The sequence below is a fragment of the Hyaena hyaena genome, unplaced genomic scaffold, assembly GCF_003009895.1.
Source record: "Hyaena hyaena isolate Hyena2069 unplaced genomic scaffold, ASM300989v1 scaffold_1681, whole genome shotgun sequence".
In the NCBI taxonomy this organism is placed as follows: Eukaryota; Metazoa; Chordata; class Mammalia; order Carnivora; family Hyaenidae; genus Hyaena; species Hyaena hyaena.
Genome location: NW_024082309.1, coordinates 3664 through 118528, shown reverse-complemented (window position 1 = coordinate 118528; position 114865 = coordinate 3664). Strand labels below are relative to the sequence as shown.

At 49.8% G+C, this 114865-nt stretch overlaps 5 protein-coding genes and 1 non-coding gene across 13 annotated transcripts; 4 read left to right on the top strand and 2 right to left on the bottom strand.

The window, feature by feature from the left end:
• Positions 1–5147: 5147 nt before the first annotated feature.
• On the top strand, positions 5148–20109 carry HEYL (hes related family bHLH transcription factor with YRPW motif like). Of its 2 annotated transcripts, none has more exons than XM_039224589.1 (5): positions 5148–5239; positions 11855–11921; positions 12943–13026; positions 14259–14340; positions 17207–20109. In XM_039224589.1, the coding sequence occupies exons 1-5, from the start codon at positions 5160–5162 to the stop codon at positions 17860–17862; spliced, it is 969 nt and encodes a 322-aa protein (XP_039080520.1). In that variant the 5' UTR covers positions 5148–5159; the 3' UTR covers positions 17863–20109. The 2 variants fall into 2 exon arrangements, with proteins under 2 accessions (XP_039080520.1, XP_039080521.1); XM_039224590.1 differs by having other exon boundaries at positions 5168–5239; positions 11859–11921.
• Positions 20110–49095: 28986 nt separating this feature from the next.
• Positions 49096–64416, top strand: PABPC4 (poly(A) binding protein cytoplasmic 4). 6 transcript variants are annotated; one of them, XM_039224583.1, is made up of 16 exons: positions 49096–50239; positions 52985–53178; positions 53949–54064; positions 55311–55450; positions 55801–55895; positions 56564–56701; positions 57324–57419; positions 59340–59612; positions 59945–60032; positions 60173–60292; positions 60791–60877; positions 60972–61099; positions 62407–62500; positions 62616–62746; positions 62974–63033; positions 64109–64416. In XM_039224583.1, exons 1-16 carry the CDS (start codon positions 50047–50049, stop codon positions 64124–64126), a joined length of 1971 nt encoding a protein of 656 aa, XP_039080514.1. In that variant the 5' UTR covers positions 49096–50046; the 3' UTR covers positions 64127–64416. The 6 variants fall into 6 exon arrangements, with proteins under 6 accessions (XP_039080514.1, XP_039080515.1, XP_039080516.1 ...); XM_039224584.1 differs by having other exon boundaries at positions 49097–50239; positions 59945–60017; positions 62974–63076; XM_039224585.1 differs by having other exon boundaries at positions 49097–50239; positions 60173–60244; positions 62974–63076.
• On the top strand, positions 57674–57808 carry LOC120226401. Its single transcript, XR_005527008.1, has one exon. It is a non-coding gene; the product is annotated as a small nucleolar RNA SNORA55 (small nucleolar RNA).
• An 8956-nt stretch (positions 64417–73372) lies between the features above and the next one.
• LOC120226393 (peptidyl-prolyl cis-trans isomerase E-like) lies at positions 73373–87430 on the top strand. Of its 2 annotated transcripts, none has more exons than XM_039224578.1 (8): positions 73373–75195; positions 75528–75651; positions 83749–83891; positions 84075–84139; positions 84976–85081; positions 85749–85813; positions 86509–86679; positions 86787–87430. In XM_039224578.1, the coding sequence occupies exons 2-5, from the start codon at positions 75573–75575 to the stop codon at positions 85073–85075; spliced, it is 387 nt and encodes a 128-aa protein (XP_039080509.1). In that variant the 5' UTR covers positions 73373–75195; positions 75528–75572; the 3' UTR covers positions 85076–85081; positions 85749–85813; positions 86509–86679; positions 86787–87430. The 2 variants fall into 2 exon arrangements, with proteins under 2 accessions (XP_039080509.1, XP_039080511.1); XM_039224580.1 differs by lacking the exon at positions 73373–75195 and adding an exon at positions 75206–75309.
• LOC120226394 (bone morphogenetic protein 8B) lies at positions 87361–108946 on the bottom strand. Its single transcript, XM_039224581.1, has 6 exons — positions 108762–108946; positions 108187–108335; positions 99458–99652; positions 98607–98686; positions 97993–98103; positions 87361–89567 (listed from the first exon to the last, which is right to left on the bottom strand). The coding sequence occupies exons 1-6, from the start codon at positions 108791–108793 to the stop codon at positions 89418–89420; spliced, it is 717 nt and encodes a 238-aa protein (XP_039080512.1). The 5' UTR covers positions 108794–108946; the 3' UTR covers positions 87361–89417.
• Positions 104028–106511, bottom strand: LOC120226392 (succinyl-CoA:3-ketoacid coenzyme A transferase 2, mitochondrial-like). Its single transcript, XM_039224577.1, is given in 2 exon segments — positions 104028–104499; positions 104501–106511. Coding segments are annotated over 2 exon segments (1560 nt in total). The 5' UTR covers positions 105767–106511; the 3' UTR covers positions 104028–104205.
• Positions 108947–114865: the final 5919 nt, after the last annotated feature.

Below are 114865 nucleotides of genomic sequence, written 5' to 3'. Positions count from 1 at the left end.
TCCCCAATCTCTACTCCAGGTCAGATCTCTCTCCGGGTTCTCCTACCGGTATTCCATGGGTCTCACAAATAGTATGGCCACACTGAACTTCTCACCTTCTCCTATGTTCCCATTGGTGCCTGTCACCTTCACTCTCTGTCACCCAGACAGGAATCCAGCATCACTTGGATTTGTTCCTTCTTCTTCCCCCTTGAAACCAGTCCCTACTGCCTGGTCTGAAGCGGGAGTCTCCTGCTTGGTCTCCCCCACTCTGATGCAGCACGTAGTGGGTACCAACACGGATTCTGGCATCAGCCTGCCTGGGTAGGATCCCAGCTCTACCACTTACTAGCTGTCTGATCTCAGGGAAGTTACTTAACTTCCCTACGTCGCAAAAAAATGGGATTATAATAGAGAGTTAACAGTAACCTCTGTTATAGGATTGTTGTGAGGTTTAATAGATGTCAAAATACTTTGTACATGCTTGGAATAAAGTAAATGTAATAAGATTTTGTTATCATCATCATCATTATTGTTTCATTTATTTATTTATTTATTTTATAAATATTTTAGAATGCTCACTATGAGATGGACACTTTCCAAGGTATTAAGGGACATAGTCATGAACAACAAAGGTGATTCCTACCTCCAGGTACTTTATTGTCAAGATGGAAGCCTTTTCATTAAAGTTCTTGTTATGGGGTCCATACCCTACTCTTTCCCTTCTTAAAACAACACAAAAGCAAAAGCAAACAAACCCTGGATTCTACATCACCCTCCAGCTATTGTCCTAGCTTACTCTGCTGTCACAGACATGCTTCTCAAATGAGTTTATTGTGCCATCCAATATTTATTTATTGCACATCTACTACATGCCAGGTACCATGCTGGGTGCTGGAGAGTCAGCAGTAAACAAAAGGGACAAATCCCTACCCTCAACAAGTTTATCTTCTGTTCAGGATCACGGACAATAAACAAATACATCAGGGTACCTGGCTGGCTCGGTCAGTATAGCACACGACTCTTGATGTTGGGGTCATGAGTCCAAGCCCCGCATTGGGTGTAGAGATCACTTAAACAAATACGTCAACATATATAATATAATGTCAGTGAAATTAATAGATGTTGTAAAGTAAGATGAAGTGAGGATGGAGACACAGAGTGACTGGGGGGATTGATGGCTTTTTAGATTGGAGGTCAGGAGGCTCCTCTGTGAGGATGTCATGTTTGAGCAAGCAAAGCCCCAAACAAAGTGAGGTAATCTAAGAAGATCTGGAGGAAGAAGGTTCCAGGTAGAGGGAACAACAAACATAAAGCCATGTGGCAGCAACAAACATGAAATATTGGTGGAGCATCAAGAAGGTTCTAGTGGCTGAGTGAGCAAGGCAGGGGCAGGGGCCAGAGCTTAGGATGACCATACACATCTGCATGCCTTGGGCTGTTCCGGCATAATTATTACTATTGCCTCCTTTCACTCTCAAGGGTGCCTTAGGTTTAGATGATAAATTATATAGTCACCCTATGAGGAGGCCATTGTAAGCAGTTGGCATTTTATTCTGAATGTGATGGCAAACCTGTGGATGGTTCTGAGCAGGGAGTGACATGACTTGATTGACATTTTGAAGGATCATGACCAAGTACTTGAAACATTCTTTTGGCTGCTATAACAGCCCCCTTGGCTCTCCTCCATCTCCCTGGCTGTTCTTTCCCATTCTCCTTTGGCAGCTCTTTCTCTTCAACTCGAAGTCCAAATGTTGGACTTTCCCTAGACCAGTGGTTCTCAGCCAGTGGTGGTTTCTCCTCTAGGGCACATTGTCTACTATCTAGGGACATTTTTAAGTGGGGCAGGTACTATTGGTAGTTAGTGAGTAGAGGCCAGGGATGCTGCTAAACATCCTGCAATGCACAGAACGCCTCCCCACAACAAGAGTTTTCCAACATCAAAGTCAAGTAACCCTGCACCAGATTAACACTGTTCAATAGATACATAATGAGTTGCATATACAAATTTTTTCTAGTAGCTAAATTTAAAAAAACTAAAAAGAAACCAAGTGAAGTTAATTTTGATAATATATTTTATTTAATCCAACATGTATAAAATATCATTTTAACATGTGAATCAATATTAAAGATATCAATGAGATTTCTTTTGTTTTTATTCTCAAGTTAGTTCACATACAGTGTAGTCTTGGCTTCAGGGGTAGAATTCAGTGATTCATCTCTTACATATGACATCCAGTGCTCATCCTGAAAAGTGTCCTTAATGCCTCTTTAACCCACCCCCATCAATCCTGTTTGTCCTCTGCATTTAATTTTTTAAATATTTTTATTTATTTTTAAGAGAGAGAGACAGAGACAGAGCATGAGCAGGGGAAGGCAGAGAGTGAGTGAAACACAAAATCCGAAGCAGGCTACAGGCTCTGAGCTGTCAGCACAGAACCTGACCTGGGGCTTGGACCCAGAGACCAGACCATGAGATCATGACCTGAGCCGAAGTCGGACACTTAACCAAACGAGCCAGCCAGGCATCCCTGTTCTCTGTATTCAAAAGTCTTTTATGGTTTGTCTCCCTCTCTAAAGATATCAGTGAGATTTCTTTCATTCTTTTCTTTCTACCTTCCTTCCTTTTCTCTCTCTCTTTCAATTCTGGTATGTACTTCACACTTACCACACATAGTCATTTAGACCAGCCACATTTCAAGTGCTTAGTAGCCACATGTGTCTGATGGCTATTATATTGATGGCATAACTCTAGCTTCAGTGCCAGATAAAAGAGCCTACTGTTTAAGAGCTATACAAGGTAATAAAGCCTAGTGGTTTGGTTCTGGAACCCAACTGTCTTGATGAATTCCAGCCCTTCCACTTACTTCCTGTCTTCTCAGTGTTTCTCGTTTGTGAAGTAGGCATGATAATAATATTACTACTTTATAGAGCTGTCCAGGATTAAATGAGCTAATACTTACAAAACAGTTTCAGGTGTTACAAGTACCTACCTGTTAACTGTTTAGCTCTAGCTCCACCCACACTTTCTCTCCGGGTAATCCGTCCACTACTGTAGCTTTATGTGCCACTATTACCTAACGACTTCCAGATTTAAATATCCAGCTTAGACTCTTTTCTGAGCTCCAGACCCCCTCTTTAACTGTGTATCCCATTTTGACGACCTGGGGCATCTCCCATGAGCATGCCCTCGACACAGACCTTGACCTTCCCCTGCAAATCTGCTCCACCGCCGGGCCTTGCAGTCTGAGTCATTACACAGGGCAGCTATCTGGTGGCGCCTTGGATTTCTGCCTTTTCAGGGAATGTACAGTGGTGCATGGATTGTGCAACTTCTTGTAGGATGAGATTTCCACTCCACTAGTAGATGTCCGCAGAAGGCATGTGAGTGTGAGGGCATCTGGAATAAGAGTACAGCTGGGGCGGGTCTCCTGGGTGGCTCAGTTGATTAAGCATCCGACTTTGGCTCAGGTCATGATCTTGTGGTTTGTGAGTTTGAGCCCCATGTTGGGCTCTGTGCTGACAGCTCAGAGCTTGGAGCCTGCTTCTGATTCTATCTCCCCCTCTCTCTGCCCCTCCCCTGCTCATGCTCTGTCACTCTCTGTCTCCTGATAATAAATAAACGTTAAAAATTTTTTTGAGGGGCGCCTAGGTGGCTTAGTCGGTTAAGCGTCTGACTTTCGCTTAGGTCATGATCTCGCGGTTCGTGGGTTCAAGCCCCGCGTCGGGCTCTGTGCTGACTGCCAGCTCAGAGCCTGGAGCCTGTTTCAGTCTGTGTCTCCCTCTCTCTCTGACCCTCCCCTGCTCACGTTGTCTCTCTCTCTCTCCTAGAAATAAATAAAACATTAAAAAAAATTTTTTTTTGAAAAGAGTGGCTGGGGTGACCACCAGGGCCTCCTTAGGAAGATGAAACACAGGCTGCTGGTGCTCACTGTTCCTGCTACCCATGTATCAGAGTGTGTATGTATGTGTTTGTGTACTTGGCCATGTGGTTGTGTCTGTGGACGTGTGTGGAAGGGGGCACAGGAATATTATTTCATACTACTGTAATCGAGTGTCCTCAAGCCCATCTTGTTGTGGGGGTGAAAGTGCAGGTAAGCTCAGATGACCAATCCTATTCTCCCAAGTGAAGAGGTGGCTTCCTCAGTGTCCTGGTGGGCAGGTCGAGGGGAGAGACCTCTCTGGTGTCTGACCCACCATATCAAGACCTTCCCATCCCCCCCTCCCTGCTCTAGAAGTCCACCTTCCAGGCTGTTTCCAGTCTGCTTCCTTCTGCACCTTCGGGGTTTGCCGTGAGGATGGCAGGTGAATCCCTGAGAATCTTCCTTGAGTCTCCCTTCCCGGCTGGAGTCCTCACTGAGTGAAAAGTTTGGTCTGTTGTGTGGGGGGACCCAGGAAGGGAGGCTGGAGAATACCTCCCCACCCCCCTTTTTGAGGTCCTGCCGCAGCTTGGAGAATGAGCGCTCTTGGCATCTCAGGCCAGTACTGCCTCTGGTGAACTGGGAACCGATTCCCAGGGACTACCCCCCCCCCCCCCGCCCCCCGTCTGGTTCTCTTGGCCTGAGCTGTTCCGCCGCCGTCCCTTGGCGGGGATGACAGCCTCCCCTCAGATCAGAGCCTTTCCTTCCCCCTCTAGCACACACATTCCACTTGCTTTGGACCCTTATGGGAAAAGCTGCGGGGGAATTCTAGCCAAGGATCAGGCCACAGACACCGCCCCCAACCTCACCAAGCCTCCAGAACGCCAGGAGGCAGGAGCCGGTGCGCTCGACGCTTGCAAAAACTGGGGCATCGCGGAGCGGCGACCCTACAGACCCGCAGTGCCCTGCACGAACCAGGGAGAGACGGGGACCCCTGGGTTCCCCGGGGTGGGGGGGCCTCCAAGGGCACCTGCCCAAGGCCACCCAGCGCGCGGCAGCCAGGGCGGCGGAACCGAGCAGGACCTCCCAGCCGTCGGAGGGGGCGGTGACTGCCCCGGGCCTTCCCACGGCTCGGCGTACGCGTCACCGCGGGGGCGAGGGGGCGCCGGGGCGCCAGGGGCTGCGGCGCAGGAGAAGGCCCTGGGAAAGGGCGGCGGGACTGGGCGGGGCGGGGCGGAGCTGGGGCGGGGCCGGGGCGGGGCCCGACTTTCCGGCCGGTAGCTGGCATCGCGGCGCGGAGACCTGGAGCCGGCGCTGGCCATGAAGCGGCCCAGGGAACCCAGCGGCTCTGACAGCGACTCCGACGGACCCATCGACGTGGGCCGCGAGGGCGAGCTGAGGTGAGGGCCGGGATGGGGATACTGGGAGTGCCTGGATGGGTTCAGCGGGCCCAGGACTGGCCCTCCGTACGGCCTCAGGAGATGCAGGTGTGGGTGACGGCCTGCAGGTTTGAGTGGGTAGGGGGTGGGGATGGGAGGCGGGGACACGTGTGCAGCGTGGGCCGTGACACGCACGAGTGCCTGGATCTTCTGCGCTCTGGGCCATTCGGGGCCGAGGGTGTCGGGATGGAAGTGGAATTCAGGCTGGGAATGGCATGCCCAGTCCGTGATGGACATCCTGTCGAAGGGCCAGGTTGAGGCTATTGGAGGGGATTTCCTTGGAGATCTTAGGAAACCCTCATAGACTGTTGGTATCACACACCCCAGTCCAGAATCTGCCTGAGTAGGCAGAATAGCCATGCTTTCTCAATTCTACCCTAGTTTGCGTGTACTTTTCACATAGTACCCGAAATGCTTCCAGGGAGAAAGAAAATCTCCCTTTGAGCAAATTGGACTTCGGAATTAAGGTTTTGCTATTGAAGAAAATAAGAGCTGACTTGTCAGTGTCGGGGCAGAGACTCCAGTTCCAACACTCATTCTACTGCACACCCGGCTGCCAGTGTCTTTCAGCTCTAAATATTCTGACTTGCTTCAAACTTGTAAAACAAACTGCACTTGTACATTTCTGCTACTTCCCCCAGTTCTGTGGACAATCTAAGCTTCGGTCTCCTCGTCGGCAAAATGGGTATAAACAACAGAACTGATCTCACGGGTTTATTGGGAAAATCAAATAAGATAGTGTATGTCATGGGCTTAGCACAGGGCTTAGTACATAGCAAATATTTAATTCGTGTCAGGCACTCAACATGTGATGCATGAGCAGAGCCCTGAAAGAGAAGCAGGGACTGAGTAGGAGTCTGCGGGCCTGGGTCATAACCCCAAATCCTCCACCGATTCACCATGTGACCTCGGGCCATTATTTTCTATTTCTGAGCCCGGTTTCCTCATCAATAAAATAAAGGAGGACATGGAGCAGGAAAGAGAGAGGGCTATCTACTCTCTCCCGGCTCATCCAAACCTGACTCTCAGAATAGATTTGAAAGGAGAAAGCTACCCTGGGGTGCCTGGGTAGCTCAGTCGGTTAAAATCAATGCCGTACTCTTTTTTTTTTTTTTTAATGTTTTATTTATTTCTAGGAGAGAGAGAGAAACAGCGTGAGCAGGGGAGGGTCAGAGAGAGAGGGAGTCACAGACTGAAACGGGCTCCAGGCTCTGAGCTGGCAGTCAGCACAGAGCCCGACGCGGGGCTCGAACCCACAAACTGCGAGATCATGACCTAAGCGAAAGTCGGACACTTAACCGACTAAGCCACCCAGGCGCCCCTCAATGTCCTACTCTTGATTTTGGCTCAAGTCACCATCTCACAAGTCCTGAGACTGAGCCCCCAGTTGGGCTCTGCAGAGTCTGCTTGAGATTCTCCCTCTGCCTCTCTCTCCCTCCCCCCATTGGCACGCCAGCAGGCTCTCAGGAAAGAAAGAAAGAAAGAAAGAAAGAAAGAAAGAAAGAAAGAAAGAAAGAGAAAGAGGGATTCAGTTCCTTCTTAGGGATGTTTGTGAGGGCATTTCATAGTTTCAATGACTCTAGTTTTCTGAGACCAGGATATCCTACCTCAATCACAAATCCTTGTAAAAGGCCACCAGCTTCCAAGTATTTATAACTTATAACAGGAGGCAAGGCAACAGATAACCCTCTTGCATCCTGTACATTAATTAGGTTTGGGGGTATATGATATAATTTCCTATGCAACTTATTAGCATTCTTAAGTTGTTTAGCAGAAGCTGCTATTTAGAGAAGCTGCTAGCAGCGGGGAAGGGCCCAGCCCCACGTGCTGGTGGTGGAGGGGAGTCTCAAATTCAGTGTCATTGGGTCTTCATGAATCAGAGGGACTAAATCGATGCCAGAGAGCTGGCTCTGTCTTCCAAGAATTTGCAGCCTGACCAGTGATCTGCCAGGTCACACAAAGACCATGGACAGGATAGAAGACGAAAGGAGAGACAGCCTGTGGGCTGTGAGAACACCCAAGCAGGGAGGGGTCACTTACAACCAAAGGCATCAGGGAGGGCTTCTTGAAGGTGGTGGCATTTGGGCAGTGACGTAAAGGATCCGTGGGTAGATTTTTCCTATACAGCATTTTGTCCTTTTAGCCAGAACCCCTTTTTAGACACTGTCTAGATTCTTAGAGGAGCAGACCCCCTCAGAGCAGAGAAAGCAGTTGGACATCTGGCAGAGGCTGACTTATAGACCCCTCTTTGTAGCACTCACCAAAGGGCCCTCCCCCCAACAGACATCAATGCTTCAATTCAGGGAGTGCTGAACGATGCCTGCTGTGGCCCAGACCCTGGGCTGGGCATGGGGAGCCCAGATGTATCCTGCAGAGCCTCTGCCCTCAGGGAACTCTCAGAGAAGAAGAGCTTCATGTACAAAGAAAGCCAGATAAACTGGCAAGAGCCACTGGACTGGGGCAGCCAGCTTCCCCGGGGTCAGAGGCAGGGTGCAAATCCCCCACTCTCAGAGATGTGAGAATAAGGAGCAGGGTGGGTTCTATTGTCCCTGTGGGCATCTGCCTAGTGGTGACATCTTACCCCATATGAGAAAATCTCTCCTGTCTGAACCCAGACTCCTGACACATGTTGGGTCCCAACTGAGAGTATATAGCTCTCTCTCCCCACCCCACCCCTCCCCGTGAACATTCAATGAGTGCCTGTCATATGGCAGGCACTGGGTCAAGGTCTGTGGGTCTTTCCTGCATGATTTAAGGCACACAGTGGCCTTTGAAATTAGATAGACCCGAGTTTGATTCTCACCACCATTAACTTGGGCATTTCTGAACCTCTGCTTTCTCCCTTACAACACTGGTATGCTAATACCTACCTCACAGGGCGAGCCTTCGATGAGGTAATGTATCTAAAGTGCACAGCTCCCTGATTTGGCCCAAGTTGCTTCTGGAAAATGCTGCTCTCGAAGGAGTCACCATTTAGTTGGAGGGTGTCATGTTCAAGAGGCAGAACAGTCTAATGAGAAGACTAGAAGTCTGAAGGCTTGACTTGAGAGGCACAATTCTTAATTCTTTGTGTCTCTGTCACTCCATCTATCAAATGATTATTTTTCCTAATGTGAAGTAGCCCCAATACTACTTAATTCACAGGGCTGTTGTGCAGTACACGAGACAAGTGAATGTGGAATACTGTCTAGAACAAGGACTACTGGCTGCATGACACACGTAAGGGAGGTGACACACATGAGGGGGTGACAATACTGGATTAAAAGCCAGTAGACTTGGCTCTAGTTCTGGAATTTCCTCTAATTTGCTGTGTGGCCTGGAACAGACCCTTCCCCTCTCAGGGATTCCTTATTTTACAAGGGGGCTCAGCTCTCCCTGAAAACCCTTTGTTGGGGACTTTGTGATTCTGCCTTTGGTTGATGCAAAATGAGTGGGGTCACCTGCAAGGGTTCCGCAGGGGGAGCTCCCGAGGGGGGAACTGAGATGAATTCTGAGGGCAGTCAGGACTGGCAGCCAGACCACCTTGAAAGCTGCCCCCCACCTCCCCAAGAGACCTCCCCAGAAATCTGGCTCGGGACCATTTGAGGCCCATGGAGCAGATCTCGGTGGTCAGCATATCTTCTCTGGATCCGTGAAAATCTGCCTTATTTTCAGGCTCTCAGACAAGAAGCTCTCACACCTCCCCCCTGCCCCCCAATGTCAGGGCCAGATCACAGCCTGGAAGTGAGCTCTGGTTGAGCTCTTGGGAGCTTTAAGGATAAGGGGACTGGAGGGCTATTCAGACAGACAGGAAATGGGAATTAAGAGAGAAAACAATGCTGAATTTGGAGCCAGAAGACATGGATTCCCATGCTGGCTTTGCTCCTTAGCAGCTGCGTAGGCTGGGCAAGCTGCCTTTGGTCTCCAAGGCTCAGCATCCTCATCTGTAAAATGGGGCTTTTGTTAGGCTTGGAGGAGGGAAATACATGCAGTAAGGACAAGAAAACCGTGAAGTGAAGTTTGCCTGTGAGATATGGGAGTCAGAGGCGAGGGATAGTACTGCGGAGAACAAGTGACCAGAAGAGTGGAAAAAGGGATAGCAGAGCCACCATGCCCTGAAAGGGGTGCGTCAGCCTCTGACAGATGGTCCCTGAGGAGGGATCAGGCTGAGGGGTAGTGACGTGCGCAGCGCTAACCCAATACCCCTAGAGACTCCTTATCCAGCCTGGGGGGGACAAAGGCCATGTTTTAGTCTCCCTTGGCTCTTGAGGCTTGTCCTGAGTGTAGCTTTGCAAACAAGCTGCCCTTCAGATCTCAGGATCTGTCCATCGGAGCCCTGGACCCAGCTGCTGGGCCATCCCTCCCAGGAGCTTCACAGGCCTCTTACCGGCCCTTCTCATCCAGATGTTTGGACGGAGATATCCTTACCCAGATGTAGCTGGACAAAGCCAGGGACATGGCAGTGGGGTGTGATCAGTGTTGATGTGGACTCTCCTGCAACCTTGTTTCTCTCAGCAGTTGATGAAAATGATCTAACCTCTCATGCCAGGAGGGTAGTCACTCGGGCTGGCGCCTCCCTTGTGAGCCACAGAGGCGCCTGTCCCACAAAGGCCTAGGAGGTGGCTTTTCTGGTGTCGCTTCTCTGTTCCCCAGTGATGCCAAAGATGATGGCGAGAGGAGGGAGCCCAGCCATGAGCTCTGCCCTGCTCCAAGCACTTTTGGGTACTGGGGCTACAATAGGGAATGAGACAGACGTGGTTCGTGACCTCAGGGAGCTTATGCACTTGGTGGAGAGATGGACATTAATCAAATAATCATACAGGCAAAAAACAAGAAATGGGCATACATGCTGTGAATGCAGGGTGTGAGGAGAGCAGGGGCTATCTGGTGGGAGGGAGGATGTCAAGAAGGCTCCTCCAGGAAGATGACATTTGAGTTGAGATCTGAACGGTGGGAGAAGGTACGAGGCAGAGTGGCGTGGGCTTGGGGGGGGCAGAGTGCCCTAGAGAATTTTAGGCTGGGGAACAGTGTGTGTAACCACAGGAACAAGTTAGTGCATCCACAGGCTGGAGCACATAGAGCAAAAGAAAGTTGAGTCTAGGAGGGGACAGGAGCCAGCTGGGCCACCTGAAAGATGGTGGCCTTGATCCTAAAAGGATTGAGAAGGCCCTGAGGAGTTGTTGGGTTGTTTTTTTTTTTTTAAAATGTTCATGTTTATTCATTTGAGAGAGAGAGAGAGAGAGAGAACCAGTGGGGGAGGGGCAGAGAGAGAGGGAGACACAGAATCAGAAGCAGGCTCCAGACTCTGAGCTGTCAACACAGAGTCCAATGTGGGGCTCGAACTCACCAACGGAGATCATGACCTGAGCCAAAGTCAGACGCTTAACCGACTGAGCCACCCAGGCGCCCCAGCTGTATTTTAGACATGGAAAGGGCACGTTTGGATGAGGGGGTGAGGCCAGAAGAAGAATCAAAAGTGGTAGCCAGGTAGCCTTGCAGACCTGGGAGATGGGGGTCCAGGGGAGAGAGGAGGGGGAGAGGGGAATGACGGGGCAAGATCGTGGGTGCCCGTGCATATGTGTGGCATGTTGCATTTTGAAATGGCAGGGGAGTCACCTTGTCTAAAGTTATCTGTTGATCGGGCCCCCGCCACCCCGGGAGCTGAGCGTCTGGAGCTCTAGGCTGACCGCGCATCTAGGCCAGCCAGGGACTTGAATGGGGCCTCCAGGGTGTTGACCAAATGAATGGTCCTCAGTGTAGCTCCACGAATCCCCTCCATTCCAGAAGGACCTCGGAAGCAGGAAGCCGTTAGGAGGGCGAGCAGCGGGTTGCAGATTTCGGTCAGTCTGGGCAGGAAAGACCCCCCGGGCTGAACCTCTTCCGGGTGATGGGACTCCCGGGGTGCGAGCAAACATCCATCCGGTGCCAGGTCTGCGGAGGGAGGCCTGACGCGGTGCGGGCGCGGGGCCTTCGGGGGAGGCCAAAGCGGCGTCCCGAAAGTCCGAAGGGGCCTGTGACCCAGATGCCGCCTCCCCCTCGCCTCGGCCGCGCTGCGTGGGAGGAGGCGGCAGCTGCCGGCGGGGCGGAGGGCGGCCGGCGGGCGCGCCCGGCCCGTGGGAAGCGGCGGCATCTGCTCTTTCCACGCTCTTCCCAGCGGCTCTCTCTGAAACCCAACCCGCCGGCCCTGCCCCGCCGCCGCCGCCGCCCGCGCCCTCTCCCGCCCCGCCCGGGATCGGGTTGCAGGGGCCCGGCGGCCGGCCGCGGTTCCCCGACGCCCGCGGCGAGGGGCGAGGGGCGAGGGGGCAGGGGGCAAGGTCGAGAGCACAGCCCCCCGCGGCCCCAGCCGTCGCGCGACCCTGGGGCAGGAAACCGAGCGCAGGGCCACTTGGCCGGAGGTGGGGGGGGGGGGATGCAATGGGCCCCCACCCACGCCTGCCCTGCTCCACTTCCCGGCTTGGGAACCCTCGGCCTCCTGGGAGACCACGGTCGCCTGGGAGGGGGCTGTGCCCGCCCACATCCCCGCCTTCTCCAAGGTCAGCCCGGGCCAGGGAGATGGTCCCTGAGCTCTGAAAAATAAGACTTTTTCTTCTTCTGCAGCCAGATGGCCAGGCCGCTGTCCACTCCTAGCCCTTCGCAGATGCAAGCTAGGAAGAAACGCCGAGGGGTGAGTGTCTGTCTCTGCAGAGTCGCCCGACAAATCTTTGCCCTGGGTCCCCAGGGACCTGGTCCAGAGAACCCTGGTGGGAAACATCACCCCCATCTAGACTGCCTGAGTGCAAATCCTGGCTCTGCCAGTAGCTAGCTGAATGACTTTGGGTGAGCCACTTAACCTCTCTGTGCCTCACTTCTTCAGCTGTGTAACTGAAAAAAATGATAGTGCCTACCCCAAAGGGCTGTTTTGAAGATTAAATGGATTAATATAACGCACTCAGAACAGCATGTGACACCCAGTTAGCCCTTATTATTTATTCCAGCCTTCCATCTCTGCTCTCTGAGCCCAGAATTTTCATTTCCTCTCTGTGTGCTGAGGGGTAGGGGATGGGGGTCAGAGAAGGAGGCTCCCTGGCTTGCTCTTGGCTGCCCCCCCAGCCCCCCTTCTCCCCCAGGATGCAGCTGTGCTTCTGCCCTGGGAGTCCTAAGACCTGGAATGTGGCAGAGACCAGCCCTGCCACTCTCTTAGGAAACCACTTCCTTCCAGCCCTCATCTTTATCTGTAAAATCGGGGTCATAATGTCTGCCCTGCTAGCAGTGTTCTGCTACCAGTCTGGTGAGATGAGAATGAGGTAGTGTGATTGGAGGGCCTTCCCGACTAGAAGCAATGCGTCTTCGTGACCCAGCAACTGAAGAGGTAACCCTGACCTGCAGGAACCTCTGGGAACTGCTCCCGTGCTATGGCTCATGTCCCTGTTCTGACTGGCTGGTACCCTGCCGTACCAGTGGTTAAGCAATTTGACTATCACCCCGACAGACCAAGACGAGAGAGATCCGAGTTCTACTCCCAGCTTTGCACTTCCTTCCTGTGTGAACTTAAGCAAGTCAGTGCCCCTCTCTGAGCCTCAGTTTCCTCCTCCATAAAGTAAGAATAGATTTCCCTCCCTCACAATGTTTTAAATACGAGTCAGCGTCCATTGCAGCACTTTGGAAGCTGGTAAAGTGGCTTCAGGTAAATTCTTGTCGTTTTTTAGATTATAGAGAAACGGCGCCGAGACCGTATCAACAGCAGCCTTTCTGAACTGCGACGCTTGGTCCCCACTGCCTTTGAGAAACAGGTATGTGACCTTCCTGGTTGTGCTAGAGGAAGTGCCACGCAGGTGGCAGATAAGGTCCATTTTTCATGGCGTGTCTTACTTATTGGTAGCAGCTGCCTGCAGTGCTGGGGTTTTGTTTACTGATATCTGTCACTAGCCAGGGATAAGGGGAATGGAAAGTTATATTTACTGTGGTGTCTCAGATGTTTCGGCTCTGTGTCCGTTGTCCCATTGAAATGAATCCTCACAATGATCCCAGAGGGTAGGGATTATTATGCCCATGGCACATGTTAAGGAAATTGAAGCACAGAGAGGTGAAGTAACTCGCACTAGATCACACAGCTTGTAAAGAGCAGAGCGGAATGGGAACACTGAACTGTGTGCTTCTAAAGCCCCCCCAGCCCTCTGCACTACTGACAGTTCCAGAGCTGTTTGAAAGTGGAACAGGCTGCTCGGGGAGCGAGCCCCCTGCCAGTGCACATGTGGACAGAGGAAGACTGCAGTGGGAAATTCAGACAGTTAAATGAATCACAGCCTGGAAGATTCTCTACCCTGTGCTCCAAGGCATGATCATGGGTCACGTGCCTTTCTTCCTGCTGGTGAGAAGTCAGTCATTCCACAGACATTCACTCAAACTTGCACAGGTCCAGCTGTGACCTAGACCTGCTACCTGGCCTCAAGAACTTACATGGAGGGTCTGATGGTCAGGTTTCGCTTGGGAGATCAGGTGATGCTGGATGCTTAGGATTCATTCCTCAAGAGAGAGAATAGAGGAAGAACAAGTGTTGTGGCACTAAGATGCTGAGCTAGATCTTGGGCTGGGCTAGGAGGCAGATGGGCACGCAGGAGTGGCATTCTGGTGACGGTGCACTAAGTCATGGAGGTCACAGATGAGACCTCCCAGGGAGAGTGTGCCTAGCGAGAGAGAAAAGGGAACGAACACCCACAGGGCGTAGCCCCATTTTAACGGACCGGCAGAGCCAGGTGGAAGAAGATGCAAGAAAACAGGGTGTCATGGAAGTCAAGGGAAGTGGGGAGGTTTCAGGAGGGACGCTCAGCAGTGCGGTGGGCGGGCGGACTAAAATGAGAACTGAAGAGAATCTATTCTGCTGGGCACCTTGGCCAAAGCAGAAGCCTGAAGGCAGGCAGTGGTGGAGCCGGAGGAAGACCTTGAGCTGGTGAGGGCTGCTGACGCCGCGGGGAAGTGAGAGGTCAGCTGGACGCCTTCACACTTCTGTCTTCCGCGCAAACAGGGCTCCTCCAAGCTGGAGAAGGCTGAGGTCCTGCAGATGACAGTGGATCACTTGAAAATGCTCCACGCCACTGGTGGGACAGGTACTGATGCTCTTCTCTCCCGGGAGTCATTCATGCAACAAATGTGTGGGGTCTAGGCCCTGGGGATCCACCGGTGAGCGAAGCAGACACAGTCCCTGCCCTCATGGAGTCCACAGTCGATGGTGGGGCTAAAGCAGGTGCAGGTGGAGCAGCCACAAAGCCTGTTTCTCTTCTTTCAGTGTCGCCCTCTCCACTTCCAGTGTCCCCACTTGTCCCAACCTTGTTCTCAACTCTACTCCTTCCGGCCTTAGCCCTTGAAAGAGCCCTTCTACACAGACTATACCCCTGGCTTCCCCCCTTTACTCCTCACCCTCCTTACACATTAGCCTGAACGAACTCGTTCTCACTGGGATCCCAGTTGAAACCCTTGGGAGGGGTCTGCCTGAGATTTTTGGCCGCTGGTGTGCCTTCTGGGCTAGTGCTGGGGTGATACTGTGTCCTTAGCGGTGCTGGGATCATATGTCATGCTCACAGTTCAAGGTCAATCGTGGGATTGTGTGGTAGCATACAATCGTAACTCATTCCTTTATTTTGAGCGGGTGCATTACAGTGAAGTCATGGAACTGTGGCTTTCAAAAGACTACGCTTCACTGTATATTTTGGTGATTTCACAACTGAGAAATCGTGAAAGCTCCACAGACCTTGACCATAAGAACCTAAGTCCTAAGACCTTAACTTGCTACTTTTGGAGGGGACAATTGCATTTTAAGTGACCCAGCCTGGTGCTTGTCAAGCTTCAGTGAACCGCACTATCATCTGGGGACAGGCAGCCCTGGGGCACACCCCAGAGATTCTGAGCCAGGAGGTCTGGCCTGGAGGTTAGGAATTTGCAAGTGTAGCAAGCACGCCTGATGACCCTGAGGCAGGTGGTCACTTCAAGAATTTCTGCCAGAGGAATGCGTGGCCAACAGTGAAAACTCCTGATTCCAATCAACCAGCTGGGGAGATATTTCAAACTAGATTTATGGTTACCCCATTAAAAGAAAAATAGTGACTAATATTTGGGGCAGCATTTTGTAATTTCAAAATGCCTTCACCGTTGTTATCTCACTCGATTCTCACAAGAATCTTGAGGCTGGGGGTTGTTGTCATCATTTTCTAGCTGAGGGCTCATGGGAAGACAGAGATGTGGCTTAGACGCTAGCTTTGCGTTAGAATCCTGAACTGAGTTGATTCAAATCCCATGAATTGTGAGTTTGGGTCTATTACTTGCCAGCTCTATGACCTTGAACAAGTGATTTGGCTTCTCTATTCCTCAGTTTCTCATCTCTGAAATGGGAATAATGATAGGGTTTTCTGAGAAGTAAATCAGATCATGCAAATTAAGTACTCAGCCATGAACCAAGGACCTGCTGCCATAGTCATGAGGCCAGTGCTCGCAGAGGCTGTTCTGTCTTTGTATAGAAGGTGGGTGAGAGCGGGGCAGGTATAAAGGCAGTGAGAATTCCATACCTCTGTGGGTAGTTCAGCTGGTTGGACCTTACTGAAACCAGCCAAAGAGAGGGTCCCAGCCTGATGGCAGCAGCTGAGGACCAGATCAGGGTCCTACCTTCCTGACAGCCCTTCAGGCCAGAGGACACACTCAAATGCCCACAGTGGCCAAACCAGTAATATTCCCTTGACCCTTGAGCAACACAGGTTTGAATAGTGCAGGTCATATGCAGAGTTTTTGAAGTAAATGTGTTAGAAAAATTTTTGGAGATTTGCAACAGTTTGGAAAAAAAATTGCAGATGCACCCCGTAGCCTAGAAATATTGGGAAAGAATAAGAAAAAGTTGGGTATGTCATGAATGCATACAATAAATGAAGATGCTAGTCTGTTTTATCATTCACAACCATAAAATATATACACGTTCAGACTTATCAAAACTTTCTCATACAAATACTTACAGACCACACGTGCAGTGGAGAGAAATGTGAATGGAAAGATGCACTATAATCTTAACTGCATAAAATTAGCTGTAGTATATGCACACCGTGCTACTGTAATAATTTCCTAGCTACTTCCTGCTCCTCCTGCCCTGAGCTCAAGTGTTGCAAGTTATTTGCTTAGGACTTCATGTGACACTAATCATCTCCGCTTGAGCAGTTCGTCTCTCCAGTGAATTGCTATCACAGAAAAAGTTATCCCTGGTGGTTCTCACTTTAGTAGTTTCTGAGGAGTCAAAAGTTTGCTCAGTTTTCGACTACCCTGGGGGAGGATCAGTGCCCCTAACCCCACGTTGTTCAAGGCTCAAGTGTAAATGCTGGCTGACTTTGAATTCATTGACTGTTTCTGCGCACCACTGCATTTAATTTCACCCTCACAGCCCTGTGCAGCAGGTATTACCATCTGCCCATTTTACAGCCCCGGAAATTGAGGCTTAGAGAGATTAAGAGGCTTGTCCACAGTCAGGCAGCTAGTTAAGTGGAAACGTTGAGGTCCAAAGACCTCAGGCTTCATTGTGACATCATGCTGCCTTCTCTGAGGAGTCCCCCAGCTCTGATAGCTGCTGCCGCCACCTCCCAGCATCCGCCCCCACCAGCAGGCAATGGTGTTCTACACCTTTGCGTGCACAGGCTTGTCACACCTGGCAAGTGTCCACTTAAATGACATAATCTCAGTCGCGAAGTTTCTTCTCTGTGTTAATCGTGAATTGCAATGAAAACAGTACTCTGCATTTTATCCTGCTTCACAGTTCAGTGGACTCATGTGGTCCTCACAACATATCCCAGATACCCCAGGAAGGGTGATTATTCCCACTTCCCAGCTGTGGGGACCAGGGCTCAGAGAGGTGAGGTGACATGCGCAAGGTCACACGGGACCGACCCCGGGATCAGCACTCGTCCCCCGCCGGGTACGCCCTCACCACGCCTCACTTTGCAGGATTCTTTGATGCCCGAGCCCTGGCAGTTGACTTCCGGAGCATCGGTTTTCGGGAGTGCCTCACCGAGGTCATCAGGTACCTGGGGGTCCTGGAAGGGCCGAGCAGCCGTGCAGACCCTGTCCGGATTCGTCTTCTCTCACACCTCAACAGCTACGCAGCTGAGATGGAGCCTTCTCCCACGCCCGCTGGCCCCCTGGCCTTCCCTGCCTGGCCCTGGTCCTTCTTCCATAGCTGTCCAGGGCTGTCGGGCCCCAGCAACCAGCTCACCATCCTGGGAAGAGTGCCCGGGCCCATCGTCCCCAGCGCCTCCTCTCTTGTTTACCCCATCCCCCCCCTCCGCACCACTCCCGTGCGCCGAGCCGCTGGTGCCGTCCTGCCAGCCCGGAGGAATTTGCTGCCCAGTCGAGGGGCATCTTCCACCCGGAGGGCCCGTCCCCTGGAGAGGCCCGCCGCCCCCCTCCCCGTGGCCCCTAGCATCAGGGCTGCCAGGAGCAGCCACATGGCACCCCTCGCGCGATCTTCTTCCCCCGTGCTCCCTGGCATCATGGGGTCCCCTGCTTATGTGGGTGTTCCTGCCCCCAGGCCTTCTTCCCCAGGGGCTGCTGTGCTCTGCCACTCCTGGGTCTCTGAAATCACTGAAATCGGGGCTTTCTGAGCTGGCTTCTCCCCAGGAGCGAGGAGGGTTCTTTTTCCAGGAGCTGTAAAAACAGTGCTGTCGTCTGCCCCGCTTCCTGGCCTGCCTCACCTATCTCTGAAGGCCCCTTCCTCCTCTGGCCCGTCTCCCCTCCTCACTGCCCGTCCACCCAGCTCTCCCGGAGCTGTCGTGATCTCAGAGGCCTAGTGTCATTTCTTACCTGGACAAATAAGTCGTGGGAGGGCCCCCACTAGCTTTGCCCAGACTCTTTCCTGTCCCCCCTGCACACAGGGGGCAGCAGGCATGATCTAAGGTCTGGGAGCAAAGCTTTCACCTAAAAGGCACAGTGGCCTCAGGCAGGCTGCTTGCCTAGAGAGATCAGACCCCAGCCAGAGCAGTGACTGACGGGTGCAGCCTTCCCGGGCCCCAGCACCAGGACATAGTGTCTGCCTTGCTTCTGGAGACAGTAACTGAGCAGGGGCCCCAAAGCTGTCTCCAGAGAACCCCTGCCCACCCCATTGCAGTGAACCACAGGACAGCCCCCCCATCCACCACAGCCAAGGCCTGGGGATTAGGGGCCCAGCAGGGCCTGCTCGGACCGCCTTCCCCACTGCAGATACCTACCCTCCAGCTACCCCACGCTTCCCTGCACAGAGCTGGGAGGGGTCTGGCCAGCAATAGGACTCCAACAAAACAGGGGCGGCGCCCCCAGACAAGAGCCAGGACGGAGCAAAGAGAACCCAGCTCCTGGCCGCTCGCACCGTCACCAGCCTCCAGATGTGTGGTCCCTGCTGGGTGCACAGTGTGGAAGGTCATGTTCCCATGTGATGGCGCCCAGAGAGGAACCCTCTTGGGATTCAGCGCCAGACGTTTGTGCCGCCTGGTTTGTATCCGGCTCACAGAGCCCAGACCGTGGGGACAGCCAAGGGCCATCAGGCTGGACAAAAATAACTGCAAGGAGGGGCGAGAGGAGGGACGGTCAGAGGCGGCTCGGCCCTTCAAGGTCACACGGTGGGTCAAGGGCCTGAGATCCTGTTCACCCAGGATTCCGCGCAGCTGGCTCTGCTCAGAGGCCATTTCATTACCCAGCTCTGCTCGGGCCACTTTTCCCCTAACAGAGGGCACAAATGGCCTGGTGGTGTCCCAGTCGAACAGCAGAGACTGAGCAAGATTAGGGCAGACCCAGGACTGACAGATGGACCAGTACTGCCAGACCAGTTGTAAGAATGTAGAACCACTTCTGTGCTTGTTGGCAAATGTTCACTTCCCCTGAGTGCCTTTAAGTGGCCCCCTGCCCTGGGCTCCCGCAGGACCCCATTCCGGTTAATGCCTGGCAGACCCAAGGCTATGGGGTCCTCCAGCTGGCAATTCCTTGGTGCTTATTCACACTGGTTATTAAATACTTCCTTCGAATGTCACCCCCGGGAAGATTCTTTCACCGTCACTCTTTGACGGGACTACCCTCCCCAGAGACTAAATTGAGGAGATCCTTGGGCTCAGAAGTAGAGTTTGCTAAAACCCTGGGGGAGAGGGCCCTTTCAGAGAAGTAGGGCAGGGGGCAGAGATCATTTAAATGACCCAGAAATCCCTTTTGAAAAAGGCAAATTCCTCAAGAAGGCAAGAAGAGCTGAAGTGTTCTTTCAGTCCTCAGCGTTAGTCTGATCAGATCTCTGTCCTCCCGGATGGCATCTGAGATGTGTAGCAGTGGGCGAGAGGGCGTCGTTTTAAGGAGGGGGTCGCTGGCCTAGAGTGCTCCTGAGGGAGACAGACAGGGAGGGCAGGGTGGTCGGCAGGCTCCCAGGAGTGGGGAGGGGGGGGACAGAAAGCAGAGCCCAACTTGTCCTTTCTCACAGAGGACAGGAGGGGCTGCTCCTGCTCCGAGGCTCCCTTCTTCCCCTCCTCGTCTCCCTGGCTATCCCAGCTGGTGGCTCACTGCTCCCTTGATGCCACGTCAGTGCCGCAATCCTGCAGTTTGGCAGCTTGACAGCCCGAGAATATGGAAAGCCCGTTTCACATTTCCAGTCCCCAACTCCAGAAGAGTCTGTTGACACCGTCGAATGAGATGGAAACGGCCCAGAACTTTCAGCATCTGAGTTGACCTTGGGTTCAATCTCCCCTGAGAGATGGGGGTGGGGGAGAATGGTGACCATGTATTTGTTTTCAGGGTTGAGGACTTGTATCTTTTGTTTCTATCCCCAACCCTTTCTGGTGTCCCCAACTCCTACCCCATTGCTGGGGCTGTTGCAGGCATCCAATAAAGTTGTTTTCGTTCTTCTAGAAACCTCTGAAAGATTCCACTTCTTAAGATCTCTGGGGTCAGTCCTCTTCTCCTTGAACCTGCAGCCGTCACCCTGGTGTGACCACTTCACCTGTCCCCAGATCACTGCCCTCCACAAGACCACCTTGCTTCTCTCTTGCTTTGTCACTCCGTTCTCAAGGCAACCAGAGAGAGCTCTCAACACGCAAATTGTATGATACCAACTCTGATGTAAAACTCTGGCTCGATTACCCTATTCTTCCAAAGATAAAACCCAGGCTCTTCCTCTTCAGTCCCAACCCGATTTCTAGCCAGTTCTGATATTGCTCACTGTGTTTCTGCCACCCTGGCTTTCCTTCCTTTTCTCAACATTTCAACCTGTTCCCACCTCCAGGACTTTGCATATGCTGTTCCCTTGCTCCAAATGCTCTTCCCCTACCTTTGTCATGGCTGAGCTCTTTATGCCCTCAAGCTTTGTCTTCATCCCACCTCCTCAGAGAAGGCTTCCCTGACTGCTGTGCTTGAGTAGGTAGTTCATCTATCTCAAAGTCCCTTATTCTTCCCTTTCGTAGGACACTTGCTGTTGCACATCATGTTTACTTCTTGGTTGACCGTCTCCCCCACCAGCATATAAGCTCCGTGAGGCCAGAGACCACGTGTGGTTTGCTCTCCACCCTGTATCTGGTGCCACGCACAGTACCTGGTTCTAAGTCAGTGTTTGATAAATAGCTGTTGAATAAATGAACTGGAGAGGTGAGGAATCTTCCAGATTCAAGCTGCTCGATGGTACGGGCCCCTGTAGGGGTGAACTCCCCGCTGGCCGACTTTGTGGGGAGGCTGGAGAGCAAAGCGAGAGACGGGGCCAAGGTACTGGAAGTTCTGGCAAATGGGGAGAAGGCTCGGGCCAAAGAAAAGTGCACTCGCTCTGGAGCACGTGCTGACAGCTGAGAACAGCCTGGCGCCCCTGCCAGCAGGTATTGCGCTCCACTCTTGCCCTGATGGATTTGGCTTGCAGTAACTCTAACAAACATTTGCAGGGGTCTGCTCCGTGCCAGGCCAGGCGTGGTGGAGCCAGGGGGATGGGGACAGTCGCCCTGAGGGCGCGTGCCCTCCTTCTAATGACAGTTTGGTGAGGGGGGAGTGGAGCGAGGCCTGATGAGAAAGCTGAGGGGACACGGAGGGGATGTCTGCCTCTGCCTAGGGTGGGGAGGGGACAGCTGGGAGGAAGGCTTCCTGAGGGATGACTGGAGGAGGCATTTCACCAGCCCAGGGAACCCATGTGCAAAGGCCTGGAGGCGGCACCAGGTGCCCTGCAAGTTGGGTCTAAGTTGAGCGCAGCATTCAGTGATGGAGGGAAGGCACACTAGCCTGGTCGCTGGAGCCTGACTTCCTGGGTTCAGGCTTCACCTCTGTCACTTATCAGGCTTGTGGTCTTGGGCAAGTTACTTAACACCCCTAAACCCCAACTTCCTCATCTATCAAATAGGGATGACGCAGTAATGGCTATTAACTGATTTTACCTACACCCCACCCTGTGAGGATGCTTTTCTTGGAACGTTCCCATTTTAGATGAGACAACTAAGCCAAGACACCATCTCCTGAAGTTAGGGGAAAGCGAACGGGGCAGCACACATAAAGCCCTTGGTCCAGAGCTTGTGCCGCATGAAACACTCAGTCTTAGTCATGAGTGTCATTAATGGAAACAGTCTGGATCCAAATTGGGGGGAACCCTGTGGGCCATGCAGAGTTTGGGCTTTAGCTTATAGGCAATACAAGCCATGGAAGGTTCTGCAGATCAATGCCAAGGTCAATGCCAAGGTCAGAGGCATTTAAGAAAGTCCTGCTTGAGGGAGTGCCTGTGTGGCTCAGTCAGCTAAGAGTCCAACTCTTGATTTCGGCTCAGGTCATAATCTCATGGTTTGTGAGTTTGAAACCCAAGTCAGTCTCTGTGCTAACAGCACAGAGCCTGCTTGGGAATCTCTTTCTCTCCTCCCCTCCCCTGCTCACATGTACTCACGTGCTCTCTCTCTCTCAAAATAAAGAAATAAACTTAAAAAAGAAAGTCAGTCCTGCTTGGGGTAGTGACTGGGAGAAGGAGTTTCCAGATTCAATCTACCTATTCATTGGAAACACCTAGATGCTTTTAATTTTTTTATTTGAGAGAGAGAGAGAAAGAGATAGTGGGGGAGAGGGATGGAGGAGAGAGAGAGAATCCCAAGCAGGCTCCACACCCAGCACAGAGCCTGTTGTGGGGCTTGATCCCATCACCCTGAGATCATGTTGAGGTGAAATCAAGAGTCTGACACTCAACTGACTGAGCTACACAGGTGCCACTGCCCCCAGATGATGATTTAACCTTGGTGCAGCAGAGCCCCGACATCCAGTAAGGAGGTGGGAGAAAGAGTTGGGGTTTCTTGGCTAGTCAACATAAATTTCCATTAAGTAGGTGAGCTGGACTCCACCTTGTCAGTCTGGAAAGGACTGACACTTTCTGAGAAGCAAAGTAGAAACTAATTTCCCCAAGGGCATCTCTGTCCTCCAACTGCCTCCTAGGTCCTGGCCCATAGTAGCTGCATAAGAAACATTTTGTGTGGGAAGCTTTGGGGATTTAGAATTCATTTAGGAGACACTGAGTATTTCTTTGACTTTGTGAAAAACTCAAGACATTAGCTTCCTTCCCTCCTTCCTGGGGAAAGAGGGTAGGAAGAATCAGGCCCAGATATCAGCTGATGGCATTAATAACAATAAACATTTTTGAGCACTTGATTTACATTATTTCATGTAATCCTCCTATAGCCCTGGGAATAAAGTATTATTATCCCCATTTTACAGAAGAGGCAATTGAAATTCAATTTGTTAGTGAAAAGCACCCAAAATTTACAACACTAATCAATGTGCTAGCCAAAGTGAAAACATTGGTCTGTTGATTCAGTCTTACCCAGTGGAGTGCACTGCTTCCTTCCCAGGCTGCCTCCTGTCATATAAAGCCTATGACAATCAGTGACAGATTGTCTTAAGAATTGGTGGGCTAGACTATTATGTTAGCCTGAGAAACCTTTAGCCCATCATGCTTTTCTCTCTATGCTAGTGAGAGTAAGGCTTGACTGCTGTAACAAAAAGGCCCAGCTATAACACAGTGGATGAAAGAAGATAGAAGTTTCTTTCTCTTTTAAAACATGTTAATTTTTTTTGAGAGAGAGAGAGAGTACACGTGTCTAAGGTGGGGAAAGGCAGAGAGGGAGAGAGAGAATCCCAAGCAGTCTCCACGCTGTCAGCACAGAGCCTGATATAGGGCTAGATCCCACGAACCTCAAGGTCATGACCTGATCCGAAATCAAGAGTCAGATGCTCAACCAACTGAGCCACCCAGGTGCCCTAGAAGTATATTTGTTTCTTATGTAACTGCCTGGTGGGTGTTCCAAGTCAGCAAGAAGCTCTGCTCGATGCAGACATTCTAGAACCCAGATTCCTTTCCATTTTGCTCCCTGCCACCCCCTATGGCATTGTGCCTACATGGTTGAAGCTAGGTCTCCATGGGCGGAAGCCAGCAGGAAAGGAACAAGAGCCTGGTAGAGGCATGATGTGTTTTAAACCCAAGACCCAGGAGTAGCACGTGTATGTATGTCCGTCCACTGGGTGAGAACTTTGGCGAGAACTTTGGTGGTTGGCCACATCGAACTGCAAAGGAGGCCAGGAAGTGCATTTTAGCCGTGTTCTCTGAAATAGGTGTGAATGGGTGTTGGCTGGTAGCCTCTATCAGCTGGTCCTTACCTTCCAGCCTGGGAAGTTGAGACGAAAGGGGGAATCAGAGCCACTGTGACTGACTGCTGTGTGTGCACACATGCACATACACACAATCCAGGGGTCAATTAATTTTGAGTTTAAGGAACCTGATATAGGGGCTCCACCTACCATTCTCTGATCCCACAGGGGTAGGTTGGCCACCCTCAAATGGAATTGTGTCTGCACTGGGCGCAACTCTCTGGAGAACTCCCTCAGAAAACATAATGTAAGACCAGGAGGGCTGGTTGCCAGTGGGCCGCAGCAACCAATGATTGGTGTCACCTGGAGGGATTATGTGTCACAGTGTCACCATCCTGGCTCCCCACTGGGGAGGAGGCACTATAGATGTTCACACCTTCCCTGACCCAAACGGGCTGTCTTGCTTGCTTGCTTCTCTGACTGCCTGGGACATGGCCTACTGGGGACTTTGGTGAAAGGCCCACCACACAGGGCTGCGAGTTCTGTTTGTGGGACTTGAGTCTCTCATGAACAGGGCTACTGAGATGGCCCTCGTGAATTACTTCACAGTGGCGGGTGGAAAGGGGCCAGGCATTGGGTTTCCAAAGACCCCAGGTCTCAGGACTTTATATTTTTTAACCTCTTGTCAGAGTAAAAAAAGAAGCAGGAGTGTCATTCAACCCATGAATCTTAGAAAGCTGGCTGGCCGACCTATTCTCCCCTGAGTCCTGGGGCCATTTTAAAGTCAGGGTTGACTCAGGTCTTTGGGCAAGACCTGGGTTGCCCTGCTCTGTTCAAAGAAGTGCAGTGTGTAACCCCTCAGTCCAGGCACCTAGATGTCTTGTTAGAGCCTCTGTAAAATAATAAACAACTCCAGCAACACTAAGAGGAACCAGTCAACAAGAAGGAAAAGTAATAATGCTCTATATCGTACAGCATGTTACATTTCAAGTGCCTCTGAGGGTATTATCTCACTCACACCTCTTGACAATCTGGTCAAGGGAGCCAGGACAGGAATTATCTCTGTAATGCAGATGAGAAACCCAGTCACATTAAGGGATAAAATAATTTGCCACCCCCCCCCCGCCCCCGGGGCACCTGGGTGGTTCAGTTGGTTAAATGTCTGACTTAGGCTCAAGTCTCACGGTTCGTGGGTTCGAGTCCCGCATCAGGCTCTGTGCTGACAGCTCAGAGCCTGGAGACTGCTATGAGTTCTGTGTCTCCTTCTCTCCCCCTCTGCCACTCATGCTCTGTCTCTGTCTCTCAAAAATAAATAAACATTAAAACAAATTTTTTAATAATAAAATAAAATAATAGAAAAAGCAGAAATATAGTAAATGGCAAAGCTTATTTGGACAGTAGTAGAAAGCCATGGATCGTAAGCAGGTATACAAGTCACATAACATTATCCAGTCATTACTGAGCACTAACACAGTACCAAGTGCCTCACATGTGGGGTCTGAGTCTGGCTGCACAAACCCACAGTTTGGGTTTTGTTTCTATTATTATTTCCATTGTATAGGTGAGGAAACAAGCTCAGAGAGATTGAGTAACTTGTTCAAGGTCAGACAGCTGTTAGGTGGCAGAGCTCTCACCTGCCAAGTTCAACAGCCTACTAAGTGATCTGTCTTCTATGTCCACCCTTTCCACGGATCAGAGGAGGAGGTACCCAAGCCTCCGCAATAGCTCCTGGCTTACACCTCAAAGCTTTGGCCTTGGACCCATCTGTGTCAACTCAACCACCCCTCAGGGTGTAGAAACCAGCTCTGTCTGCTTCCTTAAGGACACGTAGGGGGTACTGACTATGTGCCAAGTGTTCATCTAGGTTCTGGGATACAGCAGTAAATAAAACAAATCCCCAGATTCATGGAGGCAGATGATAAACACCTAGCCAAATACATATACAGATGGAATGCTTGATGGGAAAGAGGATGAGGTGAATGAGATGGGGAAAGGTGCTATTTTACATAGGATGGACAAGGAAGGCCAGAGGGAGCAGTTTGAACTGACACTAGGGGAGGAAGGACGGAAGGGAAGACAGGGCGAAGGCGGGGGAGGGAGCCGTGAAACTATCAGAGAAGAAGGTGTCCTAGGCAGGGAGGGTCAAAGGCTAGTCCCAGAGGCCAGTGTAGCTAGGGTTAGACAGCAAGGGGGAGAGCAGAAGGAGATAAAGTCTGCGAGGGGTGGGGGACAGGTCATGAAAGGGTGTTGGGTTTCACTCTGAGTCAGGAAGGCATAGGAGGGTTAAGTGTGCAGGAAGTGCCCAGGACACTCACGATCTGGTGTAAGTATTAGGAATCATGATGTGAAGGATAGACAGCAAGGGACAGGGGAGGGAGCAGGGAGGCTGTGTAAACCCCTTGGATTCCAGTGACCTCAACTGCCCAAACCCACAGAACCCACCATCACCAAAAATGGCTCCTCTAGAGAATCCTGTTTTCAAATATTCCATTCTCCAGCCTCCAAGTGCTCTCCTTCAAGCTCCCCCATCAGCCTTCCCATGGCAAAAATTCTCCAACCTTGGGGCGCCTGGGTGGCTTAGTCTATTAAGCATCTGACTCTTGATTTTGGTTCAGGTCATGATCTCACTGTTCATGAGTTTGAGCCCTGCATCGGGCTCTGCTGACAGTGAGGAGTTTGCTTCAGATCCTCTGTCACCCTCTCTCTCTGCTCCTCCCCTGTATGTGTAGTCTCTCTCTCTTTCTCAATAAATAAATACACTTAAAAAAACAAAACCCCTCCAACCTCAAGGAGCTCTTCAAATCATTGACCCCACCACCCCCTCCCAGCCATTGATCACCTCCTGGTTCCACTTCCTTCCTTATTTTGCTCTAACTTCTCCCGCCATTGCAGTCACCAGGTGTGGGGACAGACTTTATAGTGGTCCCGATGACCCCCACCTCCTGGTGTCCATACCCTTGCATAATCCCCTCCACAGATGCAGGCAGAACCTGTGACTTGGTTCTAATCAATAGAATATGGCAAATGTGAGGGATGCCATCCCCATGGTTAAGCTATATCTTATGGCCAAGGTGATGGGCTGTCCCCCACTCCTCCACGATTACCTTATTTTATATAAGGCTCTGTCTCTCTCTGCAGGAGAAGCCCACGTGGTGAGGCACTGTAGTGGCCTCTGGGGCCACAGGGGCAGGCTCCAACAGACAGCGAAAAGCCAGGGCCCCATCAGCACAAGGAAGCGAATTCTGCCAGCCCGTGAATGAGTTTGAGAGCGGATTTTCCCTCAGTCAAGCCTCCAGATGAACCTAGCCAACACCATGATCGTAATCTTGTAAGACCCTGAGCAGAGGACCCATCTGAGCCATGCACAGAAAATGTGTGGTAATTGTTACATGGCAATAGATAATATACCGACAAGACCTGAATCTTGGTTACAACCAACTTCCTCCCTGTTCTATTCCTGCTGGAAAAGAGTCATTCAACCAACTAGAAAAGCCATTGGTCTTATTTATTCATAATCAGACATTTCACCCTGCCTCTCCACCGGCTGGCTCTCCAGTTTTCTACAATAACCACATTATCCCTGGCCTTTCTCCTCACAACCCGTTCCCCTTCCCATTCCATTCTCAGAAGGTGATCCTGCTTCATTCCTCATGTTGAATATGGAGGTTTTAGTGACCTTGAGAATAGTATTCTTTCCTTCCTTCCTTCCTTCCTTCCTTCCTTCCTTCCTTCCTTCCTACCTTCCTTCCTTCCTTCCTTTCTTTCTTTTTCTTGAGAATAGTATTATTATCTAAGAGCAACAGAATCGAGGTATAATTTACATACAATAAACTTCACCAATTTTAAATGTACAATGTGATGAATCTTGACAATGTACATACTCAGGTCATCAAAATTGTGGTATAGAACATTTGTCACCCCAAAAGTTCCCTCCCACCCCTTGGCAGTCGATCACCTTGCACTATGCCAGCCCCTGGCAAACACTGATCTGCTTTCCGTTGGAGCCCGGCTTCCTTCACTTTGCCTATGGTTTAGAGATCCATCAGTTTCCGTGAATCAGTTGTCCCTCCCGTTTTTTACTGCTGACTAGTATTTCATTGTATGGACGTACCACAGTTTGTTGATCTATTTATTCATCTGTGATGGTCATTTGGGTGGTTTCCTGAAGGTGTTTTTTATTTTTTTATTTTTTTAATGTTTATTTATTTTCGAGAGACAGAGAGACAGAGTGCAAGTGGGGGAGGGTCAGAGAGAGAGGGGGAGACACAGAATCTGAAGCAGGCTCCAGGCTCTGAGCTGTCAGCACAGAGCCCGATGTGGGGCTCGAACCCAAAGCTGTGAGATCATGACCTGAGCCGAAGTTGGACGCTTAACCAACCGAGACACCCAGGCACCCCCTGAAGGTGGTTTTGAACACAGAAAGTTTATTTTTGGAGTCCACAATTTGTTTCTATCATTAAAATTACTGAATCAAAACACTAGTTCTCTCTTAAGCTTTAAATAACTCAGCTTAGAAATTCTTGTTTCAAGGGGGTGCCTGGGTGGTTCAGTCAATTAAGTGTCTGACTTTTGATTTTGTTTGTGAGTTCAAGCCTCAAGTTGGGCTCCACACTGACAAAGTGGAGCCTGCTTGGGATTCTCTCTCCCTCTCTCTCTGCCCCTCCTCCCTTCAAATTAAATAAATAAACTTAAAAAAAAAAAGAAATCTTGTTTGAAGATCTAACAGATTTGGAGCGTCTGGGTGTCTCAGTTGGTTAAGTGTCTGACTCTTGATCTCAGCTCAGGTCTTGATCTCAGGATTATGAGTTCAAGCTCCATGTTGGGCTCTGTGCTCAGTGTGAAGCCTACTTTAAAAAATTAATTTAAAAATATCTAGCAGATGTTATCAAATGCTTCAAATGGACCTTTAACAAATTTGTGTCTTCAAATATTTTATTAAAACATTTTTTAATGTTTACTTTTGAGAGACAGACAGACAGAACATGAGGAGCAGGGGAGGGGCAGGGAGAGGGTGGAACACAGAAATCTGAAGTAGGCTCCAGGCTCTAAACCATCAGCACTGAGACTGATGTGGGACTCAAACCCACAGACCGTGAGATCATGACCTGAGCCGAAGTCAGATGCTTAACCAACTGAGCCACCCAAGGCCCCTGTCTTCAAATATTTTAAAGTGCATTTATAGATTTCCAGCATCTCACTTATCCGATAAAAACAAAAGTTTCCTGAGGATTTAGATCATTCTTGTAAATCTAATAAATCCAACCTATAAATATGGTGAACTTAATTTATCTTAAAAATCTATTTATATAGGGGCGCCTGGGTGGCTCAGTCGGTTAAGCGTCCGACTTCAGCTCAGGTCATGATCTCACAGTTTGTGGGTTCTAGCCCCATACTGGGCTCTGTGCTGACAGCTCCGAGCCTGGAGTCGGCTTCAGATCCTGTGTCTCCCTCTTATTCTGCCCCTCCCCTGCTCATGCTCTGTTGGATTCAGGCAGAACTGAAAGCATCTCACTCAACCCTGAGACTCTCAGGGAGCTGTAGGGTGCTGCAACTGGTATCTGCAGATAGGCTAGGAAGGACCAATATCTGGCGCATGAACAGTCACTTCCCGATCCTGTTCCCTTTACAGACATTGCTAATCAATTGCTGCATCCCTTTCCTGTTAAGACAGCGCTACCCAGAGCGAAAGCAAATTAACTGAGGTTGGCACGAGAGCTAAAACCCGTGTGCCTTCCCTGGACTAACTGTCACCAGCTCTTGTGAGAGAACGAGGCCGTCCACTCGGCGTTCACTCAGGGCGGTGTTAACGGGTAACCAGGTTTGGGATTTTCCAGGCTGGTTCCTGTTTTCTGTGAAAACTGCGACCTGCACATGAGGACCAGTGCAGAGAACAGGGTGGAAGAGGTGTGGGATTACCCCCTGCCCCGGCTGCAACCGGCGTGGGGAGCTACAGCAGGCTCCAGGACATAGCCCATGGTGAGGTGCGGAGGGGAGCACACAGGCCCAGGCGGCGCGCGGCCGGCCTCTCTGTGTGGTCGCGGGCCAGGCCCCTGCAAGCTGCCAAATGTACGTCTCAGCCCAGGCCCCTGAAGTCCAGATGTGGACACCCAACGGCCAAGTCTCTAAGAGGCATCCAAAACTAACATGTCTGAAACCAGACTCCTGATTCCCAGCGCCCTCCCTGACACACTCCGCCCCAAAACCTCGGGGTCCGGGAAAGGACAGCTCTGCCTTTCTAGCTGCTCAGTCTGAAGGTCCCAAGGTTGAGGTTGTCCTTGACACCTAATTCCCTCACAGCCCACACCCAGCTGGTCAGCAAATCCCATCAGCCCCATACTGCCTTCAAAAGAGGCGCCTGGGTGGCTCAGCCGATTAAGCTCCTCTCTTGGTTTCCCAGGTCATGATCTCACAGTCCATGAGTTTGAGCCCTGCCTCGGGCTCTGCTTGGGCAGCACTAGTCTACTTGGGATTCTCTCTCCCGCCCCACCCCCTCCCTCTCCCCCACTCACACTGTCTCTGTCTCTCTCAAAATAAATAAACTTAAAAAAAAATACATCCAGAATCTGCCCACTTCTCACCACCAGCACCTGTGTTGTCCAGTTCAAGCCATCAGCATGTCCTGCCCCTTCTCTGCATCCCTGCAGGGGCCTCATCATCAGCCCCCCACTCCACCCACGCCCCTCGGTCCATTCTCCTCACAGCAGTCAGGGCAGCTTTGAACACTCAAGTCAGGTGAGGCCACCCTTTTGCTCAGCACCCTCTGATGACTCCCCGGCCCATGGAAAGGCCACAGCCCTCCCCGCGTGCACACGGCCCCACACCCTCAGCTCCCCACTTCACATCTCACCCCGGGCCCATTGCACAGACCTCTCCCTGTCGCCCCCTCTCTCGTGCTGCCCTGGCCTGCATTCGTCAGATTATTTCGGATAAACAGAATCAATAGGATGCACGTTATAGACTTGGAGAGAGATTTGAGGAATTGGCTCCCATCACACGGGGGCAGGAAGTCTGAAATCTACAGCGCAGGCCAGCAGGCTGGAAATTCAGGCAAGGGCTGATGCAGTCATGAGTCTGAAGGCTGGAGGCTCACGCAGAATTTCTGCGTTGCCGCGTGGGGGCAGCACCGCCTTCTCCCTCGGGAGGACCTCGGTCTTTGCTCATAATGCCTTTCCTTATTGCATGAGGCCCACCCACATCGTAGAGGGTAACCTGCTTCACTCAAGGTCCGCTGACGGAAGTAGCGATCGCAGTCAGAAAGTGCCTTCACAGCAACAGCGAGAAGGTGTTTGACCCGAGGACTGGGCACGAGGGTCTTGCCAGGTTGACACGTAAAACCAACATCGCGCGGCGTCTGCCATTCTTCGAAGGCGGACGTCTTCCTGTCTCAGGGCCTTCACCCTCACTCTTGTCTTTGCCGGAATGTTCTGCTCCGGGATATCCCCAGGATTCCTGGGTATCTGGAGTTTCCTCCCTCCTCTCCTATGGCTTTTGCTGGATGTCCCTATAGTGATCCCTCCTCTGACCGCCCATGTTCAATTCCCAGCTCCCCTCTAGCCCTGGCACTCCTTACCCTTCCTTCCATGCTCTATTTTTGGCCATCTTCATTACTCATACTGAAAAAATATAAAAGTTAATGTTTTTTAAATTGTGGATCTCCCTCCCTAGAATGTAAGCTGCAGCTCTGCATGTGCGTGGGGTGGGTGGTGGGTGGGGAGGGTTCTTGCTCCGTCCTCAGTACCTACAGCAGTGATATTAGAACACAGTAGTCTTTTGGGACACCTGGGTAGCTCAGCTAGTTAAGCATCTGACTTCAGCTCAGGTCATAATTTCACAGTTCATGAGTCCAAGCCCTGCACTGGGCTCTGTGCTGACAGCTGAGCCTGAAGCCTGCGTCAGATTCTGTGTCTCCCTCCCTCTCTGCCCCTGCCCCACTCACGTTGTCTCTCTCTCTTTCAAAGATAAGAATAAAACATTAAAAAAAAATTGTTAAGAGCATAGTAGTCTTTTAATAAATATTGGTTGAATTAGTAATAACAGTAGCTCAAAATTCTTTATATAGTAAGTGCCAGATACTATTTTAAACACTTCTCATGTCTCATCTCATTTCATTTTTGCAAGTTCAAAAAAAAATGTTTTTAATGTTTTTTCTTTATTTCTGAGAGAGAGAGAGAGAGACAGCGTGATCTGGGGAGGGTCAGAGAGAGAGGGAGGCACAATCTGAAGCAGGCTTCAAGCTCTGAGCTAGCTATCAGCACAGAGCCCGACTTGGGGCTCGAACCCATGAACCGTGAGATCATGTCCTGAGCTGAAGTTGGACGCTTAACCAACTGAGCCACCCAGGTGCCCCTCATTTTTGCAAGTTTTACAAGGAAAATCCTAATATCCCCATGGACAAATGAGGAAACTGAGGCACAGTGCTGTTACGGTGCTAGCTAGTATGTGATGGAGCCAGAATTTTAATCCAAATACTCTGACTCCAAAGACTGAATTCTTAGCCACTCTGTCTTGCTCTCAAATGAATGAAAATATAAACAAAATTAGAGTAATTATTTACTGTACCCATACCAGAAACAATAAATGTTGGACTCAGACCTAAGTTAAAATTCCAGACTTTCTATATATTGGATTACGTGACTCAGACAAGTTTCTTGGTTTCCCTGAGTCTCAGCATCCTTATTAACAGAAAAGGAAAAATCTCCCTTTTTTCTACCAAATGTGAGTGGTTTTAATACATTGTACCCGTTCTTGATCTATTACTGCCCTCTAGTGGTCAGTGAAAAACTGACTTCCTGGGGTACTGCCCCAAAGACAGTAGTTTCTACAAAATAAAACAGCCCATGGTTCTTGGTTTCTTTTGTCTCCTGGATCCTATTAGTCTTCAAGGTATAAGTGAAGAGTCACACCATCCTTATATGCATATGATTTATTTTATGTCTATATAATAAAGGAATCTACGTGCAAAGTATTAAACGAATAAGAATATTTAGTAGGATTGCTGAATCCTGGATGATCCTACAGAAATCAGTAGCATTCTTATGAATGCTTATTGTATTAGCAACAGGAAACAAGAAAATATAATCAAAAGGATGCCATTTCCAATAGCAACAAAAATTATAAGGCATCTAGGAATATATATAACCTTTTTCTTTGTAAATGAATACAAATGTACATATATTCTTCCCATATGATTTGGCAATCATGCTGCTTGATATTTACTCGAATAAGTTGAAATTTTATGTCCATGCCAAACCCTGCACGCAGATATTTATATCAGCTTTATTTATAATTGCCAAAACTTGGAAACAAACCAAGATATCCTTCAGCAGATGAATGGAAAATTGTGGCAGAGCCAGACGATGGAATATTATTCAGCTCTAAAAAGAAATAAGCTACCAAGCCATGAAAAGACATGGAGGAGACTTAAATGCATATTACAAAGTGAAAGAAGCCAATCCAAAAAGGCTGCATACTGTATGATTCCAACTATATGACATTCTGGAAAAGGCAAAACTATGGAGACAGTGAAAAGATAAGTAGTTGCCAGGGGTTGTGGGGGAGGAGGCGATAAGAATAGGCAGAACACAGGATTTTTAGCGTGAAACTATTTTACAGTGAAACTATTCTATGTGATACTATAATGGATATATGTCATTGTACGTTTATTAAAACACATAAGGTTCACCAAGAGTGAACCCTAATGTGAATCACGGACTGTAGATGACAATGACATCTCAACATAGGTTCATCAGTTTTAACAAATGTACTACTCTGATGTGGGATGTGCAGATGTGGAAGATGTTGACAGTGGTGTGTGTGTGAGAAGCAAAGAGTATATGGCAATTCTGTATACTCTGCCCAGTTTTGCTGTGAACCTAACACTGCTCTAGAAAACAAAGTCTTTTATTTTATTTTATTTTATTTTATTTTATTTTATTTTATTTCCTTATTTTGAGAGAGAGAGAGAGAGAAAGCACAAGTTGGGGAGGGGCAGAGATAGAGGGAGAGAGAGAGAATCCCAAGCAAGCTCCACATTGTCAGTGCAGAGCCCAACAAGGGGCTTGAACCACTAGATCATGACCTGAGCTGAAGTTGGATGCTTAACTGACCGAGCCACCCAGGTACCCCCAATAAAGTCTGTTTTAAAAAGTAAAAGAAGATCTTGGGGCGCCTGGGTGGCTTAGTCGGTTAAGCGTCCGACTTTCGCTTAGGTCATGATCTCGCGGTTCTTGGGTTCGAGCCCTGCGTCGGGCTCTGTGCTGACTGCCAGCTCTGAGCCTGGAGCCTGTTTCAGTCTGTGACTCCCTCTCTCTCTGACCCTCCCCTGCCTACGCTGTCTCTCTCTCTCTCTCCTAGAAATAAATAAAACATTAAAAAATAAATAAATAAATAAAAAGTAAAAGAAGATCTAAATAAATGGAAATATATAATTTGTTCATGGATGGGAATACTCAAGTTAGTAATGATGCCAGGTACCCTGCAAATATATTTATGATTTCAAAACTGTTCCAAAAAAAAAAGAAGCCCAGAAGGGTTTTTCATGGAGCTAGTCAAACTGATTCTAAATCCACATGGAAGTGTAAATGTCCAAGAAGAGCCTAGAAAATACCAAAAAAGGAAGAGAAGGAAGGAAGGAAGGAAAAACAAGGATGGAATGAAAGAAAGAAGGAAAAGGGGAAAAATGAAAGAAAAGATAGCTGGAAAGAAAAGAAATACCATTGTAAATTGTAACTGCACAGCCATCAGATAGGTAAAATCAGACTGATGATAACAGGCTTTGGTGGTAAGGACTCCTAGAAATTCACAGGCTGTGGATGGGAGTGTAACTGACACCACCACTTAGGGAGCGATTTGACAATATTTTGAAATTTTGTATTCCCTGCAGCCCAGCAGTTATATACCTTAGAGAAATTCTCCCAAATGTGTCTCAGGAGACATTGTCAAGTCTGTTCACAGCAGCACAACTAGTAGAGAAAAATTGCACCAACTATAATGTCCACCAGGAGGAAAAGAAAGTACAACATGTGCTCCAATAAAAGACAACTAGACAGCAAAAAAAAAAAAAGAAGAACCAGGCCTACATGTATCAATATAATGCTGGATGGGTCAACAAGGTGCAGAAATAATCCACAGAATGAAAGAATTTAGGGAAATATTTATTTAATTTTTATTTGAGAGAGAGAAAGAGAGAGTTGGGAAGAGGGACAGAGGGAAAAGGAGAGAGAGAATTTTAAGCAGGCTCTACGCTCAGCATGGAGCCCATCACGGGGCTTTATCCCATGACCCTGAGCTGAAATCAAGAGTTGGATGCTCAACTAACTGAGCCACCCAGGCGCTCCTAGGAAAATATTTTAGAATCATGTTCTTTTTTTTTTATTATTATTGAGATGAAATTCACATGACCATGTTCACTGTCTTAACCATTTTGAAAGGTACATTTCAGTGGGTTTTTAAGAAAAGATTTATTTATTTGTTTTCAAGTAATCTCTACACTCACCATGAGGCTCCAATTTACGACCCTGAGATCAAGAGGCACATGGTCTTCTGACTGAGCCAGTCAGATGCCCCCATTTCAGTGTTTTTTATTATATTTACAGAGTTGTGCTACCATTACCACCATCTGATCCAGAACATTTTTATCACCCAAAAGTGAGTCCCATGCCTACTAAGCAGTCACATGTTACTCCTTCCTTCCCATCTAGCAACCACTCTGGCAACTACAAATCTCTTTTCTGTCTCAACCGATTTGCCTACCCTGTAGATTTGGATTCATGCAATATGTAGCCTTTCGTGTCTGGTTTCTTTCTTTATGTTTTTAAGGCTGATCCAAGTTATCATGTAGTGGCCCTGCATTTCTTTTTATTGCTTGATAATATTCCCTTATGTGGATATACCACATTTTGTCGATCCGTTCATCAGTTGATGGGCATTTGGGTTGCTTCCACATTTTGGCTATTACAGATAGTGCTGCTATGAACACACTGTTTTGTTTGTAGAAACAGATTAGAAGGATACACATTGGACTAATAATAACAACAGCTCCTGGGAATCAAGGGAAGGAGAGGAATTGAACCAGAAGAGGTACAAAAGGGCCTTTGGCTTTATCTGTGGTGTTCTCTTTATTTTATATACAAAATATATCTAGAGCAAAAATGAAAATGTTAACCATTGATTATTTTGGGTGGTGAGCACATGGGTGTTTGTTATATTATTCTCCAGGCTTTAAAAAAAATATTTAAGAATTTAAAAATTCAACCATATATATATGTATACACCCACACATATATATGTGTGTGAATATGTATACATATACATATGTATATGTGTGTAAATATATGTGTAAATATATATGTAAATATATATATATATATTCCTGTAGCAAAGTTCTGGCACTGGGGGGTCTAAGGTGTCTGGGAAGAACAAACACAGGCCAGGAGCAAGAGGCCAAGCCAAAGGCCAGGAAGGAGCAGCTGGGAACTCTTGGAGGAGACGCTTGGGAAGCTGGGGCAGAACCCCTTGACCCCACCTGCCCATCTTTCCTGGGGCCCCTCAGGAAGAGAGCCCAGATATGGTGTCCATGATCCCTCGTGGCAGAGCCAGGGCCAGGTCAAGAGAGAGAGAGAGGCTGCAACCCCCTTGATCTTCCTTCTCAGCCATGCTTCTGGAAAGAGTCATCCACTGCCCCCAGGCCACCCTCATTGTCCTTGCTTTCCATTATCCTGAACCCTCTGTTCAGGACCAACCACAAAATTAGTGAGGCCTCGTTGCAAAATGAAAATATGAGGCCCTTTGTTCAAAGGCTGGTGCCAAGGCAATTTCTAATTCCATGGGGGCAGCCACAATCTGGGTGGGGAGAACAGTCAGGAGCCTCAAGTCCCTGGGCTCATTCATTTGCTCAGGCATTCATTCATTCAGTCATTCATTCATTCAATAGAGTGCTTCATATGGTGGTGTGCTAGGTGCTGGGCATACAATGGTGAGCAAGACAGAGCCCAGCTTCGAGAAGCTTGCAGCCTAGTGGGGGCTGCGGATTGAATCCCAGACACAAAAAAGATCGTCACAAGCTACAGGGAGTGCTGTGAAGAGCAAGTAGCAGGGCCTGTGAGATAGGCCCCTGACCACAAGAAAAGTCCTGCCAGAGAGTGGCACTGCAGTAGAGTTCCCAAGGACAAGGGATGGGGGAGGGGGGGTGAGGCAGAAGAGAACATCCAGAACATTCCTGGCAGACTTGTGGGTGACACCTTCAAGGACTTTCAGGCCATATACCAAGAGCCAGGAAGGCCCAGATGAGCCCGCAGAGGGGCCTCTACTACTCCAGTACCTCGTTCATGGAATTCCATTTGTACTTTTGTTTCCTTTAAAATTGGCTCCCTTTGTATCCTTACCCTGAGCAAGAATATTCATGAAATCAAAGGATTGACTTACATTTTTTCTAATACACAGCTGAAATTTAAAAAATGTTTTTAATTCCTCCATGTCCCACCTACAATCATTCTCCTTACCACCACAGTTTGGAAAATACTATGATCAGTTCCTATCTTAAAAGCCATGGGAAACCTGTTAAAAGGATTTCAGCCGGGTGAGGCCAGTGACATGGTCTCGTTTACATTTGTGAAAAATGATGCTGGCTGCCGCGTGCAGAGTAGATGTTAGGGCGCTGGAGGGAGACGGATGGGGAGGCTGTTGGGGGGTGTCCAGGGAGGAGCCTCCCTGATCTGTAGGGGGGGGAACTCGGCCTTCCCACCCGCGCCCCCCGCACAAGCCCTACCCTTCACCCGAAGCCAAATCTCCTTTTTTTTTTTTTTTAAATGTCCCCGTGCTGATTCAAGGCCTTCCCAGATAAGCGGATTCTTCTGTGACCCTCCCACCTCTGTATCAGCGCCAGCACTGCTGGGAATTTGGACAGCGTGTTCAGCGCACCCATGAGAACCCAGCTTCACGCGGGTTCAGGCTGGCCGCAGCTAGGCCTTCTGGGTCACATCCAGTGAGGCCCTGTGGTCTCCAATCCGACAACAAGGGCTCCCACGACACTCCCAGTCGGCACGCGGTTCAGGAACTAAGTGGTTTCTATCACCTGTAGGTTGATGGCTTGTAAACCCATAGGACCCAAAGTCTGCACCCTTAGCCACTGGACGCACCCTCCAGGGCCTGCCTTGCTCCCAAACTTTGTACCTTCTGCAAGACTTAGCTCCCCTGACATTTGCTTCCCTGAGGACCTGTCGTCTACCCATTCTCCCACCCCCCACCATAAGTGGCCTTCTCCATCGCTGCTTCCAAACCATTACCCCTACATTCTGTAAAACAACGGAACTTCTCCGCTTTTCAGACTCCTGCAAAACTGTCCCCCCACCCCCACTCCCCGGCCTTCCAGTTCCTTCAGCTTTTGGATGAAGGAGCCTGGGAGGAGGGCTCCAGCAGGTGCCGCCATGGGCTAAACACCAGAGATACCACGGTGTACTCGGCTGCCCCCGCCAGCGCCCCCGTGCGGTGGGAAGGAGGCACTTCCAGCCCTTCCGCGCGTTCACAGAGGGAGGGAAGGCAGCCTTTCCCGAGCAGGCAGTTTCAGACCTGAAGGTTATGAAAAGCCTGGAGCTATACTGGAAGACGGAGGGTGGGCTATGGATGAGGAAGGCGGGAAGGGCAGAGGCAGGGCAGTTTGGGAAGTCTTTGTTAGGACAGTTGGTTCTGAGAGCCACGCTGAGATTATGAAGGGATGAAACAGGGGGAGTGGCCGGTCTGGCTTCCCACGTGAGCAAGAAAAACCTGGCCGCCACCGCAGAGAGCAGAGGGGAGTGAAGAGGAGACCCAGGCTGAGACCAGTTGGTGTAGAAGGCACAGCTGGGCCAGTCTGGGATCAGGATGGAGGACTTGATGATTGGCTGGACGTGTTTGGGGGCTGGGGTGAGGAAAGAGCCAGGCACCATGCCTGGGTTCTAGCGGTTTGGGCAAGTGGGTGTGGGACGGGTTGTGGAGCACCTGTTGCTAGCTAGGAATTGAAGACATAAGCATGACTATGACCGCCAGGCTTCTGCCCTCACAGACACGTGTTCCAGATACAGGAGTACATTCTAGATTTTCCTGTGTTCCGGGAAGATAATAAGCAGAGTGCCATGAAGGAGAATCACAGAGGCACCCCCTGGGGAAGGTGGCCTCTCTGAGGAGGAGTTAATGCAGCTGAGACCTGGAGAATGAGAAAAGTGCAGGGGAAGTGAGCCCCAGGAGAGGTCCCAGCTAATGTAAAGGTCCCACCGAGCAAAAAGGCCAGTGTGGCTGGAGTATATGTAGGAAGCCAGGGAGGAGTGCTTCCAGATGAGCTTGGAGATGCTGCCTTGGACCCTTTCCTCTCGTCCTGGGGAGGGACAATTGACATTGACAATCACATTCCTCTGCCCCAGCCTAATTCCTTCACTGGAGCTTCAGGTCCCACCCCTTCCTCCCTTGGGGAACTTGTCTCATGATTCTTCACTCCCTCTGGGATCTTCCGCCTCTTCTATGGGCTCATCTCCTTTGGCAGTAAACACCTTTAGTCACCCTCATCTTTATTGTTTGTTTGTTTTTTTTATTCTTTTTTTTTTCCTTTTTTTTTTTTTTTAATTTTTTTGTTTTACATTTATTTCTGAGAGATAGAATGAGACAGAACATGAGTGGGGAGGGACAGAGAGAGAAGGAGACGCAGAATCTGAAGCAGGCTCCAGGCTCTGAGCAAGCTGTCAGCACAGAGCCCGATGCGGGGCTTGAACCCACAAACCATGAGATGATGGCCTGAGCTGAAGTTGGACGCTTAACCGACTGAGCCACCCATGTGCCCCTGCCCTCATCTTTAAAAACTACCATGTAGGGGTGCCTGGGTGGCTCATTGGTTGAGCATCCGACTTTGGATCAAGTCATGATCTCACAGCCTGTGAGTCAGAGCCCCACGTTGGGCTCTGTGCTGACAGCTCAGAGCCTGGAGACTGCTTTGGATTCTTTGTCTCCCTTGTTCTCTGCTCCTCCCCCATTCACACTCTCTCTGTCTCTCTTTCAAAATAAACAAGCATTAAAAAAAATTAAAAAAGAAAAACTACCATAAAAAAAGATTAAATAAAGGAGAGGGCACCTGGGAGGTTCAGCCCATTGAACATCCGACTCTTGATTTCTGCTCAGGTCATGAGCCCATGGTTCCTGAGTTCAAAGAATCCCTGCTTGGGACTCTCTCTCTCTCTCCCTCTCTCTCTGCCTCTCCGCAGCTCATGCACATGCTGTTTCTCTCTCCCTTCCCCTCTCTCTTTCTCTCTCTCTCTCTCTCTCAAAAATAAATAAATAAACTTTAAAAAAGGTTTTAAAAAGCCTCCCCAGATGAATTTGGAGTTTGAAATCCCTTCCAGCACCACTGTCACTGTTCCCACTTGTCTAGACACTTGTCAGTCTCCTTCACTGTCCCTTCCATGTGGGCCTTCCGTGAGGCTTCGGTGTTCTCCCTTCTCGCCTCCACCAACTCCTTCCGTCATGCGCATGCTGATGGCTCACAAGCATATGGTCATTTGTTCATTCAATCAAAATGTATGGAGGACCGACTCTAAGGCAGACATTGTGCTAGGCAACGGGGATACGACAGGGAACAGGATAGAATGGTCCCTGGACTGGGCTCAGTTTATGGTCTGGTGAAATAGACTTCCTAGAACTGACAGACAGTGCTGTGGCTGTGAAGGAAGCTGGCAGAGTTCAGTGGTGGCGATGCTGTCTGGACAGGATGCTCATCAAAGACCTTTGGTGGGAGGTGATATTTAAGGGGGTGCCTCAAGAATGAGAATGAGCCAGGCAGAGAGGACCTGGGGGAGTGTAGTGGAGAGCAAGTGCAGAGGCCCCGAAATGAGAAGAGAGAAGGAAGGGCAGTGTGGCTGGAGCAGGTGTGGCAAGGCATAAAGTGAGATGAGATTGGAGAGAAAGGCATCCATGAGCTCGTGGGCCTCATAAGCCATGGTAAAGAATCTAGAGGCTATTTGAACAGCAGTGAGAAACCTTGAAGGGTTTTACACATAGGAAAGGAGTTTTCTACAGTCTATTCCTGCTGCTGTGTCAAAAGCAGATTGGAAGTCAACAAGAGCTGAAGCAGGTGGCCAACTAAGAAGCTATTGCATTGGCCCAGGTGACAAAATTGGCCCGTCACCTCCCTTCTGAGGGCTACCTAGGCTTGTATGCCCGGCTCTTTGCTGGACATCCTCTCTCCGTCCTTGAGTCCCCATCTTTCACAGAGCCATTGCCATCTACCCAGGACCCTACACTAGAAACCTGGGAGTGTTTCTTTCTCCCTCATCCTCCATTGTGTTTGTTAGGGAGGCAAAAACAATTTTCTCCCTACTCTTCTGAGTTCTTGGCTGAGACCCCTGTGATAGAAGGCGGGCTACCAACGGAAGAGTACAAGTTTGTTAACATGTAAACTTCAGGCATTCAAAGGAGATACCCAGGGAAATAACATGTAAGCCTCTGAGGTGGCTTAATATTCAGGCTTCAATGCCATTTTGATAGGGAAAGGGGAGAGGGGATATAGGCCTTTTAGGGGAGAGCACATGAGTTTTAGGAAAGATGAAGGGTCCCTTGGAACAATAGATGAGAGATAGAATAGTTTGTAACAAAGTTTGTCTGAGCGTGGCGTTGACTTCTAGTCTCCTCTTCTGTGATACGAGCCAGTCCTCTGTGGGTGACAGGCTCCCCAGGAGAGGATTGATTACCACTGAGTCCTCTTGGAGGATCTGCCTTTAGGCAGATAAGGGGAGTTCAGAGAAAGCCTGTCCTGCATTTGCTGTTTTTCCAAGTGCTCCAAATAGCAATTTTCTGCTATTTCTGAATAAATCTCCCCCCCCTTTTTTTGCTGGTAAAATAACTGACAGTTTTATTTTTAAGGTTAACAATCTGTATTCTCTTACTTAGAGTTTGGCTTATTTCAATGAGCAAGAATTGCTTTTTAGTTTGAAAGGGAAAGTAAGTTATGTCAGGAAAAAAAGAAGGGCTCAGATGTTCCCTTTTGGAGAGAACGTTTCTGGCCTTGGCACTCAATTACCACCCCACACCCCTTGGACTTCCACTGTGTCCTCTCTAAGACATTTATCATACTGGGATGGAATGTATTTGCTTGCATTACTGTCTCCTATGCAAGTCATCTTGGCTCCTTGCATCCAGCACACAATAGGTGTCAGGTAATTATTGGATGGACAAATGGGTGGGTGGATGGATGGATGGATGATGGATGGATGGATGGATGATGAGCACATGGTAAGTGTCAGGTAATTATTGTGTGGGTTGACAGAAGGATGTGTGGATGGATGGATGGATAGATGGATGACTAGGCCAAGTTACTTCTCTCTTATGATCTACCTGATATGTTATCTGTACCTCATTCAGAAATGATTGTTTGTTCATTTTTGAAGGCTTTGTTTCTTATGCCTTTGTCATTTTTTTCCCAATAAACTATGAGCTACTCAAGGGCAGGGTCTGTGTCTGCTCCATGGTAGCTACTATTGTTTTACACACGTGGTTTTATTGAGTCCTCACAATGATTCTATGAGGCAGATACTCTTTTAAATATACATGCTAGCTTCGTTGAGATGTAATTCACAAACCGTACAATTTACCCATTTAAAGCATATAATTCAATTGTTTCTAATATATTCACAGAGTTGTGCAACCATCACCAAAACCGATTTTAGAACATTTTGATCTTTTTCTCTAAATGGAACCCCTACTCATTTTCAGTCACTCGCCATTTCCCCTCAGCCCCTCCCCACCCCCAGTCCTAGGAACCACCAGTCTACTTCCCATCTCTACCAATTTGCCTCTTCTGGACATTTCATGTAAATGAAATCTTACAACGTGCTATCTTTTGTGACTGGCTTCTTTCACTTGTCATGATATCTTCAAGGCTCATTCATGCTGCAGCATGTTCTAGTACTTTTTATTGCTGAATAATATTGCATTGTATGGATGTCAAAATTACCTAGGACCAGGGATGGGCAGGGTGGATGGGGCACAATAGAATGTAGTTTCCCAATTTTACTGGGAATCTTGATGAAATGCAGATCCTAATTCAGCAGGTGAGGGGTGGGACTTGAGATGCTACATTTCTAAGAAGCTCCCAGGTGATGTTGAGAGATGTGGAGGACTTCCACTAAAGGTCAGGGAATTTAGGGCTCTCTTTTCTTAAAAACAATTTTAAAGTTTATTTAATTATTTTGAGAGAGAGAGAGTGCAAAGAAGGGGCAGAGAGAGAATCCCAAGCAGGCTCCGTGCTGTCAGTACACATGCAGGGTTCGAACTCAGGAACTGTGAGATCATGACCTGAGCTGAAACCAAGAGTCAGATGCTTAACTGACTGAGCCACCCAGGGGTCCTGGGGCTCTTTCTAATATAAGGCATCCATGTGGCTTTAACTCTATAGGCAATAGCTGTCGATCAAGAACACCCCCCACAGCAGGTCCTTTTGAAGGAGGTAAGAGAGGCTTGGCTCCCAGTTTTCTACCAGCTACCAGTGGTCAGGCCACGAGTGTCACACAACCTCCCCACCACCCTCAAGTCCTTCATCTGCCAAATTGGCAATAGCACCGACTTTCCATGACTGTTGTGAGGATCGAATGAAATGATATGTGTAAGCTTCAATAAATGTTAGTCATCGTTATTACTAGTATTATTTTTGACAGCCTGAGATTTAGAGCAAGAAAAAACTCGAGTCTCAACCCACTCTTGCCAGCTTTGTGATCTTGGCCAGTTACTCTATGGAGCTTGGAATAGTGCCTGGCATGGAGGAAGCACTGTGCAGTGTTCGCTGTTAATGTCATTATTTCCAAATAATAATATTGGGTCAATTACTTCTTGGGAATGCCACAATCTAGAAAGGCATTCAAGGACCTCTGCAAAATCTCAAACTCTATTTTGCAGTTTCCTTCCCCACTACACACACACACACACACACACACACACACACACACACACAAGTTCTAGCCTCATTGACCCCTCACAGCAACCTTGAAAATGTCATGCTGTCATAACACAGTGTTGTATAACCCACTGTCAAGTGCTTATTTTATGAGTGGCACTGTGTGTTAGTTTACATATATCTTTTTCTATTCTATCAGTGAGGAAACTGAGGCTCAGGAATGTGAAGTGACTTATCTAAGCTAATAAATGGCCTGTCCACCTCTCTCCCTGTAGAATGCTCTCTCCTTGCCTCCGTTCCATTTCTACCTTCCAAGACACTATCTTCCTTTAAAGGCCCAGATCCGTCACCATCTCCTCCAGGGAATCTTCCTTGATCCTTAACCTTGGTACAGATAACCACTCCCTTAGGGCCCGGGGCTCCTGTCTGTGGCACCTAACTCCATAGGCATTGGGAGTGGTAAGTGATCTGGAAGTCAGTCTGTTCCCACTGGATTGTGACCAGTTCCAGGGAAAGGATAATGTCTTGTCCATCTTTGTAGCCGGCATCCAGCCTGACCAGGAAGATGGTGGTTATGAATGTCCTTATTTATACCCTTGACCTCCACAGATGATGTTTTTTTGTTTTTGTTTTTTTAGGTGGGTTCCAGCTTTTAATACCCTGGTCTTTGGCCATGCCATGCACGTTTAGTCCCGGTTTGAGATTTGAAAATGATGTCTTACACATGGTGCTCAGTAAATGATGGTTTATGCTGGGCATTTTCCGACTAACTGTAAAGGCCAGCAAGGGGTCATGCAGATTCCCAGCTCTCCTCAAGGTGGGGAGGACAGGAAAGGAAGAACGTCTTTTCTCCAGTGGTCAAATTCTAGGCCCATCTTCATTAGAGGGCTTACTGATCTCACCAAACAGCTGGGGAGGCCCAGAGATGTGACAGCCAATGTCCAAAGTTCATGACTTGTCTTGGTGCCCGGAACAAACCTCTAGGATCTCAAAGATCCTGTCTGTGTACAAAGAAGGGTCTTCCTTCCTGAGGGGCAGTACCATTGCTGTTTATGAGGAAGGGAGTTTTTATAGGTAGAATTGGCCTTCTGCTAGGAGGATGGGGCTGGGTTTCCCCTGTTCTTACCTTCAAAAAGTCTCTAGATTCAAAGCACTTTCCCCAAGTTTTATACACACACACACACACACACACACACACACACAATTCATACATACACTTACTTGTTTCTTATCTCTCTCCTCAATAACAACAGGTTGGTTTGTGAATGTTTAGCTCATAGTTCTGTCCCTCGCACCACCCAGAGCAGAGAGAGCCTGGCTCTTAGGAATGCCTCATAAAGTTTGTTGAATGACAAATGAATGAATCAGGAAGGCAAAGCTTTTACATCTCTGCTATACTGCAAAACCCTCAGCTCCATAGAGCTACCCTCATGTGCATCTTCTTACTTTGGAGTTGTATCCCCTTCCTCTTCCCAACCCTGGATATATTCTTTCTCTTGACATGGCATACCATCAGGTACACACCTACCAAAAGTAGCGTCTGCCCCAGTGGAAAAAAAAATTGCACCCTCTCCCACCCCAGCAAAGGCAGATTTGAACTGATGTGCTCAGGCCTCTTTCTAAGATCACCGGCCTGGTAAGATTTTGTTTGTTTGTTTGGTTTTGAATTGAAGTATAGTTGACACACAATGCTACGTTGGATTCGGGCGTACAACATACTGATTCAATAAGTCTATGCATTGTGCTATGCTCGCCACACATGTAGCTACCATCTGTCACCATAACACCATTGACCATATTCCCTATGTTGTATCTTTCATTCCTGTGCCTTATTCATTCCATAGCTGGGAGCCTGTAACCCCTACTCCCTTCTGGGTCTGTTTCTGCCTTTTGTTTGTTTGTTTATTTTGTTTTTTTTAGATTCCACATATAAGTGAAACCATGTGATATTTTTCTTTCTCTGCCTGACCTACTTCACATAGCATAGTACCCTCTAGATCCATCTGTGTTATCTCAAATGGCAAGATCTCACTCTTTTTTATGGCTGAGTAATATTCTATTGTGTACATATATGCCACATTCATCTATCAAGGGACACCTGGGTTGCTTCTGTATCTTGGCTATGGTAAATAATGCTATGATAAACATAGGGGTGCATGCATCTTATTGAATTAGTGTTTTCCTTTTCTTTGGGTAAATACTTGGTAGTGGAATTACTGGATCATTTGGTTTTTCCATTTTTAATTTTTTGAGGCACCTCCATATGGTTTTCCACAGTGGCTGCACTAATTTATATTCCCTCCAACAGTGCATCAGGGTTCCTTTTTCTCCACATCTTCGCCAACACTTGTTATTTCTTATCTTTTTGATTCTAGCCATTCTGACAGTTGTACTGTGATTTCTCATTGCAGTTTTGATTTGCATTTCCATGATGATGGAATGATCTTGAACATATTCTCATGTGTCTGTTGGTCATCTGTATTATGTTGTTGTTGTTTTTAAATATCTGTGTAGGTCTTCTGTCCATCTTTAATTGGATTATTTGGGTTTTTTTCTTTTTGGTGTTGAGTTATCTAAACTCTTTACATATTTTGGATATTAACCCCTTATTGAATTTATCATTTGCAAATATCTTCTCTCATTCAGCAGGTTGGCTGCTGCTAATTTGTCCAGCTTCTTCCCAGCCTTCTTTTAATCTAGAATAAGTCCTATTTGGATTTTGTAGGCTTGGAGTCCAAGGAGCTTTTTTTTTGGTGGTGATTTTGCATATCTCTCCCCTCTAATTAATTAATGCCCTTGTGTGATTAAGTGATGCCCTTGTGTTTAGATATGGGAATCCAACTTTTTTTGCTTTCCCAGAACCTTGGGAACCATCTGTGACATTTATCCTTTCACTTTCCATATCCAATTAATCACAAATTATATTAAATTAAAAAAATTAATGTTTATTTAATTTCAAGAGAGAGAAGGAGAGACAGAATGTGGCCAGAGGAGGGACAGAGATAAAAGGAGACACAGCATCTGAAGCAGGGTCCAGGCTCTGAGCTCTCAGCACAGAGTCTGACACAGGGCTTGAACCCATGGACTGTGAGATCATGACTTGAGCCAAAGTTGGACGTTTAACCAACTGAGCCACCCAGGCACTCAAAATTATACCAAATTTTTAAAAAATTCAAGCCATTTTCTCCATCTCCACAGCCACTATCTATCTTAGTGTCCATCACTTCCAGATCTCCCTTTCCCCACCCTCTAATCCTTTCCTCTGTGGCCAGAGAGGTGTTTTTAAAAATTTAATTTGAGCCAAGGCACCTCCCTGTTAAAATCCTTCAGTTCTGCCCTTTGATCTCAGGATAAAGTCCAAAGTGTTTCACGTCTCCCAGAGTAGGTGGTCTGCAGGCAGTCTTTTCCACCTCCCACTGTGCCACAGTCCTGCAGCCTCAGCTTGGACCCACTCCTTCTCAGGGCCTTTGCATGTGTTGTTCTCGTAGTCTTCATGGGGGTAACTCCCCTCTCTTCTCAGTACAAGTGTAGCTTGAGAAAAATAACAACATTTACACAAATGACTCGTGTGTATAAATGTGTATTAGTTTATTCTCACAAAAACCTTACTAAGTGATATCATTATTAGTTTACTTACAAATTGGAAATCTGAGAATCAGAGGTGAACTTGCTTGCCTGAGGTCATACAAGTAGCAAGCCCGAACCTCCTCTCCACCTCGACCCCCCCCCCCCACCGGCCTCCGCCACTGGACAGTCAGTTGCATGAGGACAGGGATTGTGTGGGCTTCGCTCATGAGTGCCTACTATGCATTCTTTTCTTTAACAAATATTTATTGAGCATTTAGAGTGTGCCATTATTAGGCACTGTTCTAGGTCCCTGCTTTCATGGAACTTACATACAGTGAGGAAAAAGACAGATATCAAACAGGTAAGCACATATTTGAACAATGTAATTTTAGGTAGTTAATAAGAATCTTGAAAACAAGAAAGCAGGATGATGTGAGAACGATTAACAGTGTGATTAACAATGTTGGCAGGCTACTCCAGACCACAGGGTAGTGGCTTCCCTGAGGAGGGGACCTATCTACAGAAGGGGTATTCCATAAATGTTTCTTGATTTAATATATGGACTAGACTAACTCTCCATGAGGGAGAGAGGGGCTTCCTCTGCCTTGTCTCCCACAGTATATACACCTATATCTGATGGGGTTGGCAAAGAATGAGCCCCAAGTAACCATTTCTTTCAATGAATGTATATATAAATATGTGTATTTCTTCATTCCTTTACTTAAATCAGTGGTTTTCAATGGGAGTGTCTGTGGGCCCTTGGGTAATTTCTAGATTCGTTTGTCACAGCGATGAGGAGGGTGGTGCCTGGCATTTATGGCAGAAGGGATGCTGTATATCTTGCAACACATGGGGACAGCCCACATAATGTAGACTTGTCCCATTCCCATAAACCACATGACTTTCAAATGACCTATTAGACCCTCATGTGGATGAAAAAACTTTTTATAACTGTTGGAGTCTACACCCCGGACTCCTTTTTATGTGGAAACAAAGTACTTTTTATTTTTAAAATTTTTACTGAAGTGTAGTTAACATATTAGTTTCAGGTGCAGAGCACAGTAATGGTGCACACCACGTAAGTGTAGCTCCCCTCTGTCACTGTACAAAGTTATTCCAATATTATTGACTTATATATCTTATGCTATATGCTATGTAAATATAAATATGCTATATAAATACAAACCCTCATGATTTATTTCATAACTGGAGGTTTGTACCTCTAAATTCCCTTTACCGATTTCTAATCTATTCCCTCTCCCCGCCCCCGCCCAAACAGAAATATTTTTGCTCTCTTAAGTGTCAACTAAATTTCCAGGAATGCCACCACCATGTAAATAGAGGGATGATTGCATTTTGCTCCTTGGAAGCTTTCCCAACACTTAATTGCATCAGCCATGGGTACTACTGCAGATGTGGCTGCCGGGTTGTCGGTAACTCTCTAGGTCCTAGTATTCTGAAAACTTCAGAATGTCTTCTGTATTTGGGCACAAACATTTACATATTGAACCACTTATTACACAACTATACTTATTTCATGTATCTTTATTTTACAATAAGCAACACACGGATTCTAGACGTTACGCGAGTGGGTGGGTTAAACGCGCTCTATCTATTCCCGGAGGGGCAGGCTGTGTATAATCGACCAGGTGTGGAAGGCTGCCCTTGGGTCCGGCGGAGACCCCAGTGGAACGGTCCTCCGCGCGCCAGGGGTCGCTGTGGCGCCGCGCGGCCGCGCCGGGTCGCTCTCGCGTGGCCGCCCCGCCTCGGGCCCCCGGGCCGAGTGGGCGGGCACGACTGCGCCCAGGTCGCGAGGCGCCCTTCGACCAGCAGCGCCCGGGGCGGGCGGGTATAAATGGAGCGGTGGCTCCCCCGGCCGCCTCTCTCCGCCCCGGGTCGCCGCAGCCTCTGCCGCTTTCAGGCCCAGCAGCCTGAAGGAAAAACAGGAAAAGATTAAAAAAAAAACGAAAACGCTCTAAAATCTAAAAAAAAAAAAAAAGAGAGAGAGAAAGAAAAAGCGCATCCTCCTCGGAGAACCCGCGGGGAAGTCACTTCTGCACGCTTCCGGCCTGCCCGCGCCCGCCGCCGCACCTTGGCGTCCGTCGGTCCGGTGGTGAGCCGCCCGCCCGCGTCCACGCGCCTCCGCTCCGGCCGCCCCCGCGCCGCGTGGCAGCCCCGCGCCCGCCGCCCTCGCCCCCCGCGCGCCGGCCCCGGGCGCACCACGTGTCTGCGCTGCCCTTCGCCGGCCCGGCGTGGGAGGCGGCTGCGCGCCCGGCCCCCGGGGCTTGCCGAGTCGGCACCGACCAAGATTTGGTTTCCCTCTTCCCCTGGCTGCTGTAATCTTAAACCGCCGGGAGCCCGAGGCCTATATTTATAGAGAAACGCGTGTCCCGGAGGCCGCCGTGGGCACCATTTGGTTGTCTCCTGAAGAATTTTTATAATTTGGAGGGGAGTCCCCGTTTTAATACGTTATATATTTTTTTTCTTTTTTGAAATTTGGAGCTTCAGACCAGGACAGCTGCAAATTACAAACTCCCAGGGAGGGCCATATTGTTTTTGAGAGCCTTTGTCTGCGGTTTTGCAGTCTCGAAGGAGCTGTCCCTGAACTACTCCTTCCGGTCCTCCGTGTCTCCGAGCTACTCCGGCGTCTCTTAGCTTCAGCCTGCCACCTGTGAGCCGCGGCGCGGGCCACGGCTCCGAAAAGAGCCCCTTTTGTCCTGTGTGGTCCCTATAAGAAGTTCTCCTGGCGGGGCTCGGGGTGGTGGGGGCTGGGGAGATGAACGCTGCGGCCAGCAGCTACCCCATGGCCTCCCTCTACGTGGGCGACCTGCACTCGGACGTCACCGAGGCCATGCTGTACGAAAAGTTCAGTCCTGCGGGGCCTGTGCTGTCCATCCGGGTCTGCCGCGACATGATCACCCGCCGCTCCCTGGGTTATGCCTACGTCAACTTCCAGCAGCCGGCTGACGGTGAGTAGACGCCAGATCCACAAATTTGTGGGATCCTAGGGGACCCTAGGGGTCTACCCCCATGGAGTTGGGGTTGAGATGTAGGGGTTGAGAACGAGGATCCTGGCATCAGGTGACCGGAGTTTCAATCTTGCTTCCACCGCTTGCTAACTGGGTGACCTTGGGCTAATCAGCGGTGGCGGTGAGGTTGGAACCCAAGGAGACTGTAAAACGGGATTTGGAGGAAGTCACTGTCATTCCATTGTGTGCGTGGTCCTGCTTTAGCGGGACCCTTGTCTGGTGGGTGAGCATGGGTTCATGCCCCTCACAGGCCTGCCGGAAAGGCAGAACATTTGAAACCCAGTTCCTGCAAGAATTGTAGGTTCTAAAGCTGCTGCCACCTCCCCTACTTTGACCCTGGACTGAGCCTGTCTGATTTTGTGCTGATAAGGGGTCTTTCCGGGGCAGGTAGGAAGCAGTGGGAGCAATTCTGTTGGTTTTACTTGAGCAGGGACTCGTGTTGGTGCCATGAGCGCTGCAGGTGCCAGACCAGCTCCCGGGTCTGTGGCTTTGCTCCCTGGGTGGAGGAGGCCTTTACCTTCTGGACAAAGCCCTGAGCTATATGTGGGGAGAAAGGTATCCAGGTAGCCTGGGGAAACACTGGGAACCGACTGGGCCGGTGGGGATTATTGCCTCACCTATGAACAGTGCTTTACCCGTGTCTAAAGCCTTTTCCTTCATCCCATCTGAAGGAAATGGGACTCGAGAAAGGGAAAGGGGACTGCGGGCGGTGTGAGGCTCTGGGCCTGCCAGTGCAGTGCCCCGCCAGCCAGCCCACACTGGGCCCTTGCTTGGAACCGTGTGGAGGTATGCTGCAGGCGTGGCCGGAGCCGGGCCAGAGGAAACCTAATCAGGGGCTGCACGTGACTTCAGATTAAAAGGGAACAACTGTAGAGACCATTACTGGGGGAAACAAGCTATTCTGTGGCAAAGGATCTCTGGGTCCCTATTTTTGTCCACCCTTTGTTCACTGTCCATGAAGCACAGAGAATGTCACTTGCCCAAGCTGCAGCTGAGACCAGAGAGTCGGACTTGTTGAGAGACAAGAGGCACTGATACCATCAACTCTGTGTGCTCTGAGTGGTGTCCGGCCAGAGGGCACAAAGGTGGCCACGTGTGGCCTTTTTAGGGGGAGTAGTGGATCCATTGGCGGCTGCCTGCCTTTTTGACACTTTCTGAACAAAAGTCCTGTCACTTAGAGTAGCAGAAGCCATTGGTCAGCGTGTCTGCCAACACATGCCTCTCTGCAGGATCTCTCCCTGCTATAAATAAGTGCAGCCAGATTTGTGAGGCTAAGCCGACTTGCCTTCTGCAGCACTGTCTGGAAAGACACAGAGGAGCCGTGTCGAAATGGCTCCTTCGCTGCTAGTCAGTCAGACACAGTTTGGGGTCCCAGGCTGTAGATCGCAGAGAGCCATCACAAGTGACTGCTTCTGTACCTGCACTTTTCCGGAGTTGGAGCTGCCCAGTCTCCCCTTTCTCGACCTCCTCCCTTCCCATACTCTATGAGCCCACCTGAGAAGGTGGGAAGGGTGGTTGGAAAGCAGTGAAAAGGAGATATTCCCTTGGCTGACTGGACAGCTGAGCTTGTGTGGAAGCAGGGTGAGGGAATTTTGTCCCTCTTGTAAGTGAGGTGGTTCTTTGAGACAGAACTACCCGCCTGCAATCCCTTCATGGAGGAGATTCTGGGGGTTTCACTGCGAAAGTCAGAAGTGGCCACCAGCTCTGGGAGCTTGTCACAGCGCATAAGAGGAGTTCCTGCTGACAGGTGGTGGTTCGTTTTAGCTTCTGGTCCTTTTTGGTACACACGTGGGCTTGTTGGGAAGCTAAGGAAGCATCCCAAAGCAGTGGATGGAAAACTTGGTTGGGCGCCAGGGCATTTGAGGTCCTGGAATTCACAGAACTCACATTAGACTTCAGAAGGCCCCAAAACCACTAGGTGCAGAGCCTACTGCACTGTGTGCATCGGCAGAAAGATGCGGTTTCATCTTTATCATCCTGAGAATAAAAAAGGATATTTCCATGTGTGACCATTAGTATCTATTATTTTGAGGCTTTTTGAATCAGTTTCTGTTCTCAGAAATTGAAAATATAAGAAAGTGAGGTGAGTTCAGGGATAGCGCATTCTCCCCAGTCAGTTCACAGGTTTTGTTCTGTCATTTGTTTCCTAGACAGATTGTAGACTAAAAGACAGCTCGTTGGTAAGTTGATGCAATACCTAACTGAGAAATAATCAGGAAATCTGGTATTAGGTTCTTACTCACTAGTTAGCTGCATGGTGTAGCCATCCTGGACATAAGTTTGCTCATTTTATGAAATAAATAATATCAAACCTGTCCCACACCTGTGGCACTATGGGTGGTGGGCAGCAAAGTCTTTATGACTGATAGAGCTCAGTCAGAGTTACGGGATTATGACTGGAGATTGGTGCCAGAAGGCTATTTAGATGATCTCGCCTGTGCCTTTTACTCAACAAGGGTGCAGGTCCAGGGGGCTTCAGACTTCTGCCAGGAAGTGGAGCAACTGACCGGAAAGTCTATCCTCACTGGCAACACAGGCTGGAGGGGTCTGATGCCTTTCAGTGTTAATAGAGTTGCCTTTGATCACAGTGATTTCCTTGCAAAGCCCTGGACTCCTCTGTTCCTGGGATGGTGGCAGTCATCTGCATGGTGTGTTTATATCCTTGACTGTATTTCTCTCTTGCAGCTGAGCGGGCCTTGGATACCATGAACTTTGATGTGATTAAGGGAAAGCCAATCCGTATCATGTGGTCTCAGAGGGATCCCTCTTTGAGAAAATCTGGTGTGGGAAATGTCTTCATCAAGAATCTGGACAAATCTATAGATAACAAGGCACTTTATGATACTTTTTCTGCTTTTGGAAACATTCTGTCTTGCAAGGTAAGCATTGATTAAATGATTTCAGTCAAATAATTATTGACTACTCCTGAAAGCAAGATAAATACCAAATGGGGAGCAGCCTTGGAATTGGGGGGACAGGATATGGTAATTGGCTAGAAATGGCTCTGAAGGCTAAAAGTTCCCTGTAGATAATCTTGTGCTACAATTCAGTATAACTGGCAGGTGCTTTTGTTCTTTGTTTATTCTTCCCTCTGCCTGAAATATCCTTTCTGTTTTCTACCTTTTGGGAGGGCATTGAAGAGTTATGTTTTCTGGGGGAGAAGCAGAGCAGTGCCTCTGGTCTCCAGGCAGCTATACTTAGTCATTTCAGAAGCATAAATTCCTCCTCTTCCTTCCTTCCCTTTGCACCTGTTTATGTGGAGAATTTTGTACAACTGGTGTCTGGCTCCATACTATGGAGTCTGGTGGTGTCTGACTCCATACTAGACTGAAATTCTATTGTGGGCTTGGCAAATGGTCACTTTTTCTGTGGTGTGGTGGTTTTGCACCCACATCTCAATGTTTTTTAAATGAAAGAAAACAGTCGGAATGGAAGCAGCCTAATGGTGGCTGCCATTTGTAGATGGAACATCACTCGGTGCCTTGTAGGGTGCTCACTGTTGGGAAAACCTGACCTGCTGTAGTCTCCTTTTTGACTGTGGGTGGGGTAGCGGCCCCTCAGACACAGGAGACTGAGTAGGAGACCATGTGGTTGTCAAATACCTGGAGGTGCCAGTGGTGCTAAAGCCCCCCCGCCTTGTCTTTGACAGGTGGTGTGTGATGAGAACGGCTCTAAGGGTTATGCCTTTGTCCACTTCGAGACCCAAGAGGCTGCTGACAAGGCCATCGAGAAGATGAACGGCATGCTCCTCAATGACCGCAAAGTGTGAGTGTCCCAGTCCGGAGCAACAGCCATCGCATGAGCCAGCCGTGGCCCCACCTCGGTATTAACTGGCACACACAAGGCGGCTACTGGTTCTCTCGGCCCAAGTGTGGCCTGCTCCTACCTCTCCACTCCAGGGCTGGTGAGTCTCCCTGCCCGAGCCGTGGCAGCCCTTTTGACTCGCCAAGGTGGGCTTCCTGCCCAAGCCATGGCCTGCCTGCCGCCTCTCCCTTAAAAGCATCATCCGTCCGTGGGTTTTGTAAGCACCGGCAACTGGGGCTTGCTAGAAGGCAGCTCTGAGCCCTTTCTGAGCAGGGGTCTTGGCCAGCGGCAGAGTGGAGAGGGCCCTGGACTGACCAGGAGCTGTGTACTAGCCACGTGACCTTGGCCTTCCTGTTACTCAGGTCTTTCCGTGGGGCCATTTGCTAGGAGTTGATGCCAAATTGTCCCCAGATCTCCACTTGGCTAACTTATGACTCAGTGGCCTTCTCATACAAGGCTGGCTCCACACTAATACTTAATTTGGTTATAATGAAAAATCTCTGATTGTAGAAGGCATTGTTAATAGTAGACATTGTTGCTTTGGTGTGGTTATTGCAGAATGGGGACAAGAAAGTCTTAGTTAAGCCATGCAGGGAGAGAGAGGGGACAATAAGTCTTGGCTATAACAAGCAAAAATCATTTCTGCCCTTAGTGTTGAACAGGCCAGGGGATGGATTGCATTGATAATGTATATGTGGCCAGTGGTCAGGTCTTTCAAAGGTGTCACTAGAAAGAGATCTAAAGATTTTTCAATGTGTGGATACATTTTCCCGTTAAGTGTAAATACCAGGATGCATGAGGTGCAAAAGCAAAGGCTACCGCATAGTTCACTCTAGTGAGCTCACCCCTAGGGTTAACCACTGTTAACAGTTTGGTTTGTATCCTTCCAGACCTTTTCTATGCATTTACATAGATGCACAGAATTGAACGTTTTAATAATGGTCACCAGGTTTCTTCACGAAGGCAGTGTGATGTGGTAGGAGTAGCCCTGGTCTGAGCCAGGAGTCCTGGGGCTGGTCCTTGCAGGACAGTCCTGCCTCTCTCTTTCTGCTGGGGAGTTGGGGCATCTCTGAGCTTGCTCTCTTGGTGGTTGGATGGGGACTCGTGTGTTTTAACCTCTCCTGTCAGTCTTTAACCTGTGTTCCTTTGGGCCCCTGGAATCATGATTTGTTCTGGGTTTTCACTGTTTTCCATGGTTTCTTTTTAGGTTTGTGGGCAGATTCAAGTCTCGAAAAGAGCGGGAAGCTGAGCTGGGAGCCAAAGCCAAGGAGTTCACCAATGTTTATATCAAAAACTTTGGGGAAGAGGTGGATGATGAGAGCCTGAAAGAGCTGTTTAGTCAGTTTGGTAAGTTGGGCTTCTTTGCCCCATGTGCCCCCTTCCATAGTTCACCAGACCTAAAACTTGTAGATTTTAGTTGTTTAAGAGACCAGGGCAGCTAGGCCCAGTAAACTATCTTGTGTGATAGGGTCACAGAGTAGTGAGGAGTAGACTCTTGGCTTCATCTTACCTTGTCCCAGCCCCAGGGCCTTCTCAGTAGCTTGGTCAGAACTAAAAGGCCAGGCACAGCACCTCTTTCTGGACCCCATCTGGGTTCAGCAAGAGTTGGCTTCACTTGGACCCCTAGAGAAGCCTTCTCTCCTTGAGCTGCGGTAGATAGAGATGGTGTTACTAATAGTTCTGTCCTTTGGTAATAGGTAAGACTCTAAGTGTCAAGGTGATGAGAGATCCCAGTGGGAAATCCAAAGGCTTTGGCTTTGTGAGTTACGAAAAACACGAGGATGCCAATAAGGTGAGAGTACCACGAGGGTCGGGGAGAAATTTTCAGGAAGTGGCCCCTGAGTGTGGGCAGGGCCTGGCTGGTAAATAGAGTAGAGCTGGAATTGCCCAGGTATCCTAGTGATGCAGTTACTGGCCTGGGGGACTTCCTGTGGTAATACATCGTTTACCTGTTCCCGAAGCACTGGGCACGTGACCTGTCACCTCAGCTATTCAGGCTTGTAGGTTGAAAGAGTAGGATGGATGTTTGCCCCCATTCATACTCAGGCCTCCCTCAGGAGTTGCTGACTTGGTAACAGCAGCAGCTACTTGTAGATAAAGCCTGGTGCTGGCCATGGACACTACATCACTCACTGCCCCCAAGAGAACTGAGAGACTTAGCTACAGCTCGATTATCAGCCTTGGCTCATGTCTGCCATGCTTGTATTTATAAAACTACTATATATATATATATTTTTTTTTTCTTCATCATCTGGACCAATAATCCATTTAAGTAGTAACCCCCTTTTACTCATGAGGAAGTTTGGATTTGTTTAACTGGCTTCAGAAACGGATTGAAACTAGTTTTTAACCCTATAGGAAAGATTTCCTTCTCTCCGAATATTTGGTGGGACTTTCAGGCCTCCAGGGCAAGGCCCCAGCCTCTGTGTCTTAGTTTTAAGATCTGTGTTTCCTCTTTAGGCTGTGGAAGAGATGAATGGAAAAGAAATCAGTGGGAAAGTCATTTTTGTAGGCCGTGCACAGAAGAAAGTGGAACGGCAGGCCGAGTTAAAGCGGAAATTTGAACAGCTGAAGCAAGAGAGAATTAGTCGGTATCAGGTGAGAGGTGTTCCTGGCACAGCCCTCCTCCCACCAAGGGTTTACTGTGTGATCCCGGCAAGAGCACCAGCTTCTGTTTAGCAGGCTTTCTCTTTGGGATCTGGGAAGCCGCCTCTTCCTCTCCTTTCTCCCAAGATTCTCAGGTTTGAAAGGATATACTTACCGGATACAGCAGTGATTCTAGAACCAGGGCGAAAGAGATTGATTTATTCATTTAGGGACCCCCTCCTGGAAGCGTCAGTCTGTTCTTAGTCATGTGGGTTCTTTTTACTTAAATGATTGCCCTTTGTTGGAATGGAGGCAAGAGTCTTGCTGGGGACAATGGTCAGCCAGAGCAGCTGTGCAAAAAGCCAGACGCTTATTGAGGGTCCTATCAGAATCTGTGACAGGAGTCTCAACCCTGAGCCTGCATCAGATCCCCTTTAGGGCTTGTGAAAGCATAGCTCTCTGGGCCCTAGAATTTCTGATTCAGTGGATGAGGGTTCTGGCCTGGGAATTTGCATTTCTAAGAAGTATCCAGGGAGGTGATTGCTGCTGGTCTAGGGACCACATTTTGAGAAGCAGTGTCTCAGGGCATCTGTACGGTTACAGACGTGCTTTAACTGTGGCCCCTCTGCTTCAGGGAGTGAATCTCTACATTAAGAACTTGGATGACACCATTGATGATGAGAAGTTAAGAAAAGAGTTTTCTCCTTTTGGATCGATCACCAGCGCTAAGGTATTTTATACTGCGATTTGGAGATCGAAAGTAGAAAATGCAATTTTTTTTGTTTTCATCGAAGGAGTGGAATCTAAATTGTGTTCATTTCTGAAAATAGTGATCACATTCATCTAGCATAATTTCTCCTGGCCTCCACTTACGCAGCTGAGCATGTGCTCTGGAGAATGACATTGCGTTAGGTTAAATGGCACTGCGGCCCAAGCACCGAGGTGTGGAGATGAATCTGAGCAGTCCCTCCTGCCACCCCCCAAGCACCTGAATCTTTCCCATTCTTTGCTGCTTTGTGCTGGTGTGGGGACAGATGGTGCAACAGTATGAGCAGAGGAAATCCAGACAGGTTGTTTTCCATTCGTCTTGGGGCCTGTCTCTACGACTCTGCCACACACTTCGTCCTTGGATGAGGGTATTTTGAGGACTTGGAAGCCGGGGTCACGAACTCCGTCCTGGCCTTATAAAGCTAAAGGTGCAGGAAGAGGAGTGGAAAGGTGGCTCTTCCACATTTTGCCATGTGTGTCGTCTGCTTGGTCTTTTTTGATAGTCCTATCAGCTGATGCAGCAGGGAAAGTGAGTGTGAACCCCCTTCTGGAGATAAGGAGTTGGAGTCCTTGAGCATGAGAACACTGGTTACGAGAGGATGTTGTGCTGCACGTCCTTGGTCCATTAGGGGGGAGGGGGGTGGGGTATGGTGAGAGTGAGTGACGTGTGGAAGTTTCGGGTCATGGCCTGATGGAGACGCTGCTCTGCTCAGCAGAGGTGCAGCAGATGTCAGAGTCCTTTCAGGAATGAGAAAGGAGGCCGAGTGGTCTGGTAAAAAGACTTTGGTGACCCTGTCTCGGCCCTTAGTTTAAGCCATGCACAACCTGGGAACGTCGTCAAAGGAACGTTATCAGTTGTAGCAGAGGTGACCAGAGGCCTTCCTTGTTTCCTTGCCCCTTCGCTCTTATCACCTCCTTCACGGGCCTTCCATCACTCCGAAGAATGATGGTCTCTTGCTTATCAGCACAGTGGCAGGAAAAGAACAAAAGAACCAGGCCTTTCAAGTTTCACAGGCCCTGTTTTCCGGATCAAGGTGTCATGTTTTCATACACTGTTTTGGCCCCTCTCATTGTAGAAAGCTGTGGGGCTGTGATGCACATCCTTACTTTCATGTCCTCCATCAAGGGAGGCCGTCCAGGCAGCAAACTAAGACAAAATGGTGCCAAGCACACATTGTCCTGTTGCTACCGATTGTTTCTGGAGAGGTAGACCAGGGAAAGCACTAAGCCACATTCTCAGGTGAGGAAAAGAGCTGTCCGTGAATGACTAGCTGTCTGTGGGAAGAGACGGCTTGAACCAATAGACGTGTGGCTTTGTGGTAGTTTTTCTAGAGGTCATGACATTTAGGCTCAGAGAGGGCAAGTAAATGCTAAGGTCACACAGCTTAGGGATTAGTGCTGGGACTAGAATCCAGCTGTCTCTCCCAGCTGGCCATCTTTCTGCTGTTAACTTCCATTGAATTAATGGTGGTGGTCATTGATTTTGTAATTCCTACCTACATGTGGTATTTCAAGAGCATATCCTAACCTGGATAAGAAATGATTAAGGTTTTGTTCACCAAGGTCTTGAATAGACTCTACAAGTAAATAGCTTGAGACTGTCCAGATTTCTATTGGGTACCCAAAGGTGGTTGTGCTTCAGGTATCAGGAAACGTCTTTGAGTTCCTGGGTTAACATTAGCCATGTCATAGTGTTTGGAAACTTTAGGATCACCTGGAGATCTAGCAAATAGAAAATGCCTAGGGCACATCCTGGGACCGGGCTGAGAACCCTAGTCCTAGGCTTGGGGACTCTTGTGGCAGAAGTTGGGTTTTTTGGGGCTCTTAATAGCTGTCCCCCAACATAGAACACCTTTTTCTAAAGTAGCTGGTCCCTTTATAGGTAATGTTGGAGGATGGGAGAAGCAAAGGGTTTGGCTTTGTCTGCTTCTCATCTCCTGAAGAGGCGACCAAAGCGGTCACTGAGATGAATGGACGAATCGTGGGCTCCAAGCCACTGTATGTCGCCCTGGCCCAGAGGAAGGAAGAGAGAAAGGCCCACCTGACAAATCAGTATATGCAGCGGGTGGCTGGAATGAGAGCACTTCCTGCCAATGCCATCTTAAATCAGTTCCAGCCTGCAGCTGGCGGCTACTTTGTGCCAGCAGTTCCACAGGTGGGTCTGCTTGTGTTCACGGATCTTTGGAAGCTGCCTTGCAGCTTATGGTGGTTGGGGGAGAGGGGTTTTGGATATTGGGGTTCAGACTGTGGGAGTAAGGACCTATGAAAATAAAGATTTTTCTCTTTCTCCCTCCCTCTCCCTCCCCTGCCCCCACCCACAGTTAAAATATCAGAATCCCCATTAACTGCCCTTCCTGCCATCCCCCCGCCTTTGAGTAGAGAGTTTCTGCTTGAGTAATTAGCCTTGGGCCTGGCAGTAAGATGAGCTCATCTGTCATGTGGATTCAGGCCCTTCAAATAAAAGGGTTTGGGTGCTCTTTCTTGCAGGCTCAGGGAAGACCTCCATATTACACACCTAACCAGTTAGCACAGATGAGGCCTAATCCACGCTGGCAGCAAGGTGGGAGACCTCAAGGTAGGTGGTGGGGAACGGTGACTTGGTCACCCAGGATACACTTAGCCTGGTCTCGCCGCCTCTCCCCGCCCCCTCTGAGGTGCAGCCTAGGTTCTGGTCCCCGTGGTTGGTTTGTGATGCACGGTGTTTGTCTTCACCAGGCTTCCAAGGAATGCCAAGTGCTATACGCCAGTCTGGGCCTCGTCCAGCTCTTCGCCATCTGGCTCCAACTGGTAATGCTCCGGCCTCTCGTGGCCTCCCTACTACCGCTCAGAGAGTCGGTGAGCAAACTGGCCTTGAGAAGCGTGGCCTGGGGAGGAGGGAGTCAGGCTGACTGGCCTCTGCCCAGCGTTGGTCAGTTTGTTGGGCTCATGTTCCAGTTCTGGTTCTGTAATCTCAGCTGTGTGCTCTGGTTGGTACTTAAAGAGCCCAGAAACAATGGGAGTTCTAGGACTGTGTCGGTGACTTGAGATTTTTTGCTCATTGGTGACTCGTGAAAAAGGTTAATTAGAGATGCTTGTTAGCTGGATGACTACAGAGGCAGCCTGTTCTTTTGGGTGGGGTTGGGAGATTGAAGGAAACTGTTCTTTACAGAATATGTCCTGTATTCCAAGAGGCGGAAAGAGTTGTCTGTTATCTGTTGACTGTTCCTCGAAAGTAGCAGTAGTGGCCCCGTATGTGATGTTTTGTGAACATGCTTTGGAATTGCTCCTTCCGTGGGACGTGGCCAGTTGGACATCTGCTGCCGACACTGATGTGCATTTGCTGGTCTGTTGTAGGGTCTGAGTGCCCGGACCGCTTGGCTATGGACTTTGGTGGGGCTGGTGCCGCCCAGCAAGGGCTGACTGACAGCTGCCAGTCTGGAGGTGGTATTGGATGCACACAGAATGGGGAAAGATGGGATTTGACGGGTCTTTGCCCAGACTGATGGGCTTTAATTTTACTTGTTCTTTTCCTAAGGTGTTCCCACAGCTGTGCAGACCTTAGCACCCCGTGCTGCTGTTGCTGCTGCTGCTCCTCGGGCTGTCGCACCTTATAAATACGCCTCCAGTGTCCGCAGCCCTCACCCTGCCATCCAGCCTCTGCAGGTGAGGCCTCCCAAACAATGCTGAAAGGGTCTCCCCTGTTTGCACTTGATTGAAAAGATGCCTTTGCTTTGATTCCTTCAACTGCTTCTAATGCCTGCTATGTGTTTTCTGTGATGACGCTGCTTGTTAGGGGCTCTCTTTATTGTGAGGGAAGGGGCTGGAAAGTCTTCCGCCCCGTAATAGTTTACTCAGAAATGCCCCAGCCTCAGAAACAGCTGGTGTTTCTGCCTTTTTACAACATGTGTGCGCTTGCTCAGCCTCTTTGAGCTTCTCACTTCGAATGGCTGAGTTGATGCTTAGCTGCTCTGCAAAATATTGGTACATTAAGGCAGTAAAGAACTTCATCTTACAGATGAGACGTTCAGCTTCAGAGATACTAAGTTGGGGTTGGGGGATTAGACCCATAGCTCAGTGGTAATTTGCCTGGAGGAGCCACAGTCAGCCTTGTGACCCCTGAGCTGCTTGCTCCTACTTCATGCTGTGTAAATTGGAGGTGCCTCAGAACTTTGCTTAGGTAGCTTTTGCCTGTGGTGCCCTCCGTTTAGAGCTGTGACTGGCATTGACAATGCGTGTTGAGAGTCCTTAAGCGTTTGATAGAATGAAAACATTTGGTATGGGGCACCTGGGTGACTCAGTTGGTTAAGTGCCTGACTTCGGCTCGGGTCATAATCTCACATTTTGTGGGTTCGAGCTCCCCATAGTCCCATCTGCTGTCTGCACAGAGCCTGCTTTGGATCCTCTCTGCCTGCCCCTTCCCCGCTCTCTTGCTCACCCTCCCACGTCAAAAAAACAAAACCAAAAAAACCCCAAACAAACATTAAAAGCATTTGGTATAATAAAGTGGTATGGGATGTAATTATAAATGGAGTCATCTGATAATTATTGAGCCTTGTGGATTTATTTTCTTACTCATTTCCTTTTTCTTCTAGTAGCATGCTGTTTTCCCTTTTTTTAAATGTTTATTTTTGAGAGAGTGTCAAAGTGGGAGAGGGACAGAGAGAGGGAGACATAGAATCTGAAGCGGGCTCCAAGCTGTCAGAGCCTAATGCAGGGCTTGAACCCACGAACTGGGAGATTGTGACTTGAGCTGAAGTTGGACTGTCAGTCGCCCTGCCCTATTGATTTTGTGTTTGTGCCACTCGCTGTTGCTCCTGTAACAACCTCATCGTCAAGACTGCAGTTAGTTCCTTGGCAGCAAGGACATCCACATCTCTTTCACATAGTAGGTTTTCAGATCGAACGGTCAGGCTCATGACCATCAAATGTCCTTTCCTTGATGCTAACCTGCTGCCTCTCCTGGTTCCCAGGCGCCCCAGCCTGCAGTCCATGTGCAGGGGCAGGAGCCCCTGACTGCCTCCATGCTGGCTGCGGCCCCCCCCCAGGAACAGAAGCAGATGTTGGGTGAGTGACCCACGTGTTTGCAGGAGATGGAGCCAGAACCTGCTGCTAACCTGGACACCAGTGTTCATTATTACTGGGATTCAGCCTGGTGTTTAATTAAATATTCTCCCCCCAGGAGAGCGTTTGTTCCCACTCATCCAAACCATGCATTCAAACCTGGCTGGAAAAATCACAGGAATGCTGCTGGAGATTGACAACTCTGAGCTGCTGCACATGCTGGAGTCCCCCGAGTCTCTCCGCTCCAAGGTGAGCTGGTTCCCAGATCCTACGGCTTTCGCTTGCACCACCTGGGTGGACGAGGGGTGGGGGGGTGGCCTTGGCATCCTGGTTCAGCAGAGAGATGGAAGTTGCTTGTGGGATGGGTGTTGGGGAGAGCAGGCCGCACCAGGAGATAATACTGCTGGGCCTGGGCACCAGGGAGGGGCGGAGGGCCTCCCCTCAGATGTCACTGACCACTTGGAGATTCCTCACAGGTGGATGAAGCTGTGGCGGTTCTACAGGCTCATCATGCCAAGAAAGAAGCTGCCCAGAAGGTGGGCGCTGTTGCTGCTGCTACCTCTTAGACAAGGAAAAACCGTATGTTTGGCTGTTTTTGTTTTTTGCAATGGTTTTGACTTAAGAATGTCTTCCTAAAAGATTAGAGGCAGCATATAGAGCCATGTTTTTGCTGTTTAATCTGATAACTTGGGCAGGCTGTCACCCGAGTACTTTCTATCATCTGAAAGAGCTAATTTGGAGAGAAGAGAGAACAGGGAGCAACTGTACGGGAGAGTTGTAAAGGCGCAAACAGGGCAGTTTTCTTATTAAGTAGCACCTGGTTAGATCTTTTTCAAAAAATGACCTTTTTTGTTTGAAGCAATGATGGATATCCAAGATGTTTTCATAATCTGATCCCACAGCCTCATTTCTATGAGCATCTCCCTGGTTTGGCTTGAGGTTGGTGAGGTGAACTTGTGTGGGCAGCCACTGCTTAGCTCTGGGAACACAACGGACACAGGCCCTGTGTCAAGGTGAGAGAGGCAGGCACTCCTGACTACAGTTACAGGGTGTGTTTTAGTCAACTTCTGGATCTGGAGGCAATGGCCCCCAGCTGCAGCGTGAGTGAAGCTTAACCAGGACCTCTGACAGGGACTGGTGGGCGCCTCCTGATGGAGGAAGGCGAGAACCAGATAGGCAGAGGCGAGGGAGAGGGGCATATGGTAAAGGCCTGAACGCTTTTCATTGGGAATTTTAAGCAAGACAGAACTGTAGCTTTGAGTACAGGATGGATGGCCAGGAAGGGTGGGGGGTGGGGCTTTATAGTAAGTACCTAGCTAGCCTCAAAGTGGGTGGCTCTCAAGCAGGGCTGCCCCTTTCAGAGAACATTTGCTAATGGAGACATAGTTTGGTTGTCACACCCGGAGATGTGTTACTGACATCTAGTGGGTAGAGGCTAGGGATGCTGCTGAACATCCTACAGGGCACAGGACAGCCCCAGCATGGTCGTCCAGCCCGAATGTCAGTAAGCACCACTCTCGACAATTCCTTCCTCTGTAGGCCAGAGATTGCGGTGAATCTCTGAGCTTTTTCTGATTATGTGTTTATTTGTGTTGGTGCTTTTCTTTTCAGGATTCAAAAGCCAAATAACCCCTCCTGGAATTCAGCTCAAGGTTTGAAGATTTCTAGCATGTCCTATGGACCTCAACACCAAGAACCACAAATTGGAAATTTAATAGGTCATTTTGTATCAAAAGGTCAATTATGAAGCACCTAGAATTTTTGAATTAAAAGAATATATTCTCTGGGTTCTGCTATGGCCCAGACAGTGTTAACTTTTTTTTTCTATTGTGGGTTTTGATTTTTTCCCCCAGAAATTGGTTTTATTTGATGTACCCAAGTCTTAAGTTTCTCAATAAAGAAAAAAAATCTCCATAAAACTGCTTGTCCTGTTTCATTCTGACCAGTTTTACCCTGTTAAATTCAGTTTTCACTAGAAGTAAAGTTTAGGATGTATTTAGAGTCCAGTGAAGTTCTGTGTAGCCTATCATCCTTTCCTGATGGTTATAAACAGACTGCTTTGAGTTAGGCATACAGAACAGTTCTGTTGCATTTTATTGTGGGAGGACTTTTATAATGGACCTCCATTTTACTTCCAGGGAACAAAAGTCTGATCATAGAGCTTGGGTCTGGCACGGGAGAATTGGGTGCAGGGTGGGGTTGGCACATGAATGAAGGTTGTATAGGGAGATAGGCAGAACCCAACCCTTCCCTCCTTGGATGTGTTAGCTGGGGCTTATGGATCCCCTCTCCTACATTCAGTTGATCATGCAACTAAGATTTCCTCTGGCAGTGGGAGAAGGCTTGTCTAGGTTTGAGTGGCAACAGCAAGCAAAAGCTGGAGTCCTAAGTGTGTTGTGGTTCTTTTAGTTTTCACACAACTCTCACCTGGCCAACGTCAACCAGTCTTCTTGCCCTCGCTGTTCAGGAACACTTTCTCCCTTGAAATCTGACAGGCTGCCCTTCCTCGGCCTTACCCTTACCCCCCTTACCAAAGGGCTCATTTTCCTTGAAATAGTCTTCTTAGCAGGCTCCCCATTTTCGTTAAGGTCTGGTTTCACCTTAAAAAACTAAAGGGCCTGATCTATTTCAGCAAAAGAAATACATGGGACAACCTACTGAATGGGAGAAGATCTATGTAAATGACATCCAAAAAAGGCTTAGGATTCAAAATCTATAAAGGACTATAATTTGGGGTACCTGGGTGGCTCCATCTGTAGAGCATGCAACTCTTGATCTCAGGGTCCAGAGTTTGAGCCCCATGTTGGGCATAGAGCCTACTTAAATTAAGCGTTAGTGAGGATGTGGAGAAATACGAACCCTCTGCACTGTGAGTGGCAATGCAGCCACTATGCAAGACAGTAAGGAGGTTCCTCAAAGTAAACATAGAACTACCCTATGATCCAGTAATCACGCTACTGGGTATTTACCCAAGAGTAGGAAAATACTAATTCAAAGGGATACACGCACCTTTATTGCGACATTATTTACAGTAGCCAAATACGGAAGCAGCCCAAGTATCATCAACTGATGGATGAGTGAAGATGTGGTGTATATATATACAATGGACTATTCAGCTGTAAAAAGAGTGAAATCTTGCCATTTGCAACAACATGGATGGAACTAGAGTATAATGCTAAGCAAAATAAGCCAGAGAAGACAAACATCCTATTTCACTCACATGTAGAATTTAAGAGACAACAAAAACCAATAAAGAGGTAAACCAAAAACAGACTTTTAACTATAGAGAACAATCTGGTTACCAGAGGGGAGGTGGGTGGAGGGTGAAAACAGGTGAAGGGGATTAAGGTTACATTTATCGAGCACACAGCAATATCTGGAATTACCGAATAACTCTATTTTACACCTGAGACGAAAATAACAATTATGTTACACTGGCATTAAAATAATTAGAAATTAGAAATAAAGGCTGTATCTAAAGTAGATTATGTTTCCTGACTTCCCAGTTACCGCGGCTGTGTATTTGTGATCTCTATTATCTTCGAGTGCCCTCCAAACACCGGCGCAGGCCACTGGCGGGAGTACAGCGGCTGCGCCAGCGAGGGAGGGGGCCGGGTCCAGGGGCGGGGCCTGGCTTCGGCTTCCGGCGGAAGAGCTAGGGAGCAAGATGGCTGTCGTCAAGACTGTGGTGTTCGTTGAGCCAGCGTGGGTTTGTTTTGTAGCTCTACCCCTTCAGCTTGTGAGCAGCGCCCGCGACCTAGCGGCTTTGCTGGTCCTAGCGCTGCCCAGAGCCCCTTTCCCTCTGACCCTGGTCTCGGAGAGTTGGTAAGATCTGTTACTGTGACCTCGGACGGCATTCCAAACTCTCAAGCCCATTCATTCCCATAAACTCCGCAGCCCCGGCCCCTTAGAGGAAGGAATTCACAGAATAGTTGGGGAATTAAGGAAACAGCCTTATTGAGCGAGCTGTTGAGCCTCATAATGTGAGCATATGATGGACAGTGTTGATAAGGGTCGGACTTGGGGGGAATGAACACTCCACCAGGAGAGGTGAGGGCAAACTTTCCTAAAGCGCAGAGGCCAGAGCTGCGTTTGAAAGATCGTCAGTAAGGCTGTTGCGTGAATGGAGAGCAGCAAGAAAAGAGCCTGGAGGGGTCTAACATCTGGGGTTTGCGTTAAGAGAGGAAGGCTAGATAGGTCGGTGAAGGAATTTAACCTATGGAGGTCTTCTTACATGCGGTGTTAAGGAATTTGAGCTCTGTCCTGTGGGCATTGGTGAGCTTTTGGAGAATATTAAGCTGGATAGTGATGCTATCCGATTTGCACTTTCTTGGAATCATTCTAGCGACTGTATTAAAGAGATTGTGAAACTGGAGGCCATGAAGCTATCACAGTAACCAAAGTCTAGATGTAAGTTGGGAGGGGGATAGGGGATGAGTGTACCTCATAGGTCATTTTGTATACCTAATAGACTGGGAACCCCTCCTCCTCTTCCCTGTGGCTGCCTTGCTAACAGAGTGTTGGAGCACCTGTACCAAGAGTATGGAGGGCATTGGCTCAGAAGGCACTTGGTCCTTTGCTGGCGGGCTGGCAGAGCGGGTAGAGGACAAAGTTCTTCATGCTGCTTTTATTTTCTTTTGGAGACATCACGGATCATTAGTTTTCCTTGGATTATGAAACAGGTGAGTCCTTTCAATGTCTCATTCCGATTCCTAGTGTTAGGAAAAGAATTTGAGGAAAAAATTGAAGTCCTGTGTATTGTTTATAGTTGGTATGTAATGAAGTTCAGGAGAATGTCTAGGTCACCATGACTATGATCTTGGTGATGGAAAAGGAATGTTCTGAGGACAACAAGGCCAGGGTGGTGTGGCTATGGACTGAAAGAGATTGACAGTTTGTTGGATTTGAAGAAAGGCTTTCTCCACATTAAAACCATTTGGGGTCTTTGATACCTGATCATTTAATATATAAACTGTATAGTAAGATCCAGTAGGAAGCTAGTTTTAGAAAAATCTTGAAAGGTCTGAGTATTGTTTCATACCACCTGCTGGATAGCTATACTCCACTACACCTGTGGACCAGACCTCCCTTATTGGCAGCTGTGATTTTAAATAGCCTCAGGCAGCAGGAAAGTTCAGCTGCAACAGTGGTGGGGCCTTGGACTCTGCTCATCTGGGGGAGTTTCCCTTAAATTGGTATCGCAGTTATGATGCATATTTCTATTTGGTCCTTGGTTGTAATTTTCTGAGATATGAGTTTTAAACATTTATTTTTTTTAAATGTTTTTTGTTTTATTTCAGAGAGAGACACAGCGTGAGCAAGGGAGGGTCAGAGAGAGAGAGAGGGGGAGGTACAGAATCTGAAACAGGCTGCAGGCTCTGAGCTAGCTGTCAGCACAGAGCGCAACGCGGGGCTCAAACCCACGAACCGTGAGATCATGACCTGAGCCGAAGTCTGACCCTAACCGACTGAGCCATTCAGGCGCCCCTAAGATTGGAGTTTTAGAACCAGCTGTACCACTAACTCTGGGTTGATACTTAAACTCTTGAGTTCTTGAGTTCTTCCTTTCTCTTTAAAAAAAATTTTTTTAACGTTTATTTGTTTTTGAGAGACAGAATGTGAGCAGAGGAGGGGCAGAGAGGGAGGGAGACACAGAATTCGAAGCAGGCTCCAGGCTCTGAGCTGTCAGTACAGAGCTTGACATGGAGCTTGAACCCACAAATCACGAGATCATGACCTGAACTGAAGTTGGACGCTCAACCGACTGAGCCACCCAGGTGCCCTGAGTTCTTCATTTCTTAAATGAAACAGTAAGACTGGCTTTTGGGGGCTTGTCTATCCCTGAATTCAATAAATTAGTAACTCCTGTTGCTCTTTGCTGGCTAACATAACGTTTTCCTGAGGACAAGCACTAGGCTCCTTCCCTAATAATCACTTAACTCAGTAGTGAGGTCAGCGCTCTGCCCTCAGTTGGAGTGAATAATTGATAACTTTGTCTACTTTCTGTGTGTCTTACAAACAAGTTATTAAAAAGCTTGGAAAGTAACTTAAACCTTGAATTCTGTAGTGGTAGAATTAGATACTACAGTTTAAAAATTGAGCTCTCTACTTAGCTATGTTTATTTAAAATGAACAGAATGACTTTAATATTTCTGGAAGCCCTGTTGACTAAACCACGGAAAACCTAAAAATTAGATTTATATTAAAAAGTTTTTTTTATGTTTTTTTTTTTTTTGAGAGACAGAGTGTGAGCTGGGGAGGGGCTAAGAGAGAGGAAGAGACAGAATCTGTAGCAGGCACCAGGCTCTGAGCTGTCAGCACAGAGCCTGACACGGGTCTTGAACTTAGGAACTGAGAGATCATGATCTTAGCTGAAGTTGGATGCTTAACCAACTGAGTCACCCAGGCGCCCCTAGATTTTCATTTTTTAAATGACGTCTGGGTATGGCATGTTTCCTTCTGTTCCTCACATACTATCGATCTGCCATTGTAGAAAAACACTAAGGATTTGCTTTTGAGTCGGCAGAGGTAAGGAATTTTCCTTGTTTAGTATTTGACTAGTGTTGGCTATTGTCATTGGTTACAAAAGGTGCCACTCTCCACTTGGGTGGGTGAAGTAGATTCCTGCGGCTGCCATAACTACCACAAACTTGGTGGCTTAACACAAGAGAACTTTGTTCTCATAGCTGTACCTGCTCTGGAGGCTAAAAGATCTAAATCAAGGTATTGGCAGGGCCATGCTCCCTCCGAAAGCTCTAGGGAAGAACCCTTCCCTCCCCAGCTTCTGGTGGCTCCTGGCAGCCCTTGGCGTTCTTTAGCTTATAACTGCATCAGTCCAGACTTTGCCTCTGTCTTCACAGGGCCTTGATCCCTGCTTGTGTCTGTGTCACCTCTACTTATAAGGATACCAGTCATAGGATTTAGGACCCGCCTTACTGCAGTATGACCTCATCTTTACTAATTATGTCTGCAAAGACCCTATTTATAAATAGGGTCACATTCTGAAATTTGGGTAGACGTGAAGTTTTGGGGGATACTATTCAACCCCCAAAACCCTGGCTTGGTGGTGACAGCTGTCAAGGGACAAGACGTTCTGGTTGAAGGAAGGGCCCCCCCAAGCCAGGCTCATATAGTCAGCCTCATGTAGTCAGAGTGTGGGAGACAGATCCTGCGGAGAGCTGTCTCTGCCCTCTCAGGCCCGCATTGCTGGTTCCTGTTTCCCGTGTGCTTTCTGCTTCTACGACCTGAGCACACATCCTTCCACCACCAGCTCTAATAAGCAGTTAGTACATGCACTTTGTTAAATGCATGTGATCTAGGTGGGTAGGGACGGGAAATGTGTACTTTTTTCCATGCTTGTGCGACTGACTTTTTATTTGCGGGCTAACCACAGAAGAGTTGGACTGCACACATGAACTCTTATATTCTCTTAGCAGGATGCTACGGCAGCAATCCACAGCATGATGTGGCTGAGACTCTTTGCTTTTTACTGAAGCTATTTTTACTGATGCTACTTTACAGTACATGGGGCCCTCAGGTGCACATTGTGCTTCTAATTTCAGTCTCAAAGTTATCTAGGAAGCAAAGTTCTCATATTTTGAAAGTATTCACTGTGAACTGGCTACTTAGAGAATGAAATCATATTCAGAAATCTTTTTAATGTTTGCCTAAATGCCAACAATCTTTGTTGGCGAATCTCTCCCTGACACTTTTGTGGGGTTTTTTTTTTTTTTTTTTAATGTTTGTTTATTTTTGGGAGACAGAGACAGAGCATGAGCAGGGGAGGAGCAGAGAGAGAGGGAAAGACAGACAGAATCTGAAGCAGGCTCCAGTCTAAACTGTCAGCACAGAGCCTGATGCGGGGTTCGAACACATGATGTGTGAGATCCTGACATGAGTTGGACACTTAACTGACTGAGCCACCCAGGTGTCCCTTGTGGGTTTTTCCCCCTGTGTTTATTATTTTAAGAGAGAGAGAGCATGAGAGGGGCAGAGAGGAGAGACAGAATCCCAAGCAGGCTTCTGGCTGTCAGCATAGAGCCCAACATGGGGCTCAGTCTCATGAACGATGAGATTATGACCTGAATCAAGAGTCAGACACTCAACTGACCGAGCCACCCAGGTGCTCCTCTCCATGACACTTTTGTATCTACCTCAGGGGTCAGCAAACTTGAGATTACAGGCCACATCTATCCTGCAGCCTGCTTTTATAAAATGGCCCATGAGCTAAATAGTTTAATGGGTTGGGGAGGGGATGAAGAGAACATGCAGGAGAGACTGTATTTGACCCACAAAAAATATTTACTGTCTAGGGCACCTGGGTGGCTCAGTCAGTTAAGCATCTGACTTCAGCTCAGGTCATGATCTCATGGTTCGTGAGTTCAAGCCCCACATAGGGTCTCTGCTATCAGTGCAGAGCCCACCTTGGATCCTATGTCCCCCCCCCCCCCCGCCCCTTCCCCACTCGTGTTCTCTCTCTCTCCCTTTCTCTCTCACTCAAAGAAATAAACATTTAAAAAAATTAAAAACAAATATTTACTGTCTAGCCCTTTACAGAAAGTTTGCCAGCCCCTAGTCTAGGAGAATATACTGCAAATAGAGTGTAAAAGGATTATGAGGTAAACTTGTGAATCTGGCATAAGAGCCAGGGTTTCATGGAAAACTGCTGTGGTTAGCTCTAGTCAACAAAGTGGAGACTTTGGAGCCGTTGAAAAGTGGCTCTAAGTGAAGTTAAACCAGAGAAAACCTGTAAGATTTGTTAGGCTGAGTGCTTTAAAGACCAGTGATTTAAATTCCTACTGCTGCCGTAACAAATTCCCAAAATTTAGTGGCCTAACACCACCACAAATTCATTATCTTACAGTTCTAGAAGTCAGAAGTCCAAAATGGGTCTTCCTGCATGAGCAGGGCTACCTGCCTTCTGGAGGCTCTATGGGAGAGTCTGTTTCTCTCCAGTTTGTAGAGATTGACCTCGTTCCTTGGCCTCTGGTCCCTTCTGTCTTCAAGCTGGCAGTGGCCAGGTGAGTCTTTCTTTCTCTGCATTACTCTGAAATAACTCCCCTGCCTCCCTCTTCACATTTAGAGGATCCTTGTGATTACATTGTGTATACCTGAATAATCCAGTAGATCTTTATTTTAAGGTCAGCAGACCAGCGGGTGACTCTAATTCCATATGCAGCCTTACTTCCTTCTTGCCAGGTAATATTACATATTCATGCGTTCTGGAGAATAAGATGTGGACACCTTTGGGGGGTCATTAATTTGCCTACAACAAAACTCTTAAATGTTTCTACCCTCCCTTTTTTTATCTTTATGATCAATCTTTTTTGTCTTTTAATCAATCTTTATGATTAAATATGAAATAAGGATATTTCATGCTATCATTCAATCTTTTTTCTTAATTGCTAGAAGTAAAATTAGTACTTGATCCATCTTTGTTTCTAAGAACAAAGCATAGCTAAATTATAACTTAAATCTTACTAAATTAAGGAATCTTGTTTCATATTTTTTTTAGTTTGCATAAAAAGGCCCAAAACCTTTTTGAAAAATCTTGGAGTACCTGGGTGGCTCACTCAGTTAAGCGTACAACTCTTGATTTCAGCTCAGGTCATGATCTCACGATTTGTGGGTTCGAGCCCCACTTTGGGCTCTGTGCTAACAGTGCAGAGCCTGCTTGGGATTCTCTCTCTCCCTCTCTCTCTGCCCTTCCCTCACTCTCTGTCTCTCTTAAAAATAAGTAAATAAACTTAAAAAGTCTGTTTTCTTACCTACCTAGAATCATTTGTTCTTGGATAATATTCCTATACACCATTCCTTGTTCTCTGTTACTTTTTCATCAAACATGTCCCCCACCAACGAGCAATACTATTGCTTTCACATTTAGTGCTGATCCATTTTTAAAATGGACTCAGTGCATGTTAACTGCATTTACCCTTATAATTTCATAGTCCTGAGTTCAGATGCAAAGGTCAGGCCAGCACAGATCTTCCTGTTGGTGTTGAAAGAAAAGAAACGTGTAGTGGCTCAGGGACATTTTACGGTAGGCTTTGCGTTTAGCTTGCCATTGCGGGGTGTGGGCTCCCAGCATAGAATTTGTCATGAGCAAATCTCAGACTTCTTAGAAGTAAATGGAAGGTCTTTTATTAACCTAACAAGGTTTAAGCAGCTGAGTTGTACTGTAGTCTTTTGAGAATGGATCTGAACTCTTTGGGTGCACAGTTCGTGTCCATTTAGCCAAATCAGTGAGAATTATGGAAGGCTCCTCCAGACCAGGCGAGTGGGGGCAGGCACAGATTCCCCATCACATCCTCAACTTTGGCCTCTGTTGCCTTTTTATCCCTGTCTTACTTCCCGCTGTGGCGGGAGTATGTACCCGGGTAGAGTGGCGTACAGGGGAGGCGAGAATGCAGCTCCTCCATAGAAATAGAGTTGAGATTCTCCGCAAAGCTAGAGGCCTAGTCTCTGAAAATCTTGCTCCAGGATGTGGACGTATACATACCCTCGTCCTAAGAGGTAACTTCTGCCTGTGAGAGCCACGTGGTGCATCCGTTCTGCTGACAAAGAACTGGGCACAGCTAGGGACCAGCTGGCCGATAGCTTGAATTTCTTAACGTGTGTTCCATACTTTTCCTTTCAGTGTGGTCAGGTGATGGTTGAAGAAGTTTTCTGGGCAGACCCTTGAAGAGAATAAAGAGGAAGGAGGGTCGGAGCCTTCCAAAGCGGAACCCCAGGAGGTGAGGCCGAAGGCGTGCGCTTCCACAGGAGGGGCTGCACTTTCCACCCACTGTGCTCCTGATGTGGGCGGCGGCTGGTGAACAGAACGGAGAAGCGTGGCTTTCTTGTCCCTGTGGGGCCCTAGGTGAGAAGTATCGTATGCATGCTCGGGTACTGATCTGTGAGTGCTTGAACTGGGTGGAAGTCTGAAGTGAGAAAGGACAGTGAGGCCTCCCCTCACCGGTACCCGCCGTCGTCCTGACCTTTCCTGCCCCCTCACTGACACTTTGGCACCGGGCTCACTGTCTTCCTGCTCCTGGCCTGATTTCAGAGAGGCCCCCGTCCCTCTGTCTGTAGCCAGTTGCTGCCTGCCTCGGTACTTTCTCCTGCTTCTTGATACACCATCCTGACCATCGCTTCTGGGGAAAACGGGCTACCTCGGAGGCTCCCCCTCCTCTGTCCGCCCTTTGAGCAGCGGTGTTTCTCTGAGTTCCTCCCTTAGCCCTCCGCTCCTCGCTGCCCGCTCTCCTTGTAGTTTCAGCCATGGTGGCCCATGTCTGAGCTTATCGCAGCCGCTCAGCGTTCTGCTCATTTCCTGGTCTCTAGCCCTAACCTTGACCTCACTCCTGAGTTTCACGGGTTTCTGCCTGCATGTCTCCCAGTTACCATAAATCAACAAAGCAAGTCCCAAGTGGGTTTCCTCTTTCCTTCTGCTCTGGTTGTCCCAAGTACCCAAGCGTAGCGAATTTTCCCATCTTGCACAGTCACCCACACCAGGGACCTCGGTGTCCTCTCTGACTCCTCATCACAGTCCACGCCTAATGCACTGCCATATCCTGCTAACAGTCTCTCTTACACCCGCCTGAATCTCTCCTGTTTGCTCTGCCGCAGTGGCTTGCCGTGTGTGGCTTGCCGTGTGTGGCTTGCCGCTGTCATCTCTCCCTGAATAGTGATGGTAGCTCCCCAGCTGGTGTCCCTGCCCTGGGCCTGGTTCCTCCTGTCCTGAGCAGCCAGAGGGAGCGTCCTAAGGCACAGAGCTGACCGTGTGGCTCTCCTCAAGCAGGCTAGGCACTTGTCATCTGTGGGAGTAGTCCGGGCAACTTCAGGGGGCCAGAAGGGCTCTCCGTGTTCAGACCCTGCTCACCTCTCCACATTGTATCCCAGTTTACATTTCTCTGATAGAGTTTGTAGGTACCTAGAAATGTCCGCGTTTTCACCTAAGCAGTTCTTTGCCTAAATTCCCTTTCCAGTTTACTTTATCTCGCCACCTCCCTCTCATCTTTCATGGCTGAGCTCAGTTGCTGCCTTTTCTAGGAACATCTTTTGAATCCTCTAGTTGAGTGAGATCAGTGTCCCTTCTGGGCTTCCGTGGCCTCTGGGATTCTGTGGCACCCTCTATCCTGCATTCACAGCATTATTTTGACGTTATTTATTTAACAAATGTTCAAACGTTGCTTACTCTATACCTGGCACTGTTCTAAGTGTTTTACAAATATTTAATCCTAACAGTAGGCCTTTGAGATAAGGCTAATATTGTCTCCAACTTTTGGTAACAAAACTAGGCACAACATTACAGAGCTCATAAGTGACGGGGCGAGATTTGAACCAAGGCCGTGTAGCTCTGGGGTCTGTGTGCCTCTCGTGTTTGTGGCCAGCCCTCCCCCACTAGGTAGCCGGTTACTTGACAGCTCCAGTAATGGGCCTCGTACCTGCGTACCTGTATGTTGACTTATGAGTCCACAGCACAGATAGGTCAGAGACAATCGAGCTTTCCCTGTGAAACAGCTGGTAGGGCTTGTCCTGAATGCTGTCTTCATCACCTAGTCATCCTGGTCCTCTTGGAGCACAGAGCAGCGCCCAACCCCCTCACTGTCTTCCGAGCACTCAGGCCCAAGCCGGAGAACAGCCCCTTCTGCTCGCAGTGCAGCCAGACTGAATCTGTCGGGGTAGGCGTGGAGGCAGAAGGCCGTGGCTCGCTGTAGCAGGCGTGAGGTGGGTGGGCTTCAACTGGTGTTTGAACGTGCTGAGAGCTGTGTGCTGTGGGCCAGGAAAGTGTCTGTGACCGCAGGGCAGGGTGAAGCGAGCTGGCATGTCTGAGGGTGAGTGTAATGAGCCTGCGGGGTGGGGCTCGGGGTGGCTGGTGCTGAGGTGTCCTGTCACTAGGTGTCGGGCTGGGGGCCGCGGCCGTGGCCTTCCCTGTCAGCACCTTGCTGCAGCCCGCTCGCGGCTGCTGGGTTCTCGGTGTGCGGTCAGAATACTCGCTCTGCTACTCGGGGGTCGGTGTTCCGTCCAGCCTAATGGTTTCTCCTGCACCCAGGGAGAGCCCGCTGCGAAGAAGGCCCGCTCGAATCCTCAGGTCTACATGGACATCAAGATCGGGAACAAGCCAGCCGGCCGCCTCCAGATGCTCCTGCGTTCGGACGTCGTTCCCATGACGGCAGGTGAGCGGGGCTCCGGGCGGGAGGCCGGCGGCGGGGCGGTGGGCCTCCCCAAGGTTCTCGCCGCCATGGTTCTTGCGCCCTCGACGCTCTTTCTGACCCGCGTTGACTTGAGGCATCTCAGATCCTGGGATCTAGGAACAAATGAGGCCGGGCAGGCATTTTTGAAGCTTTACAGGTGCTGGTTCACTATTTTTTAACAATGATGTTAAATAATGGGCTTTTTCATTTTAGACATCCGTTGGCTTCCCACTTCAGGAGATAAAGAATCAGCTTTTAAATCCCTTTCCCTGCCCTTCCATCTTCTTTATGTATAGAGTGACCATAAGCTTGGTTAAGTCGGAGGTTATTTTAACTGTTTGACATCATACCGTAGTAATTTCTGTTCACACACACCATTTTGTTTTCCTGGGGTCCATCATTGTCTTGTTTTCACGCGAGCTTAGTCTGTGCATTTATTCCTGATGCTCTCCCGAATCCTGCTGCCTGCATGAATCTCTCCTCATGTTCACACACACCAGGTATTCTGTCGCTTTCCCTCTCCTTTTGTTTATTTATTAAAAAATTTTTTTAATGTTTGTTTATTTTTGAGACAGTCAGAGCGTGAGCAGGGGAAAGGGCAGACAGAGAGGGAGACACAGAATCCGAAGCAGGCTTCAGGCTCTGAGCTGTCAGTACAGAGCCCAATGTAGGGCTCGACGAACCCACGAACCGTGAGATCATGACCTGAGCTGAAGTCAGATGCTTAACTGACTGAGCCACCCAGGCGTCCCAGCTATATTTTTTCTAAGAACAAGAATGTTCCCTTACATGATTACAGTATGACCATCAAAATCAGGAAGTTTAACATCAGTATGACACCGTTTACTAATTTTCAAGCCATCTTCAGATTTCATCTGTTACCCCATTATTGTCCTTTATAGTAATTTTAGCAATTGTTCTTCCCTGGCAAGGATTCGCACACCACATTGAACAGTGAAGTCTCTTCAGTCTCCTCCTGTTTGGAACAGCGTCTCAGTTATTCATTGCCTTTTTTTCTTTTTTAAGTTTTATTTTTGAGAGAGAGCGCTCGTGAGTGTGAGCGGGGGAGGGGCAGAGAGAGAAGGAGAGAGTCCCAAGCAGAATCCACACTGGGAGCGCAGAGCCCAATGAGGGGCTTGAACTCAAAAACCATGAGATCATGACCTGAGCTGAAACTAAGGGTCAGGCACTTAAGTGACTGAGCCACCCAGGTGCCCCTTTCATTATCTTTCTTGATCTTGAGGACTTTGAGGAGGACAGGCCCAGTTTTAAGATTGTGTCTCAGTCTTTGCCTAGTACTTCCTCATGATGAGACAGAGGTGTGATGTGCTTTGGCAGGAACACCGCAGAAGAATGCTGTTTCCTTACTAGGGTATCGTGTAAGGAAGTGCATGATGTCAGGTCTAATATTTGTGATGTGAACTTTGGTTGCTTGCTTAAGGAGATGGCTGCCAGCTTTCTCTACTGGAAGGTACAGCTATTTTTAGGGCTATAAATTAAAAGTTAAAATTTTTTCTCCTCACTACCTCCAGCCCATCTCTTTGAAGTAACTACTACTATTCACAGTTGTGTGCTTCCTATTTTCTTTCTTTTTTTTTTTAATGTTTATTTCTGAGAGAGAGAGCGAGAGAGAGTGCGAGTTGGGGAGGGGCAGAGAGAGACTGGGAGACACAGAATCTGAAACGGACTTCAGGCTGAGCTGTCAGCACAGAGCCCGACGCGGGGCTGGAACTCGGGAACAGCAAGATGGTGACCTAGGCCGAAGTCAGACGCTTAACCAACTGAGCCCCCCAGGCATCCCTTCCTATTTTCTTAAATATTCATAATGATTGTTTTTACTCAGAATCCATTTTTGTTTAAATCCAGCCTTTTAAAAAATGTTTATCAAAGTCATAATTTGCACATAGTTTAAAGAAAACCATTCTGTGAAGTTTGTCATAATGTGATGTTTTTCTGTTCCCCCTCAACATAATTTTTCTGCCCTGCCAAAGGTAACATTCATTTTTTCCAGGTGATTATTTTAGCTTTTATTGCTACATCTCTGAAAAACATATTCACTTTATCACTATTTGATTTATTTTCAGGTTTTGGCTGTTTTAGGTCAGATGTTTTGGGAAACAGACTCATGAGGAATTGCATGCAGAAAGCAGGGGGTGATCTCAGGGACAACTCTTACAAGCGCATGAGGGGAGCAGATCAGGCAGAGCGTGTACCTGAGCTGCTGTCAGTCACACAGAGGCCTCAGCTGGTCCCGGGGGCGTATTGGAGCTCTGATAGCCCTTCTGAGTTGTTCTGAACTGAGGCCTGGGGGCCAGGCCTCTGGACCCTCACATGGACAGTCATGAATTCTGGCTGATTCCCAGGACGGGTGAGCAGCTTCCTTCAGCCAAGGGCATTTACTGGGGTGGAACTTCTGGGGCTGGTAGCATCTCATGCTCCTGGGAGGGGAGAGGGGGAACGTCTTGGTCTTGAAGGGGATCCAAGCGGCTTCCCAAAGTGTCCACTGCAGCCTGCCTCTCACACCACTCAGATCCTCATTGGCCGCTGTGTCTCGTCTCTCCTGTGCCCTCGCCCTGACCTCTGAGTTGTTGCAGGGACCCAGAGCTCGGCACTTGTTTTTCTTCTCTACCCTCTCTCTTCGCTTAATGGTTCTGTGCGTATTAGCGTAGTGCCCACCTCTTAGAACTGATCCTTTACTAGGTCAGAATGAAAGTCACAGCTAATACAGCCTTCCAACACATAGTTTGTAAAAAAAAAAAAAAAAAAAAAAAAAAAAAAAAAGCGTTATGCGGGGCACCTGGGTGGCTCCATCGGTTGAGCGTCTGACTCTTGATTTTGGCTCAGGTCATGATCTTGAAGTTCATGAGATTAAGCCCTGAGTTGGGCTCTACACTGGCAGGATGGAGCCTGCTTGGGATTCTCTCTCTCTCTCTGTCCGTCTTTGCCCCTCTCTTGCTCATTCTTACTTTCTCTCTCAAAAAAAAAAACATTTTTAAAAATATTTATTTTTGGGAGAGCGCAAGCAGGGTAGGGGCGGCGGCGGGGGGGAGGGCAGAGGATCCAAAGTGGCTCTGCGCTGGTAGGCTGACAGCAGCGAGCCCGATGTGGGGCTCAAACTCCTCAACTGTGAGATCATGACCTGAGCCAAAGTCGGACGCTCAACTGACTGAGCCACCCAGGTGCCCCTAAAAATTAACATTTAAAAAGTATATGTACTGTTACATAATAATTACAATATGAAAGAAAATTAATTTATAGTAAAATAGTATGTATTTCAGTCCTTAAATGCTTAGACACAACTAAATATGTGAAACACGTAAACGTACACTTCTGCCTAGAGCAGCAGTTAGCTGTGTGGACTGATAGAGGTACATTTTGTTGGCAGGTCACGGTAACATGATTTCCTGACACGGTGAAAATCCCCTGGTAAAATTCAGAACAGAACCAAAAATTAAGTTTTCCCTTGGTTTATGTAGTAGGTCTATTTCTGGAAAGCTTCAGTGCAAAAGATAAGTCTTTGGATTTATATGTAAAATGGAGTTAGGTTCTCAGCTCAAATCATTATGAACAGATTTTTCTCCAATACACCAATGTTTCTCAGGGCATTTGAAAGTCTGAGAGGATTAGGAATCCTTCTTGCTGACGTGTGACCTGGCAGGACATCAAGGTTCCCCGTTCCCTTCCCACTAGTGCCAGTAGCACCCCCTGTTCCTGACCACCAGAAGCATAGCTTGGAGTTTCCAAGTGGCCTCGAGGGGGCAGTCTTCCCCTATTTAAAAGCCGTGCTGTGGCCAGTCCCTTCCCGTCCCAGGGTTTCCAGTGACATCTGTAAATGACTCCTGCCCACATGTCAGCCTCCATGCTGTTGTCTCCCTGTCGTCTTCCCCTGGACGCCTCAGGCCCCCCAGGCTCTCATGCTCTTTTCCCCCAGACGCTGCCTCCCCTCCCCTCTGTCTCCGGCACTGTCTGCCACCACCATCTGCCTGGCTGCCTGCTCAGCTTAGGACTCCCCCTGGACCCCTCTCCTCCGTCACACACGTCAGATCCACTTTCTTCAAGTCACCCTTCCTTCACTAGCGCCAAGTCCTCACGCTTGTCTCCCTGCTTCCACTCCTGCCTCGTCCCCTCCTGGTCCAGTCTGCGAGGTAGTCAGAGCCGTCCTGTTCACACATAAACCCAGTGCCGTCACTCGCTGGCCGAGAGTCCTCCCGTGGCCCCATCACGCACGTGGGATCCAGCAGGACCCACTGGCAGGAGGTCTGGCACCTTCCGGAGCTCCCGGAATGTGCTGCTCCTCCCTCTGTCCCCACGGCCGTCCTACTGTTCGTCAGTCACCGCCGACTCCCCTCAGGGCCTGGGTCATGCCACTTCCTGTCCTAGAATGTTCTTCCCTTAGCATCCATAGCGTTCACCCCTCACTTCCTTCAGCTGCCATGTACTTCGTGCTAGAGGCCAGCCTTGCTCTCGCTCTAGAATGGGCATTCCTGACATCTCTTCTTTTTAGTCAGCTTCATTTTTCTTCATATATTTAATACCTGAGATTATATTATGAAGTTACTTATTCTTTTACTTATTTTCTGTCTCCCTTTCTAGAATATTAGCCTCATGAGGGCAGGACCCAGTCTTTATTGATTACCACTGTATTCTAGAATCGTGTAAATAAATATTTGAATATTTAAAGCTGGTGTTCACAGGGCTGTTTTGTTATGTGTCAGGCACCTTGATCAACTCCAACATTGAGGGTGGAATGGGACATGGTCCCCATCCAAAGGGGGCATGTGGTCCAGAGGCCCAGCCGTGGAAAGCGGGCTTTCTCATTGAGACAGATGAGGTTATAGGCTCCCTCTCTCAGCCCCCGCCAAACCTGGGTCTTTTTAACTCAGATGTTACCTCCTCCAGAAAGCCTTCCATGGTACTGTGTGTATGTGTGTGTGTGTGAGAGAGAGAGAGAGAGAGAGAGATAGAGATAGAGATACACTTTTAGGTGACCGTACTGGGGTGTGTGTGAGAGAGAGAGAGAGAGAGAGAGATACACTTTTAGGTGACTGTACTGGGGTGTGTGTGTGAGAGAGAGAGAGACACTTTTAGGTGATCGTACTGGGGTGTGTGTGTGTGTGTGAGTGTGAGAGAGAGAGAGAGAGAGAGATGCACTTTTAGGTGACCGTATCTTGTGCTTCCATTTGCTGAACGAATGTCTGTGTGACGAGGCTTTGCTGTTCCATAGCATTTTTTTTTTTTAAACAGCTTTATCGGGATGCAATTCACATACATTCACTTCACCCATTTAAAAATATACATTTCAGTGGTTTTTATTGTACTCACAGTTATACAGTTATTACCACAAATAATTTTAGAATGTTTTTCTCCCAAAGGAAACCCCACACCCTTTAGCCTTCCCCTTTTTGTCCCCCAGGCCTAGGCAAACACTAATTGACTTTCGATTAGTTTTGCCTATTCTGGACATGTCATATCAATAGAATTCCACAACATGTGGCCTTTTGTGACTGGCTTCCACTTAGCATTAATGTTGTCAAAAAAGTTCATCTACGATATAGCACGTATCTGTGTTTCATTCTTTTTTACTGTCAATTAATATGCAGTGTATGGATATACCACAATTTGTTTATCCATTCATAAGTTGAACATTTGTTTGGTTTATACATTTTGGCTATTATGAATAATGCTGCTGTGAACATTCATGGATAAGTTTTTGTGTGGACATCTGTTTTCATTTCTCTTGGGTAGGTACCTACAATTGGAATTGCTAGGATCTAGGATAATTTTTTTCATATTTTGAGGAACTGCCAGACTATTTTCCATAGTGGCTGCACCACTTTACGTTCCCATCAGCAGCCTGTGAGGGTTCCAATTTCTGTGTATCCTCACAATCCCTGAATATTATCTCTTTTATATTCTCTTTCTGTTATCCTGGTGATGTGAAGTGCTACCTCATTGTGGTTTTGATTTGCCTCGTGGCTGATGATGTTGAGCATCTTTTCATGTGTCTGTTGTCCATATTTACATCTGCTTTGGGAAACTGTCCATTCAGATCCATTACCCATTTCTAAATTGGCTTTATTATTGAATTACAAGAGCTCTTTACGTATTCTAGCTGTAGTTCTTTTATCAGATACATGAATTGCAAGTAGTTTTTGTCATTCTGTCGGCTGTCTTTTCACTTTATCTTTTGCTTTGAAGCACAGTTTTAATTCTGTTGAAGCCCCATTTATCTCCCTTCTCTTCCATCAGTATATTTTTGGCATCATAACTCAGAAGGTTTTGCCTGACCTAAGGCTATAAAGACTTACTCCTATTTTTTCTTGTAAGACTTTTATAGATTAGCCTTTACATTTGGGTCTTTGATCCATTTTGAGTTAATTTTGGGTATATAGTGTGAGAAAAAGGGTCCAATTTCATTCTTTTGCATGTGGGTGTCCAGTTGTCCTAGCATCATTTGTTGAAAAGGCTGTTCTTAGGGAGCCTGGGTGGCTCAGTTGGTTAAACATTGACTTTGGGTCAGGTCATGATCTCCTGGTTCGTGAGTTCGAGTCCCACTTCAGGGGAGCATGAGCCCTGCTTTGGGTGAGCCCCGTTTCTCTCTCTCCCCCCTTGTCTCCCTTTCCCTGCTCTTGTGGGATTCTCTCTCCCTCTCTGCCTCTCTCTCTCTCTCTCTCTCTCTCTCTCTCTCTTCCTCTCTTCCTGCCCTTGCTCACTTGCGCCCTCTCTCTATAAAAGAAAAAAAAAGGCTGTTCTTTTCTTTTTTAATTGTATTGGTATCCCTTTTGAAAATCAGTTGACCATAAATGTAAAGATTTTATTTCTGTACTTTTTCTGTTTCATTGATCTATATATGTGTCCTGTGCCACTTCTACATTGTCATGTATTCTGTAGCTCCATAGTACATTTCGCATTTGACAAGTAGGAGTCCTTTAACTTTTTCTTCTTTTTCCAGATTGTTTTGGCTATTCTGGGTCTCTAACATCTCCATATGAATTTCGGAAATAGTTCTCAGTTTTTGCAAAAAATCCAGCTGGGATTTTGACAGAGATTGCACTGAATCTGTAGAACAATTTGTGGGTTGCCATCTTTGCAGTATTAAGTTTTCCAGTCCATGAACATGGGATGTCTTTCCATTTGTTTAGATCTTCTTTAATTTCTTCCTATAACATTTTATAGTTATCAGAGAATAAGTTTGTATTTCTTTTAAATTTATTCTGCAGTATTTTATTCTTGTTGATGTTATTGTAAATGGAATTTTTCGATTCATTTTCAGATTGCTCATTGCTAGAGTATAAAATAACTTGATTTTTGTATATGGATCTTGTATTCTGCAAACTTGCTGAACTAGTCCTAATAGTTTTCTAGTGGATCCTGAAGGATTTTCCTTATATAAGATCATGTCATCTGGAAATTTCATTTCATTTTTTTGCAACTTGCAGTGGCTGGAACATCTAGTGCAATGTTGAATAGAAGTAAGGGCAGATGTCTTGGTCTTATTCCTGATCTTATGGGGGAAACATCTAGTCTTTCACTGTGTGGGTTTTTTGTAGGTGCTCTTTATCAGACAGAGGAAGTACCCTTCTGTTCCTAGTTTGTTGAGTGTTTTTATCATGAGAAGTTGTGCATTTTGTAAGATGCCTTTTCTGTGTCTATTGAGATAATAATATGGTTTTTGTACTTTATTCCGTTAATGTGTTATTTTTGTTTTGTGGATGTTAACCCAGTCTTGCATTCCTGAGATACATCCACGGTTATCTTTTGAATGACTCTTTTTCACTAGACTATGAGCTGCACCAGGGCTGGGACCAGTGTCCCCAGGGCCCACTAGGAGCCTAGTTACCAAGTAGACAATAAGTATTTGTTGAATGAATGAAAGAAAGGATAAACCAGTATAAAATGATTTAAATAACTTTGCGCACCATTTCACGGACTATCAATTGAGTGGAAGACAAGACATCCACATGGTATTATCCTGGAGTCTGAGCCCGCCGGGTTGAAGGGCTGTCAATCGTCTGCACAGTGTACCTCTTATAGCAGGGAGCCAAGGGTAAAGGCTGATGTGCTCCTTCTCTCCCCCAGGCCTGCTCTCCATGGCCAACTCCGGCCCGAACACCAATGGCTCCCAGTTCTTCCTGACGTGTGACAAGACGGATTGGCTGGATGGCAAGCACGTGGTGTTCGGGGAGGTCGCAGACGGCCTGGACGTCTTGCGGCAGATTGAGGTGTGTGGCTTCCCCGGGCCCGGGGTGCGTGGCCCTGCGGGAGAGCTGGAGACAGGGGCCACGGCTGCTCCCAAGGAGGGCTGCCTCTGCTCAGGGAGGGGTGGGCCGATGGGCAGGGTGTCCAAGAGCCGCTCCTTACTCTCCACCCTCCCTCGTTTCTCCCCCTCTTCTGTCCCCACAAAGGCCCAGGGCAGCAAGGATGGGAAGCCAAAGCAGAAGGTGATCATCGCCGACTGTGGGGAGTACGTGTGAGTCCGCGCAGTCTCGGCACTGTCCCTGCGTGTCCTGGAGCCGTCAGCCTGTGAGCCAGCACCTGCGGTGTCCCTCCCTTTGGTGGCAACCAGGGGTTTGTGTCGTGGCCCTTCTTGGGGTCAGCTTGGAGCAGCTCTTCTCATGCCTGGGCTCCCTCTGGCTCTTTCCCAGGTGTGGCCGTGGGCCCGGGAGCCGGCACAGGGGCCGCCTTCCCCGCCGTGGACAGGCTGTGCGTGGCCTTCTCCGGGCCTTTGCTGCCACGGCTTCTCCTAGGCCCGCCAGTGTGGCTCCTGGACGTTTCTTTTGGTAAAATAAACCCGAGTTCTTGTACTGCCGCCTGCTGGCCAGGTCCCAGGTGTTGTCAGAGAGCTGTGACTGGCCGATCTTCCTGTGACAGAGGAGAGCCCCTCCCCTGCTGTTTCCCCCCCACCCGGGCCGGGTCCCTGAGACCATACACTGTCAGACCACTGCAGGGTAGCAGAGGTCAGAGCTGGTGCCAAAGTGCCTCTCTCCTCTGCTGCCAGGCCACTGAGTTAGGTAAGCCAAGTTCCATTCCTGCCTCATACCTAGTTGTGAGTCTAAGGGGCACCCGAAATCAGTCTTGGTGACCCATTCACTCATTAATAGTCCAAATTGTGGACCACAGAATTCCCAGAGCCCTTCTTTTGCCCGGCACTGTGCGTGGTGCTGGGGAAACATGAGAAATCAGCCGTGGTGGCAGCTGCATCCTGCCCATACCCAGTCCCACTGGAAATTGAAGTCAGGTACCAGTTTGTAGCATGTGCAGCCTCTCGCCCTACACCAGTGTTTGGCTGGCCGGGCCACCTCCCAGCAGGTCCCGTGTGCTGAGGCTGGTCACCAGAAACCATCAGTCATCAGAGACAACGTCCAAGGCTGCCGCCTGCTGCTCTGTTGCCTGCCAGAGGCTCTAGATCAAGGTCTGCACTCAGAAACCATTGGGCAAGGCTGGTTCTCCTTTGAGGTTGAGGTCAGGTGAGCCTGGAGGGGAGGAGAGAAGCCTGCTGGCCTGTGATCCCCGACAGCTTCTGCGGAGGGGTGGATGCTGGCCCTGTCCCTGTCTAGCATCCAGGGCCAGCCTCGGTCTCTGCCTTCAGGTGGGGCTTGGCTTGTACCCCTTTGGTTGGCTAGGGCCCGCTCCTGTGGCTATTCCCAGCCGGGACCCTCGCTCCCTAACCAAGGCGTTCCTCTCACTGGTGGTCAGTCATGGCTGTCAGGACAGGCAGCAGTGAGGCCAGGAAAATGCCAGCCACTCAGGGCTGATGTGACGTCTGGGAGAGGAGAGATGTATTTGAAGTACTCGACAAGGTTGACTCTAGAGATTACGTGTGGGGAGGGGAACCGACTGACCTGAAGCCTCAGGAGGAAGGACTGGTCACAACCCTGTGAAAGCAGGGGAGAGGTTGTTGCAGGGGAGGGAGCTTTGTCCCTCACTGTGCTTCCCTGATTGCCTGGGAAGGTGGGACTAGCCCAGTGGCCAGGAAGCCGGTGGGCAGGGGAGGCATCAGGTGGCAGTTGCTCCCTCTGTGCTGTGTAAGGGGCTTCCCCAGAATTTACCACGTGGGTCCGCCCATAACCCTCGTACAGGTGGTGACCCAAGCCTTGGTGGTGAGATGCCAGGTCCCGATGCCATCTGCTGGGTGACCGTGCAGGTACTTTTTTTTTTTTTTTTAATTTTTGTTTTTTAGTGTTTTATTTATTTCTGAGAGAGAGAGAGACAGTGTGAGCAGGGGAGGGGCAGAGAGAGAGGGAGACACAGAATCCAAAACAGGCTCCAGGCTCTGAGCTGGATGTCAGCACAGAGCCCGACGTGGGGCTTGAACCCACAAACCATGAGATCACGACCTGAGCCGAAGTCGGACGCTTAACCGACTGAGCCGCCCAGGCGCCCCAGGTACTGTCTGTTTGACCAGAGCGCCTGGCTGCCTGCCTTCCCGATGTTGGGCCAGAGCTCCCAATGGTAGGGTTGTGGTGGCCCCACACCTGCCTCCCACGGGGGAGCGGGGGCAGGACTGGGGTGGAGGGCAAGGAAGGCAATGCTACAGAAAGATTTGTTTTCAAAGAAGATTTAATAACAGATTTTCAATATATCATAGATCGAGTAAATCAGATCACCAAGCAGTACATAGAGTATGATCCTGACTTCATGAAATACCCATATGTTCTCTATGAAGACAAATGTGTATGTGTCAAAGAAAAAGACTGGAAGGAATTATTAACAATACTTATCTCTGTGTGCTGGGAGTATGAGTTTTTGGGATTATGCTGGGATTCTGTGTGTTTTTTTTTTTTTTCCAAAAGTTTCCCTGGCACACAAGTGAACAACAACTTTTTTTCCTTTTTAAAGGTCCAGATGCTTGCTCAAGGCTTCGTGGTAAGAAGAGAAACCCAGGAAAGCTCCCCCTTCAGCTTCTCAGAGGCTGTAGGTAGGACTCTGGACTTTGGGAGGAAACAGCGACACAACACAGCCCTGTCCTCCGTCCTCAGAGGCCCAGCCCCCCTGGGTCACCAAGTCACGGTAGGTCCCTGCACGCTGGGACTCCCACAGGCAGGCGATCGTGTAAGTCCCCACCTCATCCCTAGAGGTGACCAAATTTAATTTTTTTTTTTTTTTTTTTTTTTAAGGAAAAGCGCAGCTTTAAAGTAGACACAGCAGCCCCTCCTGGACATGTTCTGGGAGGCGAGGGTTTTAACAGGAAGGCTAACAGGGGAGGCCCAGATATGCAAATTCATTGAACGTAGGACCACTAGTAGATTCACCGAGTCGTGCACACACGGTGCCGACTGCTTTGTGGACACACCGGATCCCCACCATGGCCCTGCACGGGCAGAACTGATCATTCAGAGGAAAAACCTCTCACTTAGAGGTGACATAATTTGGTCAAATTAACCAGGGGCAGAGCCTGGATTCTATGCGACGTCTACTGGCTCTAAAACCCACTGTATCCTATTCACAGCCTCCTTTCCTGTGAAACTGCAGGCCTTTTCCCTACATAGAGACACAAAAGAACGGGGCTTTGCCTGGTGAACGACACCCGGGCCAGTGCCGGGCTCTGACTGTGGAGGCGTGCTGGCCATGAGGCACACAGAGCAGTTCTCCCCACACCACTGGCCCCAGATGTGGCTGTTTCCGGGCGGCCTCCCTTCCTGGCAGCACTTACTTGGCTGTCAGTGGGCCTGAGCTGACCACCCTGATGTATGCTTCTAATGTGCTGCCTTCAACCTAACCTGGGCCATTGGGCAACCATATAATAAATCAGATGACTGTCCCTTCGTTGACTTTGCATCCATAATTCTCCCTGTTCTCCAAGGCCTTTTCTGTTTGGTTTCAATTTGCTGGCTGGCTGGAGGTTCTAGAAGTCTGTCAGGAAGTCTATGACCACTGTACTTCCAGCTTTATGGCACAGACAGGGATTCTGATTATGACCCTCACATTCCTATTTGGCACATCCAAGGGACAAGGCAGTCTGCATCTTAAAAACATTCATTCTACAGGCTTTCCTGGCGTCCCCAAAGCATGCCAGGTTAGGTGCTAGATGTTGAAGCATCTAATACTGACGTTTGCTAAAAGTTTTCAAACCTCGGCTGCCCCTGATATTGAGAGGAGAGAGCTGCTAGCTAAAGCCCCAAAATGGCAGGTTTCCTGTCCGATGTACACGGCAGCTGGGCGCTCAGGCTGTGTCTTTGCTCTATGACAGAGGAGAGGGCCAGGGTTTCAGGCAGGAAGGAGGCTAATCCTTGTGTCACAGATGAGAAACTGAAGCCTGAATCAGGAAGGGGACTTGTCCTGACACCAAACTGGGCAGTGGCTGTGTTGGAACTAAAGTACAGGTCTCCTGACATTCCAGCCACTTCGTGCTCCAGTCCCTGCCTGCCTGAGCTCAAAGCCCCAGGCCAATCAGGAAGTGCCCACTCTGCAGACAGTCTGGGCCTGCCCTCTGTTACGGGAGGGTCTCCTCCTCTGTCCTTGCTCCACAGTCCCTTCCACGTCCCCGTGGAGGGGCTGCTGTCCTGCAGCAGGGCCCCGGCGTCCGCACCTGCCGCCAGGCCGGCCGGCCCGGGGCCCCTCGGCGGGGATGCACGTCCTTGGGCGCAGGGGTGGTTCTGCCCCAGCTGGGCTGTGCCTGTGGGTTGGGCGGGCCCGGGATCGGCTTTTAATGACCCAGTATTTCAGGGCTCGGGCAGCTGGACTCTGTCTGCGCCAGCAGGTAAATTACAGGCTTAGCAAGTCAGAAATCAAATAAACACTCCAACTGCCTGTGGTGGCGGCCGCTCCGAGAACAGTTGTTTCCGGGAACCTGCACCCGGGTCACCCTAATTACTGCCTCTGTCACTCCCCTGGGACAGAGAGCTTTTCTTTGGTTCACAGGCCCAGAGAGAGCACAGTGCTCCTGGGCACACAGGGTGGTACGGACTGGTGAGCAGACCGTTCCCCGTGCTTGGCCCAAGGTGGCCCCATGCTATGGGCGGAATGGGTTGCTCCTTAGTGTGGCAGGAAGGGGAAACGGAGTTACATTTGCTGGTGGGTGTCTGGACTTGTAGGCTGAGGGTCCAGTGGAGAATATACCCAGGTTGATTACTGACATGGGCCATGGGCAAGGAGACAGGAGGGGGTGGCATGTGTGCCACCTACTGCAGCCACTGTCTACTTCTAAGGGTTTTTGTGTCCGTGCTAAGCCTCATGGAAAAAAGACGGGGGAAACGAAGCCCCCAAGGTTCTTTGCTTCTGGGGTGGGGGCAGCATACCGCTTTCCCAAGGAAGGACGTCATATGCCATAAAACTTTCCCGTCAGCCTTGGTCTCAGCATGAGGCTCCTCTAGCTTATTCTTTCTCTAATGTGCTGACGGCTAGTGGGCAGCGTTAGGAGCCCAGTAATACACTCCTGAGCACAACCGCACGTCTGTGCCCTGGAAGGCCCAGTGTGGTGTCTAAAGAGGGATAGACCCACTTCCCCCCACTCAGCCCGACCAGCTAAGCTCACACTCCAGGTGCTCTTCACACAGGCCTGGGTTGGAGATGGTCAAGGACAGGTCCTGAGGCAGGACATCTGCTTCTGAGGCTGCTGTGCACATCAGGCCAGTCGGGCTACTACACACACCAGGGGAGGGGGCAGAGGGACCTGGGGAGACGCTGGCAGGGATGCAAGTGAGGGCCCTCCTTGCCGCCCCACCTGAGCTATGATGGCATCTAGGGTTTCCTGTGTCTGGAAAAGGGCCGGACCCAGGCGGGAGTCTCTGCAGCGGCGGGGCCGGACCTCAGTGGCAGCCACAGGCCCTGACTACCATGTTGCGGTGCTTGCGCAGGATGACATTGTTGCTGCTGTCGTAGTAGAGCACGGAGGTGGCGCTCAGCTTGGTGGGGGCACAGCACGCCTTGGGGACCGCGTCCGGCTTCATCAGGTGCACCTGACCAGGGAAGGGACAGCTGGCAGGCGTGAGCACCACGGCCTTCTCCCACGGCCCCCCAGCTCCCGCCACCCCGACCCCGGAGTCTCCAGCTGCTCACCCTCCCCCGCTCCATCCTCCACCTGCAGCCCAGGCTGGTGCTAATGTGTAGATGGGACCCCTCCCCCCCCACCCCACTGCCCTCAGGGTCCAGCCTCAGCACCAGCCAGCTCCATCCACACTCACTCCCCTCAGAGGTGGCGACCCCGCTGGTCTCCAGCACATGGCGCGCCCCGTGCCCAGCCCCTCTGCCGCACCACCCCTCTGGGTCCCCTCCGCTCCTCCCTATGTGCTCCTGTAATGTTCCCGATCCTATCTGGTCCCCATTAGCTGTTGGTAATCTGTCTCCCCTCCCGGCTGTGAGCCCGTGAAGGATCACAGAACTGGAAAAACCAAGGGCCCCGGGTCCATCCCCGTGTTCAATGCTGTCACTCCTCAAAGCACTCGCCACCCCTGATAACAACTTCTAAGGCAGCTACCGTTCTGGGCCGACCGAGAGGGAGGGCACAGAGGCCCTGCTCTCAGGTGCGGTGGGACTCGGACAGGGGGCACTGACGTGCTACCCTCCCAGCAGCCTTTCTGCCAGGAAGAGCCTGCCTGAGGGAACGGCCCGTTTTCAGCCTCCTGAAAATATTTCTGCCGAGCCCTGGCAGGGCGAGCTGCAGTTTACAGGAACCCCGGGGTCAGGGCCCCCCCGCTGCCAGGCCCCAAGGCGGCCCGAGGCTGTGGGGAGGCAGGAGAGAAGAGGACGCCTGCTCCATCCATGTGTCGTGGCCGCCGCCAGGGCTCCCCGCCCTCTCAGAGGCTGCCGAGCAGGACCCGGATGGAGCTGTCTGGTGGGGGAGCCTGTCCGGCAGCCTGGCCCCCGCGCCCCAGTGCCCAGTTCTGAGCCAGCCTGCTGTGAGGACACCTCACAGCACCTACTTACTGGCTGTGCATCTTTGGGTCCAAATCCTGCATCTGTAGGCCTCATTTTCTCCTCTGCCAAATAGGTAGAATGGTACTTTTCTCATTTCCAACACAAACGTATCTAGGACACATGCCTTGTGCCAGGATGGGTCACAGAAATGTTCCTACTCTCACAGATTCAGTGGGGAGGGAAAAGGAGACAAGGAATATTCCAGTAGACAACCAGGGCTCGTGGGAACGGCACAACAAAGCAGGCCCTCCACCCCAGCAATAATTCTGACCCTGGACAAGGCTTCCTGTCCCTGTCCTCACCTGCAGACCCCAGCGTTCCTCCTACCCCACACCTAGTCCTGAGAGGGGCCCTGCCTCCAGCTGCCCTTTCACTGGGTCCCCTGCCTTCTCCACCCTTGACCCCGTCCAGCTGCCCACTGCAGCCAGAGCAACATGTCTAAGGTTCAGATCATTGACACTGCATCACTAACCCCCTGCACCAGCTTCTCAGTTTACTTGGAGTTAAATCCACCCGCCACCTTCACTGGGACCCCAATGCTGTGGGACCCGCCCACGCCTCCCTGCAGCCTGAGCCCATCCAGCTGTCCTGGGCTGACATGGGATCTGCTGGTGTGACCATCGAGGGCCAGGAGAGGCATGGAGCTCGTGCATAAGGGACAGCCCAGGGACCCACTTCCCAACACCCCTGAGCTGCTCCCAGAAGGTGGCTCTTGGGGACAGCTATCCCACTTGACATGAGAAAGGCAGTATCAGCACACAAAGCCCCTGCCAGTGATGTGTTTCCTCTTGCTTGGGGGCATCACCTTAACCTCTTCCAGGCAGGCTCAGGGATACCAGGAATTAGGATTCTAGGTCAACATTCCAGAAAGAAATCTCTACCCCAGAATCAACTAACGTTTAAAACACTTGGGAATGGCAACGTGCAGAAGACGGGGTGGGAGGGTCCTGAGCCCACCGTGTCCTACAGGCACAGCCAGGTGACACCTCAGTGGAAAGACTCCAGAAAAGGCCCCAAAGGCCAGCGGAGCAAACTCCACGACCAAAGGCGGAGAAGAGGCCACGTGAGGAGGGCAGGAAGAGCAGCGGGGGAGCTACCGCGGCCTGTGGGGCTGCCCGTGGGCGGAAACATGAGTTCCCGTATTTGGCTTCAGAAACCAGAGTGGCCGAATTTCAGTTCTAACAACCAGCAGGACTTAAAACCTGAATTTAAAATACCAGCGGCCTGGCTCTGGGAGGGCAGGAGGAACCCGAGACCCTGCCTCAGGAGACGCGGGCAGAGATACAACACTGAAGCAGCAGGTGGAAAACCCCCCAGGGGATCTGGGAGGGGGAATTGTTTACTCCCCTCAGAGCGAGGCCCCAGGGACAGAGATCACCTGGGGACTCCAGGGACAAGGGAGCAGGCATGCGCTGTTTCCTCCTGTCCCCCGGCATAAACACATGCCACCTGGGGGAACCAGCGCGGCACTGACACCCTGCCTCACTTGCCACTCTGCCCCTCCCCCAGCCACACCTGCCTCAGCTCCGGCACCGAGGATCCCCTCCTGCAGAGGACAGTCATCCAAACCCTGCTAATACCACCTCCCTGCACCCTGAGCTCTGGTGGCTCTGCCCCTCCAGTCAGGCTGGCCGTGGTCTTGGTCCCTGTGGCAGCTGGTCCCCTCTCACAGAGGTCCAGGGTGCAAACCTTGTAGACACTGCACATCCTGTGTCTGTGCACGTTGCTGATGCGCCCCCCCTCCATCCCCTGGTACACCCATGGCTGGAGCCCATCCACGTGGGACCACAAGCATGGCACTGCTCAAGCAGCCCCGATGGGGGGCAGCACCACTTCAGTGACTCCTGCCCTGGAGAGAGGGAAGGACAGCTACACGCACCAGTCAGGCTGCACCCCGGCAGGGACTGGGGGCAGACCGTCTGATTGCAGGCCCTGCCCACCAACGAAAGCTTCTCAAGGGGTTACACAGGAAAAGCGTCCTGTGATTTGGTGCTACAGCATTGTACAAATGCCTGGTGTGACTCAGCGCAAGCCCAGAGTGCCCCACAGTGGCCCACTAACACCACAGGGACCAAACATTGCCCATGACATCAGAGAACTATTGCAGACGGCTGGACTGAAGGAAAAAGTGACTCAGTCACAGAAGCAGCTGTATGTGGCACACCTAGAAGACATGCCTGACGCACCAGCTTCTGATGAACCGGGTGCACTGCACTGTTGGGCACTATAGGAGGCCTTCGGAAGGCCATTCCTTTCAAAAGCAGGAGATGTAGCTGGCCTTCCTAACACATAGGAATAGACAGAGACAAAATGAGACCAATAAATATATATTCCAGATGAAAGAACAGGACAAAATCAGGGCAAAAGACCCAAGGAAGACAGAGATAATATGTCTGATAGAGAATTTGAAGGAATGATAAAAAAAAGATACTGTACTTGAGAAAAGAGTAGAGGACATCAGGGGTGCCTGGCTGGGTCAATTGGTAGAGCATGCGACTCTTGATTTCAGGGTTGTAAGTTCAAGCCCCACATTGGGTGTAGAGCCTACATAAAATAAAATTTTTTAAAGAGAGTGGTTGGCATCAGTGCGGCCCGTAACAAAGAGATAAAAAACTACCAATCAGAGACAAAGAATACAATAAGTGAGGGTTGCCTGGGTGGCTCAGTTAGTTGAGCTGACTTCGGCTCAGGTCATGATCTCATGAGTTTGGGCCCCACGTTGGGCTCTGCTGACAGAGCAGAGCCTGGAGCCTGCTTTGGATTCTGTGTGTCCCTCTCTCTGCTCCTACCCCACTTGCACTCTGTCTCTCTCTTAAAAAACAGAACAAAAATTTAAAAAAATATATAATACAATAAATGATTTAGAACACCCTAGGATAGAATGAGTAGCAGGCAAGAGGAATCAGAGAATGAATCAGTGATCTGGAAGATAGAGTAGTGGAGAGTAATCAAGTTCACCAGATGTCGAGAAAAGTTCTGCAAAATGAGAAAAGACTTAAGGAACTCAGCAACATCATCAAGCATATAACATTTGCATTGTAGGGATCCCAGAATGCAAAGAAAGAGATAAGGGGGGCAGAAAATTTACTTGAGGAAATAAGGGATGAAGAAATGGAAGGAAACAGAAAGCCAGATCCAGGGGGTACAGAGATCCCCAAACAAAATCAACCCAAGGAGGTCCACACCAAGACCTATAGTAATTAAAATGATAAAAAGCAGTGATAGAGAATTTTTAAAGTAGCAAGAGGGGAAAAAAAGTTATGAACTAGGGAAACCCCACAAGGCTGTCAGCTGATTTTTCAGCAGAAACTGCAGGCCAGAACAGAGTGGTATGATATATTCAAAGAGCTGAAAGGAAAAGTTTGCAGCCATAATACTCTATCCAGCAAGACTATCATTCAGAATAAAGAAAAAGCACTTCCCTGGAAACAAGTTAAAGGAATTCATGACCACTAAACCAGCCTTACAAGAAGTGTTAAAGGGGCCTCTGAGTGGAAAGAAAAGAACCTAAGTAAAATTAAGAGAAGTAGGAAATACAAAAGCAGTAAGGGGGGAATAAAGGTGTATTTATAAAAACCAGTCAAGGGAGTCACATAATAAAAGGATTTGAGGCATGATACCATATACCTAAGTCATAATGGGGGCAGAGGAGGAGTAAAGAATGGGCTCAAACTTAAGTGACCATCAACTTCATACAGACTGCTAAATGCAGCAAATGTTATATAAAACCTAACAGTCATAAATAAAAAACTAGTAATGGATGTACAAGAATTAAAGAGACATCCAAATACATCACTAAACAAAGCCAACTAATCATGCGAGAAGAGAGCAAGGGAAGGAAGGAACAGAGAAGATCTACAAAAACAACCATAAGAGAAGTAACAAAATGGCAATACACACATACTCATCAATAATTGCTTTGAATGTAAATGGACTAAACAATCAAAAGACATAGGTTAATGGAACTGATACTTAAACAGCAGCAGTTGGAAAGACCCATCTATATGCTGCCTACATAAGAGAATCATTTCAGGTCTAAAGGCACATGCAGACTGAAAGTAAAGGGATGGAGAAGCATTTATTATGCAAAGAGGTCATGAACATAAAGTCAGGATAGCAATACTTGTATGGGACAAAATGGGCTTTAAAACAAAGACTGTAAAAGTCTGACACTATATAATCATAAATGGAACAATCCAACAAAAAGATATAACAATTGTAAATATTTATGCACCTGATGTGGGAACAACCAAACATATAAAATAGTTAATAACAAATATGAAGTAATGGATAGTAGTACAATCATAGTAGGGGACTTTAATGCCCTAGATACATCAATGGATAGATCATCCAAACAGTCAACAAGAAAACTGTCTTTGAATGACACATTTGACCAGATGGTTTTAACAAATGTATCCAGAACATTCTACTCTAAGACAGCAGAATACACATTCTTTAGAAGTACACACAGAACATTTTCCAGAATAGATCAGATGGGCCACAGAACAAGTCTCAACAAATTTTAAAAAGATTAAATCATACGATGCGTCTTTTCTGACCACAACACTGAACCCAGAAACCCACCACAAGAGAAAATGTGGAAAGAGCACAAATACATGGAGGGTAAATAACATACTACTAAACAATGAATGGGTTAGCCAAGAAATCAAAGAGAAAAAATGCATAGAAACAAATGAAAGTGGAAACACAACAGTCCCAAATCTTTGGGATGCAACAATGCTGTCCTAAGAGGGAAGTTTATAGCAATACAGAGAAGCTTACTCAAAAAGCAAAAAAGAATCTCAAATAACCCAATCTTATACTTAAAGGAGCTAGAAAAAACAAGCAAAACCAGCAGAAGGAAGGAAATAAAGATTAGAGCAGAAATAAAATAGAAACTCAAAACAAAACAAAACCAGGCTGTTTCAGTTGGTAGAGCAGGTAACTCGATTTTGGGGTTGTGAGTTTGAACCCCATATTGGGTGTAGAGATTACTTATTAAAAAAAAAAAAAAAAGATCAATGAAACCAGGAAGGAGCTTGTTCTTTGAAAAGATCAACAAAATTGATAAACATTTAGTCAGACTCAAAAAAGAAAAAAACATTTTAAAAATCAGTAATGAAAGAGGAGATATAATCAATACACAGAAATACAAATGATTATGGAAGATCACTCTGAAAATTATATGCCGACAAAGCGGATAACCTAGAAGAAATGGATAAAGTCCTAGAAACCTCTAACCTTCCAAAACTGAAGCAGGAAAAACAGAAAATTTGGACCAACAAGTTACCGGCATGAGATTGAATCAGTAATCAAAAAACTCCCAACAAACAAAAGTCCTGGACCAGATGGCTTCACAGATGGATTCTACCAAAACCATAAAAAGGAGTTATACCTATTCTTCTCAAACTATTCCAAAAAATAAAAGTGGAAGGGAATTTTCCAAATTCATTCTATGAGGTCAGCATTACCCCAATTCCAAAACCAGATTAAAAACAAAAGCCGCTACAAGAGACTACTATAGCCAATATTGCTGATGAACATAGATGTAAAAATCCTCAACAAAATAATGGCAAACTGCATCCAATATATTTAAAAAATCATTCACTATGATCAAGTGGATTTATATCCAAGATGCAACAATAGATCAATATTAGCAAATCAATCAATATAATACATCACATCAATAAGAGGATTAAAACCATATGATCATTTCAATAGATGCAGAAAAAGATTTGACAAAATACGTCTATTCACGGAAAAATAAAACCCTCAACAAAGTAGGTTTAGAGGGAACCTACCTCAACATAACAACAGCCATATATGAAAAACCCACAGCTAACGTCATAATGCTGAAGACCAGAGCTTCCCCCTGAGGTCAGGAACAAGACAAAGATGCCCACTCTCACCACTTTTATTCCACAACACAGGAAATCCTAGCTACAGCAGTCAGACAAGAAAAACAAATAAAAGGCATCCAAATCGGTAAGGAAGAAGTAGAACTTTCACTTTTTGGAGGTGATGTGACACTGTATATAGAAGTGTCACAACCTTTAAGACTCCACCAAAAACTGCTAGAATTGATAAATATAGTCATGTCACAGACTATAAAATCAATGTACAGAAATCTGTTCATTTGTATGCACTAATAATGAAGCAGTAGAAAGAGAAATTTAAGAAAGCAACCACATTTACAATTGTACCAAAAAGAATAAGACATCTAAGAATGAACCTTTTTTTAAATTTTTTTTTTCTGAGAGAGAGAGAGAGAGAGAGAGACAGCATGAGCAGGGGAGGGTCAGAGAGAGGGAGATATAGAATCCGAAACAGGCTCCGGGCTCTGAGCTGGAAGTCAGCACAGAGCCCGACACGGGGCTTGAACCCACGAACTGTGAGGTCATGACCTGAGCCAAAGTCGATGCTTAACTGACTAAGCCACCCAGGTGCCCCAACATCTAAGAATAAACTTAACCAAAGAAGGCAGAGACCGGTACTCCAAAAACTACAAAACAATGATGAAGGAAATCGAAGATAACAGACATGGAAAACTACTCAATGCTCACTGATTGGGAAAACCAATATAGGTAGAATGTCCACACTACCCAAAGCAATCTACAGATTTAATGCAATCCCTATCAAAAAGGCAAGAGCATTCTTCAGCTAGGACAATCCTAAAATTTGAATAGAGCCACAAATACCCCTAATAGCCAAAGCAGTCGTGAACAAGAAAAACAAAACTGGAAGTGCCACAATCCCAGATTTTAAATTCTACCACAGAGCTGTAATGAAACACTTAGCTATAGGCAACAGCCGTGTTCCTCATGGCAACTATTTTTCAGCATATGAAGTTACCCCAGACTCAGCACTGGTAGCCATACCTTCTGCGGAAGACGCGAAGAACTAAGGGAGCAGGAAAAAGACGACGGGGAGGTGTAGAGAAGGGGGGCCAAAGCCCAGCCCCTCACCCGGGCCACACTGTAACGCTCTCTGCGTACACCGTGCGGCAGGTGGCCGAGTGCACGTGCCCGTCACTCACTCACCCACAGGCATCTGTCCGACAGGAGGCCGAGGCCAGTGGACGCGGTGACATGTGTTCAGAGCACACGGGAACCCGGGTGGGATGCACGTGTTATGTGCGTGCTGTGTGTCTGACCAGAAGCAGGCATGTCCTGTAGACCTGGGCGCCCACATATGTACGTGAATGCCTTACACGTGCGTGTGCAGGGCACGGATCTGGGTGTGCACAAGCGGTCAGGGCAAGTCGGGTGTACGCGGGTGCAGATGCACAGGGGTCTACACAGGAGCACGGCCACACAGGCCCCAGTTCCTGTGCAGACACGGGAAGGGAACTGCGTGTGCCTGCAGGGAAGGGTGGAGAGAGCTCCCTGAGACCCGGGCAGGCGCTGCCGGCCACGTGCTGCACGAGCCCCTCCCCGTGGGTGGGGACAGGACGGACGCGGCACTGACCAGGGACTGCAGGATGGCGTGGTTGGTGGCGTTCATGCACGAGTCCAGCGGGAAGGAGCACTCCCCCTCACAGTAATAGGCTGAGTAGCCTTGGGGCGCAATGACCCAATCCTGGGGGGGGAATAGGAGAAGGTGAGCGCCGTCCAGATGCCCCCGCCTCCCGCCGAGGCCCTGAATCCGGCACGCGGCCCGAGACGACTCAGGGCTGCCCTTCCCCTCCCGCAGCCCCAGCGCCACCAGCCGACCCTAGGGTCCCCGCAGGCAGGCTCCCCCAAGGGGCCCGTCGTCCACCGGGAGAGCATCGGCAGGCAGGGCTGGGCGCGGCTCTGTCCCCTCACGTACACTGGGCATCGTCACCCCACCTGCCCCGCCGCCTGCATCTCCTAGAGCTGCGGCTCTGACGTGTTATGGCCGAGGACTCAGACCAGCCCCAGTTCCGTGGTTTTCCCCCAAAAGCACCTTCTCACTATAAAAGAAAGACCTTCTCCCTTCAGAGAATACAGAAGAACCTAATGCAGGAGAAACTTAAAATCACCCATAACTCTAGCTGCTCCCGCACATACACCTATGATCTCCGGGCGGGGCCCGTCACGTGAGGAGGAGTCAGAAATTACCAGCCAGCCGAGGTCCTGGAAGCTGACGTAGAGCTCGTGCCGCCGGCACACCTGCCGGCCGTCGGCTCCGTGCACGTCATCTGCAGGGACAGAAGCGAGGCTGTTCTGGGCTCCTGCTCCGGGCAGCTTCCGCAGGGAGCTCCCAGGGCGGGGGACACCCTACCCGGCACTTGGCGAATAAATGAATGAAGTAAAACGGACGCATTTGGTCTCATTAAGCCCAGCCTGCAGCTCTGCGGCTGCCACGGCCCAGCTCGAGAAACTTCCATGGCTCCAGGTGGCTCAGGTATAGAGTAACCCTGCGCTCAGCCCAGCCTCCCCTGACTCCCCACCTGTGCCCCCCAGTGCTTCAGTAAACAGCCCAGGGGACCCTGGGCCATCAGGTGGCTCCTCCTTTTCTGCACTGACCTCACCCCGCCTCTCCTGCCACCCCGCTCCACGGGACCGAGTGGCTCACAGAGGCCACAGGGCAGACTCCCCGTGGAGGAAAGGGGGGCAGCAGGGCAGGGCCGGCCCGCTCCTGATCCTGAGGGGCTCAGTCTGGTGGGGAGCCTTCCCATAAACAATCGTGCATCCTGCAGGGTCCCCAGGGGCTGTGCTGCCTGGAGGAAGGGGCACCTGATTCTGAGGGAGACTTCTGGAAAAAGCCCTGGGGAGCCAGGGGAGGGCCCAGAAAGCACTTCCGGGCGTCAGGGACGGACAGGGCAGAGGCTTGGGGGCTGCAGGCGGATGGCAGAGGCCGGTCCACAGGGCAGTGCCAGGGTGGGGGGTGACCCCCCGGCCTGAGCCTACTGAGGGCCCTGAGGGTTCTGTCCCCTCCAAGGTGGCTCCCGGCCCACCCCGGGCCTCACCAAAGATCCCCGGGAGTTTGTTCGCGTGTGGCAGCTCGTTGGTTTTCTTGGGCGGCCTCCTCTTCAGGGGCCTCGCTGCCCGAGGGGCTCGGCCGGGACCGGGGCTCGCCCTGAAAAAAGTGACCAGGAAAGGCTGCTTGGAGCGCGGCGCCCGTCGCCCCAGCAGGCCGGCCAGGCCAGGATCCACGCTGCGCCCTGAGACGGAGAGAGGAGAGAGGGCGGTCACTCGAGGGCAGGGGCCGTGCACGCGGGGCTGCGGGGACCCTCCTGCCGGGGCCTGCAGGGGCCCGGGGGCGCGGAGGCAGAGGGCCTCAGTTTCCTCGTCCAGAGACCGGAGTCCCAGGTCGAGGAAGACGGGGGGTGGGGCCTCGAGAACACAGGGTCATTGCTCGTGATAACGGTGAACACTGCCGTCTGGGAAGCACTTTACAGGTTTGGAGTTAGTTCACACGCGCGACCCCATGCGTCTCCAGTCCCCCTGGACCTCAGGCTGCACTGAGAGACTTCAGAGCCACCTGCTGGGGGCTTGCAGTAGCGCGGTTCCCACCTCCGTGTGACGCTCCGCGTTCTCCGTCCACCCCACACGCTCTGGGGCTGGGGATGGACTTCAGACCTGACAGATCGGAGCAGCCGCCAGGACGCAGCTGGGGCTCGCTCTGGCCAGCACGGCCACGAGCAGGGCACTAACTGTCCCCCGATGTCCACAAATGAGACCCCGGGCTCAGCCGGGCAGAGACATCTGGCCAAAGTCCTGGAGCGGGGGTTCGGTCCTGCCCCAAGTTCTTATCCATTTAAGGTCCTACTCCCGGGTTTGTGGGTTAAAAAAGGGAGAAAAGGCTGTGGGCGGGGACATGATGGGGACCTCTGGCTAGGAAGAGGGACACCCAGGCAAATGGGATTTGACCCCACAGCTGCTTAGAGACGAGGATGCCCTGAGAAACACACTCATGATCCCTGAAACTGTCGACTCCACCAATAAAACCAACTTCCTGTACCTCTTTGTATTTCCAAATGACCTCTTGATTTCTTAATTGTCAAAGTAGTACAAATACAATTTGTAGTACACAATAGCAACTGTAAGGTAACCTTTGGGGAAAAATATCACTCAGAAACCTCTGCCTGACCCCAACACATCATTTTCATTTTTCTGGAATATTTTCTTGTCAAGTGAACTGTTACACAATGGTGACCTTAACAAAGAAGTCTGTAAGTTTTCCAACTTTTTCATACAAATATGTTCATTGCTGTTAAAAGGTCTCCACTATGGATGTTTCAAAATTCCTTTGAGAAAATATGCCATAATATTTAGAGATTAGCTTAACTTTAGACATTTAGGTTATTTCCTGGCTTTCATTAAAAGACGAAAAAGTGATAGACCTCTTCATTTTCATTTCCCATGGAATTTCCTTAAACTAAACAACAGGAGTGGAGCCTGGGTGGCTCAGTCAGTTAAGTGTATGCCTCGGCTAAAATTATGATCTCTCAGTCTGAGTTTGAGACCTGAGTCGGGCTCTGTGCTGACAGCTCAGAGCCTGGAGCCTGCTTTGGATTCTGAGTCTCCCTCTCTCTGTCCTACCCCTGCTTATGCTGTCTCTCAAAAATGAATAAGCGTTAAAAATTTTTTTTTAACTAAATGACAGGAGGTGATTACTAATGGATTTTTATGGTTCTTTTATTTTTAGTATTTATTTTTGAGAGAAATAGAGACAGAGCTCAAGCAGGGGAGGGGCAGAGAAAGGAGACACAGAATCCGAACAGGTTCCAGGCTCCGAGCTTTCAGCACAGAGCCCAGTGTGGGGCTCGAACTCACAAAGTGCGAAATCATGACCTGAGCTGAAGCTGGTCGCTTAACTATCTGAACCACCCAGATGCCCCTATGGTTCTTAAAACACACTGCGAACTGTTCAGCTTCCATGTACGTCACCTCAGTGTTGCCCCCCTGACACACACACACACACACACACACACACACAGAGGCACACATATGTATGTATCTATGACAACACACAAGCATCTATTTTACAGGATACAGACATACACATACACAGAGACATATGTCTGTTCCATTAGCAGGTGTCCTGATTCTCTGTGAAACCTCGCACAGGACACGGCCTATCCCACCCATAGTCCTGCTCAGCTGGCAACGGTCAGCCCTTAAACTGCTGGGCTCTAGACCGGGGGCCCTGGGCCAAGTTGCTTGACCTAATCAATCCAGAGACTAAACTTTGAACTATGACATCACCTGCCACAACCAAATGCACCGGACACGTTAGAGGCACCAGTCGGGAACGATCCTACTGGGACAGGAGGGTGTCAGCTGCAGGGGCTGACACTGGAAGGAGCCCATAGAGAAGCTATTTGGGAGTGTTTGGGTCACGGCAAGTCAGTCACGAGGAAGCAGCAGAACCATGAGGACACAGAGCCACAAGACCCATACAAGCCCTGTGAGCAGAGGAGAAAGGCCAGGGAGGCCACCGGGAGGCAATGAGTGGACCGGAGCACGAGGGCGACTGCCATCAGCGTGGCACTGGAGTGGAACTCCATGACCTTGGGCCGGGAAGCCCTCCAGGCCTGTGTGTGTTCTGTCCCTGTTCCCTGGAGAGAGCTGTCCATTGAGGGGTCAGGGAGGGCGATCTGTTCCGAGGCTGTGTTCAGTATTTGCTTTTCTTTGTGCACCCGTCTCGTCAGGGATCTTACTGGGGTCTCCCGCAGGGAAGGCCTGGGCTGTCTAGGTGGTAGGCCCCTAGGCTGCCCAGCTCTGGAAGGCTCCTTTCTAGGAAGGCAGAGGTGGGAGCCTCAGGGGGCCAGGGGCCCTGCCTCTACACCTGACTTTGTGGGGGTTCTGGCAGGCACGCTGTCCCCTTGGCAGTTGATGGGGTGTGTATCATCGTGCCATGAGATGTGGGCCACACCGGGCCCTTTCCGCTTAGGCCTGGATGGAAGATGCCACGTGGCATCTGGGCCATGGGGCGGGGGTGACCTTTAGCCTCATCCCACTTCTCAGTCTGTTCCATCTGGGCCCGGATGTCTTGGCAGCTCACCTGCCCCATCCTGTCCTAGAGCAGATGGTCAAGCCCTAATAAACTCCCCTCCCCAGCTGTGCCAGGCCAAGCTCACTCCCACCTCTCTCCAAGGCCTCGTTGTGCTCTGGACACTACCTGACTCTTCTGCAAAGATCCTGACCCACCTAGGCCCGTGGTCATGGCCATGACCCTGGTGCCATGCTGCAGGAGAATTGGGGCACCTGGTTGAAACCTTTGGAGGGAATCCTAGCTGTGGACCAGGTCTGCATTGGCCCTTTTGCCTAAGTTACTCAATCACATGAGAACAAGGAACTCAATCCTTCTCCTCCTTTCTACCATTGTACACACCTCTCACTGTCTGCTCCTGGAAACTTCTGCCTGTTCCACGCTGCTGCTAGAAACCTGACACCCAGGGCAGATCAAGTCCCCTCTCCAGAAACCCCAAAAAGTTCCCCACTATCCGTCCACTTGATGACCTTCCATTCCACCCCCAAACTGGTCATGGTCCGTGGCCTTTTACCCTGGCCCCAGACCATCCCCTCAGCAAGCAGTGTCCCCATCCCTCCAATCCGGGATGTGGCACTTCCTTCAGGGAGAGGCCTCTCTGCAAGGCCTTCCTTCACCAGCTAGAATTTACCGTTCTTACCCACATGCTCCCAACGGCTGTGTGCACCCTGAGAATGACACTGAGAAAGCACATGCTCCTTGTCAGGTTTTGCTTTTAACATCATACGCATGCACATATTTGGACACGTACATATTTAGAGACGCACATGGGTGTGCAGGCACGTGTGCACACACACATGCACATGAACTGAACTCTCATTTTGTTCCTTGAAGACTTCGAGACTGTGGGTTCACCATGAAAACCTCACAGCCCCTCCTGGGTTACAAGGGAGTAGTGACAACAGTCCGGACTGGGGCTCCAAGATGGAGAGGAAGGGTCTGAGTGCCCTGGATGACACAGAAACCCCACAACTGAAGATGAGAAGACTCTGAAGTCCATCTCAGGTTTCTAGAATGCCTCCCACCACAAGCTGCTGCCTTTGGCAATATACAAGTGCACTGTGTATGTACAGAGAACTCTCCCTGGCCTGTCACTGCCCTTACCAGTGCTCTGGCCATGTTCCAGAGACATCTACTTAGCCATGAGGAAGAGGATGTGCAGGGAGGAAGACCTGAGGCTACAGGGAAAGACAATTTAGCGGCAACATGAAAGGCCCCAGACGAAAAGTCAGAGGGGCTGAAGGAAGACAATCTCATGCAGAGACCACGGTGTTCATGCCTGCCTATTTTTCACAGTGCTGACAAAGTGGGCCCCTGGGAATACGGGAGTGGTTACTCCTTCCTCATCATTTCCCCCACCCCCAATTCGTGGCTCATTCACCATAGAAGGCCCCTCAATGAAAGCCTTCCTGTGGGATCATCTGAGGCGCAGGAATTTAATGTAACCATCACGGTGAGGAGGGCATCTGAGTGCCTGACGACAGAACCAGTTCTATCTCGGGACTCACAGAACATACAAGAGAAATACCTATGTTCTCTTCTTGTTTTTAATTAAAGCCATATTCCTCTTGAGAGAACAGTCTGGTGGTGGTATCCGAGTCTGAGATGCCAGGAGAGTTGGTCGAACAAATGGACAGACGTGATGACGCCCTCCCTGGGTGAGATCACAGCAGGTGAAAATGAAACCCACCTTCTATGACCAGGGCTTCCTTCCCCAGGTCAGGCTGTCACCTGCTGCATGGGTCTGAGGTTCGGTGACACGGCAAAGGGGCTGCCTGTGCTCTTTCTGACGTCGTCCACGGTCAACCCGTCCCAGAGCTCGATGAGCATCAGACCTTTCTTCTTGTGCACGTCAAACACGGCCCTGTCGGTGATGATGCGATCCACACAGCGCTTCCCGGTCAGCGGCATGGTGCACTTCTCCAAGATTTTGGGTTCGTTGGCCTTGGTGCAATGTTCCATGGTGACCACCACTCTGGTCTTGGGACTGGACACCAAATCCATGGCACCCCCCCATGCCTTTCACCTTCTTCCCGGGTATCATCCAGTTGGCCAGGTCACCGTATCTGGAGACCTGCATGGCCCCCAGCATGGTGAGGTGCAGGTGCCCCCCTCGAATCATGGCGAACGAGTCATCGCTGGAGAAAAAACAACCCCCGGGGAAAACAGTGACTGTCTGCTTGCCCGCATTGATGAGATCTGCATCTGCCTCATGTTTTGATGGAAACGGACCCAAGCCCAGGATCCCATTTTCACTGTGAAGATGAACAGTTATGCCTGGGCTGATGTAGTTGCTGGCCAGAAGCGGGATGCCTATGCCCAGATTGACATACATGCCTTCTTCAAATTCAAGAGCTGCCCGTTTGATGATTCGGGCCCTGATGTCATCTGCATAGTTGGCTTTTTTATCTTCCTCCTTTCTGAGGGTTAGATGCTCAATTCTTTTCTCATATTTTTCTCCCTGGATTACACGGTCGACATAAATGTTAGGAACGTGAATGTCTTCCGGGGCAAAGGTCCCCACGTCCACAATTTCTTCCACCTCCACCACGGAGGTTTCCGCAGCTTTGCACATGGGCACATTGAAATTCCTGGCGCTTTTCCTGAAGATGACGTTTCCTGCGCGGTCGGCCTTCCACCCTTTCACCAAAGCAAAATCGGCGGTGATGGCCTGCTCCAGAAGGTAGTGGTGCCCCTGAAACTCCCTCACCTCTCGGGGCTGGCTCATGATGGCGATGTGGCCGTCGGGTGCATACCTGATGGGGGCGCCTCCCTCCTGCACCAGGGTCCCGTAGGCCGTGGGCGTGTAGAACGCGGGTACCCCGGCGCCCCCGGCGCGGATGCGCTCGGCCAGGGTGCCCTGGGGGGTCAGCTCCAGCTCCAGCTCGCCTGCCAGGTACTGGCTCTCGCACAGCGCGTTCTCCCCCACATACGAGCAGATGATGCGGGTGATCTGCTTGGTTTCCAGTAACAGGCCCAGCCCGAAGTCGTCCACGCCCACGTTGCTGCTGACCACGGTCAGGTCTTTGACGCGCGTCCGGAGCAGCGCCTTTATCAGGTTCTCTGGAATCCCGCAGAGCCCGAAGCCACCAATCATGATCTTGGCCCTGTCCTTGATGTCTTTGACGGCCTCCACGGGATCCGCGTAGAATTTAGCGCGGGCGCGAGCGCTGGTGGCCAAGCCGCGCTCGCCGCCCTTCGCCTCTGCCAGCGCGGGCCCCGAGCGGCCAGCGGGGACGCCGCGCCCGAGCACCAGCGCGAGCCTCCGAAGGGCCGCCATCGTGCGCCCCTGATCTGGCCCGGACTAGCGGGGGACAGGCCAATGCCTTCGCCGAGACCACTGCATCACAGAGCAGGGAGGGTGCGCGGGGCGGTGACGCTCAGACAGGGTAGCCCCTGCGCCCCGGGCCCCTTCCCGCTCCGAGCAGCTCCAGACCCTGTGTCCCCATGGGCCCCTCCCCGCTCTGGACCGTGCGTTCCCACGGACCCCTCCTCACTCCGAGGGGCTCCGAACCCTAAGTCCCCACGCGGAGGCAGCTGCGTTCCTGAGGAGAAGACGCGACCTTGAGTTCTTGGGGTTGGCGGAAGGCCGCCCATGTCCAGGGCAAAGCCCTGAGGGCAAGGGAGGTCCACCGCATGGCCCCTTCTGGGCAGACCTCTCCCTGTTGGAGACCCCTCAGCTCTGGGCGATTACCTTCCTTCTCCACCACCCCCTTCCCGGGTGACCTGCTCCAGTCCCCTGGCCTGCAGGCAGCACTCCCCACACCTGCGCCCCCTGTCCTGGATGATGTGTCATCTGAACATCTACCAGGGCTCCCAATGACCTGCCTCAGACCTGCCCCTCCTCCTCTTTGACTCAGGAAAACGTCTACTAAAAACGGCCCCTGACTCCACGTTTTCCATGATTCCTCCGCTACCCACTTTTCTCCATTTCTGCTGCCACCAACAAGCCCCTCTCCACTCTCACCTCCACGCTGGGTGGCTCCTGGGCCTCTCTGGCTGCACTCTTGCCCCCGCACACTGCCCTCCCTGCTGACGTCAGGGGTCGGCGGTGTTGCTACATACCGATAAAGTTTTCATGTTATCATAGTTGAGGTTTAAGGAAAAACCGCTCAGAAAGCCCAGGGTTCCCAGATACTCAGAGCCAGTTCCCCCGGAAAATAGTAAGTTAATTTACTGCCGTGCATTTCTCACAACTAATGAACCAATACTGGTGTCTTATGATAAATTAACACGATCTATTTGGATCTCACCAGATTCCCCAACGTCCTCTTTCTCTTCCAGGGTCCCAGCCAGGGTCCCAGCCAGGGTCCCAGCCAGGGTCCCACGCAGCAGGCAGCTGTTACAGCTGCTCAGGCTCCTCCGGGCTCTCACAATACCTCAGACTTCCTTCGTAATGATGCTGGTTTGGAGAAGTACCTGACAGGCACCCTGTAGTATGTTCTTCAGTCTCTGTTTTCTGAGTTTTTCTCATGGTTAGATGGGGTGGCAGGGTTTGGGGGGAAGAGCACAAGATGAAGGGCCCTTCCCATCCCTTCATGTCAAGGGGACACGGGGTGTACATGACATTCACATGAACCTGGATCACCTGCCGAGGCAGCACCGTCAGCTTTCTCCTCTGTGACTTACTTCCCCCACCCCGTCCCGGCTGTACTTTTGGGAAGCAAGTCACTAAGTGTTGTCCTGCTGAGGGCTACAGTGATGTCCTCCTTGTGGGGGGCGGGGGGGGCGGGCCTCAGAGGGCTCTTCTCTACAAACCTGAATCAAACCCTGCCATCTTCCATTGATGTGAAACACAGTGAGCCACCCTCCATGCTCCTGCACCAGGCCCTGGTTTACCCACGGCGTGCCCTGGGCGCCTGGCTGGCTCAGTTGGAAGAGCATGTGACTCTTACTCTCAGGGCTGTGAGTTCGAGCCCCACGTTGGTTACAGACATTACTTAAAAATTTAGGGGGGCCTGGGTGGTTCAGTCAGTTAAGCGTCCAGGTTTGGCTCAGGTCATGATCTCTCAGTTCATGAGCTTGAGCCCCACATCGGGCTCTCTGTTATCAGTGCAGAGCCTCCTTTGGATCCTTTGTCCCCCTCTGTGTCTCTCCCCAGCTCACACACTCTCTCTCAAAAATAAACAAACATTAAAAAAGTAAGTACAATTAAAAAAAAAAAAAAAAAAAAGGAATGTGCTCTGCCAGCTCTCAGTCTCCTCTCCCATCTGGCCCTGGGCCCCCCTGCTCTGGCCACGGCCGCCCCTTCCTGCAGCTCAGACACATCAATCTTGTGCCCACCTTCGGCCTCTCCATCCCCACCTCCTGCCATAAAGTAGGCTCTTCTCCAGATACCTATGGATGAATGAAGGTGTGATCCTCATTCTACAGATGAGGAAAGTGAAGCTTGGAAGGTCAGTATCCTGCAAGGTCACCGAGTTAGAGCGCTGCAAGGGCTGGGATTCAAACCCAGGCCTGTCTGATCAAGTCTGAGGGTGTCACCACTTCCCCTCGTCCCCTGCCCAGTAGGGGAGCTCCCAACCTGCACGGCTGCTCTTGGGGAGCAGCTCAAGTGTGGGTTCCGCACAAGGAGAGGAGAGAGAGCACCGTGGTAGGGGGCCCCCTGCTGAGGCAACCTCGCCCCTGCACCCGTTGACCCCCACGGAGGAGCAGCCGGAGGAGCCCCCGGGGAAGGTCCACTGCCCCCCTGAGCCTCACCATCGTCTGTTTCCACATAGAGGCGGAGCCCCAGGTCCTTGTTCCGGCTCAACAGCCAGCGGTCACTGGCTGCTGTCACGTCCAACACCAGCCAGCCCTCGTCCCCAGCTCGGAGCGTCTGAAGATCCAAAAACAACAAGTCAGACTCCCTGTGGACACGAAAGAACAATTAACCGAGGGCTGGCACAGCTGCCTCTGTGCTTCTAGCGCCCGCCTGCGGACCGGGAGTGGGGCGCCCACCCTGCCTGCCTCGGGACGGGTGCCTCACTCGCCTCATCGCGCTGCCTCTGCCCCACAGGTGGTGTTGCGCCCACGCAGGGATGTGGAGACTGAGGCTCGGGAGCTCAGGGACCCGCCCAAGGTTGCGGCCAGGACTGCAGGGTGGGGACTCGCAGCAGGACTGGCTCTGGGTCTCTGCCCGCAGTGACATGGGGCCTCGGGCCAAGAATCTTTCTGTCTCTGAGGGTGTGCTCCCCAGGGAGCTCCCCTTCTGACCTCTGGGACATGTCCCCTCCAAGGCTGGGCCAGACACACCGACGGAGGCTGGACCGGGAGGCGGGGCGTGGGGCAGGCACCTGTTGGACTGCTCCCTGACCACCTCGAACATGCTGACGTGCAGGGTCCCGTTGAGCAGGTGGGTGCTGGCCAGCTTGTAAATCCGGAATTCGGCAGCTGTGACCGCCTCGCCCTCTGGGATCTGGGTCAGGTCGAAGCGGAACTCCTTCCAGTGGGGCTCCTGGTGGCCCAGGGAACGGTCACGCTCCACTGCAAGACAGAGCGGGGCCGGCAGTCACTCTGTGTTCTGGGCTCAGGCTGGGGGTGGGCAGAGGTGTGTGGGAGCTGGGGGCCAAGGAAGCCTGGGTGGGGACAGCTCCCAGGCTCTGCACCCCCAGGTGCTAGGTTGGCTCGGTTGGGCCATGTGGTGAGGTGTCCGGAGAGGACCCAGCAAGCGGGTCAACAAGGGCGGCCTCCGCCCCTGGCCCCTGAGCCCCAACCACGGTCTGCCCAACCCCTTCCCTGCTGGCGCTGGGACCCAAGGATGAAGCAGAGGTCAGGTCCCTCCTCTGGGAAGATGGACATCAGAGCCAAGGCAGAAGGGGGCCACATAGGGGTGCAGATACATAAGTGAGTATTTCTGAGGCCAGGGCATCCAGAGTCTGACGATGTGTGGGAGGCTGGGGAGGGTGAGCCTTTGCAGCTGACACCGTGGCTGGGCCCTGAGGGGTGAGAGTGGATTTGCCACCATGTCAAGAGAGAAAAACATTGCAGGGAAGGGTCCAGCCTGAGCAAAGATCTAGGGCTGAGGGACAGACGGTGCCAGCAGGGAAAACAGCAGCCATAAAACACAGCAAAGGGTGAAATGATGGCAGGTCCTGGAGGAAGGGGTGCTGGAGGGAGACTTGGAGAGGAACAAGGAGCAGCAAGCTAGGAGTGACAGCTCCTGGTGAGGCCTGATCAGGTCCTGGGAAGCTGGATGGTCCCATGGTGTCGTCGGATCTGAGCAGGCTTCCCGAAGGAGGTGACATCTGAACGTGCCTTGAAGGATGGGACAGAGGCTTGTTGGGAGGAGAAGGTGGCAGAGAAGGCATTCTAGGCAGAGGGGCCCCAGGGGCCTCAGTGAGGGGTGCCGGGGTGCCCAGTGTGGGGGATGGGCCATGCGTGGCTGTGGTCTGACTGTCCAGGGCTGGAATTCGGCCTAGGAGCCAGCGCTGTGCCTCCGGCCGGTCGGTTCAGGGCTCTGGGCAGCAGGGGCGCGGTGTGGTTTGGGGTGGGGAGGAAGGAATGCGTGGAGGGGCAGGTAAGCGCAGGCTGGAGGGGAGGCAGGGCCGCCGGGTGCTGAGGCTGGTCTGTCTGGGCAGGAGGCGGTGGGTGGCGAGTAAATCCCACATCTCCCCCGCTGCCCGGAAGTGCCCAGGACAGTATATTTAGTACCGTCTTACTTTAGCCTCCTGTCACTCACTTTCAAACACCACAAATCTGTGTTTCCAGAAAGGAGGGTGGGAGCCGCCCAGCACCGTCCTCAGAACCCAACACTGAGATTTTAATTACATGTCTGTGAGTCTTTTAAAAACTCTCTCTCTCTGGCTACTGGGCTCAGTGACCACAAGTCACCAGGCCGGTGACGGAGGCGGATGTGGGGAGCACTTCCTGTCCTCACAGTGGGGACCTGGTCTGGTGAAGAACAAACAGCTGGGCGGGGCGGGGCCAGTGGACGCACATGTTTGGACAGGAGGACACGGCTTCTCACCCCCATGTTGAGGAGGAGGAGAAATAGAAGGTCCATCCTCCGACAGGGTGCTGGCCACGTGGCAGATGCCCACGCGGGCCCAGGCTGCTGAGGAGGCAGCGTGACCCAGGGTGGGATGCGGGTACCCCCGCCTCAGGCAGAGAGCACGGAGGGCAGGGTTCTGGGCCCTCACCGAGCGGTGCACTCCAAGAATATAGACACACGTGTCCCCTCCTCCCTACAGACACACGCACACTCGCAAGCGCACGCACAGCTTTGGTGACCATTTCCGTGGATTCAGGGACCTCACAGGCTGCCCCTGGTATGTGGCTGTGTACGAGTCCCGGACGTGCAGGATGACATAAGTCTAGGCTGCTGGCTGTCACGGGTGCGGCACGGAGAGTGAACGAGGGTGGCTCAGTCACACCCTTCACCTGTGTCCTCTCAGAGCGTCATAAATGTTTCTGTTCCCAAGGCCCCGTGGCAGCTGATGGGCGGGTCCCGGGGCCGCTGGGAATGTCTGTGTGCAAGCCCGACGGTGATTCCATGTTGCGTCTGGGGACCTGGGGCACAACCCCAAACTGGCCAGCTCCTCAGGAGCACCACGCCCTGGGCCTCCCTCCCGTGCTGACCTGGGGGGGGCGGGGGGGGGGGACACGCAGGTGCACTGGGTCAGGAGCGCCTCGTGCACTTGCACTGACCCCAGTTCCCAGCTCCCACCTGCGGGTTTGTGAGCTCGATGAAGCCCCCAGTAGCTCTGCACAGGAAGCCCCCCCTTCCCGCTGGCTGTTGGAGGCAAGCATTAGAAGGGATGTTTTTAGGAAAGTAGTGCCTTTTGTCAGAAGTTGATAAAACTTCCTGGGATGCAGCATTAAACCAGACATGACTGTAACTGTCTGAAGGGGGATACCCCCCTTCCATGCAGGAGCCGCATGGATGCAGTAGTAGAAACTACTTTCTTTGTAGTAGAAACGGTGTTTTTCAAAAGCTGGTGTTGAGGAATAGTGCGGTGAGTATCCGGATCTTCCTCGACACTTGTTCCAGGGTGGGCTGCCCCCGCCTGCTGCTGCCACTGACCCAGCTCTGAGAAATGTAGGTGCTCTGTAGCTGGGGCTTCTGGTCCCAGCCTGACCCTACCGGTGACCAGGTACTTTCCTAGGCCTCAGTCTCCTCATCTGTGAAATGGGGATACCGGGAGCCTTTCTATACAGGGGCCTAAAAGGGCTTCAGGAAGGCCAGCCTGTAATAGGGGTAAGGGTGCTGGCCTCTAATTCCCTAACTGAATTTGTGTGTCACAGCGACGACATCCTGCCAGCACCGGCACCACCTTCATGTGTAGATCTCAGGAGCCATGGGGGAGAAGAGGAAGACATGCTATTTCCTTCTTCTAAATAAAATAATATATAACATAAAAATATATCAGTTCAACTGAAAGGCATCTGGATGGTATTAAGGTGCCTTCTTTTCACCTGCCTGGCCTTTCGTCAAGGTACTTGATCCTCTGACCTCCGTATCCACATCTGCAAAATAGTCATTTGATCCAGGGTGAAATTTGCTGCTGCAGCAGGTACTTGGTTATTACGGTCCAGGCAGTGCCTCTAAGATATTCAGGAACATTTCCTTCTTGGTGCACCTTCATGCCCAGCCTCCACTTCCCCTTGGGGAATCTGGAATCTCCCAAAGATGCCCAGGCTCAGAGAGGCAGCCCCTCAGAATCACCACTGAGGCTGCTCTGGCTCAGGCAAAAAGCAGAAACTGATCCTTTATGAGTGTGCTATGCTCTCCAGAACACCAGAGCTCCAAGGGCAGAGGTCACCACACATGTTATCCTTCCACTTTTATATACACACAGAGAAAGAGGGAACCCAGGGGTCCCGACTCCCCTCTGAGTTCCTTCCACTACATCAGGGTGGATCTCTGTCATGTAGTGTTGGAAAAATGGCCTAAAAATCAAGTTGGAAGTGGCCTGTTGCTGCCTCCCAACCCCCTGCTACTGCTGATAGTCTGCAGAGGGAATTTATGGGAAAGGCCAAGTCTGTACAATGTGATTTCTTGGGTTTTCCCAGTAAAAAAAATTTTTTTTTTTTTGCTACCGCTTGCAGGGTTGGGAAGTTCATTTCCCGGTCCCCTGGCAGATTTGGACAGGCTGAAGGGGCAGGGGGTGCTGGACCCCGGCCATCTGAGATACGTCCTGCCAGGAAGCCTCTCTCTGTGGTGGCCTTGGGGGGATCACTGATGTCTGCAGCAAGGTTTCTGGGAAGTAAACTATTTCCCTGATCTGCAGCCTCTGGGGCAGGGATTCCTAACATTCCCATCATGTCACCTTTGGGCCCGTGGGAGACAACACCTGACTATACCAGTGCAGGAGGCTTTCTAGAAAGCTCACTTTTCCCATTCATTTTTCCTGGTGACATCCAGGAAAACGAATTCATTCACTCGGCACATTTAGAAGCAGGGCTTACTGTATGCAGGTCACCGTGCACGGCACTGGGGAGGCTGTGGGCAGCGAGACGGAATGGCCCACCCGCATGGAGGTTATGGAGCACGTAGTGCCGTAGGGCAGGCAGGCATCGAACAAGATGACTGTATATGACCAGCTGTGACGGACATCAGGCCCAGGGTGGGACTGGGGACAATGCAAGGAGGGGGTGTGTGAGTCACTTGATGCCGTTGACTTTATTTCAAAATAATTTTAGATGATTTAGATTTAGAGAAAAGTCTTGGCAGGAATAGTGCTGAGACTTCCCCTACATGCCTTACCTGGCTTCCCCTGATGATAACATCGTATATAACCAGACAGTAACAGAATTATCAAATTCACAAAACCGATATCGTGCAATGCTATTAACTACAGTCTTTTCTACAATTTTGCCAGGTTTTCCACTATTCATCTCTTAAGTTTTACCTGACTTCAACCCAGGGCCCCTCATCACACTCAACTGTTAGGTCTCCTGGGTCTCCTCTGATTTGTAACACTTGCTAAGACTTTCCTTTTCTTTCATGACACTGACACTTTTAAAGAGCGCTGGTCAGCTCTTTTGACTTATCTGACATTTTCTTTCCTTTTTAAAAAAATATTTATTTTTGAGAGAAATATAGACAGAGCACAGAAGAGCAGGGGATGTGCAGAGAGTGGGGGGACAGAGGATCCAAAGCGGGCCCTGTGCTGACAGCAGAAAACCCAATGTGGGGCTCGACTTCACAAACTGTGAGATCATGACCTGAAGTCAGATGCTTAACCAACAGAGCCACCCATGCATCCCTGATGTTTTCCCATTAGACTGAAGTTATGGATTTTAAATACTGCAGAAGTGATGTCCACTCCTGTGCCCATCAAATTGTACAACATGGTGTCAATATGTATTATTACCAGTGATACTAATGGACTCGTTGATTAAGGTGGTGTCCAGGGATTCAAAGAGGCTCTGTGACCTGGGAAGAATTTGATAAAACTCAACAGTTGTTGATGCTATGATAGTCCATGACCTTGTGAGATGGGTTGGAAGCCACCTGTGGTTTCCAGCAGCCAAGAGAGGTTCTTGACAGCCAGCTCCATTGAGGCACCTGGGCTTGGCAGGGCATGGGCCCAGCATCAGGGACGGGCAGTACCAGCACTGTTTCTACAGGTACCTTATTTTCTGCAAAGCTCCACATGGGAAAGCAAAGATTTTACTTTCTTAACTCCCTTACTGTGGCACCAGGAAAATAAATAACACAGGACTTAAATTTGTGGTCTTCTCCTCCAGCCTCTGATAAAGTGACCCCTGCTCTCCACATCTGTGGGAAGGACCTGCTGTGTGCAGGAGATGTCCTTGATGACTGTAGTCACTGACTGACTACATTCTTCCTTTCCAAGTCTGCGGTCCTGCACTCACCACTCATGGACTAGGTCTCCAGATGCCTCACCCTGAGTCCACCAGCCCAACACCAACAAAGGCTTTGGATATTTTTGTGACTTAGACAAAATTTAGAGGTATTGGGATGATCTAAATCTGTCTTGTTTCTGACCAAATAGTAAGACTTCAAAAGACATCTTCCTTCAGCCCAGAGTGGCTGTTAAGAAAAGAAAATCTGACCTGTCTGCCCTCAAGCCCTTCCCCAGCCCCACAGGGCCCCCGGGGGGAGCCCAAGCTCTGGTCCCAGGCCCCCCTGAGTGGGCCCGGCCCAACCTCGTGGCCTCCTGGGCCTTCTGGCCGTGAATACCCTCCCCGGACACCCTCCCCGAAGCGCTCCCTCCTGAGTTGCCCCCATCCCACCCCGTCCAAGGCTACTTCCCTCTCCGTCCAGCTGTCAAGGCCCCTCGTCCTCCTCTGACCCCACACAGATCAGCCTGCCGGCCTCCCCCTTTCCCCCGTCCCAGGGTCCCCATCTCGGGTTCACGGGCCCTTCTAGATGGTGCACAATGAGAGCAGGACTGCACAGTGTGGGGTGGAGACGGGAGGCTCTCAGTGA

Bases quoted from the DNA above. Each gene is read 5' to 3' on its own strand.
- LOC120226394 (XM_039224581.1), bottom strand. From the start codon at position 108,793: ATGTTCGAGGTGGTCAGGGAGCAGTCCAACAG. The intron at 99,653-108,186 runs GTGAGGCTCAGG...TCTCCGTCTCAG, and splicing joins CTATGTGGAAACAGACGATG to GGCGCAGCGTGGATCCTGGC. The intron at 89,568-97,992 runs GTCAGTGCCGCG...TTCCCTGGTCAG, and splicing joins ACGCCATCCTGCAGTCCCTG to GTGCACCTGATGAAGCCGGA.
- PABPC4 (XM_039224582.1), top strand. From the start codon at position 50,047: ATGAACGCTGCGGCCAGCAGCTACCCCATGGCCTCCCTCTACGTGGGC. The intron at 57,420-59,339 runs GTATTTTATACT...GTCCCTTTATAG, and splicing joins GATCGATCACCAGCGCTAAG to GTAATGTTGGAGGATGGGAG. The intron at 59,613-59,944 runs GTGGGTCTGCTT...TCTTTCTTGCAG, and splicing joins TTGTGCCAGCAGTTCCACAG to GCTCAGGGAAGACCTCCATA.
- LOC120226393 (XM_039224578.1), top strand. From the start codon at position 75,573: ATGGACATCAAGATCGGGAACAAGCCAGCCGGCCGCCTCCAGATGCTC. The intron at 83,892-84,074 runs GTGTGTGGCTTC...GTCCCCACAAAG, and splicing joins ACGTCTTGCGGCAGATTGAG to GCCCAGGGCAGCAAGGATGG. The intron at 84,140-84,975 runs GTGAGTCCGCGC...GCCACCTCCCAG, and splicing joins GCCGACTGTGGGGAGTACGT to CAGGTCCCGTGTGCTGAGGC.
- HEYL (XM_039224589.1), top strand. From the start codon at position 5,160: ATGAAGCGGCCCAGGGAACCCAGCGGCTCTGACAGCGACTCCGACGGA. The intron at 13,027-14,258 runs GTATGTGACCTT...CCGCGCAAACAG, and splicing joins CCACTGCCTTTGAGAAACAG to GGCTCCTCCAAGCTGGAGAA. The intron at 14,341-17,206 runs GTACTGATGCTC...CTCACTTTGCAG, and splicing joins CCACGCCACTGGTGGGACAG to GATTCTTTGATGCCCGAGCC.